This window comes from Cricetulus griseus, chromosome 3 (assembly GCF_003668045.3).
Source record: "Cricetulus griseus strain 17A/GY chromosome 3, alternate assembly CriGri-PICRH-1.0, whole genome shotgun sequence".
Lineage (NCBI taxonomy): Eukaryota > Metazoa > Chordata > Mammalia > Rodentia > Cricetidae > Cricetulus > Cricetulus griseus.
The window spans coordinates 253700016-253838713 of record NC_048596.1 but is presented as its reverse complement, the minus strand read 5'-3'; the positions used below and the strand labels follow the sequence as shown (position 1 = coordinate 253838713).

Here is a 138698-nt window from a genome sequence, read left to right as displayed (position 1 = left end):
CAGCTTGGTCTTTGTCCCATGTGCTTATTCAGTAGCCCTAATACTTTTTGTTTTTGTTTTTGTTTTTTAGTTCTCAATTGCTGATTAAGGTCAGATCCATACATATGAAGCTCTGAAATTATGTAGATATCTATATAAACTTTATAGTGCTGCCTTTCTCTGTTTATTTTTCTTGTTCCTGGTGGCCTACCCAGTACTTTGTGCTTCTAGGAGACTTCTGTTTCCAGTCTGCATGCAGAAAGCTGGGGCTTTTGCTGCCTACTGCCACTTGCTTCCATAAGTTCACCTGCCTGGAGCCAAGACATAGGAAGAAAGAGCAAAGAGGAAAGCAGCAAGATTTGGTTCAAATAGATTTGTTTAAAAAAGATTTGGTTTATGTCTTCAAGGTTTCAGTTTTTGTGGGCTCCATTTGTTATGACTATGGGATTTCTATAAAGCCAAATAAAGCTTCATATTTAGATATTTCTGCTGGTGTCTTAGGGTTTCTATTGATGTGAAAAGACACCATGACCATGGCAACTCTTACAAGGAAACATTTAATTGGGGCTGGCTTATAGATTAGACGTTTAATCCATTATCATCATGGTGTGTGGGTAGGTGGCCCGCGGTGTGTATCATCGTGCCATTATCCTCCCTCTTGCCCTCCGTCCTTGGAGTGTCCACTCTGCCCGTCTGGTTACCTGGCTGTTGAGTTCCTGCCCATAGATTTAAAGACCCCCCCCCGGGGAGTTGCCCTTCTGTTTGACCTGGCGGCTCCCTCAGACTCCCATCCCCTTCGTAGACGAGGCCATTCCCATTATCATCATGATGGGAAGCATAGCAGTATGTAGGCAGTGCTGGAGATGTAGCTGAGAGTTCTACATCCAGATTGGCAGGTAGCAGGAAAAGAGTGACACTGGGACTAGCTTGAGCATCTGCAACCTCAAAGCCCATTCAGTGACACATTTCCTCCAATAAGGCCACACCTTCACAACTTCTTATAGTGCTACTCTCCATGGGCCTCTGGGGACCATCTTCATTCAAACCACAACAACTGGAGATTGGAAGAAAATCCAAGGAACACATTATTTGATTCTTAATCCAGCTTGTTAGTATTCAGGCATCTGTACTGGCCTGCCCTTGGGGTTCTCACAGGATACACCCTCAGCTACAGCCACTAAGAGCACCTCCTGTGCACATTCACTAAGTTTCCTTTTAAAAGGGCCCTGCCTACCTCCCATCTCTCTCTCTCTCTCTCTCTCTCTCTCTCTCTCTCTCTCTCTCTCTCTCTCTCTTCCTTTTCTCCTTCTCCCTCCTCTCCCCTTTCCCTTCCTCCCCTTCCTCCCTCCCTCTCCGCCCTTCCTCCCTCTCTCTGCCTCTCTTTTCTCTTCTGCTCCTGTCCCCAGAGGCTGGTCTCACCCCCCTGCCCCCTTTCCCATTCCCTTTCTCCTAATTAAAAAAAAAAATCCTCCACGTGAGCACTGTTGCATGGTGTCTTTTTCTTGCACACCACTTTTTAAATCACAACACAGCTATCTAGAGTTATTTATAGAAAGACTAGACTCTAGTCTAATCTGGTTTTCCTTTGAAAAATAGACAAATATGGAAAGCAAAACTATAGGCTAACTCAGCATCATCGATATAAAACTTTTTTCATCAAAATGAACATTTATTTTTATTTACTCATCTCCCATTCAATACATCCCAACCACAGCCTCCCCTCCTTCCACTCCTTCCAGCCTCCCCCCCATCCACTACTCTTCCATTTCCCTTCAGAAAAAAGCAGAAGTCCCAGGGATATCTACCAAACATGGCATAAAAAGACACAATAAGACTAGGCACAAGTCATATCAAGGCTGGATGAGGCACTTCATTAGGAGGAAAATGGAACCAGGGGCCAGAAAAAGAGTCAGGGACACTCAGACTTCTATTGTTAGGAGTCTCATGAAAACCCCAAGCTAAACAACCATAACATGTATGTAGAGGACCAAGTGCAAAACGTGTAGGCTATGTGATTGGATTGCCACTTCAGTCTCTATGAGCCCCTATCAGCTATGCTTAGTTGATTCTGTGGGATTTGTTCTCCTGGTGTCCTTGATCTCTCTGGTTCCTACAATTTCCCCTCTTATCCTTGGGGTTTCCTGAGCTCTGCCAATGTTTGCATGTGTCTGCTTCTGGAGGAAGCCTCTTTGATGACAACTGAGCTAGGCACCAATCTATGAGTATATATCAGAATATCATTAGGAATTTTTTTTTTTTTGGCCAATCATGTTTGGTTCTACCCTAGGTTTCTGGGCCATTTAGCTTTCTGTTCCTGACCATCCAGGCAGTGTTGGACATGGGATCCCTTTCATGGTGTGGGCCTCAAGTTAGGCCAGTCATTGGTTGGTCACTTCCACAACCTCTGAGCCACCATTGCCTGAGCACTTCTTACAGGCAGGACAGATTGTAGGTCAAAGGTTTTGTGGCTGGTTGGTGCCCCAGTCACACCATTGGATGCCTTTCCTTGTTATAGAAGATGGCCTGTTCAGGCTTCATAGCTTCCATTACTAGGAGTCCTTGCTAGGGTCACCTTCACAGGTTCCAGGGAGTTGCCACTGCACTAGATTTCTACATTGTTTCCCGGGTGCCCTCCAATTCCAGTCATCTCTCCCCATAGTCGCTCCTTCTATCCCTCCCTCCCCAATCTGATCCCTCCTGTTCCCATCCCCACCCACCCCAAAATCTATTATTTCCCCTTCCCAGGGAGATTTATGTGTTCCCCTAGAGGCCTCCTTGTTACTTAGCCTCTCTGGGTCTGTAGACTATAGCATGATTACCATTTGCTTGAGAGCTAGTGTCCACTAACAAGTAAGTACATACCATGTTTGTCTTTCTGGGTCTGGGTTGCCTCAGAATGACTTTTTTTTCTACTTCTATCCACTTTGCTACAAACTTTATAATGCCATTTTTTTAACAGCTGAGTAATACCCATTATATAAATGTAACACATTTTCTTTATCCATTCTTTGAGGAATGTCTAGGTTGTATCCAGTTTCTGACTATTATAAAGCTGCTATGAACATAATTGAGCAAGTGTCCTCATAGTAGGATGGAATACCCTTTGGGTATATGCCCAAGAGTGGTCTAACTGGGTCTTAAGGTAGATTAATTCTTAATTTTTTGAAGACCTGCCATATTGGTTTCTATGGTGGCTGTACAAGTTTGTACTCCCACCAGCAATGAAGTAGTGTTCCCCTTGCTCTACATCCTCATCAGCATGAGCTGTCATTTGTGTTATTGATCTTAGCCATTCTGACAGGTGTAGGATGGATCTCAAAGTAGTTTTGATTTGCATTTCCCTGATGGCTAAGAATGTTGACCATTTCTTTCTCAGCCATTTGAGTTTTGTCTCTTGAGAATTTTTAGATCTGTACCCCATTTTTAATTGGATTACTTGGTACATTGATGTTTAGTTTCTTGAGTTGTTAATATTTTTTGGATATTAGTCCTCTATCAGATGTAGTTGGTGAAAATCTTTTCCCATTCTGTAAGCTATCTTTTTGTTCTACTGACAGTAGTGTCCTTTGCCTTACAAAAGCTTTTCAGTTTCATGAGGTTTCATTTATTATTGTTGATTATACTCTATGTGCTATTGGTGTTCTGTTTAGGAAGTTCTCTCCTGTGCCAATATGTTCAAGGCTATTCTCTACTTTCTCTTTTATCGGGTTCAGAGTATGTGGTTTTATGTTGAAATCTTTGATCCATTTGGAGTTGAGTTTTGTGCCCAGTGATAATTATCTATTTATATTCTTCTACATGCAGACATCCAGTTAGACCAGCACCATTTGTTGAAGATGCTGTCCTCTATCCATTGTAATTTTGATGGGGATTGCATTGAATCTGTGGATTTCTTTTGGTAGAATGGCCATTTTTACTACATTAATTCTACCAAACCATGAGCATGGGAGATCTTTCTAACTTCTGATAACTTCAGTTTCTTTCTTCAAAGCCTTGAAGTTTTTGTCATACAAGTCTTTCACTTGTTTGATTAGAGTTACCCCAAGATATTTTATATTGTTTGTGGCTATTGTGAAGGGTGTTGTTTCCTTGATTTCTTTCTCAATCCTTTTGTCATTTGTATAGTTTGTATATAGGAGGGCTATATACAAAAGAAAAGAAAAAAAAAAAGAATTGAAACATCATCTTGGTGGATTTTTCCTTTGATGAGTACAAAGAGTTCTCTGTCTCTTTTGATTAATTTGGTTTGAAGTCTACGTCGTTTGATATACCAGCTTGCTTTCTAAATCCATCACTTGGAAGATTTTTTTCCAACCCTTTGCTCTGAGATGATGTCTTTTCTTTGATAGTGAGGGATGCAGCAGAGGGATGGATCCTGTTTTCACATCCTGTTAGTCTTTTTATTGGGGAATTGAGTCCATTGATACTGAGAGATATCAATGACCAATGATTGTTAATTCCTGTTATTCTGTTGTTGCTGGTGATGGTGTGTGAGTGTACATGTGTATGTATGTATGTTTGTGTACGCCTGTGCATGTACCTGTGTGTGTGGCTTGCACGCTCACCTTCTTTTGGTTTTGTTTGTATGAGAATATTTCCTGCACTTTCATGGGTGTAGTTCATCTCCTTGTGTTGTAGTTTTCTTTCTAGTATCTTCTGTTGGGCTGGATTTATAGATAGATATTATTCAAATTTGACTTTATCATGGGATATCTTGTTTTCTCCATCTATGGTAATTGAAAGGTTTGTTTTGTATAGTAGTGTGGGCCGCCATCTGTGTTCTCTTAGAGTCTTCAGGATATCTGTCCAGACCCTTTTGGCTTTTAGAGTCTCCATTGAGAAGTCAGGTATAATTCTAATAGATCTTCCTTTATATATTATTTGTTCTTTTTCCATTGTAGCTTTTTAATATTCTTTCTTTGTGATGAGGGGGACTTTCTTTTCTGGGCCAATCTGTTTGGTGTTCTGTATGTTTCTGTACCTTTGTAGGCATGCGTCTCCTTCTTTAGGTTAGGAAAAAATATCTTCTATGATTTTGTTGAAAATATTTTCTGGGCCGTTGAGCTGGGATTCTTCTCCTTTTTTTTCCCCAAGAGATTATATTTTTATTAGTTCAAATTAGAAACAAGGCTGCTTCACATGTCAATCCCTTCTCCCTCTCCCCCTTCCCCCCAAACCCCCACTCATCCCCTCTCCCCTCTGCTCCCCATGGAGGGCCCTACCCTCCATGGGGGCTCCCCAAATTCTACAACATCATCCTGGGCTGGGCCTAGGCTCTCCCCCATGTGTCCAGGCCCAGAGAGCATCCCTTCATGTGGGATGGGCTCTTGAAGTCCCTTCTTACACCAGGGAAAAATACTGATCCACTACCAGAGGCCCCATAGGGTGCCGAGGCCTCCTCGTTGACATCAATTTTCAGGGGTCTGGATCAGTCTCCCAGACAGCAGTCTGGGGTCCATGTGCTCCCCCTTGTTCAGGTCAGCTGTTTCTGTGGGATTCACCAGCCTGGTCCCAACCCCTTGATCTTCATTTCTCCCTCTCTGCAACTGGATTCCAGAGTTCAATTCAATGTATATCTGAGGGTATCTGCCTCTGCTTCCATCATCCACTGGTTGAGGGCTCTAGGATGGCATATAAGGCAGTCATCAATCTCATTATAGGGGATGGGCATTTAGGGTAGCCTCTCCACCATTACCTAGACTGTCAGTTGGTGTCATCCTTGTAGATCTCTGAAAATCTCCCTAGTGCCAGATCCCTCCTCAAAGCTTTAATGGCTCCCTCTGTTATGGTATCTTTCATCCTGCTCTCCATTCTTCCCCAGACTCAACCTTCCTGCTCCTCCATTTCCTCCTCTCCCCTCTTCTTCTCCTCCTCTCATTTTGCCAGCTCCCTCTCTCCTACCCGCATGCTCCCAATTAGCTAATCCTGCTCCTTCCCCTTCTCCGGGGGTCCATGCATTCTTCTCTTAGAGTCCGTCTTGTTTCCTAGTTCCTTTGGTGATGAGGATTGTAGGCTGGTAATCCTTTGCTCTATGTCTAAAATTCATATATGAGTGAGTACATACCATGTTTGTCTTTTTGTGACTGGGTTACCTCACTCAGGATGTTTTTTTCTAGTTCTATCCATTTGCCTGTGAATTTTAAGATTCCATTGTTTTTTTCCGCTGAGTAGTACTCCATTGTGTAAATGTGCCACATTTTCTCTATCCATTCTTCAGTTGAGGGGCATCTAGGTTGCTTCCAGATTCTGACTATTACAAACAACACTGCTATGAACATAGTTGAACATATGGCCTTGTTGTATGAACGTGCATTCTTTGGGTATATGCCCGAGAGAGGAATTGCTGAATCTTGAGGTAGACTGATTCCCATTTTTCTGAGCAACCACCATACTGATTTCAAAAGTGGTCTTACAAGTTTACACTCCCACCAGCAATGGAGGAGTGTTCCTTTTTCCCCACATCCTCTCCAGCATAGACTGTCATTGGTGTTTTTGATTTTAGCCATTCTGGCTGGTGTAAGATGGTATGTCAGAGTTGTTTTGAGTTGCATTTCTCTGATGGCTAAGAATTTTGAGCACTTTCTTAAATAGACAGATGGATCAATGGAATAGAATTGAAAACCCTGATATTAACTCACACACCTACGAACACCTGATTTTTGACAAAAAAGCTAAATTTATACAATGGAAAAGAAGAAAGCATCTTCAACAAAAGGTGCTGGCACAACTGGATTCAGACATGCAGACGATTGCAGATAGATCCATATCTATCACCATGCACAAAACTTAAGTCCAAATGAATCAAAGACCTCAACACAAATGCTGCCACCCTGAACCTCCTAGAAGAGAAATTGGGAGATACCCTTGAACTAATTCATATAGGAGACTGCTTCCTGAACATAACACCAGGAGCACAGACATTGAGATCTACTGTTAATAATGGGACCTCCTGAAACTGAGAAGCTTCTGTAAGGCAAAGGACACAGTCAGCAAGACAAAATGACAGCCCACAGAATGGGATAAGATCTTCACCAACCCCACATCTGGCAAAGGGCTGATATCTAAAATATACAATTAAGAAGCTAGCCAACAAAACACTAAACAATGCAATTAAAAAATGAGGTGCAGAACTAAATACAGAATTTGCAACAGAGGAATCTAAAATGATTCTTCTCCTTCTATTCCTATTATTTTTAGGTTTGGTTTTTTTCATATTGTCCCAGATTTCCTGAGTATTTTGTATGAGGAATTTTTTAGACTTAACATTTTCTTTGACTGGTGTATCTATGTCCTCTGTGGTATCTTCAATGCCTGAGATTCTCTTTTCTGTTTCTTGTATTCTCTTGGTGATGCTTGTGTCTGTAGTTCCTGTTCACTTACCTAGATTTCCCATTTTCAGAATTCTCTCAGTTTGTGTTTTCTTTACTGTTTCTATTTCCACTTTCAGGTCCTGAACACTTTTGTTTCCTTCAGCTGTTTGTTTTTTCTTGCCTTTAAAAAGGAGATTTATTCATGTCCTCCAATTTCTTGTCTTTCCTACAATTAATAATTAATAAATTAATTATTAATTATTAAATTAATTAATAAATTAAGGAATTTATTCACTTCTTTAATGACCTCTATCATCTTCATAAAGCTCCTTTAAGGTCTTTTTCTTGTGCTTCAGGTGGGTTGGAATATTCAGGGCTTGCTGTAGTAGGACAGTTGTATTCTGGTGGTGACATATTGCCCTGACTTCGTTGATTTTGTTCTTATGTTGGTGTCTAAGCATCTGGGTTTGGAGTGTTTATCAAAGTCTAGGGCTGATCTCTGGGCTTGTCTTTGTTGGTGTATGTTGGTGTTTTGGTCCTTGGTTTCTGTTTTTCTCTGGTTTTCTGGCCCGTGTAGCCTGTGGTTGAACATAGGGTTTCCAGCCAAGTTGGGGTAGGGTTATGGTGGCCTGTGTGACCTCTGATTCATCAGGGAGTCTCTGCCTGAGTTAAAGGCCAGTGTTTAGTGAAGAGGAGGGGGCTTGAGATGGTGTTGGAGGACATACAGAGAGTGGAGGATGTCTGTAGGCAGGTGGCCTACCTGGAGTTCTGGTGGCCACTGTGGCCTCTGGTCCAGCAGGGAGTCTCCACCTGAGTTAAGGTCTGTGATATGGTGAAGAAGAGGGAGGAGTATCAGGCATGGTGTGTGTGTTGATGTACCGAGAGAGTGGAGGAGGTCAGAGGGTGGGCAGTGGTGAATCTGTAGATGATCATGTAATAAGGTGGCAGACATCACCACAGGAAGTAAAGACAGTGTGGAGACTCACAGTTTGGTGTTTTTGTTTTGGTTTTTTACAAAAAAGCAGAAGCAGGCTGCTTTTTGCTAGAAAGAGATATTGACTCATCCCTTGAGATTGCTCCTTACATATATGTCCTAAGATACTGGGGTTCTTCTAAAAGCACAGAACAGAAAAAAGAAGTACAAAGTTTATGAAAGGAGAAATTAATCATTATTCACAAAGAATTATGTCAGACAAGTATTCTCTCCAAGCTGGAAGTTCTCAGGGGTCCCCATGGAGCAGAACTGCAGCTGCCACGTGGACCACTCAGCTGAATTTAGATCTGTAAGAGAGCTAGAGAATCTGAGAAGCAAAGAAAAGCAGCCGAGAAGGCAGAAGCAGAGAGAACACCTTGCTTAGTTTTCTGAAAACAGACAGTGGACACTGCTCTCTGCCTTGACTTGCTTACACATGAAGATGATAAGATGAGAAACAGTGCTTTGGATATTGAGTGTGTCCCCCAGAAGTTTATGTGCTGGGATCTTGGTCGTCAATGTGGTTGTGTTGAAGTGGTAGAACCTTTAAGAGGTGGAGTCTAATAGAAAAGTGATCAGATCACTGGAGGCACTGCCTGGAGAAGGGCTTAATTATCAGGAGAACTTAGCTCCTTCAAGAACAGGTTTTTTTTTGGGGGGGGGGCTGGGGAGGGTTGGAGGCAGGGAGATGGAGAGGCAAAGATTGAGTGTGAGCCTGGGTAGAGCAGCAAGGCAGCCAGGCAGCAAGCATTCCTTGGCAGCTTGAGGCTTAGGCATGCACGTTTCCCTCTTTTAGCACTAGTGCAGGAACTGGAGAATGTACCCCTTCTGTCTTAGGTAACTTCTGTAGAAGTACAAACAACTTGCAAGACAGCTTTGACTACATAGACCAAGATCCTCCTTGTGGAAAACTGAACACAAATCAGACTGGTTTGGGTCCTTATTACAGTAGCACATCATTTAATATGCCAAGCAGAGGACAGAATGAAGACAGGGACAGTGGCATTTTTCCATCACTTCACTAAGTACCCTTTTGATTAAACTCTTCCCATCTCTAAGCTCCCCTACTAAGCAGTTATGAGCAGCATGGGCTTCAAAGTCAGAAAGTTTGGAAAATGGCATCATTCCATGGAGTCAACAGAGAGGCATTTAGCTTGGCTGAAGAAACCTTTAGTTCTAATCCAGCCATAGTTGGGAGGCAGAAATTTGCCATCAGCATATTTTCCTTATGTGAGAATGATCAGCACTAGGGAACTTCCAAGACCCACACCACCACCCCCATACACAGAACCTACATGAACAGGCAATTGAAAAAGGCAAGATCTACTGTAGAAAGAGAGCAGAGTCGAGTGTCCACATCCACTCTTATGTCAGCTGTCTGATAAAAGCTCTGAGAGAATTGAAAGGGATGATCTAGAACTTGCATTAACTGAATTGGTGTGGTTTACCATGATATCAGGCACTTAGGGGGAAAGAAACAACTCTGCCATTGCTTTTACAAGGAATTTATACATCTGATTGAACAAATCGAGAAAACCAAGTTTTTGCTGTCTTTCTGACTGCAGTGCTAACTTACTACTTGAGCTGGCTATCAACTGCCATGCCTTTTGATCAACCTCCCATTAAATCCTTCTCTTGGTGGCTAAACTTCTTGGTTTTTTGCTAAAACACATCCATGTAATCTTCTCTGGGCATAGCTAGGTTAGTGCTTAATTGGACTGTTCAGAGAATGTGTGGGACAAAATAGGGAACATGTAGAATTTGTATCTTGTACTGGCTGTCCAACCCACTCATCTTACAGAAAAGAAATTGGCCCACAACAAAGGAAGGGGGATTTGAATAGCCAGGCTTCAATCCTTATACCCCCAATTCATTGCTAGTAGCTTTGCTCTGCTCTTTTGAAGCAGAATGGGTAAACTAAATTCTCCATTTCAGAGGCTGTTCACCATGGCACTGGGTTCCTTAACTATCGACCCAAATGGGGGAGGGGAGGGCATTCTTAATACATTGTTTAATTGTTTCTGAGGAGTGTCCACAGCACCACATACCAGCTCAGTAGACAGCCATTGCTAGGTTCAAATCCCACATGCACCTCTAAACTGTTCTTAAAATAACTTCCTGTTGCCTTGGGATGATGGCATCTTTAGGTGGCCTGAGAAAACTGAGACAATGAGTCCTAGGAGAGCTAGCTGTTGTCCAGTCTTGGTGTGATGAAAAGTGCAGATCTTATCTAAAGTCCTGGCTGGAGTAGTCTGAGGCTGTACCATCTTAGCTAGCAGCTTTGAAGTTGTTCTGGATGCAGACTTTTGAGGAAACTGCAATGACGCATTCTGAGAGGCTGGATCACCTGGACTACTTGTCCTTATTGATGTCTGGTTGTTTTTTCCTGAAAACACACAGACTTTTAAAGGTAACATACATATCTGTATTAACACAAGTATGGAGTGTGTGGTGTGCACAAGTCAGCTAAAGATGATTCTCTGTTCTGTTTGAGCATCTGTCAACTTTGTAAGTCTGTTTTGATTGTATAATCAAACTGTAATATAAATCTCCATCCATGCCATATGAAAGAATGGCATGTAATAAGTCTTGAAGACTGTGAAGACAACAAGATTTGTATCTCACCTAGTCTCAGAGCTATTCCTATAGTAGAGGGATCAGCATATACGTGACCTGTCTTTTAGTTTTTCTTGGTTTCTTCATGTCTGTAGCCAAGATTTTTTAGGAGTTTACCCCTAATCAAATCTGATCTTTATTTTTAAAGTCCTTAGCTTTTTGTTTTCTGTGGAAACAAAGGCATAACCTCTCCCTGACATAACATTTCCTGACTTCCATTCTGAAGTTAAGACACCCTTAAACTATATAGGCTGGTTTAATTCAGTAGTTTTTTTCCACCATCCAGTATCTCTCAGCAGCTGCCATTTTTTGTTCATTAGTACCTAAAAAATTCAAAGTCAACAAAGCACCATACATGATTCAGACCATCTATGTATTTTCCATCCTTATCATGGCTTATTCTTTTTATATTACTTTACTTTTTCTTTAAAAACTTCACTTTATTATTTTTAAACTTTCCCCCCTGTCTGTTTATACCCATTTTCTGTTCTTTCTTCAGCACCTAAGCACATTTTTGAGTATGTTATACCTGTTCTGAGGTTGTCTCAGCCTGGACCTGGCTTTTTTTTTTTTTTTCTGTATCTGCAGCATTCCTCTGACTATATGAGCCCAACCTTAAACTGCTAGGCTACTCCACATTGCTCTGCTTAGCATATGGCACTAGTGGCTGGCTCTGCCCTCTTCAGGTTCATGAAAGCCTTACTGACTGGTAGCCACATTTACCTGCCCAGCCCTGGGAAGCTATTGGGCCTGTGCTGCAGGTGTTTCTGTATAGTCTCCCATTCTATCTAGTAGTGCATCATTCAAGTACTCAACTGCATTGCAGGACCTCTTAAAGGAGTGTTGCTTCTGTAAACTGTGAGAAGTGGGCTCCGTGTACATGCTGCATGTTGGATGCCAAATGTAGTTGGGCTTTCTTTGGACCACCAGCCCCCAAATAATGACATAGAGACTTATTGTTAATTATGAAAGCATAGCCTTTAGCTTAGGCTTGTTCCCAACTAGTTCTTATAACTTAAATAACCTGTTTCTATTCATCTACATTCTGCCATGTGGCTCTTTACCTCTCCTCCATTCTGTACTTCACACGCCTTCTGTGTCTCACTAGCATCTCTTACGAACCTAGATTAATCTCCTGAGTTCCCCTGTCTCCCTGGAAATCCCACCTATCCTTTCCTGCCTAGCTATTGGCCATTCAGTTCTTTATTAAGCTAATCAGAATAATACAGCAACACATTTTCACACAGTGAGATCGAGTCTCCCATAATAGGAAGGGTTATTTTGACTCAGAATTTAAGAATATATAATCCACTGTGGCAGGGAAGGCATAGTGGCAGTGATACGGGTGGCTGGTCATTTTGCATCTGTAGTCAGGAAACAGAGAGATGAATGCTGGTACTCAGTTTTCTCCTTTTTCTCTTTTTATTCAGTCTGAGAACATAGACCATAAGGTGGTGCTGTCCACATTCAAGGTGAATCTTTTATTCTTCAGTTAAACCTCTGGAAATACCTTCATGGATAGGGCTAGAGGTGTCAAGATGACAATATTAACCATCACAATCCACCTCTTGTCAGTTGACATTCAGGCATACTCACTTTCAACCATAACTTTCCACCCTTTATCCCTCAAAGATTTATGTTCATCCTGTATTAACTAGGCAAAAATGCATTTATCTTATCTCTAAGAGTCTTCGAAGTCTTAATTCCAACACTGTCCAAAAGTCTACTGATTCTAATCTGCAGGAATAAGGCTCCCAAACTGCAAGGTCTTGAGTGGGAGAACCCAGGGATGAGAAGCAAAGAAGACAAGAAATAAGACAAAGGCAATAGTTGGACCAGGAGGTCCTACATAAGCTGATAGCTTATGCCAAACAAGCTTATTAAGAAGTACAATATCTTATATACTATTTTCAGGAAGGAAAATTGAAGTCAGAATTTTGGCAAAGGTCTAGAGAACGCATAATACCTCAAACACAACTGCCTTAGGACTAATAACCACAGCCCAGGAGGAAGAGTTGGGTGCCCAGAGTACTGGCACTGGATACAGTGTCAAACCAGCTTTTCCAATTCTGTTCCTAGACAAGGACATAGAATTGAAGTTCTTTTTATCATTTCGTTAGGACCCCTGAGAAAGTCTTTGACTTCCTGTTGTCTACTGTTTCTTAGGAAACTCAAGGCACTCTCTTAACTCTGAACACCCATAAAATAAAATTTTAAGCTATATACTCCTGTGTACATTGATATAGAATAAACATTACCATTCCAAAGAATAGGAGGTTAGTAAGGAAAATCAGGCCAAGACAAAACACCATTTCCTTCACCTCCATAACTGATACTCGAAGTTTTGTAGGGTTTCTTCTCCCTCATTCAGTCTGAGACTCCAGTGTGTTGCCCACATTTAGGATGGGTTTTCTCAAACTTCTAGAAATGCCCTTATAGTCAGGCCCAGGAAAAGTGTCTCAGGTAATTCCAAATCCAGTTAAGTTGAAAATAAATATCAATACTGAGCATCTCAAAAATACTTGATTGCTTTACTGGACTTTTTCTTAGGATATATTTGCAAGGAGCAAGCAACCCTAAAGGAATTAGTTGACATTTCATCTTACTCCTATAAAGAACAGCTTGCTTCTGCTTTCTTTAAGAGCAGAGAACTCCCAAGTTCAGTGTCCCTTCCTGTGATGTAATAGAGTCATCCTCATGTGTGCATCCTATGAGGAGGCTTTTGCTTGCCTTTCCAGGGTTTGGGAGGTCTAGGAAACCAACACAGGAGGATATGATAAGCATTAACTACTACTTTGCCGGGAGTCTTTTTATCCACCTCCCCCCCAAAAAACAACAAAAAAAGTGTGTCTTCTTCAGTGTCTTTGGAATAGAATATAGCAGGCAAGCTTGAACCAAAGAATTCCCAGAACCAGGTCTGTGTGATAAATGCCTTTAATCATAACACTTGGGAAGCAGAGGCAGGCAGATCTCTATGAGTTTGAGAGTAGCCTGTTTAGATAGTGAGTTCCAGGCCAGCCAGGACTACCCTGCCAAATAATTGATAATGTTTACAATAATAATAGTAATAGGCCCAGGTTAGTGGCCTGGCAGGCTCCATAGTGATCCTTATTCCACATAGCAGATCCCACATGTCCTGGAAACCACTTAGGGTATCTTCTTGCCCCTGCAGAATCCTTCCCAAGTGAAGGATGCTAACTTTCTACTTGCTTTTAGAGTAGATATTAAGGTAGATGGGTAGATGCCAGGCAATACACTTAGAACTGACATTTGCACTATCTCTAGACAACTCTGTATGTTTTAGTAGCTAACTCAGAGTGTTGAATATTATTGCTGAAAATACCAAGGGGCATGTGGTGAATGGGCTTTTCTTTTCAGAAATTGTGGCCTCTGGTCTCACCACGCCACTATTGCCTTTTCTTTTGTTATGATGCAGCCCCAGAAACTAGAGTCATTTTTGAATACCACTGAAGTACAACATTCTTGAACTGGCCTGAGTCCCATGCTGAACCTACAGCTCTCTCTGAAGTAACAAAGGTAGGAAAGAATTCGTTAGAAATTACCCCTATGAGTGAATAACACTCTAATGTTCTTGAGAGAAAATTAAGTACCAGTTTACTAAAAAGGAACCCCTTCTCAGTGTGAGGACAAAATACACAGAATATGTTTTTCCTGTAATTTGATACCTACAATTTCTGATTTTTTATAGTGGCAGAAATTAGAGGAAGTTTCTATTGGTGAAAGCCTGATGCTCTTTATTTCTCCAGAACATCAGTTCTTAGACCTACTCACTAATTTCATCCTTCAAGTAGAACAGATGTTCTGGATTAATGCCGTTTTCCCACTTGTGTTCCCCACCCTTTAGCTGTACTTTGTTTAGACTCTGAGATAATGGACTTAGTATTTCTCACCATTGTTTAGAGCAGTGGTTCTCAGCCTTTATAATGCTACAACCTTTTAACACAGTTCCTCATGTTATGGTGATCCTCAGCCATAAAACTATTTTCATTGCTACCTCATAACTATAATTTGCTACAGTTATGAATCCTAATATAAATATCTGTGTTTTCTGATTATCTTAGGTGACCCCAGTGAAAGGGTTGTTCCACCCCTACAAAGAACCACTGGCCTAGGTTGTCATCCATAGGAAACAGTGTACAAGGTTTGCTTTTGACTTTATTTTTGCAAAAGGATTCAATTGGTCAGCTCTTGGAGCACCTCCTTAGAAGGTTCTATCAAGTAGCTATTAATTTTTTCTGAGGTGGGGCATGGATTTTTATTACTTTTAAGGCAACGTATCTTATTTCCAGTTTTGGTTTCATTTCTCTGATTAGAACTAGCTCTTACAGTCTACAGAGCAAGTGCCAGGATAGGTTCCAAAGCTACACAGAGAAACCCTGTCTTGAAAAAACAAACAAACAAAAACAAACAAACAAACAAAAGAACTAGCTCTTAATATGTATTATTGATCACCAAAGGCCCAGTGTGGTTACTTTCTCAGAGGTAGAGGAAAGGTTGAATGTCAGAGGCTGCAAAAAGGAAACCCATGACTTTAATGTGTGCAGAAGCCTCAGGAAGTAAGAGTTATCCTACAGAGAGCTGTAGCCCTGCTGTGCCCTCTGTAGCCCATGGTAGATGAACCCAAGGCTCCCTTCAGACTGCCACCAGAGAGCAGAAAGTGCACATCCCCAAGTATTTAGGAACAAGTCAATCACACCTAATTTGCTTTGCTCTCGGGAGCTCTTTTGTAGTCCCAGGCACATCATGGACCAAGTAGCCTTACCAGATAAACAGGACAAGTCAGGTTTTTGGAATCCAGATAGTGTTATTTTTGGAGCTGTTGGAATCCTTTTCAAAAAGTCATTATGTTTAGACCCTTTAAAAGTTAAAATTTAAAAATGTGTGAGTGTGTGCCAGGAGTCTATAGAGGCCATAGGTGTTGGATCTCTGGGAGTAGAAGTTACAGGTGGTTGTAGCCTGCCCTATATGGGTGCAAGGAAGTGAACTGGAGCCCTTCTCAAGAGCAGTACTAGCCCCTAACTGCTGAGCATCTCTCCAAGCCTATGCCTATATCTTGGATATTTTCTTTTAGAAGTTCCCAAGTTTCAGGTCTTACATTTAGGTCTTTAATACAATTTAAGCTGCATAGTGAGAGACAAGATTTAGTTTCATTCTTCTACATGTGGATATTAGAGGCTGAATTTTCCTCTCTTTTCCTTTGTCCAGGATCAGGTGACTGTAGTTGCTTGGGCTTATTTCTGGATGCTCTGTTCTATTGCATTAGTCTACTGTCCAAGGAAGTTTCCCTAATCTTCAAACTAGGATTTATGGCTACAAAAATATAATTTCAGGAGTAGCCAGTCTGAAGCAGAGCTGGGGTTTATTTTATTTCTTTATTTAACATGTATGTATGTATGTATGTATATATGTATGTATGTATGTATACACACGTCAGTACAGATGCTGCTAGTGAGGGGGAGGGCCAGCTCTTCCCATTATGGGTGGGGCCAGGTCTTCTGCATACACGGATGTTAACATGGCTTCAGGCAGTGGTCCAGACCACTGGCATCCATATGAGCTTCGGTGGTAACATGGGCCATAGACATCAACACGGCCCTTGGCTTTGTTAGGCCCACTGACCAACTCATGGCCTTCAGTGGCCGCATGAGCCATGAGCCTTGACATGGCTTCAGGTGATTACATGTCACTCACATCAGCATGGTGTCCTGAGGTAGTAAAGCCCAAGGACATCACCAAGGCATAAGGCAGTGACACAGACTGCATATTTACACCTAAGGCCACTAAGTCATACTGGGACTATATGATGCCTACTCCCACCAGTTCGCCACAATGACAGATACTTAATCTTTTTCTCCTTTTGCTTATTAGATACTGCTATACACTGAACCCATCTAGGGAGAAAAAGATTTTGATAAATTGCATGGCTTTAAATTTTGCTAATTTTTATATAATCATATTTTTGAATTACTCAGATTTGCTTCCATTATAATTGATACAAATCTAATGCAAACCACTTAAGCCCCAAAGGTAGTCAGTCCATTGTCTCACATAACTGGAAAGCTGATGACTAATTCCTACAGACAAGCATAGGTCCATGTTTCAGCAGATACCACCAGAAGTTATCTCTCTATAGCTTGGGCAATCTTTTCTTCAGCATGGCTTTGGTTGCAGGCTGACACTCCATATGTATAGTTTCTGACTCACAGTGTCACAACTCCAGGCCTTACAGCAAGAAAAGGCTTTATTTCTCATAGGTCTGATCAATGCCCGAATTTATTTCCTTGCTGGCTTGGGTTATTTCTGGGCCACAGAACACAAGATTATCAGGTCTGTCTGATGGCACAAGTGGGTACAAGGAGGAACCACCACTATGAAAACAACATAGTTCAGCACAAGGACAAAATACTCAAAGGGAAATCAGTGTTGGTCATCAGAAAGACCAGGAAGACATGTGAGAGGAGATAAGACAAGTGTCCACGGCACCACATACCAGCTCAGTAGATGGCCATGTCTAGGTTCAAATCCCACATGCACCTCAATAGCTGTGACCTTGAAGCAAGAGTCTTAATCTAACTGTGCTTCAGTTTCTGTGCCTGTAAAGTGAGACAACTGTACTTGCTCACAAGGCTATTGCAAAGATTCAATGAGCTTCCACACAACTAAAAAGTATTAGCTCCTGGAATGTTAAACACCCACTGTATATACATATGCATGTTAAATACTTTCCCTCACCACTATAACTAGTATTGCTAACAAACAACAAAACCCAAACAGCAGTTAAAGTTTCCAAAATAATTTCTCTGTCTCTGTATTTGCTTAGAATCTCTGTCTGTGATTGGAATGCCTGGTCAGAGAACCAGCCATAGAAGAGTCTTTGGTTTTCTTGCCAGGTGGCTCTTAGTGGTGCTGGGCCAATTACTACTGTCCCAGCAAGGAGGCTCAGTATTGGTATAATCCAGTACTTTAAGGGCAAGGCTGTTGACCTGGTACACTCATCAGTGTACACACAAACCACCTTATTCCATATTCCTGCATTTTGTTATTTTTTGGTGGGGGAGGGGGACTTGTTTTCTCCATCTTGAGACTTGTGCCAGCATCTCTGTCCCTTGGACACTGGAGCTGCTAGGATTTCCCCCCAAACTCCCCCTAGTTTCTTACAATGCTTCCTTCTTCATTGCCCACCTTTACTCAGAGATGCTTAAGGAACAGAACTCCACAAAGACAAGGATTTTGCAAACTCACAAAGGCCCTCTGCTCCTAAGGGAATAGTGCCTAATAAGTAACGCAACCATGGCTGTGGCCATTTCCTTTTGTTTGTAGAGCAGTAATTCCCACTGCCCTGGCAATGAAGGATTTACCTGTATGGGGCATAGCTGATTAGATGTGAGTAAGGTCTCAACTCTGGAACTGCTAGCGATTCTGCTTGGGAGGCAAAATTAATAATGTCCTTAGATATGTGAGGCCAAGCTGAGGATATCAACTCCCAAGGTATAGTGACTTCTGAAGCCTGGGAGGGCACCGAGGTTCCCTCTATTCAGAATTCCTGTCCTCTCATCCAGTACTGGAAATGGAGAGCTGTGGGACCAGGGCAGAAGAATTCCATCTTCCTAGTACTCTGGGGTCCAGCCATTCACAAGTGCCCCAGAATGAGGCTCTAAAGATGAATGTTGCTGTCTCTCCACCTTCCAGGATCACTGTGGCTACAGTTTATTTAGCAAACTGGGCATTCTGAATTGCCAAACCCATTCCTGAGGCATAAGAGAGACAGATCTAGGGCACTTCTCCTGGGACTGCCTATTATCCCCTGGCCTCCTGAACTTGAATTTCCTTATTGAAAGCTAGGGCCTGTTTCTGCACTCATAGAAGAGATACCAGAGCAATAACCACTGAAAAAGTGCTGTTGGTCAGAAGCCCAAGTTCAACTTCCAAATGTTGGGGAAATGTGGGGCCAGCAAGTCATTGCAGTCAAACCTTTGATGGAGGCTTGGTGGCTGGGAATCCCCATCCAGCCATGAGGCTGAGATGATAGGAGGACTCATTGGCTGTTACTGGAGCCAACACAGACATGCAGCATTTCCACTGCATCTTAGCTTCATATGGAGCAGGATCTCTAGAGATTCCTTGGACAGCCTAGCATGTGCAGAATGCATACTTAAAAAGCTACCACTGAAATGGCACTTGAAGAACCTGAAAAGATTCTTGGAGGACACACAGAAGATGAAGGGATTTTGAAGAAGATACTTTAGATACTACAATACTTTTAAAAAGTGTTGACTTTTCAGCCTACCTGAGTAGATCTTGTCTGCTGGATCTGGGATCTGAGGACCTAAAAGAATGGGATGGACTACAATCTAAGGCTATAGACATTACTTCAGTTCCAGTGTACTTTTATACATGAATGTAACAAAAAGAGCAATGATCCAAGGAAGGTTGAGTTTAGAAAAACATGATCAGAAAGACATGTAAATAAAGGTCAGTAAGCACATGCTAAATATGAATAGGGTAACCCTTCCCCAGAACTTTCTCAGGACACACCAATTTAAACACAATTGACTGGCATGTTCTATAGATTATAACTGGGAAAGCATGAAAGCAAGGCAGAAGGCAATATCCAGATTCAGGGCACACTGACCAGATTGGGTTCTATGGCTAAATTCTGGCATCCAACAAGAGTAGGCAGGTCTCAGAAAGTGAATATAAATGTTTGTCATGGGAGGCATGAAACCACATCCAAGAACAGTCCACGGAACAAGATGCACCTGAGGTGAAAGGCCCTCTGCTTTTTTTCCTGAGGCCTCTCTCATAGTTCTCTAAGGCATTGTTTACCATGCATCATTTTTTTGACCATGTTCCAACAGAAAGAGGACCAAGAAAATCCAAGACAGGCTTGAAAAATGTCTAGACATATCTTGAGAGGTATCCTAGTTAACTTTAACTGTCAAGTTGGCACAGCCCAAAGTCATCTGAGAAAAGAGCCTCACCTGAGGAATTGCCTAGATCAGACTGGCCTGTGGCATGTATAGGGGGGCTTCCCTTGATTTATAATTGATGGAGGGCCCAGCCCACTGTGGGCAGCATCATTCCCTGAGCAGGTTGACCTAAATTGTGTAAGAAGGCTTGCTGAAGCTGGGCATGGTGCCACTCACCTTTACTCACAGCACTCAGGAGACACAGGGAGGTGGATCTGTAAGTTTGAGGCCAGACCAGTTTACATAGAGAGTTCTTCCAGGCCAGCCATAGTGAGATCCTGTCTCAAAAAAAGAAAACAAAACCAAAAAGAAAAATAAAAAAGAAAGCTCACTGAATGTAAGTCTATGAGTAAGCTACTAACAAGTATCCTCCTCCATGGTTCCTGTTACACCTCTTGCCTATGAAGTGAATTACTTGATCAGAGGAATAAGTTAGCAGGTCTGCCTTCCCTCTGAGTTCTTGCCTTGACTTGCCTCAACAATGGGCTATGACCTATGGTGGTTGTTTTTGTTTGTTGTTTGTTTTGTAAAGATCTTTAAAATTATATGTGTGTGTGTATCTTGGTGTAGGTTTGCACACATGAGGGTAAATACTGAAGAAGCTCAGAAGAGGGTATCAATCTCCTAGTTACAGGTGGTTGTGAGTCACCTGGTATGGGTGCTGGAAACTAAACTTGCATACCCCAGCAGAACAGCAAATGCCGAGCTATCAGTCCAGTCTCATGTCCTGGGGTGGTAAGCTAAAACAAACCTTTCCTTCCCTTAGTTGCTTTTGGTCAGAGTATTTTATCATAGCCACAGAAAGGAAACTACAACAGAAGGAGAATCTGAAGACTGATTTGAAAAACAACCTGGGGATGGTAAAAAGTACTCACTGGCTGGTGAGATGGCTCAGTAGGTAAATGTGCCTGCTAACCAGAGTTCAGTCTCTGAACACAATGGAAGGAGAGAACTGACTCCTGAAAGTTGTCCCCTCAGTTTCATGTCCTTATTTCCCTCAAAAAAAATCTTTAAAAAAATTAGGCCAGGTGTTGGTGGTGCACGCCTTTAACCCCAGCACTCAGGAGGAAGAGGCAGGATCTCTGTGAGAAACCCTGTCTTGAAAAACCAAAAAAAAAAAAAAAAAAAAAAAAAAAAGGCATTTAATTAAGGCTTATGGTTCCAGCACAAAGGCATGGCAGCAGGAACAGCTGAAAGTTCACATCTTGATGCACAAGTAAGAGGCAAAGGGGGCACACTGGGGATGGTGTTAGTCTTTTCAAACCACAAAACCTGCCCCCACTGACACACTGTATCCAACAAGCCATATCTTTTAATCTTTCTCAAACAGTGACACCTACTGGGGACCAAGTAGTGAAACATGAGTTTATGGAGCCATCTCATTCAAATCATTACAACTCTCTCTCTCTCTCTCTCTCTCTCTCTCTCTCTCTCTCTCTCTCTCTCTCTGTCTCTGTCTCTGTCTCTCTGTCTCTCATCTGGACATTTCTAACAGGAAACTTAGTGAAGAATCTGATGAGGGGATAGGGTGGTGTTGAGACTGCTACAGGAGAAAGGCCCTGGGTGCTAGCAACAGTCTTGTCTTCAGTAATGCTGACAATGGAGGGTAGGAGATGTCTCCATATATCTGTACCTATTTTTCAGGGTCATTATTCAGTGTTATTCATATGAAACTATGTGAATAGTGGTAGAATGATATCAAAGGCTTTGACGTTTGAAATGATTTTAAAAAACCTCACTGTATACACTTAAGAATAAAAAGAAGAGCTATTTCAATTAAAACATTATAATAACCCCCTAGTCAAAAAAAAAAAAACAAAAAACAAAAAACAGAAGTCAATCAAAATTTATCACTAAAACATTAGATATAAATGGGTTCATCTTTCCTGGGGGGGTAACAAGTTAAACAAAACGAAACAACAAACAAATCCACCTCCATATTCAGGAAACTATACTATGAAGGTTTAGAGTAGCAAGAGAGATTTTAGAGAAACATTAAAGAAATGAAAAATGAGTGAGTGAATAATGACCAGGCAGAACAAATACAGTGCACCAAGATGTTTGTTGAAATATCTGATCTAGTTGCATGAAACTGAAAACACTCATTTGTGGACATATTCACTGCATCTCTGGATACAGCACCACCTGCTCTTTGTACATGCTTTAGGTCTCTCACCATGCTGCTAATTTGCTGTACTCAGAGCACAAAGTGTTACTCTTGGAAGTACCAAGGGGGTGTACAGAGGATAGGCTCTTCCTTCCAGATGCTCTTCAGCCGCTTCGCCCATGATGCCACCATCACTTTTCTTTCTTCTTCTGATGAAACATCAATACCAAAACTGATCTGTGGGGCAAGGACTTTAAATCCACAGAAGTGCAATGTACCATGCTGAAGACAGAAAGGAAAGAACTAATCATAACCACTCTCTTTATGTACACTCAGATAAATCAGTAAGGGGAGATGATGTGAAGAAGCCTTCAAAAATAATGAAACAAATGCTACAAAGTTAACTGAAAACAACCCATCTCTGGATAGCTGCAGGATAGATCTTTACTAATGAGTCCATCACTAAACATTACAGTTTTGATGGATTTGGCAAATTCTACCACCTTCAATGCTATGTTCAGAGAGGTTATTTAGCTATGATGTACTGCTGTAGAAAGTTGTTGACTATACTCATTAATCAGTAATTATAAGCAGTATTTCTTGTATACCATTTATGTACAACATTAATAATCTAGTAAACCTTTTTTTAAAAAAATGTAAGGATCTATCTAGGCCATTAGGAAATAAATAACAAGTAATTCTTTCTGGAGGTGTAGATTAAGTGGACTTTAAAATTTTTTTATATTGTTTACCTTTCCTTCCACTATATGTTGTTATAAACTGGGGTAAAGTACATATTTTTAAAACAAGATTTAAGCTTAGTCGGTGACATGTATGAGAACGGCTAGCCTTCAGAGAAGGAGGCTCACAACTTGTAATTGCCCTTAATGGAGCAGCACTAATCCACCAATTGTAATCATCTTTCAAAAAGAGCCTAGCTTCTTCCTAGAAATGTCACACTTGGTCTTCTGCACTATGCTCTTCACAACATACACCCTTATCCAAGTGTTCCCTATCAGGTGAAGTTAGAGGACAAAAAGCATGTTTTTATATTACATTCACCCAGATGACATGATTTTATTTCCTGGAAATCAGCTCTTAAAAATCCACTATTGGGGGCTGAAGAAATAGCTCAGCAGTTAAGAGCACTTGCTGTTCCTGCTGGTAACCAGAGTTTGGCTACTAGCACCCACATAGTAATTCACAACTGTCTCTAACTCCAGTCCCGGAGGTTCAAGTATCCTTCTCCACCCTCTGGGCACTGCACATATGTGATGTACATACATGTATGCAGGCAAATATCTCTAACACATAAAAATAAATCTTTTTTAAAAAGTAATTTATGGGGTTGGTGGGATGTCTCAGTGGCTAAGGGCACAGGCTACCAAGCCTGATGACCTAAGTTTGACCCTTAGTACCCACACGGTAGAAGGAGAGAACCAACTCCCGAAACTTGTTCTCTGGTCTCCATGTGGATGCTGTGGCATGGACATGTTCTCCTCTGCTATAACAAATAATGTAGTTTTAAAAATTAAATAAAAATGTAAAACATCAATTATCATCAGTAGGAGAACCCAGCAAATGGACTGGGTGAAAAAAAGAGAGAAAAGCCAGTAGCCTTCACAAATAAAAAACTTTTAGATGATTGAATTTAAAATGGCTAGGGAGACAGCTCAGATGGTTAAATGCTTGCTGTGCAAGGATAAGGCCCTGAGTTCTGAACTCTAGCAATCATTTTAAAAAGCTGGGTGTGGCAACATGGATCTGTAACCCCAGTATATGTGGGGAGAGGGACAAAGATAGGCAGATCCCAGTCTAGCCAAATAGGCAAGCACCAGAATCAGTGAGATGTGTTCTCAAAAAAATAAGGTGGAAAGTGATCAAGGAAGATACTTAAATGGGCCTGTAGCATTCACACATGCATGCACTGGCAAGTGCATCCACACACATATATACATGTCTATAACACACACAAGAGCAAACAACAAAGGCAAGAAGTGAACTTAACAATATGTTATCTGTATAAAGGAAACTCTTACTGTTTTCAAAAGGTACAATAGGATAATTTCACTAATAGAGAGAGCTGACAAATCAGTTAAAAATTTCCAATGTCTCAGCAGAAATGTGGAGTAGGAAATGTGAACCCAGAAAGAAAAGGGACAATTCCTAATTCTTATTTATTATTTTGAGAGAAGGACTCCTATACCTCAGGCAGGCTTCAAACTTGTTGTGTAGCTGAAGATGACTTTGAACTTCTGTTCCTCCTGCCTCCACCTCCCAAGTGGTAATTATGGGTATGCACTACCACAACTAGCTTATAGGGAGTTGGGGCTCAAACTCAAGGTTTTGTGTACACTCAGCACTTACTCTACCACACTCTTATACCTGTGTCTTCGTCCATAATGTCTACATTCACAAAAGCAATCACTCCAGCTACTAAGTACAAGCCTTTCTCGAACCTAAACAGGTATCTCTCCTCACCAAATGAAAGCACATCCATTTAGCTCTCAAGGTCTCCTAAGACCTGCAGAGCTCTCCTCGCTCTGCAGTCTGCCTCTTGTTCTCGTCCCCTCACTAAGGAGTTCCATGCACATGGACATCCTAGCTTGCTGGAACTCACTCTGCCATTGCCTTTCTCCTCAGTAGATGACTATTCTTTAGGCATTCATCTGTCCAGGGTGTCCAGAGGCCCCAGGTAAAGCCATCCAGGTCACAGGGCTGTAGTACCTCTAACCAAGGCTAAGGGTGGTACTAACTTCATAGAGCATTGTAAGTCTGGGGAGGGCTCTCCGGGCTTTGGTGTCTCTCATCACTCATACCCACATACCTGGTGCCACCTCAGGGCTATCACAATCCTCATAAAGCATACAGCAGACTAATCAGGTCTGGCTTAACTTTGGGTCAAGCATTATCAAAAGTTGTATGTCTTTCCTCTTAGCCAGCCTTTAAACTGCTACCAACTTAAAAAATAAAATAAGGATAAAATGTTATTATTTTCTCTGTCTACTTGAGAGTCAAATGAAGTGTCAAGCTTTCAAGGTGTATGTGTGTGTAAGGTGTAGTGGGAAGCAGGGGAGCCCAGTGCACCAGCAAAGCAGAGAAGGCTTGCAAGGTCTGTTTACCTGGAGTGGCCATAGGAAGTACCGGAAATCTCCACTGACCCCAGTTTTTGTGTACATCTCAGCTGTACCTCCAGTGGTTAAGGAAAGGAGGGCTAATTTACCCTGCAGGCAGGGGAGAAAGTAAACACATCATATGACTGTCAGAAGAGGAAACAGTGCTCCTGTCATGTTGTACAGTGGTTTATGACGGTCAGAAGGGCGTCAGAAGTCAGGTTCCTTTCAGGATAGACAAATGTAACACCCCCATGTCTCTCAGATCCATCTAAAGGTGACAGCTAATGTCCTGTCAGGGATGGGAACAGAGCAGGCAGCAAAGGGACAAGTGAATATCAAACTTCTAACATGTAAGACTTCTGGAGGGAACTAGGTTTCACAGACCCCACAAGAACCAAGTTACTGACCATGGTCAGGGCTGATAGGAAGGCGAGTGAAGCTCACACAGGATGACCATACAATGAAGGTCAGTATCTTGGTTACTTGATTCATTTCCCTTATATACATTTCATTTTTGAAACTTTTAGAATTTAAAGTTCTCTCAGTAAGACATTTACAGATAATATGCATGGTACATACCAGGTTTCACAACCCCTCTCCTAAAATATAGAAGGTGTGTGATTATCCCCTAACCCAGGGTGGGCATGTGGAGCCCTAAAGTGTAAACTATCATAAGATCAGTCAGACCATCACAGAGTCAGTACCTTGAGTCTGGGGCTGAAAATGGTACTATCCATGTCATTATCCATTTCACTTTTGCCCAGTACCCAGCCCCATATCTCCTTTGCCTATGTGTAGACTAGTGTAGATGTATATCCCCCACTATCAAAAAGCTCTATAAATTAGAAAAGGATGCACTTATCATCTATGAAGTGTGCTGTGCATACATTAAGTGCTTAATGAATATTTACTTACCTAATACAAAAAATGCAAACTATAAATATAAGTTGATAGATGCTCTCACCTTCCTCCCACTGGAAGGATCTGTAGTGATCCTTATCCCCAGAGAACATACCTTGAGCAAACCGGAGTCATAAAAGCCTGGGATGTCGAAGGCAAACCCTTGGCACAGCACCCTATCCATCCAGCCTTTTAGAATTGCTGGCACGCTGAACCAATATAGTGGGAACTGGGGATGGAACAACAAGCAGAAACAAACTATGCTGTCTCAGGATTCATACTTTAGTCCCATGGACCTCTCCTCCCAGGGCACCCAGCAGGCAAAGGAAACCTATAGGATCAGCTCAGTGGGGCACAACATGGGCACAACAGTGGGGTGAAGGGTAGAGCTGACTGTGGTTCAGTTGCTATTCTGGTAACTGTCTCCTGATGACAATTCCTTATGCTAGCCAGAGAGTAGGCAGTGACAAGGTGGTGTGCTGGGTAGTTTTATGTCAATTTGACACAAGCTAAAGTCATCTGAGAGGAGGGAGACAATTAAGAAAATGTCTCCATAAGATCATGCTAAAGGCAAACCTGTAGGTTTTGTTTTTTAATTAGTGACTGATGTGTGAGGGCTCAGTCCATTGTGGGTGGTGCTACCCCTGGGCAGGTGGTCCTGGGTTCTTTAAGAAAGCAGGCAGAGCAAGCCAGGAAGCAACATGGCCTCTGCATCATTTCCTGCCTCCAGATTCTCACTGTATTTGAGTTCCTGCCTGGCTTCCTTCCGTGGTGTGAGCCAAAGAAACCCTTTACTCCCCAACTAGGCTTTTGGTCATGGTGTTTCATCACAACAATAGTAACCCAAACTAAGAAATGAAGTAAAAACAGTGAAGTCCTTGCAGGATGGAAATCTGGGGAAAGCAGAGCACTCCAGATGTGCTGCCATTGTCATTCTTGCTCAGAGGACTCAAGTGATCAGGGTCCTTGTAGCACCAATAATAAAAACTCAGAGACAGATATTGAGGCTAAAGTTGAAGATCAGAGAAGCAAAGCAGCCAGCCACTAGAGAGTTCTCACCTCTACCAATGCTCAGACCAAAGGGGCGAAGGGGCGTGCTCCTCAGATTGCCTCAGACTGCACTGAGCTCCTGTCTCCTCCTGCCTTATATTCCTCTCTACTGCTGGGATTAAAGGTATGGGATCCCAAGTGCTGAGATCACCTTCATGTGAGCTCTGTTTCTCTTTTAGACTGGATCAATTTTGTGTAGCTCAGGGTGGCCTTGAATTAACAGAGATCTGTGTGCCTCTGTCTCTTGAGTGCTGGGAATTAAGGTGTATGCCACCACTGCCTGGCTTCTATGGCTAACTAGTGTGGCTAGCTTTGCACTCTGATCTTCAGACAAGCTTTATTTGTTAGATCACAAACAAAATATCATTACAAGCCCTTAAATACTTAGCCCCACTTCCTGTTGAGTTTGACTTGGATTTCTCTCACTGCAACAACTCTTTAGAATCACACACTTAACTGACTGCCCAGATTATGGATACTTGTTAACTGCATCCTGTCTACTGCTGGCAGGAGTGGCCAGATTGAGTTAGTGCTTCTGGAAGTCAGTCTATAGGGCTAGTTCCTTCTGTAGTGGCTTCACCTTCTTAAGAAATATACAACAATCTGTGGTGTGTGTGTGTGTGTGTGTGTGTGTGTGTGTGTGTGTGTGTGTGTGTGTGTGTGTGTGTTCACGCTCAGTAACGTGTATTTAGTAACTAGCGAGGATGGAAACAGGAAGGTTGTCCTGTTAATGGTCAGGAGTTGACCTAAACTGCCTTGATAAAACAGTTGTGCAGAAAAATCTGGTTCCCAGCTAGCTGGCGTGTCTGAGACAGGGGCTTTGGGAGGATGAAAGCAGGAAGACTGGCATGATTCAGATGCTTCTGGAACTACTGGGCCAATGGGTATGTTCTTGATTCATACTGACCTGGGGAGTCAGGGTTTTGAGTAACATTGACTATAAAGATTTCTTTATCAAAGTAGGAAAGTATTCTAACTAGAGTTGTAAGTAAGAAAGGTATTTCAAGTAATCATGTACATGTGCAAAAAAAAAAAAAAAAAAAGACCCACTAGTTCCAAATGTAATGTTCAAGAGTTTGTTCATAGGATGAATCTACTCATTAATATGAGGAAACAACAAACCTGAAATATCACTAGATCAGCTTCTTGCACCTTCTTCTGCTCCTCAAGTATGTCACTGGTCAGAGCTGTCTTCTTGTAGGCTTCATAGGCTTCTATCCCATATCTGAAGACTTCAGGATTAGAGAGGGAACCTAGGAAGGAAGAGGTCAATTTCTCAGTCCAGCTTGCCTCAGCCTTCCAAAAACTGCTATGTGGTCTGGCCTCACAAAACATTGGGGATCTGCTGTGATGTGACCAGAAGCTCAGCCTTGAGACCAGGCTAAGGACAGAGAAGGCTGGGAGAACCATATTGATAGAGGGCTTCCCATCTGCCAGGAGCTGTGCTCTGTACTGGTCACTTTGCATATCCTCCTCACAACCCATGAGATCACTGTAATTTCTGAGTTAGTAGAGAGAAGGCCAAGACTTGTGAGAAGCTAAGTATTAGTGCCATATGAGTTCTAAGTAGTAGAAGTGGCCCTGCAGGTAGGGTGGCCTAAGACTCAGATGTGACCCCACTGACCCCACTGCATAGCATCAAGACTAGAGGTGTAAACTTAAGACCTCTGAGAAGAATCTCAATGGAAAGTAGGTCAGTCCTTCAATATTTTCATAACTGAGAAAAATGCATTTCTTTGCATTGTATTTTTCTGTGATTTCCAGGGACCTTTAGACCTTAATTACTATAAGGAAGAGGCTAGGATGTACTGGAGAGGTTATCAGATGGGGTGTGGCCACCACATTACATGCAGCCCAAATCCACCTAGGTCCTCTGCACTTACAGTATTCCTTCAGTATCCAAGGGCCCCGGTTCTGACACTTCCTACACATAATAAAGTTGGTAGGTGGATATAAAATGGCGTAGTATTTGTTTACACTTTTAATCTTATTTAAATTTTTGGCATGAAATATGTATTACTTTATTAGCTTAAAAATTATTATTCCGCTGGGTGGTGGTGGCACACGCCTTTAATGCCAGCACTTGGAAGGCAGAGGCAGGCGGATCTCTGTGAGTCCGAGGCCAGCCTAGTCTTCAAAGAGAGTTCCAGGACAGTCTCCAAACCTACAGAGAAACCCTGTCTCAAAAAACAAAAACAAAAAAAATTATTACTCCTTATCCTACTTTCTATTTTCTTAGTCCCTGTACTGCCATTTATTAAGAGAAAATAGTACTGGCTTTGCACATGCTTATCAAGCATTTGACTATTGTGGTATATCCCCAGACTGAAATGATGTATTTAAAAGGGGGGGGGGGGAGATGTCTCACTGGCGGAGAGCACTTGGTGCTCTTGAAGAGGATTGGGATTTGGCTTTCAGCACCCACATAAGACAGGTCATAACCTCCTGTAACTCCAAATCCAGGAGTTCTGATACCCTCTTCCAGCCTCCTGAGGCATCTGCATGCATGTGGTATACATATAGGCAATCAAGTAAACACACATACACATACATATAAAAAAAGAAAGATCATGATGAATATTACAGACTGTATCTGGAGGTGTACTCTATACAACTCCAAGTGCATAGACAATGAGCACCTTCAAATTAGGGGTATTAGATACTGGGGAAAATGAGGTCAAAATATTATTAGGATAGTTGTTTACATATCTGGAGAGCCCCATAGAATCAATTAAAGCATTACGAACAATAAGAAAGTTAGAGCTGGGCAGTGGTGGTGTACATCCTTGATCCCAGCGCTGGGGAGACAGAGGCAGGTGGATCTCTGAGTTCAAGGCCAGCCTGGTTTACATAGAAAGTTCCAGGACAGCCAGGGCTGTTACACCGAGAAAACCTGTCTCAAAACAAACAAACAAAAAATGGGGGGGGTAGTTAGGGTTGCCTAAGTATACACCTGTCAAAATCCATATGATAAAACATCTCAATTGACCTAAGAAAAGGGAAAGGACGGAGGGAATGCAGAGAAAATGAAAGGTCCATCATTCTCTTGGAGAGTGAGAGACAGCATCACAGAAGGTGAATTCTTCCTAAGTTTCACCTATATACTTAATGGAACCCTCAACAAAAGTATCATCAGAGTTCTTTTTTGATCTGGAATGCTGACTTAAAAGACTTTATGGAAAGCTAAAGTAAAAACAATTATAACCACTAGTAAGTGACATTGACCTAGATAAATTTTATATAGATAGGTAGGTAGATAGAAAGATAGATAGACAGATACAGATAGATGGATATAGACATATATTATTCTGTGTGCTGACTCTCAGGAAACACTTCCCAGATTTCACCTCAATGATGCTAGTTTTTTTCTTAATTACTGCTTAATTGCTCAGCTGTAGCTGACTATCAGTTGCCCTAATATAGTGGTTTGAAAGAGATTGGTCACCATCTGCTCATATATTTGAATGCTTAGTTATCAGTTGGTAGTCTGGGAAAGATTAAGAGATGTGGCCCTGTTGGAAGAATTGTGTCACTGGGGGTGGACATTGAGGTTTCAAAAGCCTACAACAGATTCAGTGTCTCTTTCCCTGCCTACAAACCAGGATGTAGTTTGAGCTACTTCTCCAGTACCATGCCTGCCTCTAAATCACTAATTAAGATAATGCCCTATAGGCTTGCATACAGTCTGATCTTATGGAAAACTCGAAAATCCTAGGAAGCTGTTTCCCCAGAATTAGTTTCATTGTGCCTAGGTTTCCAGATATGTAAAAGCCATTGCAGCAATGATCCAAATTGATCCAGCTACTGTAATAGAACTGCAAGCCCATATAAATCTCTTCTCAAGTTGGTTAAGTGTTCTGTGAGTGGTGAGGAAGCTACTAATGCAACCCTCATAGCACAGATATCTCTGAAAATACAGAAAACAGGGTTGACGAGGTAGCAATACTACTTTTGTAAAGGACTTGCATTCAAGTCCTAGAACAATGTCCAGAGGCTCACAACTGCCTCTAACTCTAGCACCAGGGTATCCAATACTCACTTCTGGCCTCTACAGACAACCACATGCATATGCGCCTACCCTCACATAGACATACACACAATTAAAATAGAATAATCTTTCTTTTAAAAGAAACCTCACTACCTTGGGAGCAGAGGAATTGGGTTGTTGTGAGACAGGGATGAGAGACTGGCACCAAGTACTCTTTTGACCTGAGACTTGAGGTTACAGGGCAATAGTTAAGTATTGTTGACATTTTAAAAATTATAAAACATAATTTTAAGACAGATGATTCACCCCACGGACTTACCAGTGATGTCATTTCTTGTGGCCCTTGGCTCAAAGTTCATGGCATATAAGTCAGACACAGTGACTGTACATCCCTGCTTGCTCAGTTCTTCAACAGCCACTTTCTTCAGGGACCCGTTGAAGGACATGGGTTCTTGGTGTGCATAGACGATGAGCACTTTCTTACCTGTATCAAGGGAAGAGATTTTTTTGAAGAGCACATCTTTTTTTTTTTTCAAAACTCAGTGAAGACTAGGGTGAAGTGATGTATAGGTACACCACTGCATTGAACCAAAGGAATCATCAACCTTTTTAGTGAGTGATAAAATAATGACTATTTTGATGCTATTACAGTGCACTGTAACTTGGGCTTACTAATACAAATTGAGTAGCTCCTATTTTTTAAATGCTTAGGACCAGAAATGATTTGGAATTTGGCTTTTTTTCAGACTTTGAAATATTTGTATAGCCTTTATAAGTCAGACATTCCAAACTTTAAAATTCAAAATTAAAAACGCTCAAGAATCAATCTTTTTGATTCTGGAGACTTGGTAATCATATCCTCAGAACTTTGAAGATAGTTAACCTTTACTCATAAATACAATGAACTAGACTATGTGTCCCCTTAGAAAACATACAACTAAAATCTTTAAAAGCCTGTTCTATTTTGGATTGCCTTTATGACAACTTTTAGCCTTTCTGTATAACAGAAAACAAAACAAAAATAAAAGGAATTAATCTCTTGTGCCTACATCAGCAGGCAGCAATAATGGCAACCTTCAGACTGGTGTATTCTGCTTCCATCTTCTTCAGGTCCATGGACACCCGACAAATGAAATAGGATGAACTAGACCCTGGTTTTATGAAAGAGACAGAGGAGACATGTGGAACCTCTCTTTTGGTGGCGATACCGAGAGAAGATTCCAAGAGCAAGTTATGAAGGCACTGTTCCTAACATGAATAAGCATGAGGACCTGAATTTGGATTGTAGCACCCACCCAAAAAGCCAAGGGTGTCAGCACATGTTGATGGCCCTAGTACTTAGTGGGGATAGAGAGGGGAGAATACTGGGAGCTCACTGGCTAGCCAGTGTAGGTCAGTGTGTTGCAGATCCCATTAAAGACCCTGTATTTAAAAATAAGGTTGAGGGGGCTGGAGAGATGGCTCAGTGGCTGTTCTTCCAGAGGACCTGGGTTCAATTCTCAACACCTACATGGCAGCTCACAACCATCTGTAACTGTGCAAAACATACATGTGGTATATACAGACATACATGCAAATACACATATAAATAATATTTTTTAAAAATCAGGTAGAAAAATAAGTGAGAAAGATATCCAGTGTCAGCCTTTGGCCTTTTCATGTTCCCACACATGTAAGTGCATCTACATAGGCACACACACACACACACACACACACACACACACACACACACACACACAGAGTAAAACTCTTGTGTGTGTGTGGGTGCATGTGAATGTAAGTACACCTGTGTTCACATGAATATGTCTTCTTCAGTGGCTTTTTTCCTTACATTTTGAGATAGTCTCTCATTGAACCAATTTGGCTAGACTGGCTGGACAGAGCTCTAGAATGCCCCTGTCTGCATGCTGGGGTTACAGATGAATGCTCCTGTCCTGGCTTTTGTGTGGGTGCTGGGAATATGAACTCAGGTCTCATGTGTGCTTGGCAAGCACTTTACTGACAATCTCTTTGGAACTAAGATGTTAAACTCTTGATTTGAACTTCCGAGTCTAGGCTCCAGAATAGAAAACATAGCTTGAAGCAGTTTCAGGGCATTCATCTGAGTGTGAAGGTTGAATTGCATGTGTTGGATTGATTATTAGATTTCCATTCACTTTCTAATGCTCCAATGCTATAAAGGAACTGTACTTTGAGGGCTTGCTAAGAGAATGAGTATAAATGAATGAGTATAAATGAAGTCAGTGTTTCTCAATTAGGGGCAGTGTTATCAGTCACAGACACAACTGTCAAAAGTGGAGACGTTTCTAATTGTTATCACTGGTGGTAGAGGATGCTTCTGGCATCTAATGGGTACAGCCCAGAGACAGTGCTAAATATGCTATAGGATGGCACCCCCACAACTGATCTGGTCTCAAACATCAGTAGTACCAAGGGTGAAAACTCCAAAGCTAGGTACAAGGGATAAAATAGCACACTAGTACTTTTCTGACATGTATAAACAAATATTGTAAAAGCAAAGGAAAAGCTCAGGTCTACACTATAACATGGCAGTGAAATAAATCTACATATTTAAAGTTAAAGAATTATAATGTTATATATTTGAGTAAAAATGAGTTGTAAAATTATGTATGTATCCCTGATATATATGTACACACACACACACACACACACACACACACACACATATATATATATATATATATATATATATATGTATATATGTATATATATATGCACTGGAGGTGTGGCTCAGTGGTTGAACATGTGTTGCTGAGTTTGGTCCCCAGTACTGTAAAAGGAGGGAAAGGTAATGATGGGATCAAACCTTGGTCTAAAATAGAAGCCCATTTCCTCAGTTCCCCCCTTTTTGAGAACTTTTTTGTTCCAGGGATGGTTTCTGAACAAAAAAAGGATAGGCATGTGCTCCAATTTTTTTGGAGAAGGTTGAAATGAACAAAGTAAAAAATATGAAAGAAAATAATTACACACAGTGATCCACGTCATCCAAGAAGGTTCATATACACATCTGTGTTGCTTGGAATTTTTTAATAACAAATGGTACAATTTCTGGCTAAATGTGTCATACCCCCATATCAGGTCATTTACCTGCCATGTTGGAGGAGACGGATTCTCTGATTTGATACAGTAGCCCAAAGTTTCAGGTACTATCACTCTTCTTATTGTAACACTCTGGAAGAGAAAGTAAACTCGGGAGGAATGGAAGATAGAGCTGAAGTCAGGATAACAAGTGTAGGCCTCACAGTGCCTGCTTCACAAACACATCTGAATAAAAGCTTGTCAGAGGGCAAGGCAGCCTCTAGAGAAGTGAGCTTCATGGTATAAACCACACACAATGCCAAGCCAGTGTTTTCCTGAAGGACTTGAACTTTCCATGCAGGTAGCTATAGAAGAACTCCTGGGAAATGAACCACAGATAAAAAAATTGAGTGGTGCCTCCTCAGCCAGTCTTCCTGCATTCTAAGATTTCCTTTTTAGTTAGACTGATAAGATGAAGGACACTGGGGAAATCAAGGGAGTGTCACTGTGCATTACTGGGCCTTTTTCTCCACTATAAATAAGGCCAGTTGGGTGCCTCAGTCTTCCATCTAGAGTCACAGGGTGGCCCAGAAAAGTAAGAAAGATGGGACAAATATATGGTGGCTATAATATAAAATGATTCTAGGGGACACTGGGTGGAGATCAGTGGTACAACCTGTGCTTAGCAAGTGCAAGGCTGGAGTTTAATCTCTAGCACACCCAATTCAGTGATAGATTTTGGATAAAATGTTCTCCCCAATGGGCCCCAAAGACAAGGAGGTTTGTGTCCTCACTCTCTTGGCTGGTCATCTCCAAAACAACTTTCTGGAGGCAGGATATACTGGTTTGAATGAGAAATGTACCCCCTTAGACTCTGGTATTTGAACATTTGGTTTCCATTGGGTGATGCTGTTGGGAGGGGTTATGGGGAGGTGCAGCCTTGCTAGAGGAGTGTAATACTAGGGGCAGGCTTTGAGATTATATAGGTCGCCCCACTTCTGGGTAACTCTCTTTGCTTCCTGCTTGTGACTGAAGATGTAAACTCTCAGGTCCCTGCTCCTGTCACCATGCCTGCTGTTTGCTGCCATGCTTCCTTGTCAGGAGAGACTCTTATTCCTCTGAGACCATCAGTCAAAAGAGACTCTGTGTTCTACAAGTCACCTTTGGTCATGGTATTTTATCACAGCAACAAAAAAGTAATTAACATATGATATTACCTGCTCTTGCCAGGAAAAAAACAAAACACTCAGATAAAAGTGAAAAACCAAATAAGCCAACTCAGAAATGGGTAAAGACCAAACTTCTCCCCAAAGTTATACAAAGGCACTTAATAAGCATGTGGAAAGGTATATTAGTCATTAAGGTAATATTATGGCTAAAATCAAAAGAGCAAGATTTGGTGTCAGGTAAAGAAACTGTTTCAGTGTTGGTAAGGTGTAAAACGGTGCAGCTTCTATGAAAGGCAACTAAGAGGCTCCTTAAAAACTAAATAGGAAATCACTATGTTCGTTTCACTTCTGATTATCTGCTCAAAAGAATCAAAGTAGGATCTGAACAGGTTTTGGGGTGTGGTAGAATATGCCAGTAATCCTAGATTAGGAGTTCAGGATCATCCCTGACTACTCACTACTTGAAAGGTATTGAAACACAGGATTTTGAGACAGACCCGCTTGTTCCTGCATGTCCATCGAAGCTTTATTCACAATAACCGGATGGTGAAGCAGCTATCTGGTGTGATACTGAATGAGGTGCTGAGACACAGAAGTGAGCATCACAAATGAGAAATGAGCTTTACATATACTCTTTGGTAGTGGAAAGACAGTGAACAGTCAACAAGTAGGCAAAGCAAGCACAGAGCCCAGACAGTGGAAAGTACTAGTGACCGTGGCAGTAGTGATACCCTGAAGAAACACTTTATTTCGATGAAAGATGTTTGTCACATTAAATACACACCCAATCAGTATCACCATGCTCATATTACATGCTGCTCTATAAGACTGGTGGGAGAAAGTGGATTTATTTTTTTTCAAGCATAACCTTTGAGGAAAATGGAGATGAGTTTTTTGTCTTAAACCCTCATTTGATGATAGTGGTGGTGTGCTAGGTGCTGAGGGATTTTGGAAGATACCAAGGGTTATGCTGGGTCAACAGGTGGAAAGCTCCATGCTGGGTGAAATCTTCCCCAGGGTACAGTCTCACCTTTTAAAAGTCAGAATTGACCTTGACCTCCTGAGAAGTCAGTGCCAAGTATTTTCTGTTCTGATGAATGCTATTCTGATGAATGCTATTTGCAAGTTAAAATCTTGTGAGCTGAAGGTGCTAAGGGTTCCCCTCCTTTTAATGCCTTGTGACATGGATATGCCTTAAGACTAGAAGGGTTAGAGCCTTGTGACATGGATATGCCTTAAGACTAGAAGGGTTAGAGAAGGAGGTCAAAGTTCCTCCCGAGGTTTACACTGCAAGTTTAGAGAGCAGATCAAAAGCTTCATCTCTGGCAGAGCACTGATCAGAGACTTTCTCGTATCTCAAAGTCACTAAACATTACATAGACACCACAAGCCCACATTTCCTCTGGGGTGTCAGAAGAGAGACGGTGAATAAATGGTGATATTGAGCCAGCCATGCAGAAACCTGGATCAAGAGAGAGTCCAAGCAGGCAGGCAGGCAATCAAGTAAGGACCCAATGGGAGCTGAATTGGAGAGTTCCAGAAACATCAAGAAAGGTTATTTAGCTGAGCTGTGGTTTGAAGTGAGGGTTGCAGCCAAGAAGCAGGATGGGGAATAACCAAGTAAATAGGGCAGGGTAAAGATTTTTCCTAAGAATAACAGAAGACCTTAGGCAGAAAGCCCCATGGCCTGGTCCACTTTTTCAGAGGTTCCCAGGGCCACTGCAGATGAACAAAATTCATCCTGAGATTCCCCAAATGAGGGACCAGAGCCACCTTAGTTGGGGCTTCACTGCAGCTCCCTAGGCACAGTATACCGTCTCTTCAGCCTCCCCTCGCTTCACCACCCCTAGCTGTACCACTCAGCCCAGTCTACACACTTACAGTAAATGGAGGGCGGTGTGTGCATCAGAGTTGAATTTCCTCTTACTCAACTCTCCTAGAATAAGGAATGGGAAGGAACAGAAAGTCTCCTGACAGGGCTGTTCACCCTCAGGCACAGAGATGATCGATAGCTCTCCTTAGGTGGAAACTACAACTTATCCAAGGTGTTTTGTCTTTGGTGGGAGGCTGTGGTTGTTAAGGGACAAGCCACATGAAATGAGCTCTGATATTTAGAGATAAACACCCAGCAGCTATTTTGATATTTTCACTGTATCATTTACTATGCCCCGTTCTTCCACACAGGCAGACTCTATGGCGGTCATTCTAAGTTAGCATGTCATCCTGCAGCGATATCATCTCCGCATGCCTTCTGTGCTCACTTAAGTTATCTTCTCAACCCCCCCATACCTATTGTACTTGACTCTACTAGAGGTTTCTGTGATCCATACGCGTTCAGTTTTCTGTATCTCTCCGAGATTTCCAGAGATAAGAGGTTACCGAAACTGCTAATTTCACATTAGTAGTTCCAGAAGGTATATTTCTTTTGAGCCAGAGTCTTTGAAGGTAGAGTGAGCCGCAGCTGCTTGAAGGCGCCAGGGTTAAGGGAAGGCAGTGGGAACAAACTCGGTTCTCGGCTCCGCTTTGACTTTTACCCTTTGGTAATAAATAGCAAACCCGCAGCTGTTCTTTATCCAGAAGTGGGCTGACAAACTCAACCGTTCTGTTAAGCAGGACATGGGTCAAATGTGGTACGGTCTACTGATACTTTAAGAAAGGCTCAAGGTACAGGGAACCTCAGGGACATGAGTTCACGGTCTAATTCGCAAGCTAAAAACCAGAAGGGGTATCTTCCGTCCCATTCCCCCAATCCCTAAAGTCGCTTGCAGGAAGGAGGTGCTAGCCCTTGGGAAGCAGTAAACTGACTCTCACCTCGGCCTCCAGGAGGGAGCGTAGCGCACAATGAGACACCTCCGCTTTTCAGGGCACGAACGCCTAAAGCTAGCCGGCAGGCACTACGGCTGCGCACTGGGACGCAGGGCGGCTTCCCCCGCTGGGCTCCGCCCCTCACCCGCCCTCACACTGTCCTCCCGCGCCTATGGGCAATAATTGCCCACCCACAAGCGGGATCAGTGGACTTCTATTTTGCCTCCCCAAGTCTCCCTGTCCCTGACCTGTTACCTGCTAGCGCTGGACTCCATTGGTTGTGGGCAGTACCAGTTTGGCTCCTAGCTGATTGGAGACTGGCAGGAAGCCGGTTCTGGAAGAAGGGTAGAGGCGCTCTCCTGCCTTGTACATAATCATACACAGCCACTACATATATCCGGGTAAAACAAAACAAAACGCCCACAGTGTACTACTAGGCAATCAAAAAAGGAATGAGTTGTGAATACACTCAGCTCCAGTTGGCTGGGAGTATCCCACAGTAAGAGCAGCCAATCCCCAAAAGTTATGAACTTCATGATTCTGTTTCCCGAAAGAGCAAATTACAGGGATGGGGAATCAGAGTAGTAGTTGCCAAGATTTAGGAGGGGAAATGGCTGACTATAAAAACAATCTTTGTGTTGAGGGATGAATTCTTTGCTTCCCTATCAGTGTCACTCCATGGTAAGACACTTGCCAGATGTCATCAGTGGGGGAAACTATGAAAAGGATGTGTGTGTGTGTGTGTGTGTGTGTGTGTGTGTGTGTGTGTGTGTGTGTAAATAAAATATGGTTAAAATTAAATGTTACAAGGCCAAGGACCTCCCCTTAGAAGATGGAAAGTTTTGGAACTAGTGCTGTGGTTGGCGACACTGACAAAGGGAGCTGCTGGGCACTTTAGGTTTGTCTGTTTCCAGGCTGTTTTTGTGCTGCTGGCAGCCAGTCTGTGATTTTGGCTTCCTCTAGAACCTTTACCAAGCTCCTTGCTTTAATTCCTAGTGTCCTGCAATGGCCCCTTTCAAATAGATGAGAAACTGCATATGATGGTGTTAGCCTGTTATCCCAAGTACAGAGGAGGCTGAAACAGGAGGACCATAAGTTCAAGACCAGCCTGTACTAAGGAGACCTTGTCTCCAAAAACAAAACAAACAAAACCCCAAAAATAACAACACAGAAAAAAATTTTCACCTATTTTGGGGTCGAGGTTTTGTTAGGTATGTGTGTGTGTGTGTGTGTGTGTGTGTGTGTTATGTGTCAAATTAAGTGGCTTTAGTTACATTCACAATCTTTAGTTACTATTATTACCGATTTCCAAAACTTTTGCACAACTCCAAACAAAAACTCTTTTTCCATTCCATAGCTTGGATCTTGTAGGTCCCTAAAGGCCCACACGCTGAGGGTTTGTTCTCCAGGCCATGGCACTTTTGGAGGTGCTGGAAGCTGTAGGAGGTACCTGTGGGAAGAAGTTGGCTCATTGGGGATATGCCACTGAAGGGAAGTGGGTACTCTGGCACTGTCTCCTCTCTCTTTGGTCCTGTGCCTCTATGAGATGAATCAGGCTCCTCCACATGCACTCTCTGCCAAGATAATTAATCTTTCCACAGGTCAGAAAGCAAAGGGAGACAGCTAATCTTGAGCTAAAACCTCTGAAACCATCAGCAAAATGGAACTCTTTCTACCTTACTTGAGTTATCTCAGAGTCCTATACCATTAAATAATAACTCACCATTCTTCCTTCCTCTAATCCTCTTGGTGTTCTAGTTTCTTTTCTGTGATAGATAGCTGGAAAAAAAAAAGCAGGGAGAAAGGATTTATTTTAGCTAGCAATCCGGGTTACAGTATATCATAGCAGGGAAGTCAAGGCAACGGGAAAGAGAACAGCTAGTCACATTACATCACAGTCAAGAACACACACAGAGAGATGCATGCTTACACTTAGTACATAGCTAGTTTTCTCTGCCTTTCTAAAGTCAGGGGCCCAAAGCCAGAGAGTAGTGCTGCCCACATTCAGGCTGGGTTTATCCACATTAGTTAGGGTAATCAAGAGAATCTCCCACAGACATGCCCACAGGCTAATCTGATCTAGACAATCCCTCATTGAGACTGTCTACCCAAGTGATTGTATCAAGTTGGTAGTGAAAGCCAAGCGTCACACCTGGTGACTTCTAGTCTACTTTCTGTTTCCAATGACTTGTATATTGTTTTTAAAACGAGTGTGATATTTTCACTTAGCTTACTTACTTTGATAATCTGGTTGCCAAAATTCATCCATAATATAGGAAATACCAGAACTTCATTCTTTTCTATAGATGAATAATATATATATATATATATATATATATATATATGTGTGTGTGTGTGTGTGTGTGTGTGTGTGTGTATACACTATACTTTGTTTAGCCAATTATATGTTGATAGACAAGATGCTTTATTATTTTGAATAATTCTGTGTTGACTATTAATGTATGCTTACCTACTTGAGTTCCTATATTCAGTCCTTTTGTGTATGTACCTAGGTGTCCCGCGCCCGCTCTGTATTCCTCGCCAGCAAGAAATACACGCAGGACACTCGGATCCTTCTGCAGACAAGCTTTAATGCATTTTACCAGAGTGGAGACTGAGCAGAGACTGAGCAGAGACATTGCATTAAGAAAACCATCCCTTATAAAAAGCTGACCAGCCGCCTGGGACGTATTACCCTATGAATGGCTTCAGCTCCTCAGGCTAAAATGAGCCACGGGATAGGCAGAGATCAAAGGAATGGAGATTACCCAGCGCCTGTGAAGTAATTCACACCTTGGTGTCTTCAGGCAACATTATAATGCAGGAACCGGCTTCCTACACCTAGGAATGGAATTGTTGGGTCATATGGCACATCTATTTATCATTTTAAGGAATAACTACTGGCAACAACATTTTAAATTTCTGCCCTCATTTAGTTAAGCAGTGTTTATACTCTTAAAGGTTTTTTTCTTTTTTTCTTTTTTTTTTTTTTGTGTGTACGTGTGTTCCTGTATGAGTTTATGATACCATGTTACCTGCAGTAGCCAAAAGAGGGAGTTGGATCTGCTGGTACTGGAATTATAGCCAGTTGTAAGCCACCTAAAGTGGGTCCTGGGATTCAAACCCATGTTCTCTACAAGAGCAAGTGTTTTTAACCTCTGAGCCATCTCTCCAGCTCCTGTTTTGGACTCTTGATAACATCTTACCTTTGTTAATTTCTCTCCAGTTGGTGCACCTCCAGGTTTGTATTGCTCTTCGTTTGGAGGCTCTTTTGAACTATTTAGGTGCTGTTGAACCATCTGGGATTGTATTTGTTTCTTTTCTCACTGTATATGTATAAAGTACATGAAGACAATATAAGAGATTTGGGGCTCACAGTTTAAGAAGGGAGATGTAGTAGCTAATCACATTGTTTCCACAGTTATGAGGCAGAGAGATGACAGGAAATGGGGATAGGTTATACACCCTCAAGGCCAACCCCTACTGATCAACTTCCTTCTGTAAGGTTCTCCTTCCTAAAGTTTTCACAGTCCTCCAACACCAAGTGATAAACATTTGAGCCTAGGGGGAAATTTCACATTTAAACCACACAAGGCTTTTATCATGCTGGGGTTCTGTTATTTGGGTTTCTGCCACATGATGAGAAAGGCTGAAGTGAGTTGTAGTCTTCTGTTTGTTTTGTTTTGTTTTTTTTTTTTTAATTGAATCCAAACACAGAGAACACAGAGAAACAAAGATATTGAGGACATACCCATTGTAATCTGATAATCATAAAAACATAGCAATCATCTAATAGAAATTTTAATCTTATTTCCAGGGTTAACATTGTGATGTGGCAGATATTTGCCACTTTCCTCATTAATATTGATCAGCAGCTGACACAAATCATTCCCTCAGGACGGAAGCTGAAAATTAACTTCAGTTAGTTAACATTTTAGTTAGTTCCGGCTAAAGTGAAATCCTCCAATAACCGCTTTTTCTTTGGACCCAAATTCAACAGTTAACTGTTAATTTCCTGCCTTCTGAAAGGAGAAGTATTGGCTCAGGACCCACAAGACCAAGTTGTCAGAACAAAGATTTATTTGCCCCAGCCGGACAGAGGGCAGGGAGAAGAGGCAGATGGGAAGCAGAGGACTAGGAAGAAGGGGGAGGAAGAAGGGAAGGGGGCAGAGGGAGGCGTCCTCGAGGACAGAGGACTGCCTCTGGATAAAGAGGAGACATGCATCAGAAAACAGCAGGTTATAACGATACAAGGGGAAATTCCCTGTGTTAGGATGGGTATTTAATTTTAACTGGTGTTAATTGGGTGAGCCAAAGGGGGCTTCTGATTGCTAGACTTCAGTACCTAATAGCTGAACCTTGGTAGTCAGTCTCAGGAGGAGGAAGTGGCCAAATAAGGGACTAGGCCAGGAAAGTAATCTAACAATTTTTAGCAAGACTGAGGGAATTGGAGAGAGGGCAAGGCCTGCCAGAGCCACATGCTCAGAGTGGGCTAGGATCCCTTCTAGAACAATTAACAGTTAACTGTTTTTGTTTTGCTTTGGTTTTGTTCTTTTATGGAATATTTTTTTTCTTCTGTGTGAGTGCATGTCCATGTACAGCTAAAGGTCAACACTGGATGTCTTCCTCAATCATGCCCACCTTATATTTTGAGACAGGCTTCTCAATGAACAAGGAACTTGGAATGCATTTACCTCAGCTAGGCTAGGGCTAGTCTGCCTTACCTCTCCCCAGTCCTGAGATTACAGGTGAGTGCCACCACAATGGCAGCTTTTCTTGGTGCTAGAGATCAAAGTCAGATCCTCATGCTTACACACTAACCCAGCCAAGTCTACATAGTAAGACTGTCTCCAAAATACCTAATTAGAGCCGTAGTGGCACAGGCCTTTAATCCCAGCCCTTGGGAGGCAGAAGCAGGCAGATCTCTGTGAGTTCCACTGGGAGGCAGAAGCAGGCAGATCTCTGTGAGTTCCACTGGGAGGCAGAAGCAGGCAGATCTCTGTGAGTTCCAGGCCATTCTGGTCTACAGATTGAGTTCCAGGACAGGCTCCAAAGCTACACAGAGAAACCCTGTCTTGAAAAAAACAAACCCAAATTAAATAACACCCCCAAACTCTGACCTTATGTCAGTATCCCAAGGATGGATTTAATGGGTCAGTGGATAATATGATTAGTATTTAAATAATTATTTTTATTTTATGTGTATGAGTGTTTATCCTGCATGAATGTAGGTACACCACATGCGTGAAGCTGCAGGTGGTAAATCATCTTCTGGTTGCTGAGAATTGAACCTGAGTCCTCTGGAAAATCTGCCAACGCTGTTCCCTGCTGAGCCATGTCTCCAGCCTAGGATGGTTAGTCTTGATTGTCAGTTTGCTTGGTTCTGAAATCAACTGAAAGACACCTCTGAGCAGATCTGTGAGAACATTTCCAGAAGAGTTAACTGAGGGGAGAAGACTTCCCTAGACTGAGTGGCACTTTCCACAGAGCTCAGAAGTAAAGAGGTCCAAGGAAAGGCTTGCTGGAGTGCGTTTATTTCCATTGTCACTGCTGCCACCACTTTTCCCTGACATTCAAAGATTCTCTGGGGATTTCTGAGGCTTTCAGTGTCATATTGAGACTGTTGAGGAACTAGACTCATGGACTGAACAGCTACGAGGTTCTCCAATGTTTTCAGTGTATAGACAACAATCTTTGGATGACAAGCTTTATTTCGTAAATGAATTAAATAAATCCCCTTAGCACTGTAGGTCCTGTTTCTCAGGAAAACCCTGCCTAGTTAACTGGATCTCTTTGTTCCTATTTCTAGTATCCACACAGAATAAATCTTTCTCTGTTTTGCACTATTTGTTATCTCTTTGATTGGTCTATTGAAGATAGATGGTTGAGCCTAACTTGTTAGGGCTGCTAAGCTGAGGCTTTGACCCCAAAAACTCCAGTAGCAAGCTGAGCATGTGACTGACAAAGGTTGTATCTGCTGTCTGTGTCCTCCACCGCTCCACACACACACACTCTGAGCCAGACTTCCTGATCCAAGAGACCTGCAGGTAGCTAGCTAGCATTTTGCTTTTTACAAGAGGGTGAGTCCCCCTCTCTCTTCAGTTTTGTTTTGTAAAATTTCCCTTTAAAGTCAGATTAGCCATGCCTCAGGACTCAGTGTGATAAGACCAAGACTCACCCCTGGCAACCAGCGAGCCCCCCCCCTCCCAGATACACTCTGTCCCTCACACTCTCCTAGGAACTTCATACAGGGAACTCAGGGAAGAATTAAAAATTATGGTCCTATTCTGCAGAAGACAGACTTTCCTTCACTAGGTGGCACCATTTGATACATATCCTCTTGCCTATGTCTAAACTGTCCCAAATAACCCAAGTTAGGATGATTTAGCTATGATTCCTTGACCTTCAAGTAATTTCAAGGGCTCACTTTTGATTTGATCTGGCAGAATATTTATATCCCCCCAACTGTTTACTGCATGCATTGAAGGGAATAGAATATACCCTTCTCAGATCTCTGAAGTATTAATGGTTGTCAGCTTGACAGCATCAGACAGTCAGATCCACTATAGACTATAGTCAGCATGTTAGCTGGTAAAATAATGACTATCTACTGTTCAGGCACAAGCTCAAGGTTTTTAAGTTTATTTTGGTTGTCATCTAAGTACAAACTTAAAGGGCTTTTCATCAGGCCAAAGGCACCTCTGTCCAATCCATACCTGGCTAACTGGACAGAAGAAAAATGTACATGCTTATAGCCCAAATCTGTAGTTTTTGCTAGGACTCAAATTTATAAATATGTTCCTTCTGTTTGAACAGATATCCAGATATCTGCTTTTTCTACACTGTGGGCTTCAGTAAATAAGTTTTAACCTCTGTTCCTATTTTAAACATGTCTTAAACAGGTTTCTGCTTCTGGCAGACATCTGAGTATCAGTTTCTGACTACAGGCTGTTCTAAGTAGACTGCTAGCCCTGGACTTGCTGTGGATGTGAACCAGTCCAGCTGATGTGGACACCCCCTGTCTCTGCAGCGGAGTCTGCTAACCAAAAGCCCCTGATGGATTCCCCATTGCCTAAATTCCTTTTTTGCTTTTGACTAGCATTTCAACCTTCTGGGGTCCCTAACTTCGTCCCAAAGTCAGCAGGAAGTAGCTTGGGAAAGAATTCGCCGCCCATTTTCCCTGGTTAAAATACTAAGTCAGGAGGGACTCCCTTGCATGGGGATGTCAATATCTATCACTCCCTGATGGGGGCGCTAGTTAACTGGATCTCTTTGTTCCTATTTCTAGTATCCACATAGAATAAATCTTTCTCTGTTTTGCACTATTGGTTATCTCTTTGATTGGTCTATTGAAGATAGATGGTTGAGCCTAATTTGTTAGGGCTGCTAGGCTGAGGCTTTGACCCCAAAAACTCCAGTAGAATTTGGAACTCCAAAATTCCAAATTCTTTTTTGGAATTTCCAAAAAAGAAAATGGGGGAATGAAGGGACCAGCTCCCCATTTCGGCAGCCATGACAGTGACACGTGCTTTTTGACCTTGTCTTAGTCACTAGAGGTTAGGTGCCTGCCTCGTGACAAGGAACCAATCAGAAGTTAGCTGGTGGTGCTAGGCTTTATGGCTCTGGGTGTACTTTACGGACAAGTGCACAGCAATGACGCAGAGTATAGCAACCACCCTGGGAGGGCCTATGGGCCATAACAACCAGTTGGCCAACACAGGGCAAACCCTCCAAGGCTGGAGGCACACCAATAGTGAGCCTGTGTGTACCCCTAGACACTCCCCTTACGCTGCCCTACAAGATCTCTTGGGAGGCCCTAGGTCTTATCTTTGCGAGCCATCCACCATGGCGGGTGGGTAAAAGACCCGAGCTAACATGGGGTTAGCTCGTTAAATTACAATAAAGCCTCATGCAGTTTGCATCAAGCTCTCGAATCTGCCTGGTGGGGGTGACCGAAGTCGTGGCCTGGGACCCCGGATACCGAGTTTTCCGGGGGTCTAACAGCATGTCTTATCTTCATTGTGAGCTTGGGCTGATGGGGCTGAATCTCTCCGTTCTAGCCTGGCCAGCTCCATTGTCTAGCCTGACATGGAACCCTGCAGGTCTTATCAGGCCACTTACATAAAGAAATGATCAGGAAAGGTCCTACTGAGATTGTGTAATTGTCTGTCTACTGGATGGAATGAAAAAAAGCCATTATAAAACGCCTTAATTTTAGTAAGCTAAGTCACTGAAAACCCAGCTCTCTTTCAGTTTATGCTGGCTGAAACCACACCCAAATACATATATCTGGATCCCGAGGGTGCCAAGCCATTCTTGGCAGGAGGCTTTATAAGCCAAGTCCCTCTGATACTGGGCAAAAGCTTCAAAAGTAGATCAAGGAGACCTAGATTCCTTTGACTGCTTTACTAGCTGTGTACGTCAAGGTCTTTGGTGACCAGGAGGTGACCTCAAGAGCCAACCGGAAGGGCCAAACTGGGCAAGGACAGAGATAAAAAAAACAAACCCAGTTCATGTCGGACACCACCGCATCCCTTTCCTACTCAGGAAACCCTAGAGTTCCATCTAGTGGTGATTCATACTAAGGCTGGGCAGTCTTATACCAATTGTTTGGGTTTCTCTGTCCCACACTAGAGGAAGAATTGTCTTTGGGCCACACATTAAATACAAAATGTACAAATGCAATTGTACAAATACAAAAGCTGATGAGAAAAAGGGGGCCTATGTATTATTTTCCTACACATCACCACCACTGCAGAGAAGGAAAAAGTCCTCACATAACAATCGTAATCATGCCGTACCTGTTCATAACTATCTTAAAATCACTGAGCAGAGCTGAGCATGGTGGAGCATGCCTTTAATCCCAGAACTTGGGAGGCAAAGGCAGGCTGATTGTTGAGTTTGAGGCTAGACTAGGCTATAGAGTGTGTTCCAAGACAGCCAGGGTTACACAAAGAAACCAGTCTTAAAAATAAAGTCACTAAGCAGGTCCAAGGATTTCATCCCCCACCCCCACCCCAGTGAACATATGTAAGAAATAAAAGTTCACTTTTTTTTTCATGACTATTTTGAATGTAAGTAAAACAAGGAGACAAAGAGGGCAACAACCTAGTGTGCTGTTTGACATTGCACTTGGGGATCTAATGCCTTAACAGCTGCTTTGATGGAAAGTATAATAGTTGTGACTCTGAGTTCACAGGTGCTTGCCAGGTAGTTTGGTTCTAATTTTACTAGATGTACTCCGTTCTTAAAAATACCTCCCCAGCCAGGTGGTGGTGGCAGATGCCTTCAGTCCCAGAACTGAAGTCCCAGGCAGATCAATGAGTTCAAGGCCAGCCTGCAGAGCTAGTTCCAGGACAGCCAGGGATACACAGTTTTGTTTGTAAAAAAACAAAAACAAAACAAAACAAAACTTAAAAACTTGCTCACTAAGCAATGACATAAATAGATCATGATTGGGAATGGAGGGATATTTGTGTCTGGAAAGACAGGATCCAAAAAAAGCTGAGTAAAGACATTTAACTTTTTTTTTTTTTTTTTTTAGGTTAAATGTCACATTGCATCTTTGTTCATTCTGCTTGAAAATTGGTATGTAACATATTTATGTGGACTGAAAATGGAATTGGAAACATAAAATTTGATTATATTCCTAGAAATCTTGAAATTCGTTTTCAAATTATGGTTACACATTGAAAAATGGGGCTACATGTTTTCACTGTTCACAGGGATGTGTTTAGCCAACATGTTGAAATATATACAATTGCTGGCCTAAATTTGAGCCTGCCATGATCTTAGCTTTATTTGGAGCAATGTTATGATTTGAAATGTAAGTATTGATAAATTGATTTTCACCTTGAAGGTGCATGTTTAACTCACTTAAATGAGTAGTTGAATCTACTAAACAGGCTAAACCTGTAAACCAATGTTTCAGGTGTATTTTATCATGTGGGTATGGGTGTTTTGCCTACATGTGTATCACCATGTACATGCCTTGTGCCCAACATAGCCAAAAGAGTGCGACAGATTCCCTGAAACTGGAACTACCGACAACTGTGAACTGCTATGTGGGCACTGGGAATCAAACCCAGGCTCTTTGCAAGAACAGCAAGTGTTCTTAGCTGCTGAGTCATCATCTCAGCTCTGCTTCTGAATTTCAAGGGTGGTCTTGGCAGTTGTCTTTGGCTGATGTATGCTTCTCTGTCTAGACTTATCTCCCAGTAGGGAGAGGCAGGAGACCAGGCATATACTCTTGGGACCATTGGGAAAGGAAAAGGAGAAACTGAATCTGATTTCTCAAGGCTTCCTTCATCTCCTGTAGAAATCTGACCATCATCTCCAGTTGTTCAAGGAAAGAATAACAGCACATGGGGGCCTTTGTTAAGAGAGACAGAAAAACTGAGAAGCATCCTGTGTTTGCCTCTCTCTCTGGCTGGCTCACCAGGTGTTACAGGCATCTGATCTGAGTCCCAGGCCACAAGCTGAAGAGAATCTTGTGTGCTGCAGGAAAGAATTAGACCAGAGACATGGCTAGATACAGAAACAGAGACAGTGAGAAAGAGAAAGTGCTCCAGAGAATGTGAGTGCTGCTAGTGAGCCAAGCCCCTCCCCACAAAGCACCGGTCATTTACATAGCCCCCACCTGTCTCACATTTGTGTGTTGTACTTTTCTTGACTATGAAGTTCAGGTCAAGCAGCCTTTGCAGTCTTTCCTGTCAGCTGGGTTCTTTCATGTGTTAGTCTTGATGCATCTTTCTCCGGTCACTCTTCCCCTGCCCCACTGGTACTCTGCTTAGGGTGTCTCCTCACCCTCACTGTTGCAATAGCTGTTGTCACTGCTGTTACACACCTCTTATCCTGCCTTCCTGGAATCACCACATGGTGTCGCTGTTAGGACTCTTAACCCTCCTAGTCCTGTTACCTCCCTTTACCACCTTCTCAAATACATCTGTGATCCACTCAAGCAACACTTTCCCTTGCTGACTTTGACAACTTTTAACACCCAATGGACTCTAGCAGTTATTCAGCTTCTTCATTGACATGAACCCAATGCTGTATCCCTCCATATACATATCCAGTGAACCCTTCTAGAGTGAATCTAAACATATATTTTGTTTCCTTACATATCTCCTTGCTCCCCAGTTGAGGGTATAGTCTTGCAGCTATTGGTCTCCTAAGTATGGCAGCCTAGGGTCTTACTTGCCTCACTGGAGTGCTGTGCTTTGTCTGGATCAGTCAAGTGGAAATAGTGCACTATGTAGTTGAAAGTCCAAAAGCCCAACATTATTTTAGAGGGACAGTCTCTGAGAGCTGGCTCCTATGGGAAGCCATAGGGGACTGGCTGTCCTGGTTAGTGTCTCACCTAGATCTATTTTCTGGCATAATTCTCCCTTTTTGGCCCTTGGTTGCTTAATCTTCTAATGTGATTGATATCTTCCAAATCACAGAGCATTAAGCTCTAGATGGGTTTTAGTCTCCTGTGTCCTGGAGACTATAACAGCCGGGTTCCACCCAGCTTATTCGTTTGATCAGTGCTGGGAAGGAAGCATGTGGATTAAGAAATGGCAGATAGAAAAATTATAGATACTAAAGAAAAGACAGAGACACAGGATAGAGTCGGGAGGGCATCTCCAGTGAATACTGGAGGAAAATCCCCAAGTTTATTACACACAGTCTTTATACACCCCAGTCAAAAGTGGGAGAAGGCAAAGGGATTTCCTTGCCAAGATACAAACAACAAGCAAGCATAATTACCTTCTTAATACCCAAAACATCAAGTAACCACACCCTAAATCAAGTGTCCTGTTGTCTAAGCAAGATACTCAATAACCATACCTTAGGCTAAGTTGTTATAGTAAGACATCCATTAGTTACTTCTTAGGCCAAATATCCTGTTGTTTAACCTTGAGAGAGCAACAATGGATTTGGACTCTGTGACACCTTAAGTCCAGGTGAAGTGGAGCTTTTTCTTTGGGCCCCAACATTTAGGGATATCACCGTTACCATCAGCTTCAGTGCAGGCCTCACACCCCTGAAAATATGTCACAGTGCTGTCTGTGATAACCACCCTTTCCCCTCTCTAAAATGCAACGCAAACCTTCCATGCCTCAAGATCCTACACCCCAATGGCAGAGCAACAATGTCAGTCAGGCCTTCAACTTCCCTTCTCAGCTCTGAAGCAGGCCCCAGAAGAAAGATGACCTTGATGTCGAGTCAGTGATTTGACCTTGCTATTTGTCAGGATAGTGATATGGATACTTCCTGTCTATTAAGATATGACATCACACAAATGGCCCATGAACTAAGACCAGATAACTTCCCCCACTGAGAATTTTCTTTCTGTGTTTTTGTTTCTCCTGTAATACACATTCTTTATTAAGCTTCATATAAATTCTGATTGGGTAAAAATATTTTAACCCTACACCATCAATTGTTACCTATAGCCTGTCACCCAGCAGGCACAGAAAGGGAGACCTCTAGATTTGAGTTCTGTTTTACCAGTTGAACAATAGAACTTTACCCTATTGGACTCACTTTGAGAACAGAATATTGAAGTAATTGAACAGTAAGACCTTCTAGAATGCTCGGAGGTTTTTAAGGATTCACAATTAACATTAGATTATTTTCAGGGTTTTTTTTATTTTACATATTTACTTTTGAGAGAAACTCATGTCTCATGTAGCCCTGGCTGGCCTAGAACTGCATATGTAATGGGGATGGCCTTGAATTTTAGATTCTACTCCCTCTACCTGAGTGCTGAGTATGCAGGCTTGCACACTTCCCCAGGTTTTATATGATTAAAGTCGGGGTTCAGTGCAAGGAAAATGAGCACTTTTCCAATGGACATACATCCTCAGCTCATTTTGTGTCATGTAAAAACTATAAAAATACCCTAAGGTTGAGTGAAGGGCTCAAATGACTAATGAAACATTGGGATGACAACAGAAAACAAGGCTTCAGGACTCTGCCAGTGCAGACTAGATAAACTGCCCAGTGAAAGTGACTGTGTGTATATATTGCTGCACCAGCAGATATGTGCTTTGGTTAGGTTCCTTAGTTGCTGAGCCAGGAACACAATGTAAGCCACACCCTGTGTCCTGGCAGACTGGTCATCTTAGGTTACGTTGTTACTTGACCTTTTTCTATCAACTCCACCCCAACCCCACCCACCCTTGCCCAGCCTGAGCTCCACATAGTTTATTCTCTCAGCAGTCCAGGCCACAAACCCTCAGCCAGGCCCTGAGGAAATTACCTCTGAGCCACAACCCATTGAGTCCCAGGCCTACCTTACTCCTGTCCTGTCCCTCCTCCCTTGTCCTACCTTCACACTGACTCCTAACCTCTTGTCAGAATTGCTGGCCTCTAAGGTCTCAACCGTCCGAGTACGTGACTTCACCCCATCTGAACCTCAGCCTGGGGATGCCCTGGCCTCTAGCACAGATTCCGTTCCCAGGCATGCGGGGCCTTGAGGGATGGCTGTGCTGGTGAGTGAGAGTTTCTGCCTAGGGTGCAGCCAGTGAGTCATGGTCTTGGGTGTCACTCTCTGGTGCAGTAAGTGGGGACTCCTATCTGGCTGGGCTCAGGGACAACTGGGAGGAAGAGACACTCCAGAAGTGGGTGGAGCGAAGGGACCTGAACTTTTCTCAAGTCGCTGGCACCCTTGGGCACTCTAAGCAATAGGTTTGGGTGCTGTCACACATATGTCATATTCCTTCAGTGATCTGGAATCATGACTGTCCTTGTCCTGGCTCTTTTCAGAGCAAGACAGTTCCTCTTGTTGATTCATCATGATTTGTCTCTGACTCACCAGTCATTTCCTGTGTCCAGGAACATGGCATTGCCATCCTGACCTTGCCACCCTGCACTGCTTTCCACAAAAGTCACAGGTCCCCTCCAGCGCCAGCAGATTCAACACTTGTTCAAATTCACTGGCCCAGCCAGTGTATTCCTGCTCTCAGCCAGACTACACCAGCCTCAGTCTCCTTCCTGCCCTTTTCCCCAACCCTGGTGCTTCAGGCCTATTCATAGAGAATCTTAGCATATGACTCTACTTCCCTCCCATTTGTTACCCCATAAAATCCACTCACACCTCTGTCCTCGAAGGAGACCAAACTGCCCCTCCCCATTCTTCTTCTATTTGAAGGTCTCTCTGCATAGACTTGGCTCTCCTGGAACTCACTATGTAGACCAGACTTGCCTTGAACTCATAGAGATCCACTTGCCTCTGCCTCCTGAGTGCTGGGATTAAAGGCATTCACTACTATGACTAACTCTCTAGCTTGCTTTTTGTTGATGTGATAAACTTCAGAATCAAAAGGAGCTGTATATGCCCTCCTGTGTGTCATTTCTTCAGCTCGTCCTCATTCTTCAGTTCTCAGTTCTAGTGTTAAGGACTCTGACACCCCTTTTGGCCCATATTCCCAAAGGCAAGCTTACTGTTCCTGCTTCTACTTGTTCTTGTCCCTTATATTCAGCACTGGTACTACACATACCGTATTTCATCTGTTCACACATCTGTACTGAGGCCAGAGACTGTGTTTTCTCTCTTTCTGTCTCCAACTGGCTCCTGGCCCATTCAGTAAGTAAAATAAATCTGTGGAACAAATGAAACAATTAAACCATGTGTGGCAAATCACTGGCACCATTTCCCCAATTCTAGACAGTCCATACAATAAAGTCATCAAAGCTGATGACCAAACATCAAACTATCCAAATATTAGGATGTAAATGTTCTAAAGGACTTTGGCTATGACATTATATACTTATCTCACAGGCTAGGAAATACCCCTGTCCTTGTGAAGGTCTAATATTGTGTTTAGACACGCTGATGGTCTAGGAAAACAGAAGGAACAGTGTTTCTGTCTGGAGAAAAGTTCGAGGCATGCTGCAGTGATAACCAGACAATAGAGTCTTGTTCTACCCTGTGGCTTTCTCCTTGAGCTCAGCAAACAGATGCCTTACTCACAAGAGGCTAGGGTTCTTTGGTTCAGGGTGGGTGTGCTGTGCTTTGAAAGTCCCCAACAAAACTCACACTGAAGCCAACTCCTTATGTGAGGTCTTATAGGAGGTGGGGTCTTTATGGAATGAATAGGTCATGAGAGCTTTGCTGTAAGTGAACTAATCCATTCATGTACTAAAGGATTAATTGGGCAATGGGCTATGCTTTCCCCCACCCAAATTTTCAACACAGGGGTTCTTTGTGTAACTCTGACTGTCCTATAACTCTGTAGATCAGACTAGTCTCAAATTTACAGAGATCTACCTGCCTCTGTCTCCTGAGGACTTGGATTAAAGGTGTGTGCCACCACTTCCCAGATGGCAATGAGCTATTGTAGCAAGATAAATAAAAGACCCAGAGACTGATACTGGGGTTCAAGCTTCAAGCTGAAGATCAGAGAAGCAAAGCAGCCGGCCACTAGCTCTCACTCTACCTCAGCTCAGACCAAAGGAGTGATCCTCAAACTGCTCCTGACTTCACTGCTCCTCAGACTCACTTGGACTGCTATGCTCTCCTCAACGTGGCTAGAGACTAACTCTCAGACTGAATTCCAGTTCTGAGACTGTGGTCCTGTCTTATATTACCTCCCAAAAGCTGTGATTAAAGGTGTGTGATCCCAGGTCCTGGGATCAAAGGCATGAACTCTGTTACTCTTCACTCTTGTGTACACCATGGTGGCCTTGAACTAACAGAGATCTATCTGCCTCTTAATCCCAAATCCTGGGATTAAAGGTGTGTACCACCACTACCTGATCCCTATAGCTTGAGGCAGACTTTGCTTTCTGAATCCTGAAGCAAGGTTTAACAAATCATAAATAATATATCACCACAGGCTATCTTGAACAGGGCTGTTATAAAACCTATTTATCCTTGCCTTTTGTATGCATAGCAGTCCGAGTCAGATGCCTTGCAGGTAGACTTACAGGCAGTAGTGAGTCACCAGAAGTAGACTTTGGGAACAGAACTCAGGCCTTCTGCAAGAGAAGTAAAGACTGCAAGGCATCTGACACCCTCTTCTCATCCCCACAGGCACACACATGACATGCATGCACATAATGACACACATTAAACATAAATATTTAGAAATAAATATAAAATTGTGATTTAAGCTTGTAAATCCTAGGTACTCAGTGGGTTGAGTCAGGAAGGTCACAAGATTAAGGATTACCTGGAGCACAAAGTAGGTTCAAGGCCAATCTGGGAAGCTCAGTGAGACCTAGTGTAAAAAGAAAAAAAAAAAAAGGGTGGGGATGTAGCTCAATGGCACACCAGCTTGCCTGGCTCTGCAAAGCTTTAGGTTCAATACTAAGAATGGCAAAAAGAAAAAGGAAAGAAAGCAAGGTGGGGGAGGGGTAGAGATAGAGAGAAGGAGAGCTGAGAAAGAGATGAAGGAAGGAAGGAAACAAGGAAGGAAATGAAAGGTGCTTTCAGGTTCTTGAAAGTAGCCCAGGCAGCTGTTATTATGGCCTGACCCATGCAGCGCATTGTCAGTGTTGTTCTGGGGAAGATGTGCATGTTGAGTTATTCTAGCTTTAGCACAGGACTACTTTTGCCTCAGAGCAAGGCCACTGCTGCCTCTGAACAGACAAGAAGGGGTTGCCTGACACCATTGTAGAGAATTGCACACTTGAAACAGTAGGAAGACACCCTCAGAGGTTTGGCTGCCTAATAGTCCATGCCTGCCTAGTCTGGACAGCCAGTCCCAAAAAGAGACAACCAACCCTGTAAAACGTATTCCTCAGCAAAATAATAGATGTCTGCCCAAACTGTGAGACCTGAGTTCCTCAATAGTGCCCCAGCAAGTAAAACTGAAGAATTGTCACATTGAAACACTTTTCAAGTGAAACACCTTTCATAGAAACACCTCCCCCTGTCCCCAGCCCACCAATAAAAAGATTCTGTTAGAATGCCTCTGTGTAATTTCCTCTATTGCTTCGCTCTCTAGCTGTACATCAACACATCTAATAAACTCTAATTCTGCCTTTTGTATTTGATGAATTTATTCCTAGCCCATGTATCTCTTGCTTGTTAATGTATCTCATGCTTGTTCCTGGCATGACACAGTTGTTTTATCTTCAGCAGTGTTAGATGGGCATAATTGATACATGTCTGTAACTATAGTACTTGGGTGGCTAAGACAGAAGGATTGCTATTTCAAGGCCAGTCTGAGACAGCAAGAGCCTGTCCAAGAAAAGGCAACTAGCTGGGGGTTAGGAACATAGTTAATACCATCTGTGAGACTTGGAATAATGTGATGCCTAAGCTTGCCACCATGCAGTTCTGTTAAGAACTAGTCCTCAAAAGCAAGTCCCAGGCTATCAACCCCGAAGTTCACATACAAGCCTAGCCAAGAACCAGCTAATGAACCAGCCCCATGTGAGTCCTGATAGCCCAAAGCTACCACCCAATGAAATAATATAAAAATTGGAACTTTGGGAATGATCTCTAGGCTTGCCTGGCATCTGTGCTGTTACTCATCAGCAAGAGGATTTGAGAGTGTGCATAGCTGTTGCTTCAGTGACTGATGAATTTCCAACACTGTTGCTGGGTGTTCACACAGTCCCCTTGTCAGTGGTAGCCACTGACCTACACTCTCAAGGACCTCCTGCGGCCTGCACTAATGCCATCCTCCCAGCCTGCCACAACTGAAGGACTTCACTGTGCATGTGGGTCAAGCCTGCAAGCTTCTGAAGCATCCTCACCGGAAGAGATTCCCAAGTGGAGCCCTGCAGCAGTATTTTCTGCCTGATCTACTATTGCCTGCTTGGTGAGATGTCTGTTTCACTAGCATAGTAGTATTAGGACTGTTGGTGTGAGTAAGCCAAGGATAGTTGAGAGGCCGATCTTGTGTGGCCATCCTGACTGCAGAGTGCCTTACAGTCTACAGGCTGTGCCTTTCAAAGTGGGGATGGTAGTTCACGACTGTAACCTAGCATTTGGAAGGCTGGCTGGAATATTGTTAGGAGACTGAAGACAGAGTGAGAGTGTTTAAAACTATAATAAAATCCCCAAACAAACACAAAACATGCAAAGCTAGTTGGAGACTAGTAAGAAATGTGTGGATATATGACCTCCAAATTAATGGTTTTGCTAACAATCTGAGTAAGAAAAGGCAAGAGAAGCAGTGGGACTTCTGTAGGGTTGGTGTAGAATTCTTGAACTCTTATGACCAGTGTTCTTAAAAAAAAAAAAATCTCCAGAGTAACACGATTCTCAAAATTGAAGTTTTAAATACAGACAAAAAGCTAGTGCTGGGTATGGGATACTTTTCTTGGAGTTGCTAAGTAAGTAAGGATGTCCTAGAGACCCTAATATACTACATGCTATTGCCATTGCTCCTGTTTGCCCACCAGAACTCAATGGAAAAATCCTATTGCTGAAATCACCATACAGTTTGGTCATATGGCTTGAAGAAATCAAGCTGGTACTGATCACCCATGCTGTGTGGCTTTCATAGTACCAGACGATTTTAGGCAGACTGCTAGGAGAGATTCCCCCTTGGTCTTCTCCAAACTCTCCTTTTAGCCTTCTACCTGGATTTTTTAAAATAATGCTTTGTTTTGACTAAGTTCACTGTGATGTCTCTGTCTCTCTGTGTCTCTCTTCCTATCTTTGTGTGTGTGTGTGTGTGTGTGTGTGTGTGTGCGTGCGTGCGTGCGTGCGTGCGTGCGTGCGTGTGTGTGTGTGTGTGTGTGTGTGTGTGTGTGTGTGTGCATGCATGCTGCAAATCACTGAAACTTGATCTTATGTATAGTAGACAACACTTACCACTGAGCTACATCCTCCTTCCTTGTCTTCTGTACTTCTCCATCCTTGAACAGTGGCCCTGCCCTCATTCATTCATCCATCCATCTGCCACCTACACTAATATGTAGATGCTTCCAGTACAAATGCCTGGGCACTTGCTACGGGTGGAGACTCGGGCTCTGAAAATCCCCCTGGAAACCCAGGACACTGATGAGTCATTGATACCACCTGCTCACTTTTTGTTCTTTTTCCTGCACCTTCCAGGGGCCACAGGGCTCAGACTTTCTACCAGAGATAAGCACAGTTAGTTCCTCATAAAATGAGGAAGAGAAGAGAGGAAAGAGGAGAAAGTACAGAAGACCTGTGAGTGATGGCAAACAGTAACCTTTATGTTCTCCATCAGGCTCTATTGATTGGTTTGCCAGGCTTTATAAAAAAAAAATCATTAGCACAGGGACCTGGGTGACAGAGGGAGATCAGTGTCAGAGTGTAGGCTTAGCATACAGCAGCTCTGGGTCCAAATACTGGCAGGAGGTGGGGGGGGCGGGTTCCCAGCACTTACTCACTCCTGTCCCTCAGTAATTACCTAATGAGATGGGAGAAAGGCCTTAAAGGCATCTCTAGTGGCGCCCAGTATGGGGACAGCAGACAACTGAGCCCCAGGCCTTGGTCACATTAACAGCAGCATTCCTTACTCATTGGAGTAGTTCACCATTGTGCACCTCTGTCACTTCCTATTAAAAACTGGCTCCTTTGGACTGTCACCATGTGTCTCATCACAGGCCCAGTAGAATACACACCATAAAATGGGACAGACATGCATTAAGCAGCCTCTAGTGTTGAGGAATCTTTCTGGGAGGATGCTGAGTCTCTGCATTGTTAAACCCACAGGATCTGGAAGCATTTCCTTAAGGGAATTTACTAAATCAGACCCCATCCTCCAGCCGTAGAGGAGGCATCTCTGCTGTGACGTGACCACTGGGCATGGTGAAGCAGAGTTGCTGTGGTGACCTACAGAACACCTTGGCCCACAGGCTTGACAATGAAGTAAACACAGAGAACTATGGTTATGGTACTGAGCTGGGAGGATCACCTGAGACTTCTGTTGTCTTCAGATGCATGTACTCCTGCCGCCATTACATGTAGCATATTTGAAAACCTAAAGTCATAGGAATCAATCCACATGCACACAATGGAATACTGTACTGCTGGGAAAAAGAATAAGGAAGGTCTCTGTTTCATATGGAGGGAACTCTAAAACACCCCAACACACACACACACACACACACACACACACACACACACACAGAGAGAGAGAGAGAGAGAGAGAGAGAGAGAGAGAGAGAGAGAGACTTACAGAACTGTTGATCACGTAATGTTAGTCCTTTTAAGAAAGGGAAATTACAGTTATATATAAAATTTTAATACATGCACATTCACCCTATATGCACACAGTATATTTTGTAAAGGACATGCTGGAAGGGGCTGGAGAGATGTCTCAGGGTCTAAGAGCAGGTACTGCTCTTCCAGAGGATCACAGTCCAGTTCCCAGATCACAGCTCTAATTCCAAGGAACACCACACCATTTTCTTCCCTCTGAAGGCACTGGGTTCATGTATACAAATCCATCCTCAGCCACAGCACATACAATTATCTAAAAACTTTAAAAACAAACAAGCAAAACAACAACAATGGATGTAAGATGTGATAATATGATAGCTACTCTGAGAATTCCTTTGTTTCAGTACTTCAAACATTAAAATTCACAGCTTGGGTGGCCTCCTGGTTTTCTACCAACATAAACTAGATAGATGGGCCAAGGGTGCTGGTTAACATTCTATAAATCAGGACAGCCTCCACAGGAAACAGCCAACTAAGTGTCAACATGGTCATTGTTGGGAACCCTGGATTTAGGGTAAGGGTGAAGGAGGCAGCAAAGACTCTGATGTTTTTTAGAGTTGACCTGCCCTTAAAAGTTTAAAACCTGACCAGCATTCTCCCCACCATGTCGGCTTGCTTCCTAGAAGGAATGCAAGATGGCAGACAGGGTTTTTATTCTCATTTGTATGAAATATCAGCACTTCCGAGTCTGATTTTTCCAGTACAAAGTAGTGGAGTCTTGAGACACAGGCACTGGCCACCTCTCTTTATTTTTCTATGCCAGCTGAACAGGCAATCTACCTCCAGCCCCAGAAACTAAAAGTTTTTTTTTTTCCTCCCTCACTTCTGTTCTGTCATATCCATCCACTAAATGCTGGTATACTTTTGAGCATCAAGAGAATCAGCCGCACAATCCTCGGTAGGGAGTACTGAATGGGCTAGGTTATAGTGTTTTCAGGCTCTCACCTGGCCCTGAGCTCTGCTCTTTCCTAAGGGCTGTCTGTGGCCCTGACTCCGCCCGCTTCCTCCTCCCCTAAGGTATTTGAGGCCCGGGGCGGGTGTGGCCTGCGCCTTCTCGTCTCTGCTCTGCTCGCTATCGGCCAGGAAACTTGAGAGTTCGGGGTATGCTCTACTATGGGGTAGCTGTGGCGCGGGGTCGTTGGGGACGCGGGAGGGCGTAGCGTGTGGTGTCTTGTCCTAGCTCGGGTTCCCGCAGCGGCCTTGAGGCCCGTGACGCAGCTGGGTTAGTAGCCTTGTGGTCCTGGCAGGCTGGTGACATCGCCGCCCTCCCAACTCCTCCAGCGTCCGTAGAGGAGGCGGTTGGTACAGGATGGGGCGGACGCAGAGCCGGCCCAGCTGCTGTGCCGGAGTCCTGGGCTACAGGTGACCACGTACGTCCCTCGGTCACCAGTGATTCTGGAGACCCTGGAGACACGGGCTGGTGACACACTGAGACGGGCGTTGGAATCTGGGGTGGGCTGGGGGTGGGGTGAGGATGGCGGTTCGGAGAGAGGCCAAAGGCTGGGTGCTCCCTCCCTGCTTTCCTGTCCAGTGTGCCTGAGTCTCTCGGGCGAGGCTCAGGCTGTGCTGGGAAGTTCCGACAAATCCTCAGTGTGGTGGAGGCCTTCGAACATAGATAATTATTAGAAACCATTCCAGATCTTTGAATTTTTTTTTCCATTAAACTCACGCCAGAAAAAACTGTTGCGAGATTTGATGTCTGTCGGGCTAGGAGGAAGGACATGAGCAATGTTTTGGTGGGGTTTCTGTGCCAGATGAAATTGGCATGAAAGTTAGTTTTTTCCTCCGTTCTTGTTTTGTTGATGGACCCAGCGCCTTGTTCTGCTTAGCAAGTGCTCTGCCAGCAAGCCACAGGCCTAACATTCACGTGGTATCAGGAAGCTGGATGTGAGGGAACGCTGGGTGAGGTTTGGCACTTAGTATTTTTTGGCCTACTTGGGCGGCAATTGGTTGTGTTAGGACTCATCTGGAGGCTGCCCATTTCCTTCTGCCAGCAGTTTAGGACATGGGTGTGGGGTTTTGATGTATCAAGTAACCTTGGGAAACTGTGTGATCAGGGATTAACTTTATAGTGCTGGGGCACCTGGAATGACCCCACTGTTATCAGTATATTTGGGGAGTGTCCCAGTGTTTCATGGCTGCCCTGAGTGGTATATCCTCTGTGAGTTGTATCATCACACAGAGATGGTGCATTTGGGTCACTCTTGACTCAATACACCAAGCTTATTTGGTCCCCCCATACCTTCAGGTCTCCCCCATACTGTCACCATACATGAATTTCACACGAAGTCAACATGAAATAGCAAATAGAAGTAAAAAATCTGACAGAAAGCATTGTAGGACAATGGAAATGTATTGCTGCACACCTGTATTCCCAGCACTCAGGAGGCTGAGGTAGGGGGATAAGAGTTTGAGGGCAGCCTGGGCTGTATGGACATATATAGACCTTTTTCCTTTCCTTGTTTTCTAAACAGTATACCAGTGTATGGTAACAGGGACCATTTATCTAGCATTTGCATTGTGTTGGGTATTTACTCATCTCCAGACCAAAGTACATAGGAGCATGTACATTGGTTAGGTCAAACATTAAGTTATTTTATATAAGTAAATGGAACACTTGAGGATTTTGGCATCTTCAGATACAGACTGATATCCTCCAGAGACCCAGGAATGACTGCATTTTAAATTGTTAGGCCATTTCCTTCCCAAAGCACATTTAAATTTGTTTAGTGAGTTACACCTAGCTCAGGCCAATAGCAGTAGATTGAATTAGAGTAATCAACAGCTGTGTCCCCCACCAACCCAGTATCTGGCAAGAAGAATCTGCAAGGATATGCTATAGGATCACATGGAACACCAACCCTCTGTGTCTGAGTTTACTGGACCTGGGATTCAGTCAAGTAATCAGTCTTTGCAAGCCTGTCTGCTGTGTGCTGGGCCACTGTGCTGGCAGAAGGGAACATATCTGACCCACTGGCCTCAAAGGGCTGTACAAATGCTGTTCTTTGTGTGTTCCTGGACTTGGAGAAGGTTGATGATGATTTTCTAGTTGGCAGGTTCTAGAGTCACTTAGGAGACAATACTTGGGAACACCAAAGAGTTACTGTCTTGATTAGGTCAGTGTCTTGGTCAGGCCTCTGAGGAACTAGCCTGATTATATCAACTGAGGTTCGAAGAGCTACCATAAAAGTGGGCAGCTCAATTTTCTGGGCTGCATAAACAGTAGAACGCTAGCTGAATTCACAAACATTCGTCTCTCCCCGAACTCTGGCCGTATGAGGACCTATGAGCCAAAGGAAACTCTCACTGAAGTTGCTTCTGTTGTATTTTATCACAGCAACACACATTAGGGAAGTCCTGGATGAGCTCAGTTCAAGAGTTCTAGCATCTGACAGATGGGTGATGCAGAAAGAGAGAGCACAGAGTCAGTCTATGAGAAATGAGCAGTACTTTAAAAACTGTTTCCAGACTGAAGGGGAAATTCTCTTGAATTGCTAGTTTGAAAGGGGTCCTCCAAAAGCCCAGCAAAATGCATGAGTAGAACTCAGAGAGGGACAAAAAATTGGGCATTTCTGAATAGCAGAAATAAGAATAAGTTCATAAATTTTCAGAGTTGGGGTTGGAAAGGGGGGGCAGTAGGTGGATCTGGGGTTAGTATATCATCATGCCTTCAAACAGCAAAACTGGTAGCTGGGAAAGCAGTGATGCCATAACTGAAAGAACTAGATATAAAGTCACCTGTAACCTTTTATAGATCCTGACAAACTCAGTGACATGGAAAAATAATAAATTTTCAGATGTTCAAGAAACCAGGATAGCTGTATTCATTCTTAGAAAGTAGTTAGACCATGTGCTGCATCAAAAGAAGGGACTAAATGACAAAACAAGAGTATGTTTCGGCCCAGAACAGATGATATATGCAAAGAGGTATGAGCTGTATAGTATTCCCAGCAAGGGTCTAGGAGTCCTATCACTAACATGCTCAATAAACGCCAGTTGTTATGAAGCATACATAAGATGAAAGAGAAGGGTAGCATGCTTGAGTGTGGATATCAATGCCTCTAGGTGCCAGTGGATCTCAGAAGAATCGAGTGCAGGAGAACTTGCAATGGTGATCTAAAGTATGGACCATGGGACCTTAAAAGAAGCATCTATCCTATCTTGTCAACTGGTGTACCCAACCATAGCAGCTGGATTTTCTTTGTGTGTATGTGTGTGTGCATGCACACACACTTAGGTTGTGTAGGTGTGGACACACACGTGTCTTGGCTTCATGTGGAAGTCAGAGACCAACCTCAGATAGGGGTCCATGCCTTTCACTTTGTTGAGATAGGGTCTCATAGTTTGCTACTGCATTTTCTAGGCTTCTGAACTGTGAGCTTTCAGATATTCTGCTGTTTCTACCTCTCATCTTACAGGATTGTAATTATAGGTATGTGCCACCTTGTCTGTTCTTACATAGGTGCCAAGGCTTCAAACTCAAGTCCTCACACTTGCTTGACAGGCACTCTATCCACTGAGCCTTTCCCCCAGCTTAATGGCTGTGTTTTACATCTGCACCAATTCTCAATCTGGTCTTTGAGCATTCAAAGAAAGCAGAAAAGGACCCATACTATGCCCTTGGTCTGGAAGCGTGAATTTAGCATAGTATTCTCTTGTTGCTGTAAAGCCAGGAAGTTGAGATCAACAGCTCAGGGTCAAGTAACCAATTTACAGAGATTCTCACTAGCCACATAAGGACAGTTTTGTGCACCAGGAAGACAAAAATACCAGTTAATTGGATTTTTTTTTTAAGTAAAAAGGCTTGAGACCATGAATAAATTTAAATGAGGTAAATAAGATGACTTAAAAGGAGCAAAAGAATTCAGCAGTGTTTACACTCCTTTTAGGAATGGTAAATATTAAAGTTCCCAGTCAAATGTAATCGTTCAAAAGGCCAGAAAAAATATTGGATTAGGACGAAATTACTTAGTACAAATTGAAACTCATATATAAGAAAACTCAAGTAATAATATTGCAGAGAGGTACCATGTTGTTTGGATGGTTGAAGCCCAAAGTTATTTTAGCTAGCTGAACATGCTTGGTGGCCACAACAAGAGTGAGTACCTGGTGCTAAGGCACAGTGGGATGGCACAGTGACCTTTAACAAGGCAGCCCTAGTCTTGTTTCTGCAGGGAGAGGACGCTCCCTGAAGACTAATTCAATCCCTGGACACCCCTAAAGTAAGCCTGGTCATGTCAGATTTGCACAGACACCTCTTGACCTCTGGAGGTTCTATGTGGTACCTGTGCTGTGCCTTGGATTGTTACACTGTCACAACCGGTTTGCATTCCTTTGCTATTCTCAGTTAAAATCTCTTGTCCTGATTCCCCCTCACCTGCTTCCTCCTTTCTGTTTGCATCTCAGCCACTATTGAAATAGAGAGCGTTCTTCCATAGCTTCCTGAGGGCTGTGATTACAGGTATCATGGCTAGCCACAGTCGTTTGTTCTAGAGAACCCAGTTCTCTGAATTAACTTCTTTTATAAGGCGGTATGTGATTGCATTTAGTGACCATTTGAATGATGAAATATGAAAAGTTTCTACACCCTGATAAACCCTCTACCTATGCAGCAATCCAAATCAGACCAAATCAAACTGAATTGGAAAAAGCCCACATTTAATGGATACAACGCTCCCCGGTGGACTTCCAGCCTCCCAGAGAGGAGAAGGGAAAGGGAGACCGGAAAAACCATGAGTCTGTTCTCTGGGGGACAGTTTAAATACCCCGTGGGAGTGGTCTTGAGCATCTCTGGGGTAGGGGTCATAATTTGGCGGGCTTTCTGATATGCAGCAGGGTTTGAAGGGAGAGGGGGGACGGGAGTTGGGAGGAACCTCCACCATCACATCCCAGACTCGTTGGGTGCATGGATGCCAGGGGCTGGAGCAAAGCTTCCACCTTAACATCCCAGACTCTTTGGGTATTTGGATGCTAGGCACTGGGGTGAAGCTTCCACATTAATACAAGGCTCTTCATCTCAGGATCCATAATCCTCACTGCAGAGTCTCTTAGTGAGTGAAGAAACTTTCCCAGGTTCCGGGGTTTGGGACCTGGGTGTCTTTGGGTTCTCTGTGCAGCTGACCACAGCTATAGCTGTAATGCTGAGCAATGTGTTCTGTTCTCTTCACTACAACTGGTCACCCTTCCATTCCCTGTGGCCCGTTACCTCCCCTCCCATGCTCTGAGTTCCCAGCCACTGCTCAGGGAGCTGATGGGAAGTCTTAGAACTGTTGTACTGTCTAACTGGGGGAAAGGAATTTGACAACTGTGTGTGGATGATGTCAGAGCTGACAGGCCCTGCTTCCAGCCTGCACTGCTGCAGTTGTGGACTTCCTGACTGCTGGGTCCTTACCTGCCTCTTGTCCTCTGAGCCCATTCCTTCTGGTTCCCCATGTATTGATTTCTGTACAAGAGAAAGACAAGGCACTGGCATGAGTTAGCCCCAGCAGGGCTTCACCACTGTCTGCACGTGACCTTCACTTTCCAGGCTGTGCTTTCCCCTTCGTTCACAGGGTATCACATTGTGAGTGAGAGTGAAGATGCAGCCTACACATCAGCCTGTATTTATGCAATATTGATTTTAATTCCTCTTTCAAGGCTCGCTATCATGGATCATCTTCGGGAAGCAAATGGCACCTTTGCTTTAAACCTTTTGAAAATACTGGGTGAAGACAGCTCAAAAAATGTATTTTTCTCACCCATGAGCATCTCCTCGGCCCTGGCCATGGTCTTCATGGGGGCAAAGGGCAACACTGCAAGCCAGATGATTCAGGTAACCAGCACCATTCATAACAGATGATTACCACAGATGGTCAGTTGAGCTGATCCTCCACATTTGCATCCTCAAACAAATATCCATCTTGAGGAACAACTGGGAGTGAAATGACAAAGGGTATGGTTGTAGAGTTGAGAGGAAGGATGCACTATACCTGTTAGGACCCTATCACTGACTCACTGGTGCTCACTGTGTGTGTGTGAGGGTTAGCTTGAGTAAAAACCCCAAAGCGTGGTTCCAGGGTCCCCTCTGATGCCCACTGTCTTCTCTCTGGCCTTAACGAATCTAGCTTTTCCACAGATAAGGAAGACTAGAAAAGGGTCAGCCTAGGCTGGAAGACCAGGCACATATCCATTAGGGCTCTTCTTGGACATAGTGCTTTAGCCGCAGAGGTATATGGACTGCAGAGACAGCTGTCCCAGCATAAGAGGGGGAGACTACCTTGGGCTATGACTTTGCATTCCATGTTAACTCTTGGCGGCAGCTTTCCATTTTTCTAAAATGTACTGTGTTTGTTGCTTTCTCAGCCTGCCTCCTTATTGGAGAGAGTTAGGGCCTGAAGTTTAACTTCAGCTTAAAGGGACTCTTTCTCTTTTAGTTCCAAGCTATTACAACTACTGATAGGCAGTTTACATGTTTTCTGTGGGAGTCCCTGATGTCATTTGTGTAGCTTTTTCAGAGACTTGGGAGGTCTATAGAATTGTATCTAAGGTGTTTACTGTACCTAGGTGTTCACTGTTGGGTGGGGTCTTGCTTCTCTTTCAAGCGACTTTATGTGGTGACGGTTACTGCGGGATTTCCATGTGGTCTCCTGCAGGATGGCTTGGATTTCCTTCCACTATGGTGGCTGGGGACAAGAGCACAAATGTGGCATCTGCCAGGCCTTTTAAAGCCTAGGCCTAGAACAGGGTCACTCTCCTCCATTCTGTTTGGCAGACAGTGCTGGAGCCAGTGCAGACCCCAGAGCAAGGGAGAGACAGCATGAACTAAGGTTAGAAACTGGCTGCACTTGAGTCATAGCAGATCTGATTGGTAGCCATGCTTGAAGCCAGAACATAGTTAGTGACCATGAAAAACTGGGTTTGTGAAGGGCCATTTCTGCTCAGACCGGGGCTGACAGGGTGCAGGGGAGGACCCTAGAGAGGAAATGGTCTGTACTTTCCCCTTTAATTAGGTGGCTCTTTGAGTGGCAAGGATCTATAAGATCTGGAGCATGGGTTTAGTGTTGACTCGTTTCCTCTAGCTGGGCCTGCTGAAATTATGTTGTAATCTGTTTTGATTTCAGGCACTCTCTTTGGATAAATGCAGCGGCAATGGAGGTGGAGATGTCCACCTGGGCTTCCAGTCACTTCTCTGTGAAGTGAACAAGACTGGCACACAGTACTTGCTCAGAACAGCTAATAAGCTCTTCGGGGAAAAGTCTTGTGATCTTTTAGCAGTAAGTACCATGTGGCTTGCCCACTAACGTAGTTTTGTATTGGTGTACATGCTTTGCAGCCATGTGTGTATATATTCTTTTTGTTTTGTTTTGCTTTGTTTGTTTCTCAAGACAGGGTTTCTCTGTGTAGCATCCCTGGCTGTCCTGGAACTCACTCTGTAGACCAGGCTGGGTGGGTGAAAACTCACAGAGATCCACTTGCCTCTACATTCTGAGTGCTGGGCCTAAAGGCATGCACCACCACTGCCCGGCTGTGAGTGTGTTCTTATTGTACAGAATATCTAATCAAGAGCCATCCTCTCCCTCTGCCCCTTCACAAATAAGAGCTTTTTATATAGAGTGATGTGTGTGTTCTGCACATACAGAAATTTAGTCGGTGAGAATTTTCCCTGTGTGATACCATTATGTGTATTGTTTTTTTGTTTCTTTCATTCTTTGAATCTCAGTATCGGGTGACTCTGTCTCATTATTATTATTGTTGGTGATGGTGCGAGAGATGGAACCCAGAGTCTCACACATCTAAGTCTGCAGCTCTCCCACTGACCCACAGCCCAAGCACTGTTTGGTATTATTAGCCACCATCTGATAGTACTGAGTATAGATCTATGGTGACATAGTGAACCATTTGTGTGTAGCTGGCAGTGTGGGCCATTACCAACAGTGAGTTACTGGATGTGGATTCATGCCCATGTGCATGGGTTGCTGTCAGATCCACATGTAAAAGGAAGACGAAGCCTTAAGACTGTAATAGGTATTTCTCATTGCTCTCCCAAATGGCATGAGATATTAGAAGAGTGTTCATTTCTATCCCTGTCAGGGGCTTGCACAATCATAGTCTTTTAAATTTTGATCTTGAGATTGGAAACTTCTTTTTTTTTTTTTGAGCATGTTCAAGTTGAACATCCCTAAATCCAAAAACAAAAATCTGAAACCTGAAAACTCCTGAATGGAATTTGGGTTCTATTTCTAGCACCCACTTGACAGCTCACCACCATCTGTAACTACAGTTCTGAGGAATCTGAAGCCCTTCTCTGGCCTTTGCGAACACAGGCACACATGCTACACTGATATACATGTAGGCATAAAACTCATTTACATAAAAATATATAATAATTTAAATAATAAAATAATCTATCCAGATCTAACGGTGACCCTCTGAGGTGTAGCCATTGCTATCTTCTCATTTACAGTGGTTGAGGTGTAAAGAGACGAGCTCTGCTAAGGCCACTCAGCTGGTGGTCAGACTGTGGTGTTGAAACTGTTTCCCTCAGGGACTGGAGAGATTGATCGTTCACTTGGTAAATGGAATGCCTGGTATGAAAGCATGAAGACCCAAGTATTACTGTTAGCGTGGTAGAAGGTCCAGCCTGTGCAGTGCAGAGGTGTCACAGCTCTTGTGGGGTCACCCCTCACGCTGTCCATGTACTGGTCTATCAGAGTGACAGCTGTGTAATACTGCACAGAGGGTCTTCCCAGTTACCTCCTTGAGTCTCAGCTATACGGAGGTAGCTATTCATCATGCTTCTTAGTGGTACTCAGACCAACCACCATCTTATCTCATTAATAAACTAAGGTTAAAGAAAGCTGGAAACGGGAAGGCTAGATTTTACACTCTTTCCATATATTTGTCTGCAAATCATGTCTGTACACCATTAAATTTTGATTTTCTGTTTTTGTGCATCAAGAAAGGAGGCTGTTGGTGTTAATCACATTCGAGGCTGCATAATCACATTGCTCTGTCTCAGTCTTTTAAAGATTCCTGCCGCAAGTTCTACGAAGCAGAGTTGGAGCAGCTGGACTTCCAGGGTGATACAGAGCAGTCCCGACAGCACATCAACACCTGGGTCGCCAAGAAGACAGAAGGTGAAGGCGGCATCCTTCTGTTTTGTTTGTTTACAGAGATGGAATTTGAACCCAGGGCCCTGAGCATGCTGAGCAGGACGCTGCCCCCCCCCCACCAGCTACACTCCAGTCCCTTTTAAGCAGTTAGCCTATTTTTTTTAAGATGGTGTATTTTTTTATTTGTTTGTTTTTTGTGTGTTTGTGTACATCTGTGCATACCTACAGCCAGGACAGCTCATAGGAGTTGGCTTTTTCTTTGTACCACTAGGTCCTAGGGACTCTACTCAGTTCTTCAGGTTTGTTAGCAAGCACCTTTTTCGGCCAGGCCATCTATCTCTTTCTAGCTTTATTTATTTATTTATCTATCTATCTATCTATCTATCTATCTATCTATCTATCTATCTATCTATTTATTTATTCATTTATTTGAGATAGGGTCTCACTGTGTAACCTTGGCTGCCCTGAAACTCACTATATAGACCAAGCTGGCCTCAAACTCAGAAATCTACCTGCCTCTGCCTCTTAAGTGCTAGGATTAAAGGCATCCATCACTATGCCTGGCTTTGTAGTCTATTATTAATAATCGTATTGTTAATGCCTTCCTAAGAGCTTCAAATGTAAACAATAATGACCTTTGGTCTTTAAATAAGGACTAATTTTGACATGCCTTGGCATTGAAACCAAGGACATTTGTATACTAGGCAAAATACTCTAACATTGATCTGCGTCTTTAGCCCTAAATCAGAAGCCAGAACTCGTTTTGTGTTTTCTTTTTCATTCAAAACAAGGTTTCTCCATGTATCCCTGGCTTCCTGAAACTCACTCTGTAGACCAGGCTGGCTTGGAACTCAGGGATCCTCCTGTCTCTGACTCCAGAGTGCTGCCATTAAAGTGTTGCAACACTATGCCCAACCCCTAAGTCAGAGTTCTTAAACTGTCCATCACAACTCCTTTTTGCCTGAGAAGATTTTATGTGACCCTATGCAGTGTATAAAGCAGGTATACATTTAGAAAATAAATCTACAGAAATATGTTTTAAAACAGATTGTTGATATAGGTATAATTTTGTCATAATTAAAGATGGAGTCAAAATTGCATACCAATGAGGTAGAATAATAATAGGTAATAAATTAAAACTTATTAAAAAACTTTATAGGTATGAGCATATGCCTACCTACATTTATGTGCACCCTGTGCTTGCAGGTGCTTGCAGAGGCCAGAGACTGCCAGATCCTCTGGAACTGGAGTTATAGGCAATTGTGAACCACCTGATGTGGGCACTGTATGAAATTTTAACCATTTTAGTCATCTCTTCATCTCCCCAAAGATGTAACAATTTGACACTTACATAACTGAGAATGACAGTATGAAAATAGTGAGAGCATTTTTCATAATGAAGCCATTCTGTCTCTATAAGAGCAGGAAACTTTGTGTGTAGACCACAAATGCCACATTTCTAACTTGATTTTGAATATGAGCTGAGATGTTTCATGCAGTATTTGTTGGCATTGAACTTTATAGAATAGCACAACGGTACGCACAGGACAAAGTGCTTGTGTATGTTCAGGACCAAGGCCACTGTGAAGTGGTGTGAAGCATGATGGGAGATACTGCCATAAGCACCTTGGACTTATCATGCATTTGAGTTTTGATGAAGTTTTGGCTACTGCATGTTTAGAAAGATGTTGTAACTATTGGCAGTTTTCCCACTAGCCCCACAGTCAGGCAGTAAAATCATAAACTGTAGCTTAGGAGGCTTTTGCTCTAAATAAATGCAAATTTACAAAGCTGTCTCTAAAATATTGTCAGTGTCTGACACATTGCCTAGCTTTTTCCTGTTGCTTTTTATTTTTTAAAGACAGTGCTCACTATGTAACCCTAGTTGACTTGTATCCTATTATATAGACTGGGTTGTCTTCAAATTCAACCTGGCAGTGGTGGGATTAAATGTTGGTCACTATATCTGGCTTTTCCCAGCTTTCAACAGCGTGTCTGTGATATCTCCCAACATTTGATACACCTACTTGAAAACCAACCAATCTGCTATCTCTCCCATCCTTGGTGCCTCCCTCCTACTGTTCCTCCCTCTGTCTCATTTTTTCCCCAAAGGTTTTTACAAAGAATACAGAATGCTTTCATTCTAGGTCTGCAACTCTTTCCTCTCTGGGGGTGATGCTCCCATTCTGTAGTTCTCTAGCATGGTTGCAGGTGCTGGGCCGAACCCCCACCTACCTGTGGTTGTTAGATTGCTTTATATGTAGAAGGTCCATTTTAAAACTGCTATTCTACTTTCAGTTTATTTATAAGCTCATAAATAAATATGCATGTTGGCAAGTTTCCGTATAATTTTCAGTGTGCATTCTCTAACGTTCAGGTCAAGGTAAATATATCTCTGTTACTTCAAATACTTTTAAAATTTGAATTCGTGGCTAGTCTATTTTAAAACAGCCTAAAGTTGCTTTCTTAAAGTTGTAGGCACCAATTGTCTCTTTCCAGCTCAAGTGTTACTTTTAAATTCCAACTGCATGTTTAGCATCAACTTATGTGTTTATTTGAATGATGAGGTTTTTCTTACTAGAACCTTTTGGGCTTATTTTTCTTCTCTTGAAAACTTTAAAGAGTTTGGCTGTGGTGCTGAAGAGATCACTTAGCAGTTAAGAACACAAGCTGGTTTTCCAAAAGAGCTGAATTGGTTCCCAGCATCCCTAACAACTTCCTATATTTCAGTTCCAGGGGATCTAACACTTTGGGCCTCTGTGGACATCAGCACACATGTGGACACACACACACACACACACACACACACACACACACACACACACACACACACCATTAATTAAAAATAAATCTTAGAAAACACAAATGTGTCTTTTTGTTGATGTCAGGGTTGTTAGGGTTGTTGTTGCTTTAAGGACAATGTCCTTCTATTTTGAGAGAAAGTGAAATCTTTTATCCATGATCCTGACCAGAGCAGGATGTGATGCCATTTGCCTATCAGCCCTTTGCATGTATCAGCCAACTCTGTTAGCTGATAGGGTCTTGTCTTTGTTATTGTTCTATTGCTGTGAAAAGACACCACAACCAAGGCAATTCTTATAAAAGAAAGCATCAAACTGGGGACTTGCTTATAGTTTTAGAAGGGTTAGTACATGATCATGACAGGAAACAGATGGGCAAGGTGTTGGAGCAGTAGCTGAGAGTTTTACATCTTGATACACAGGCTGTGGGCAGAAAGAGAGACTGGGCCCACTGTGAACTTTTGAAATCTCAAAGACCATCCCCAACAACACACCCCCTCCAACAAGGCCATACCTACTAATCCTTTCCAAACAGTTCCATTAACTGGAAACCAAGCATTCTAATAGATGAACCTATGGAAGCCATTCTCAGCCACCCACCATGTCTTTTAATTCCTTTTTTTTTTTTAAAAAAAAATTTATTCTTTCAGATAAAATAAAAGAGTTGCTGTCTCAAGGTTCGGTGAATTCAGACACTCTTCTAGTCCTCGTGAATGCTATCTACTTCAAAGGGAACTGGAAGGAACAGTTTAACAAGGAGGACACCCGGGAGATGTATTTCAAAGTCAACAAGGTAAACACAGTGCAGTAACAGAGGTGACTCCTGGGCAAGGTCCACTGTTCACATTGGCTTCAGAAACACAAGGAGGCTGCTTCATGTAGCCCACGCCTCTCGTGCCTCTGGTCGGCTCATCAGCCAGGACTCCCTCTCTCAGCTTTGAGGCCTTTCTCTTCCCCTTTGCTTTTGAATGTTGCCAATGGTGGTTACAGTCTATGTGGTTTCAGGGCTGGCCCTGCTTCTGTCACTGGTCATGGTGTCACTGGCAGCTGTTGAGGCCAAACCTGAAGGCAGAGCTCTGCAGTGTACTTTGAACAGTCTGTCATGTAACTTTGGAGATAAGGAAGTCTAAACTCCAGATGTGGTGTGTGAGGCTCTTGTGGCCCTGGAGGCAGCCATTCTTCGTGATTCCCTTCAGTGGTGCACATTCCTTTCTTTTCAGTGTGTCTTCCTAGAAGTCTGTGTCTTTCCGTTCCTTCAGGAGGACCACAACTCCTGCTGGTAGCCACAAAAGAATACAGTGGGAAAATAACCTATCTCACCCTACTGGAAAAGCAGCAGAGGGCACACAGCTGTCTAATGAGTGCTGGCTTATGGTCGGTGCTCTGTAAACACTGAAGCAGTGTGTGAAATTCAGTCTTGGTTTGATGGGAGAAGCTCAGAATTTTGCTTATAGGCAAGCACACAAAGGGTGTGTATATGGGATAGACTCCACATTCAACCTCTTCCTGGTTGGAGCATGTTATTTGTTGGTGGCCCAGTGTTTTTTTTGTTTTTTGTTTTTTGTTTTTTGTTTTTTGTTTTTGGTAATCATATCTAGTTTCTCTCTCTTTCCCTTCATCCCTCTCTCCCTCCCCCCTCTCCCCATCTCTCTCTTTCTCTCCTTCTTCCTCCCTCCATATATTCCTAGTCTGACAAAACAAATTACATCACAATCTGGATCATTAACCAGATCTTAGATCTACCAGGCAAACTTGAATTTGAACCTCAGGTTTCTTAGGAAATGCATTTTATTTCAAGATTTATTCTTAAATAAATATTCTTAAATAAACTGTTCTTTTATTTCCTAATTAAAGTATTTCTGTCTTTGAAATCAGTTGTTGACAAGAGGTATGTTAGGACTCCCTTCACCTGGAAGCAACAGAAACCCTAGATGACTACAGTTGAACTCATACAAGTCCATCACCCACTAGGAGGGTAGGAGATGGGAGGGTAGGAGCCTGAGGCTTCCTGCCGGGGTGATGCTCTTGGGACTGACTCTCCTTTCCTGGTCTACCACCTTTAGCATGGAGCCTTTTTTCTCATGCTCATACCAGGGCTTTTACCCTGACTCAGCAGTCCACACAGAAAGACGTAAGGCTGCGAGCAACCTCCTTCTGAAACCTTTCCCATTCGCTATATAAGTGAAACTACTTATTGTGGCTCCTGCTAAGTGCGGACCTAGAGACATTGTCTTTCTTCCTTGTCTCTGCAGTGTTAGAGGGTTAAGACAGACCAGTTTGTGGCTCCATCAGATGTTGACTGTAATCCATATATGTTGTCATACCTCCAAAGGTACAAGACTTTCTGTAGGGATAGATTTGTATTTAAATTATGAGCAGTATTCCTGCTCACTAGTTTGCCATTAATATCATCTTCAAATGTTACTTAAGAGCATACTGTGCACTAGGCATTAACTGGTTGAGTGTGTCTGTCCTCGTGAAGCTTTGTTTTCCTGGAGGAGAGAAATTTGAAATGTGCATAGGTAAGAACACAGTGGTTGGTGGGAGGGCTCTGGAGACATCCATTGGAGGTGGCAGGGTGCTGTACTTGGGTGTGGTTGCAGAGGAGGACTACTGAGGAAACCTTCACTGGGAAGATGGTATGTGAGCAGACACTAGGTCATAAGAGGAATGTTCCCGGTCTGAGGACCAGTTGGTTGGGCAGAAAGGACTTAATTTAGCTAAGCACAACACTATGACTATAGTGGACCAAAGAAGAGAGAGATGGGAGTAGGACAGGAAGCAGGGCAGGGTGTTTTAACGACTTTAACTTTTGCTCCTGTTAGAGTGGAACCACACATAAAAGTAGATGTACAGCCACAGTAGTGTGGTCTGACTTCCCTGTGCTGGGACCTATGGCACCCTGCTGAGATCAGTAACTGTATCTCTGGGCTGTGGTGATTGCAGTGGAGATTTAAAAATAAAGTCAGATTTAGATTATATTTCAAAGGGCAGACAATACAGTTTAGTCATGAGTCAAACGCAGGATATGAAAGAGTGACATGAGTCAAGGGCACAAATTGAGTTTGGCAACTGGAAGGAAGACATCACTGTCAACCAGGACAACTAAGAGTTGTAGGTAGAGTAGCTGCTGTACAACGGAATATCAGGGGTCAAATAGAAAATACATAACTTCGGAATTCAGGGAGAAGTTAAAACTAGAACAGTGAATTTGGGAATTAAGTTCAAAGTCATGAGAACAAATGAGACCCCCAATAGAACAGAATTATAGGCCCAGGACATCCCAGGTGTTTGGCGATTGGGTCAGTCAGCTTTCTGTGGAGATAGCCAATTTAATAAGAGAAAGGGTTTATTTGACCCAGTGTTAGAGGTTTAAGTCTGTGATGAGATGAACCCATTGTCTTGGGGCCTGTTTTGAGGGTACTGGAATGGAATACTAGGAGCAGGTATCAGAGTGAAATGCTTTACTTCAAGGCCAGGAAATGAAAACAGGGAAAAAGTCCAGGGTCCCACAATCCTTTTCAAGGGCCCATCCCAATGACATAAACACCTCTCTCTAGCCCCCACCTCTTAGAATTCTACTTCTATGGCAGGCATGGTGGCACACACCTTTAAGCACAACACTTGGGAGACAGAAGCAGGTAACTCTCTGTGAGTTCAATCCCAGCCTGGTCTGAATGCCAAGTCTTAGGCCAACTAGAGCTATATAGCAAGACTCTGTCTCAAACAAACAAGGTTCTACCTCATTCCAATCTAGCACACCTGAGGAACAAACCTTGAAAAAGGGGCCTTTGGGAGCATGTAAGGTCTAAACAAGTGTTTGAGAGGCTGATGAAGTGTTATAGAAGTCAATTTGAGAAAATGCTTCTAAGGCTGGAGAGCTGGCTCAGCAATTAGAAAAACACATTCTTGAAGAGGACAAGAGTTCGAATCCAGCTCCTACCAGTGTTTCATAACCATCCATAATTCTAGTTCAGGGGGATTTGACACACTCTTCTGAAATATGCAGGCACCAAATACACACAATCATGTGGTATACATAGATACATTCAGGTCAAGCACTCATACATATACAATATAATCAAAAAGCAAGTATTCCTAGTTGCAGTGACAGGCTTCCTTGATTGGATCTGCCCAATGTGTCACTTGTGTCTCCTTTTAACAATATTTATCCATCCTTCACAGGACGAGGAGAAACCCGTGCAAATGATGTTTAAGAAGTCTACCTTTAAAATGACCTATATTGGAGAGATATTCACCAAGATTCTGTTGCTTCCCTATGTCGGCAATGAGCTGAACATGATCATCATGCTTCCAGATGAGCACATTGACTTGAGAACGGTAAGGATCATGAGACCTTCATGGAGCTGTGAGAGAGAAATTGAGTGGCATTTGAGTTTCTGCAGGGGCAGCCTTCCTAGACTCCCATGATCTGTTTTTATCTTCCATTCATTTGTGAGGCTGGGGTGGAACCCAGACCCCAGAGCATGCTTGTCAAATGCTCATCACTGAGCTGCACCCTAGCCCCTCCCAGCTGCCATATTTCCCTTCAGTCACACTTCCCCCAGTAGCTAGAGCCTCATCATCATCTCAAGCTGTCATCTGTGTGACAACATTGTTATAAAGTCTTCAACTCTCTTCTAGGTGGAAAAGGAAATAACTTATGAGAAATTCATGGAGTGGACAAGGCTGGACAAGATGGACGAAGAAAAGGTGGAGGTTTTCCTCCCACGGTTTAAACTGGAGGAGAATTATGACATGAAGGATGTCCTATGCAAGCTGGGCATGACTGATGCCTTTGAGGACAGGGCAGACTTTTCTGGAATGTCTTCCAAGAAAGGCCTGTTTCTGTCCAAGGTTGTGCACAAGTCCTTCGTGGAGGTCAACGAGGAGGGCACAGAGGCTGCAGCTGCCACGGCTGCCATTATCATGATGAGGTGTGCGATGTCCGTCCCCCGCTTCTGTGCCGATCACCCCTTCCTCTTCTTCATTCAGCATGTTAAGACCAATGGGATTCTGTTCTGTGGCCGGTTCTCCTCTCCCTGAGGAAAGGGTGTTCTGTGGGTCTTTTACCCAGTCTCCATGGTTTGCCTGTGACCCAAGTGACCTTATCCCTAAGTGCAATGACAATTTTGAAATAAAGTGCTTTCTAGCATCCCACCTTCAGAATTGAATGTTTGTCTGTCTCCAAGGAGGGCTTTTTCTATGATCTGAAGTTACATTTCTGGGGGTTTGTGGTGTTGCTGGTTACAGAGCTCATCCTTGCTGGAGGACCCTGTGGCTGCAACACAGGCAACCATGTGTCCCCTGTGGCACGAGAAGAGAAGCAGTCCTTCTGTCTCCTCTCTTGGAAGCATTGGGATCTTATAAACACCAGGTGACTCTCTAATTAGTGACAAGTATTACAACTAGAAAGGTGACAGGTTTCTGCAGCTGTGCTTGTCGCTTTCTGGAAATACAATAGAAGCATTCAGCAGGAAGGAAACAGATTGAAGGGGGCATGGTCCATGTGAAAGACTCATGTTGGGATTCTAGGGGATGGACTTTCCACGACCTGTGTGCAGTTTCACAGCAGCCAGGATCTCTTCTGATTTCACTGATTCTGCTCACATACTGCCAAGCTGCAGTGACAAAGTGGGTAACATTAGGAGATGTGGACTATAGGAGTTGATGTGAGGAAAGGGAGGTGAAAGCTTGCTGCTTTTGATGCTCACCCTTTGTCGGTGTCCTATTGCTATAGCACAAATATCTGAGACTGGAAAAGCTGAGCGCAATGGTACAGGCTTGTAATTCCAGCACATGGGAGATATCAGTGGAAGGATCGGGTATTAAAGCCATCTGGGGTTTACTGGAGTTTAATGACACAAACTAAATGAACCTAGTGGACAGCTACAGAACCTTCCATCCAAAAACTAAAGAATACATATTTCTCAGCAGCCCATGGAATGTTCTCTACAATCTATTACATGTTAGGACATAAAGCAAGCCTCAACAAACTTAGAATAATTGAAATAGTATCTTCCAGTCTACCTGAACACAGTGGAATAAAGCTAACTACCACTAGAAACTACAGAAAATACACAAACTCATAGAGACTAAACAACACATTACTGAATTGGTAATTGGGTCAAGGAAGAAATCTGTAAAGAAATTTATAATTCCTAGAATTGAATGAAAATGAAAACACAGCCTACCCAAATCTATGGGACCCAAGACAGTCTTAAGAGGAAAAAGTTCATTATAACACTAAGTATCTATGTCAGAAAATTGGGAAATGTCAAATTAATAACTTATGAAGTACCTGATGTCCCTGGAAAAACATGAACAAACAGCATCTCAAACAGCATGGGAAGAGATAATCAAATTTGGGGCTAAAATCAATGAAACAAACAAACAAAAACAAAAAAATACAAAGAATCAAGGAAACAGTAGTTTCTTCAAAATAATTAAGAAGACTGACAACTTTTTCACCAAATTATCCAAAAAGGGAAAAGCTCTAAATTAGTATAATTAGGGATAAAAAGGAGACAAACATGCCAAGAAAGAAATTAGGGAAATAATAGCATTCACAATTGCCCTGCCTCCCCAAACCCACTTAGTCAGGCAGCCTGAAGAATAGAAAAAAAAATAACAACAAAAAAAAACTGTTACCAGTTATAATCTGGCAGTGTTAGTATCTAGAATATATGAGAAAAGGGGGAAAACATAAATATTAAGAAAACAAATAACCACCAGGCGTTGGTGGCACATGCCTTTAATCCCAGCACTCGGGAGGCAGATGCAGGTGGATCTCTGCGAGTTCGAGTTTGAGCCAGCCTGGTCTCCAGATCGAGTGCCAGGATAGGCTCCAAAGCTACACAGAGAAACCCTGTCTGGAAAAACCAAAAAGAAAGAAAGAAAGAAAGAAAGAAAGAAAGAAAGAAGGAAGGAAGGAAGGAAGGAAGGAAGGAAGGAAGGAAGGGAGGGAAAGGAAAGAAAGAAAGAAAGAGAAAGAAAGAAAGAAAGAAAGAAAGAAAGAAAGAAAGAAAGAAAACAACCCAATTAAAAATTGGGACATGGAACTAAACAGAGTTCTCAGAAGAATAAATGTAAAAGACTAAGAAATTTATTGTTTAAATGTTCAACATTCTTTGCTATCAGCAAAGTTCAAGTTAAAACTGCCTTGAGGTGTCATCTTACCCCAGTCAGAATGGCTAAGACCAAAAAACAAAACGAAGCAAAACAAAACAGAACAAATGCTATAGACGTGGGAAAGGGAACACTATTCACTGTTGATGGGAGTGCAAACTGGTACAGGCAGCATGGAAATCAGTGTTCAGTGTGGCGTTTCTTCATAAAGCTGGAAATAAACATACCATATGATCTAAATATGCTGCTCTTGCTCATAACCCCCCCAAACTGTGTCTTACTAGATAGATACTTTCTCATCTATGCTCACTGCTACTCTATTCACAATAGCCAGGAAATGGAAATAGGCTAGACGTCTACCAACTGATGAGTATGTAATAAACAAGGTGGTGCAGTTCGTTCACAATGGAATATTATTCAGCTGTTAATAATAACGAAATTAAGAAATTTGTAGACAAATGGATGGAGAAGGAAATAATCATTTGGAGTGAGATAATCTAAATTCAGAAAAACAAACATTGCATGTTCTCTCTTACATGTGGATGCTAAATTTGAATCTTTGGATATGTGTATTTAAGTTGAAGTATTGGTAGATGTCAGGAAAATGGTAATGGACCATAGGGATGCCCTTTAAGGTGGAGAGGGAGATGGTGTGAAGAGGAAATGAGAAATACGGATTGGGTGGTCTGGAGAATGGGAGGGCAGGAGAGAGGAGGGAGTGTAGGCAGGAAGAGCCAACACCCACGCGCCCCATTCCCAGCTGATGCACTTTTAGCACAGATAATAATGGCTACTAGATACATGCTCCAAAAATTTCTTCCTTGCCCAGATTTGGTAATCGTTTCTCCCTACTTAATGCTTGCTTTCCTCGTATCTTAGCTGCATCAGATTCTAGGATAAATGCCTAGAGCAGTGGTTCTCAACCTTCCTAATGCTGTGGCCCTTTATATAGTTCCTCATGTTGTGCTGACCCCAACCATAAAATTATTTTCTTTGTTACTTCATAGCTGTAAATTTTCTACTATTATGAGTTGTAATGTAAATATCTGATTTCTGATGGCCTTAGGTAACCCCTGTGAAAGGTGAACTTCAGAGATGTTTTCCAAATATGGAGAGTCAAAATGTTATGGGTTGAGTGTCAAAAGCATGTTTGGCTGTTTGGTCTTTTTAAACAGCCTGTCTATTTTCTTCCTCTGTATATAACATTCTTGTGATCTAAAATGAAGCTATTTAATGAGATTAGCTTCAAAGAGATTTGTGACAGCCTTATTAAAACCTATCTTTACTTTGCCCCCCCACAATGTCCTCTAAAATCAAAACTTCAAATCTTACTGTCATTCCCTTTATTAATACATGTTTCATCATCATCTCTTCTATTTACTCTCTATTTCCATCCCTTAATCATTTCCAACTAAAAATGATTTAAAAATTCTTCAAGGACTTCCTAATATGCACTTATGGGTATTTCTTTAATAACTACCTTGACTCTTATATACATAGATAGATGGCTCTTCATGCTGTATGTATGCTGTAGTAATACCTTGTTTATACTCTTAACAAATAAAGCTTGCCTCAAGAGCAGAGGGCAGAGCTAGCCACTAGTTAACCATAGAGTTCTGGAGGTCTGTACAGACAGGAAGTGATATGGTGGGAGGAGACAGGAGCTCACTCATTTTGCCTGGGAAGTTGAGTAGGTAAGGTGGCTGTGGTTTGCTCCTTTGTCTCTCGGATCTCTCAGCATTTTCTCCTATATCTGACTCTAGGTTTTTATTATTAAGACCTATTAGAACTCATGCTACAGCATGCTGATCCAGTTCACCCAGAATACAGTCCTGCCACACTGTGTGGACTTGTGTAAACACCAACTTTTGCCCCAGAGACCAATATTCACTGTAGATCATGGAGCCCCACCCTATCTGTTACTGTCCAATTTTAGCTTAGAAGAAGTTAGACTCTAGTCGATACCCATTACCCCTTGGGTTTCCTCTACCCTCCTTTCCTGTAAAATCCTTCCTCTATGTCTTTTTGACATAATCAAAAAGTCTAGGAATGTAACATTAGACTCCAGACCGGACTGCTGCTATGACCAAACATAATGCCTGTGAATCTCTCCAGCTAACAAACTTCCAGGTGCTATGGCATCTTACTGAAGAAGTGAGTTTACAACAGACAAGGTTTGGTGGCCACAAATCCTTCTCGCCACATCTTCCCCTGTCTCCTGCTGGGGAATCAGAGAGTCAGGCAACAGGCTCCTTCACTGAAACTCCTCCCTCAGAGAGCTGTATCAGTGAGCCCTGGGTCTGATGACCAGCTCAGTAATTATGGGCACTGGCAGCTCTTTTGGAGGATCCAGGGGATCCAGTGCCTCCTTTGACCTCGGCAGGCCACAGGCAGCATGTGGCACACAGACATACATACAGGTGAAACATACACACACATACACATAAAATAAAATTTAAAAAAAAGAAGAGACAGTGACTCTGACCTGTGAGCTTCATTCCTATCTTCCGGAGGCTCTTTTATAGACCACATTGCAATGTCCCGAGCCTTTTCAGGACCAAATTGATTCCTTTACAGCAAACCACGATGCCCTTGATGTACTTACAGCAGCCCCTGCACTTGAAGTAGCACACTTTGTTTATGTCAATCAACAAAATGCAAGTGAAATCTAACATGCTTTAAGAAGATGTGGTAATGCTGTGTACAAGAAATGGATCCGACTCATGCAGAAGAGTTCTAGCCTCTCCTGTTCTAATCTAATAGTCCTGAACAAAATCTGTCCTCTTTATTTATTGAACAACACAGCAAATATGGCAATGTAAAGTACTGAGGAATTTTGTCTTAATTGATCCTTTGTAGGAGCCTCAGAAGGGGGTTTGGTTTTGGTCCTGTGACTCCGTACAGCACACAAAGCCAGAATCGGATCTTATCAATGGATCTCTACCTATGGGTTTTTTTCAACATTTTATTTTAGGAGAGGCTGTTGTTTTCTTTTCTTTCTTTCTTTCTTTTTGGTGGGGGCTGGTATTTGAGACAGGGTTTCTCTGTGGCTTTGGAGGCTGTCCTGGAACTAGCTCTTGTAGACCAGACTGGTCTTGAACTCGCAGAGATCCTCCTGCCTCTGCCTCCTGAGTGCTGGGATTAAAGGCATGCGACACCACCACCCAGCGAGGCTGTGTTTTTCAATACCTCAGTGCTTCCAGTAAATGACTTAGATCTGGTCACCACATTGTATGTACATACATTGTTTTGAATTGGGTGCAAATGGGTCATAAAGGAGAATTAGGGAGCATGGTACAATTGAGGCTGTGCATTCATCTGAGCCTGTAGGAGTTAGTTAATTACTTTGCAAGTCCAAAGTATAGTAAGAATGATTACAGTGTTTATCTTAGAGGTCATTTAATTCTGAACAGGTTGAATGTTCAGTGTGTAAACAGAATAGGTACACAGGTATAAATGGCTGCAGAACTCATTATACATATGGTTATAGGTTGGGTGAAAGTTTGATTTGTACAAGCAAGCTTCGAGCACCATTTCTCAGGAAAACAATTTCTATGAGAGGATACAAGGGACTGGTGTCTCTGGGAGGGCACAAGGGGTTGGCTCTCCTGGACACTGTCCAGCATGGATCTATTCACAGGCATCTGTCTTCTTTGCTTCCTTGATCTTCTAATGTGATTGGTATCTTCCAAATTGCAGGTCATTAAGCTCCAGATGGTTTTAGGGATATCACCATTACCATCAGCTTCAGTGCCTGGCTCATACCCCTGAAAACATGTCACAGTGCTGTCTGTGATAATCACCCTTTCCCCTCTTCAAAATGCAACTCAAACCTTCCATGTCTCAAGGTCCTACACTCCAGTGACAGACCAACAATGTCAGTCAGGCCCCCAACATCCCTTCTCATCTCTGAAGCAGGCCCCGCAGAAAGAAGACCTTGATGCAGTTTCAGTAATTTGATCTTGCTAATCTGTCAGGGGAAAACTGTGAGGACAAAAAGGCCAGAAATAAAAGCACACCCCACCCTTCAACTGTAAGAACATGATTGCTTCAAGCCTGATCCAGTAACTTGGATGCCTTTTGCATGATGGGATCCTCACCCATTATGCAAGTGGCCAGGCTCAGGAAAGACAAATGCTGCTGCAAATGTATTATTTGTGAGGATAGTGTGATATGGATGTTTCCTGTCTATTCAAATATGACATCCCACAAATGGCCCATGAACTAAGACCAGATAACTTTCCCCACTGATGTAAAAGGACCCCTGCCCATCTCAGGAGGGAGATTCTCTCTGAGAATTTTCTGTTTCTCCTATAATACAGTCTTTATTAAGCTTCATATCAGTTCTAATCTGGTAAGTAATTTTATACCTGTGCTACTATCTTGTCTGCTCTCAGGCAATTTCTTTATTCCTGCATAGTTCAGGAATCCATGCTTAGAGAATGGTGCTGCCCACAGTGGACTGGGTCTCCCCACATCAGTTAGCTTGAAACATCCCCAGCAGACATTCCCATAGGTCAACCCAATGTAGACAGTCTGTCATTGAGACCCTCTTCCCAAATGACTCTATATTGTGTCAAGTTGAAAATGAAAGCTAACCATCACATCAGGCTTTATGCGGTGCTGGGGATCAAATCTGGGGCTTCCTTGGTGGAAACAAACATTCTACTCACTGAGATCCATTCCCAGATAAGTTTGTCTTATTTCGAAACATCTATAAAAATGTCGTAACCTCCAGTGATGGGCTCAAATACAGTGAAGTGACAACAGAAAGGGAACCTACAGGGCTCTGTCAATACAAACTAGGCAAAAGCCAGTTACTATGACTTGTGTCTGAGAGTACTACCTTGGCAAAGCTCAGGAGCTCCCAGAAATGGTCTGAGCATCATCACTAGCAGATAAGATGTCATGTGGTTAGGTTCTCTGCCTCCTGGATCACAGACTCAATCAATGACAGCACCCATGTAACCTGACCTGGGTGGTCAGGTGGTCAGACAGCAAGCACCCTCTTCCTAAGCACAAGTCATGCTCCCCTGGGGTTTCAAGCTTCTTGGGCCTCATCTTCCTCCCACCTGTCTCAGATGAGGTGCTGCTCCAATGCTGGAGGACTGACGCCAGGGGCCTTGGCTCTCTGTGCTGTTAGGTACTTTCTTGTGGAAACAGAGTGAGTGGATAATGCTTCCTCCTGCTAGGGCTGGGGAAGAAAGAAGTTGGGCTAAGAACTAGCAGACTGGTTGCCTCGGGGTATTGAAGGGACTAGCTCCCCATTTCAGCAGGCATAACAGCCTAACATGTACTTGCCTGACCTTGCCTTGGTCACTAGGAGGTCAGATGCCTGCCTCATGGCAAGGAACCAATCAAAAGTTAGCTGGTGGTGCTATGCTTTACGGCTCTGGGTGTGCTTTACAGACAAGTGCACAGCAATGACGTGCAAAGCATAGCAACCGCCCTGGGAGGGCCTATGGGCCATAACAACCAGTTGACCTATCAACACAGGGCAAGCCCTCCAAGCCTGGAGGCACTCCAATCCTGAGCCTGTGTGTACCCCTAGACACTCCCCTTATGCTGCCCTCTAAGATCTCTATGCTGTGGCTTCTCATCGTCTTTTCCCCACCATCCGCCATGGCCCGAGGTAACATGGGGCGAGCTCGTTAAACAACTGCAATAAAAGACTCATTGCTTTTGCATCGAAATGGGCCTCTTGGTGATTTGGGGATCCAGAATTTGGGCACAACATTATGACAGGTGTCTTGTGACTTTCTAAACCCAGCCTTTTCCTCACCCCCTTCACTCTGCATGAGGGCAGGGTGGTTTAACTAAGGATCCTCTTCTCTCACCGATGCACAGTCTCGGCCCCTTAGCTGCCTTCCCAGTCCCCCCCCCCCCCCCCCCCGTCCTTACAGCATTGTCTTGCCTGATCTCAACTCTCATGAGCCTCTAACCCCTAGCTTCACTTCCTGACCCCAGTCCTGCTGTGTCCCAGGCTCAAATCCAGGCTGGTGTAGCCACAGCCCCATTCCTTCACTCTGAAGGAAGCTAGTGACTCAGGAGTCCTGTGTCACAGGCCTTATGGTCCTGGTGTGTAAGAGCTTCTGTCCAGGGCTCAACTAAGAGGCTTGGGGATAAGGACTCTTGCTTCGTGAATTCCCTTCTGGCTGAGGCAAGTGGGCATGGAAGGGTGGCTCCTGCCATGCTAGGAGGAATGGACACTCCGGGAGTGGGCAGCAGCTGAGGGCCTGACATCTTCCTGAAGTGCTGCACCTCTGGGCAGATGCCAAGTAGGCCCTGAAGCGGTGGAGGGTTCTTTAGGGGCATGCCACTGGGGACTGTGCTTTGCAACAGGTAGTCTGACCATGCTATGACTCCATCTGGCTCAGTCCTTCCCTGCCTGCTCCTGAGGTCATCTTTGTGACCTCCAGGTGTCTCAGCCAGGCACTGTCTTCTCTGACTCCACCTCTGTTAAATATTCACAGATGCCCTGCCTATCCCTCCAGCACCTGCTGGGAAGGCCCTGCCAAGATTCTCCAGCTCATGGGCTGTAGGTCAGGCCACACCAGCCTCTCCCTGGTGCTCCAGGCCTGTTCATAGAGGATCTGATCTCCCTGCCCTGTCATTCATCACTCCAGTAAAATCCACTCACACCTCTGCTTCCTCACTGTTCTTGAAGGAGACCAAACTGCCCCTCTTATTCTTCTTCTATTTGGAGGCCACTGCACCCAACTCTGGACACCCACTTCTGTCCAACAGGGATTCTTCATGGCCCCAAACCACTCAGGTCCTTATTTAGAATTCTTTTTTTTTTGTCCTTAATAACTTATTCCTCAGTCTTTTCAGCCCCCCTGTCTCACCACCCACTCCTAGTCAGCTTTTGGCCTTTTTCTCTCCATTTATCCTATGTATTGGCATTCATGGGAACCTTTCTCTCCCTGGGAAAACCTCACTGAGGCCTGTGACTTCAATTATATATATTTGTCACATTGACTCTTGGTAACTAGACCTCTCCTGAACTTTCCATGGAACCTCAACCTTTCCCTGTCAAAACTGAAATTGATTCTGGATCTGGTGGCCCAGGCTTGTTTTCCCAGCTATGTGGGAGGCTGAGGCAGGAGGAATTCAAGTTTGAATCCAGTCTGAGCTACATACCAATTTCAAGGCCAGCCTGGCTAATTTAGTGAGATACTTTCTCAAAGTAAAAAAGTAAAAAGAGGGCTGAGGATATAGCTCAGGGGTAGAGTGCTTGCATAGCATCAGAAAAGCCTATGCTTAGTCCCCAGCACCACAGCAGGGAAGAAAAGCAAATTGGAGCTGGTGACATGGCTAAGTAGGTAAAGTGCTTGTCAGGCCAGCCTACTGACCCGAGTTTGTTCCTTAAACCCCATAAAGGTGGAACTAAATTAGCTTCCACAAAATTAACTTCCAACCTCCTCATGTGGGCTGACGTACACCCTCACAAAGACACTACACACACACACACACACACACACACACACACACACACACACACACTGATGATAATAAAGTAAATAAACCATGTTTCCTTTAAATTCATCTAACTTCTTTTTCCCATCTTGCTTGCTGTCAGAGTCACTCACCTGTTGGGCCGAATCAGCCATCTGGGTCATGTTAGGTTCCTCTTTTGTTGCCCACTTAATCCACAAGCCCCAAGACTGTCTGTCCTCTTTTGTGTTTTACTTATTTTTATTTCATTTTGATGCACGATCTTACCATATAGCTTCAGTTAGCCTGAAACTCTCTATTTAGACCAGACTGTCCTTGAACTTGCAGAGATCTTCCTGCCTCTGTCTTCCTAGTGCTGTGATTAAAGGAGTGTACCTCGCACTGAATATCCTCTTTTGACAACAGCTCTTTCCTTTGGTTCCTTGCTAGTGCTTTTTATCTGAAAAACTGTGAGTGTTGGTTGCCATGTTGGGTTCCCATTCCTGCCACCCTTCAACACTGCTGTGAAGCAAGCTTTCCCATCTTAACTCTGAGGTTTAGGCACATACTCAGAAGTCTGTACCCACTGGCATGATGCCATGAATATAGAACACTCTGGTGTCTAGGCTGAATTGCCTTGTATTTAATGATACACGAATAAGTTATAGGTTTCCTGGGGTGTACACACTTCCACATTTCCTAGTCAGCAGGGTTGGAATATCCCCTCCTGTGTGTCTGTTTGGAGAGGAAGTCCCAGGCATGCTGCGGTGATAACCAGACAATAGAGTTCTATTCTACCCAGTTGCTTTCTCCTTGAGCTCAGTAAGCAGGGTGTCAAGACCTGCACCTCAGTAGGACTCTACAAATAGTCTCTACCAATGAAAAGACTCTGATTAAGATGCAGTCTCTCCAGACTCAGAAGACCCCCTATGGAAGGCCTCACCCTCCCTGGGGAGCAGAAAGGGTATGGGATAGATAGGGTGTTAATTGGGGGGGTGGGCAGGGGACGGACAGGGAACTGGGATTGACATGTAAAACAATCTTGTTTCTAATTCAAATTTTAAAAAATTAAAAACAAAAAGATCCAGTCTCTCAATGTTGGGCCTCTCAGCCTCTAGAATCACAAGTCAAATACATCTCTTTATAAAACACGTGCTCTGAAGTACTTAGTGATAACAAAAAACAGGCTAAGACAAACACTGAGAAAGGAAGTACTGTACTTTCATTTAAGTTCTCTGACACCCTCACCAAGATGAACAGTGCCATATACACTACCCCCACCCCACTTTCCTTCTAGAATACCCAGGCTAACAGTTTAGAATTTAACTGCTTTGAGTGGAGTCCAAATGAGTCTTCAAGGGGATTCTTTAAAGGTGACCAGAAATTTGAACATGGGGGTACATTTTAGGTCTCCAAGACCACCTGGCTGTAGTGCAAGCTCTAATTATAAGCCCTGTCTCCCAGAACAACCACTGGAGCTAGGGTGGTAGAGCCTGGCAGGATGTGGTGTGCCTGGGTACCATCAGAGACTGCCTGAAATTAGCCTCAAAGCTCTCAAGCCCCGCTCATGAAATGTTTACTGCCACCTTTTCTGTCTTATTTTTACTTATTTTGTATATTTAATCTTAAGAGCTTAATTCATAGGGACCGCATGAAGACCCTGTGGACAAACTCTCTAGGTGTCTCTTGGGGCACTGTCATGGGGCTCCTCATGCAGAAGCATAGCCTTTTTCAGTAATGATCTGGATCTCGGGGGCCAGGCTACTGGCTGCATGGCGGATACCTGCTCAGCTGCCTCCTCATTTGCATTTTGAAACAGATCACCCATCGATGCTGGGGTGGATAAGAAGGCGAGCTTCTTTTTCTGTGGAAACAGAGAGACATAGAAGCATGTCGGGGAACCAGGGCATCTAGGAAGCTGATCATTGAGAAAAAGTTCACAGTGCAAGTTGATTCCTAAAGAGCTGGACATGGACAGTTGGGTCCCAGTTTGAAATGTTGTGGTTTGGGATATCTGGTTGATCAAGAGGTATACTGGCTTAAGTCAAAGGAAAAGTAACTGTAGAGGAGTTGAAGTGACAGATGTCTGCCTCTGTCACTCAATCTTCATGACTCTTCATGGAACGATGTCCAGAAAATGCTGATGTTAGCATGGTTCATTCAGGGCAGAATTTTCAGCTCTCCCAGGCCAATGGTCACCCATCAAATCCCTGCATGATCTCAAGTTTAGTGGCAGTGTTTTCAGCAACAATAGGGTGGTGATTCAGGCCTGTAATCCCAGGGACTCAGGAGGCAAGAATAACCAAAGTTGAGGCCTGCCTGGAATACAGACAGATCTGTAGATCAGATTGGACATCTTAGTGAGACCCAATCTCAAACTGAAAAAGAAAGTAAGAAGCATGTAGGGTACATCTCAGGGATACAGCACTGGCATTCATAAGGTTTTAGGCTCAATGTAAGTATGGAGTAGCTGGATGGGAAAAAGAAAAAGAAGGAAATAAAAGTGGCCTTCAAGTCCTTGAAAGTAACCTAGATAACTGTTATCCTGCTACAACCATGACCTGCATATCATATTGCCAATACTGATCTAGGATGGGTGTATTCGCTGAGCTGTTAGAGCTTCAGAACAAGGTCGCTTTTATTCAAAGCAGGTTTGGCTCAGGGCAAGATCACTGGAACCTCCAGACAGGATGAGAAAGAGCTAACCTCAAGTTCTGGCTGCAATCTGTTTTAGGCATCCCGGTGATACCCAGGGGAGAGTCTCAGAAGGGTGACCCCCCAGTGACTCATGTAACCCTTTCCTTCCTCTCACATTTAGTTTGAAACCAAATTCTCTATTCAAAAGGGACAAGCGTGTGTGTGTGTGTGTGTGTGTGTGTGTGTGTGTGTGTGTGGAACTCATTACATAGACAAGACTGGCCTCCAAGCATGGAAATTCTCCTGCTTCATACTCATGCATGCTGAGATTACAGCATGGGTTACCATTTTAGGTTTTCTTCCTTCTTTACAATTTAAGAACATGCCTTTTTTTTTTTTTCCTGTCCGTACTCTCCATGTCTTTATGACTGAACCTTTCTTTATGTACATTCCATTAGGTTAGGGAAAAGTCTAAATTTAAAGGTCATAATAAATTTAAAGGTAAAATAGAGCCAACACTCCTTGACAGCAGCTAGACCGTACAGACCTTCAAACAAACATGTAAGTAGTTGCACCTTAAATGCACAGGACTCTCATGACCCAGGGCCCTAAGGCCCGCGATTAAACACTTGGCGACACATTGCAGAACTGTTCATTTCTCAAGACTATGAACTATCCTAGACCACCAGTCTGAGCCCAAGGCAACATTACTACAAGAGATGTTATATAAATGGTTTCTAGACAGCTGTTCCCCCTTCCAACACATTGGCTTGGTGCTAAATAAAACCTTTCATTCTCTGGTCTCTCTATCTCTGGAAAGTTTGACTCTATGAACTTTGGTAGAATCAAATCTTTTGTGGTTATACTGCATGTCTTCTGTGATCAAGATCTTTTTAAAAATTAGCCTTCTGGTTGGCTTTCACTAGAGTAAGGGAAAGCATTTTGTTCATGTTCATAGTCCTATAATATTCTCTGCTGCATGCCTGCTCTATGTCTTTTAGAAGTGATGTATAACCCAACGTGCTTCATAGGTGAGTCACTAGAAGTGACTGTTATCACTTGTTCCTTGGTGAAACTATTGGGTCACTTGACACGAAGAGCTTTAAAATAATGTGACATGGTACTGAGGTTTTGCTATATGTCATTCAAATAACCTGTCTGGAAAAAAACATAGTGCATATAGAAAAATACACAGGCAGATTTTTCTTTTTAATGGAAACACACATGTGGGGAGTCTACCTCTGGAACAGTCTTGGTTTTACACTATAGTTATGTGGCAATTACACATTTAATCAAATTGAGTTAACCAAGCAGTTGACAATCATGGGTGGCTTAGTCCATTGGTAGGTTTCTCCTCCTCTAAGGTTCCGTTTGACTAGACACTGAGCCTTCCTTTGTTCCTCTCACTATGCTCTGGTTTCCAGGAAGTACTGCTAAATCAGTACAGACCCACCTCCATCACTAACCTCCAGCTATAAGTGCTGTTCACATTCCATCAGTCAGCCAAACCCTGGAACTCTGAACATTTCACACAGAACAGGAGTGTTACCTAGTGTTACAAAATGTGCAGGGCAAAGCATGCACAGCTGCTGAGAGGAAGATTTCCTCCTTTTCTGAGGCAGCAGGAGGGATCACATGCATGAAGAATGATTTCCTGGTTGCTGTTCTGGGATGTCTTCAGGGAACTACACATAGATGGCAGTGTTCATTTTGTACCAGTCTGTTGTACCCAACACTTTAAAAGGAGTTTGTCTTCATAAGTAGATCACAGCATATGCTGGGGATAGAGCTAAAGTGACAGAATACATGCTTAACATGTGCAAGGCCTTGAGTTGGATACCTAGGAAGACACCAAACTGAAAATTCATACTTAGTTGAAAAAAATCTGAAACACATCAGTAAAGTGAGCTGTATTAGCTACTCATGAACAACATTCCTGGTAAACCTCTCTCTTTCTGACTCTATTCCTTCTCTCTATTTGTGTGAGTATGGTATTGTGCATGTAATGTATACACAAGTGTGTGCAGTCTGTGCTTGTGTGTGTGTGTGTATGTGTGCGCGCATAGAAGCCAGAAGAGAACATGGGGTGTCCTGCTATGCTGACAGCCAGTAAGCTCCATTTATCCTCCTGCCTCTACTCCAGCCAGTCTACAGGCATGCTCATAGTCATGCCCAGATTTTTATGTGTGCTGGGATGTGTTCAGGTCCTCATGCTGTACCCACGGGAACATTTCTCCAATGCCCTTTCTCTCCATTCAATAAACCATCTCTCTCTCTCTCTCTCTCTCTCTCTCTCTCTCTCTCTCTCTCTCTCTCTCTTCTCTCTCTCTCCCGCTTTTATTGTTTCTTTGTGAATTTCACATCATGCATCCCAATCCTATCTCTTTGTCCACTCATTTCTGCTCTCTGCCCTTGAAACCTCTCCCCAAAACTAAAACCAAACAATCAATACCCAAAACAAAACAAAACAAACAAAAAATGAACAATATCTCAAAATATAAGCTGTAGTGTGACTCAGAGAATCACACAGTATACCCTTTAGTCCATATATCTTTACTTGTAAGTGCTCATTGCAATGAGTCATTGGTCTGGTTCAAGGTTTCTGGCTTCTGCTATCCCTCGATTCTGGGCCCTTCCTGGGACTCCTCTTGGATATCCTATTGTTGCCTGGACACCGTCTCTTTATGTAGCATTGCCATGCTGGACTGGAATTTCAGACATCTGTGTAGCCACCAGAGTAAGGCTTTGTTTGCTTTAATTGTGCATCATGTTATGAAGTACTAGCTGTACATAGAAGTTTGCAAAACAAAATGGCATATATTACCAAATAAGAGGCAACTGAATAGCCACAACCACAGACACCAATTACACTGTGACAGAAAGAAAAGACCTTTCCTGGAATCAGCCTTTACCCTGACATTCTTTTTCTTCCAGCAAATTTTCTAAATGTTAGACTCCAGCAAGTCACTGAATACGATGGAGCAAAGTCTGTGTGTGCTCATCTGCAAACACACTGGGTACCCTCCCTTGTCTTCCACTCTTCCCCATTCCCTCATAGGGACATTGCCATCATTTATCCATCCCCTACCTGCACTGATGTTTCTAGTATAACTGTCAGGGCACTTGCTGTAGGTGGAGCCTCAAGCTCTGAAAAGCCCCAATGACAAGTCACTGATGCCTGCTGCTCCCATGTTCTTCCTCTTTCTGCACCATCCAGGGTCCACAGGGCCGAGACTCTGCCAGAGATAAGCATAGTTAATTGTTCATTAAATGAGGAAGAGAAGAGAGGAAAGAGGAGAAAGTACAGAAGACCTGTGAGTGATGGCAAACAGTAACCTTTATGTTCTCCATCAGGCTCTAGAGATTGGTTTGCCAGGCTTTATAAAAAAAAAATCACTAGCACAGGGACCTGGGTGACAGAGGGAGACCAGTGTCAGAGTGTGGGCTTAGCATACAACAGCTCTGGGTCCAAATACTGGCAGGAGGTGGGGGGCGGGTTCCCAGCATTACTCACTCCTGTCCCTCAGTAATTACCTAATGAGATGGGAGAAAGGCCTTAAAGGCATCTCTAGTGGCGCCCAGTATGGGGACAGCAGACAACTGAGCCCCAGGCCTTGGTCACATTAACAGCAGCATTCCTTACTCATTGGAATAGTTCACCATTGTGCACCTCTATCACTTCCTATGAAAAACTGGCTCCTTTGGACTGTCACCGTGTCTCTCATCACAGGCCCAGTAGAATACACACCATAAAATGGGACAGACATGCATTAAGCAGCCTCTAGTGTTGAGGAATCTTTCTGGGAGGATGCTGAGTCTCTGCATTGTTAACCCACAGGATCTGGAAACATTTCCTTAAGGGAATTTACTACGTTAGACCCCATCCTCCAGCCGTAGAGGAGGCATCTCTGCTGTGACGTGACCACTGGGCATGGTGAAGCAGAGTTGCTGTGGTGACCTACAGAACACCTTGGCCCACAGGCTTGACAATGAAGTAAACAGAGAGAACTATGGTTATGGTACTGAGGCTGGGAGGGTCACCAAACACTCTCCTGAGATTCTGGTTACCATTTTCTCTTGCTCCCCGACTTCTACCAAGTTACATGTAATTGCGCCCCATCTGTGTAGTCGTGTGTGTGTGTGTGTGTGTGTGTGTGTGTGTGTGTGTGTGTGTGTGTGTGTGTGTGTTAGGGGGTGGAGGGCCAATGAAATATTTAAGAGGTGGAAAGTTGGTGAGTCTTCAGTGGTACATTTTCAGGAGTCCTAACCCATGCTGGAGTGGAACTTTTTGGTGACACGTGTGCACTTGAGTCTCTGTATTCCTTCAAGTATCTTTTCACCATTGCTCCTGTTAGTAGACCCAGTAAACTCATTGGTTCATAGCTAGATTTGGATGGGATCCTTTTGCTGGTCTACTGCATCCCATGTAGGGTGAACTGGCATTTCTTTATATCTTTCAGGATGTCACTCAGTGTTTTCCAATTGTGACTGACTCCCTGGAACCAACCCTTTACAGGTATCAGACCAATACCCATAGAAATACAACGTCCTTTGAGAAGGAAATTGAAAATCTACTTAAATCAAGGTACAGATATTACTTTACTAAAAGCTGATACATTTGGGGATGGAGAGATGGCTCAGAGGTTAAGAGCATTAGCTGCTCTTCTAGAAGATCAATGAGGGGGAATAGCCTTCCAAGACATCATATCAAGAGAGTATGGCCAGTAAGACAAAAAGTGAAATCTAGAAACAGGTCCAAGTGAACATAGTTGTTTGGGATTTGACTTGTGAAGTCATTAGTGAAAAAAAACAACAATCATTATATTAAACAGCTAAAACAACTGGAAAAACATTTGCAAATAAGGAAAAATAACTTGTTTTTGTTTTTCGAGACAGGGTTTCCTGTGTCTTTGGAGGCTCTTGTAGTCCAGGCTGGTCTGGAACTCACAGAGATCCACCTGCTGCTGCCTCCTGAGTGCTGGGATTAAAGGCGTGAGCCACCACCACCCAGCAGGAAAAATAACTTTTATTTTTCTCACACACCAGAAAAACAAAACAAAGCCAAACCTCTAAGTGAGCCAGAAATTCAAATATAAGAAATGAAACTAGAAATAAACCAGAAGTGGACAGTGGTAAAGGACTTTCTAATCACCTCTCAAAACCTAGAAACTCTCTCTGACTACATGAAATAAATAATTTTATGTCCATGTCTCCAGAAGCATGCTTAGATACTGATAACAAGTTGGGTGAAAATATTCATGAAGGACTAATTATGGTTGTATATAAAGAGGCCTTAAGAACCAAGCAGTAGTTGGGCACTATGGCACTTACCTGTAATCCAACTACTTGAGAGTCAAGGAGTTCAGTTTGAAGCTATCTTTGTGGGTCTTGTCTCAAACAAACTAGCAACTTATGTTTGCTAGTTTCCTTCTCCAAGAAGGAAAACAAAAAATTTTCAGAAATTGAACAGATGTCAGGAACAGGTAGACAACAGGAAAGGTGAAATGGCTTTTGAGTATCTGAACTTACAATAAAGAAAATGTCAGGGCTGAAGACAGAACAGACAGAGGGAGGAACACTGTCTTAGCATGTACAAGGCTCTGGCTTTATTCCCAGAAGCAGTATATTCTTAAAAAATATGGAAATAAAAATGGGATCAAGATGTACAAGAATAACACAGAAACATGTGCTAACCAGAATGACCCTGAGAGAGCATCTCTCACCCAGCAGAACGGTAAAAATCCGAGGTTTGACAGAAAGTCTGATTTTAACTGTTAATAAGACTACCAATAACACTGTTTTAGTTAGGGTTTTTATTGCTGTGAGGAGACACGATGGCCATGGCAACTCTTATAAAGAAGACATTTAATTGGGGTGGTTCGCTTACAGTTTCAGAGGTTCAGTCCGTTTTCATCATGATGGGAACATGGCGGTGTGCAGGGAGGCATGGTGCTGGAGCAGAGAGGGCTACATTTTGCAGGCAACAGGGAGTCGCCTGACACACTGGACAATATCCTGAGTATATGAAACCTCAAAGGTCACCCCCACTGTCTCACACTTCCTCCTATAAGGCCATAATACCCACTCCAACAAAGACACACCTCCTAATAGTGTCACTCCTTATGAGATTATGGGATTAGGGGGCCAATTACATTCAAAATATCACAAACACCTTAAAAGAAAAAAAAAAAACTTTCTCAATGACATTTGTTAAATGGTAATCATCACTTAGAAACTGCTTTCTCTAGAGAGCCAGGATGCCTATGTGGCCCACAAAACAACTAAAGGCAAGAAGGAATCTTGGCACTCTTGTTATGTTACATGTCGTCTTTGGTTTCCCTGCTCAGATCTTCACATAGGGACTTGAATCATTCAAGGGGTGTCTATCTAGAAACCTTGGTACCAAACTTATCTTCCTTCAAGGCTGAAGGCACAAAGGCATCTTTTACAGTGTCCTGTTGTAGAAGCCACACAAGTATGTAAGGGTCTCCAGTCATTGTTCAGCCTAGAGTCACTCTGGACTTCAGCAACAGCAGAGCCTTGAAGCACACACCAGTCTCTAGTCGAGGATACTCACCTGCCATGGATCTGCTTGTCCCCTGCAATAGTGAGAGCTCTTTGGATCATACTGAAGAACCATAACTTAGACTATGGTTAAGCAGACCTTACCTTGACCAGTACTATTTAGTTATATATGCCTCACCTGCCTGCCACAAATCTTCCCCTGTTTAAACATAAAGCTCACATCAGGACTCTGAAGATGAACTTAGGGCCCTGGACCCTTTTTGGCCATTCCTCTTTTTGCATGTGCTGATTGTCTCCTCTCAGCTTTTCTCCATCACTTACCTTTTTAATTGGTATATCGGGCCTAGTGGCTGAGCCTAGACCTTTGGAAGGAGTAAAGCCCAGGGCTTTGGCCCTAAAAGTCGGGTTAATGAAAATACGGTAAAGAGAGTGTGACTAAGGATCATTGCCATGAGTATTAGGGACCACTGCATCAAGATTGTGTAGTGGGAGACAGAAATTGGGGCAAGTTGGACCAAACAAAGTCACTTTGTCAGGGAGAAAATGGCAATCTTTTTTGTTTTGTTTTGTTTTATTTAATTTTTACAAAATTATAATTTCACATGTCAATCCCTCCTACTTCTCCCCCCCCTCAACTGCCCCCCATGGAGGGTAGGGCCCTCCACAGGGGCTCTCCAAATTCCACAACATCATCCTGGGCCGGGCCTAGGCCCTCCCCCATGTGTCCAGGCCCAGAGAGCATCCCTTCATGTGGGATGTGCTCTCGAAGTCGCTTCTTACACCAGGGAAAAATACTGATCGACTACTAGAGGCCCCATAGGGTGTCAAGGCCTCCTCGTTGACATCCACTTTCAGGGGTATGGATCAGTCCCATTATGGCCTCCCAGATAGCAGTCTGGGGTCTGTTACTATAAATCTTTCAGCCAAAAGCCGCCTGAACCCCACCTCCACGTGTGAGCTTTACGCCAGCCGCCTGCCCGAGTTAGGCCCAAATGAATACACAGAAACTTGTATTAGGTTCAAAGTTGCTTGGACAATGACTAGGATTCCTCATCTGTTAGCTCAGTCTTAATTATCATAAATCTATATATGTTATAAGACTTATCTGACGCCTTATTGGCGTCCCTCCTTGCCGGTGGATCACATCGTGCTGCTGGAGGAGCAAGGGGAAAAAAAAGGGATGCTTCCTGTTTCTCCTTTGCTGAGTCTCCTTGCTATGTCACTTCCTGCCTGGATCACCACTTCTCTACTACATTTCCCAGAATCCTCTTTGACTCCTAGTCCTGTCTAACTTGCTGTCTTATTGGCCAAACAGTATTTTATTTAACAATCAATAAGATAAACATACACAGTATATTCCCCATCATCTCCTCTTTTCTGTCTAAATAAAAGAAGGATAACTTATCTTTTATAATAACTGAAGAAAACTATAACCATAACTATCTGTCTGTAATCTTATCAAAGACCACATAAGGGTAATATATAAACTCTAGAATTAACAGAGACATCCACTACCTGGACATCACCCAAAGTTCCTCTGCAAAGTTGGGGCATCCATCTTCAGCCCATAGGCCACAGTGTGTGTCTGGCACAGGTATACTTCAAAGATGTACTAACCTCTGTATGGAAACCAGGACATATGTTACACTGGGGTAGGAGTTTTTTGCATTGGTTTCTGCAGGAGAAGAAAAACTTTGGATACCATCAAAGTTGATCAAGATTCGAGTTGAAAAGGAAAAACCTCTTGATGAGGAGAAATGACAGGTATTCTACTAAGGTATATCTCATAAACTAAATAGAAACCTCCCAAAGGAAAAGGAAGTGTATTGCTTTTATCTTCACAGGAAAACTCATCTCCAGAAGGCAAGGGACACTGCATGGGTAGATGCTTAAGAAGAAAAGGTACCTATAACCATCAAACAAAAGGAACGTGCCAAATGGTAAACTTTACATCTGTCTCTCAGAGAACTCTATTTCTCTTTATTTCCTAGTCCCTATTCAATTAAACCAATGCTGGATTTAGAGGTGGATTTGGCTTTCCTCCTCTAAAATCCAAGCACATTGTTTAACTAAACTTTAGAGTTTAAACTTTATCAGGGGTCCATGTGCTCCCCCTTGTTCAGGTCAGCTGTTTCTGTGGGATTCACCAGCCTGGTCCTGACCGCCTGATCTTCATTTCTCCCTCTCTGCAACTGGATTCCAGAGTTCAGGTCAGTGTATAGCTGTGGGTGTCTGCCTCTGCTTCCATCAGCTACTGAACGAAGGCTCTAGGATGGCATATAAGGCAGTCATCAGTCTCATTATAGGGGGAGGGCATTTAGGGTAGACTCTCCACATTGCCTAGATTGTCAGTTGGTGTTCATTCTTGTAGATCTCTGGAAATCTCCTTAGTGCCAGATCTCTCCTGGGACCTCTGTTATGGGTCCCTCTGTTATGATAGCTTTCATCCTGCTCTCTCTCCTCTATTCTTCCCCCAACTCAACCTTTCTGCTCCTCCATTTCCTCCTCTCCCCTCCTCTTCTCCTCCTCACATTCTGCCAGCTCTCTCTCCCCTACCCTCATGCTCCAAAGTAGCTTAGGAGATCCTGGCCCTTCTCATTCTCCGGGGACCATGCATTTTTTAAAACATTTTTTTAAAAGATTTTTTATTTATTGTGTGTACTGTGTTCTGCCTCCATGTAGCCCTGCAGGCCAGAAGAGGGAACCAGATCTCATTACAGATGGTTGTGAGCCCCCTGTGAACTCAGGAAGGACCTCTGGAAGAGCAGCCCATGCTCTTAACCTCTGAGCTATTTCTCCAGCCCCAAAAATAGCAATCTTAAAAATTGGTGTAATTATCTTTTATGTGGCAATCCTCCTTGTAGAAACCCAGCAATCTGGACTGGTGGATACTCTGCCATTACTGTACAATATGCACACTACATTCTTGTTACTGAAAGGGTGGGTTATCAATCACAGGGTTAGCCATGGGGGCTATTGTTAGTGTCTACTGAATTGAAATGTATGCACTCCTCCAGATAACTGTGTGAGCTGACACTGTTGGATGCTGGACTAGGTAGAGATAACATTATGGGATACTGTGCAGATGGGAAAGGGAATAAGGAAGGGCTCTATGTGCCATACTAGAAGGATCTCCAAAACTCACTCTGTCTCTGTCTCTGTCTCTGTCTCTCTCTGTCTCTCTCTGTCTCTCTCTCTCTCTCTGTGTGTGTGTGTGTGTGTGTGTTGCATATGTGTGTGTATGTTTTAAATTCAACTTACAAAACTATTGACAGACAACAAAATGATATTCCTTGGTAGAAAATGTGGAAATTAGAGTTGTATATAGAATTCTAGTATATATACATACAGAGTGTGTTTTCCCAAAGTATATGCTGAAAGAATAAGTCAGAAGCATTGTTAGAGAGGCAAGGATCCAAGAAGCTAATGGGAGTGAGACATTCTGAGCATTCCTTATGCTTCAGTTCTTTAAAAGAAAAAACTCACAGCTAGGCTGGTGGTCTTATTTTCTACTGGCATTTGCTAGGTAGAGGGATTGGCTTTCTGGAAAAAGATCTGGAAAGTTCCTCATCCAAGTGTCTGTCTTTGCAGACTGAGGGTCTCCAAAGAGCATCGGTTTGAGTCTAACTTTTCAGAACCCCGCACACAACTCACACAGACCCAGGCACATTCTAGAAGAGGCTCCAGGAAAGCAGATCCAACATCCTTGGCACTGACTTCAAGGTCTCTCTCTGGCTCCAGTCTTATGAGATCCCAGAGCCTTTCACATGTGTCAGGAGCCTGGGATCTCACCATCAGGGCAGGTGTGTGGGGGGGTCACACATGAATTCCTAAGAGGAAGATTGCCACATCCTATGAGGTCAGGGCAGCCTGCACAACCAAGATCATCATCTCAAATGTCAGTGTGGTCACTGTGAGGAATCCTTCGTTTAGGAGGATGCCAAAAAGGCAGAGTTGACCTGACCCTTAAGCCTGGCTGCCATTCTATCCACCAGGTCACTGCCCCCAACCTCTGTGCAATGGGAAACTGGGTTTTCATATTCATTTGAGTAAAATAAGGAAAATACCAGCTCTTCAGTGTCTTAATTATTTTGGATCAGAAGAGTAAGTAGTGGAGTCGTGGAACACCTGCCTGTGTGTCTTGTCTGTCTATCTATCTATCTATCTATCTATCTATCTATCTATCTATCTATCTATCTATCTATTCAATCTTGATGAAGTGAACAGGCTGGGGAGACCTCATTCTGGTCCTATGTAGGATACCACTCAGAGACTCCAGCCTGGGTTCATTCTCATTCTTGTTTTCCTAGCTCCTTCAGTAAGTAAAGAAAGACATCCAGAAAGATCATTTGCAGAATTGACAGACAGGCATCCAGGAGCTAATGGAAGGTTTGGGTTGTTGGGCTCTGGTCACCTGACCCTAGTCTCTGCTTTTCCTGCCCCCACCCCTATCCCCCGGGCCGTTGCCTCCGGCTCCAGACTCCACCCACCTCTCTATCCGTCAGATATTTGAGGCCCAAGGTAAGACCACTGCCTCCAGATGCCTGCTCTGCTCGCTATCCGCCTATGAACTGGGAGTCCAAGGTAGGCTCTGCTGCGGGCTGCCTTTGGCACGCGGTGCTGGGGACGCGGGCGGGAGGGGGAAGTGTGGCGAGCCACAAGAACTCTTGGATCCAGGCTAGAGTTTCCCAAAACTGCTTAGTTGCCACAGCGACATGACTCCACTGGGAGTCACGGCCAGTTGTGGTCTCGGCCAGTTGGTGGCACCGCTGCCCTCTGGGATACTAGGTGCGCTGGCTCAGAACCTATTGAGGGGGTGGCTTGTGTTCGACCGACCGACCGGTTCCGTGCGCAGGGACCCGGAGCCGAGCCACCTGTGATCCCACTTGCCCAGATGGTGAGATCCCGGGCTCCTAACACTTGCACAGGCTTTGGAATCACAAAGGGTAGGGGCCAGAGAGAGGCCCGGGAGTCCGTGTCAAGGGTGTTGGACCTTATTTTCTGGAGCCTCTTCTGGAATGTGTCGTAATCTTTGCCAGCCCTGTGTGAGGCTGGAAAGTTAGGCTCAGAGCACAGCTCTTTGAAGACCTCAATCTGTGAAGACAGGTGATGAAATTGTCCTGTGAGTTACTCCTCTCTCTCTCTCTCTCTCTCTCTCTCTCTCTCTCTCTCTCTCTCTCTCTCTCTTCCTCTCTCTCTCTCTCTCTGTTGTTTTGTTCATGGACCTAGAGCTTAGTTCTGTGGAGCAAGTGCTCTGCCACCGGCCTGCGACTCCTCCTTTTTCTTTAAAAATTGTTTTGAGAATTGAAAGTACGAAAAATTATCATTCTCCCAGTGTTCCTGGAAGTTTTAGGGAGCCCTACCTGGAGTACCACCTGTTTCTAGGAAAACTGGTGTTCTCTTCGATGAGTTCTTAGATCCCCCAAGAATGGACCGAGAAGGAAGTTCAAAGACAGTTTTATTAGAGTTTAAAAGAAAAGCTCCAGAATGGCTTCTGGGAGTAAGAAGGTGGAGAAGAGTTGAGAAAAGGCTGCACTGGTTGATTTAGGAATGGCGGTCCAGCCAGCAGCCACACGGCAAAAAGGAGGTAGCTTCAGAGAAAAAGTGAAAACGTTCACAGAACCAGGGAAGGCATACTTAAGCTGTGTGGCCAGAGCAGAAGAAAGAGCCCCACAGCAGCTTGGGAGTGGCAGTACCAGGCCTAGGCTTTCTGGGGAGGAAAATGCATCAGCTCCTTAAGGGGATATTTATTCCTCCCATATATTTAGTGTGGCATTAGGTGAATTCCCTCCGGGGTGGGGTGGGGTGGGGTGGGGTGGAGGGTTTCTTAGCCAGGTGATTAGCTCTTTTGTTTTAGAGTAGTTTGGAACCTTAATGCACCCAGGCCAGAGGTAAAGTCCAATCTCTTGGTCAGAAAGAAATAGCTTTTCCTTCATGGGCTTTCACTGAGAGCCCTGACCACAGCTACTGTAACATTCCTCCCCCAGAAGAGGTAGCATTAAGTCATTTAGGAGATGGGTTAAAGTTGGAAACAGATGTAACTCATTTTTATTTTTTAACCATAGAAACATAGAGATCCAGTTCCATAGCTGTTCAGTAGGACTTGGTATCTGGCTGGACTGGAGTTTGGTCCCACCCTCATATGTAGCCTCCAGGCAAGGGAGATTAGGAACTTGAGCTCCTTTCTGGCATTTCAGGATAGGGAACCAGGAACATTACTAGAACTAATGATTCTGGTGGCCCTGACCCTCAAGTGCCTAGTCAATTTTTTTTGTCACATCCTTTTCTTATCACCAGGAACACTGGGCTGTGAAAGCATGCTGTGTGAAATTCGGCAAGTTTTGTGTGTGTGTGTGTGTGTGTGTGTGTGTGTGTGTGTGTGTGTGTAACGGGGGGGGGGGGGCAGGCAGTTGCTTTGTGATAGGTCTTTTCCCAAGGATGTTTGTACTTTTCAGGTGTGGTTTAGGACTATGTTGTGATATTTGATGTACTGAGTAACTTTGTGTTGAGGTCGTGTGATCAGGGATTTTAGTGCTGGGACATGAGGTGACAGGAATGGCTGATGTTATCAGTTTATGTTGGGAGTGTCCTGTGTTTCAGACCCTCAGCAACTGCATCTACTCTGGCTTGTGTCATCACACAGAGGGAGCATTTGGCTCACTCTTGGCTCCATAGACCAAGTTCATCTGGTTCCCTACACCTGCACGTCTATTTTCAAGGATTACACACATAGAATCAGCAGACAGAAATCAATTGCAAATAGAAAATATGGGGAGAGGAGCCAGGTACGGTGCTGTACACTTGTAATCCCAGTATTCAGGAGGCTGACACAGAGAGATGATAGTATAAGGCCAGCCAGGGCTTGAACTCAGAGATCTGCCTCCCAAGTGCTGGGATTAAAGGTATGTACCACCACCTCAAGGCCCAAAGAATCTTCTTAGAGTTCAGTCTAGCTGTCCATAGCAAAAGTGTAAAGCTTCACTGTGTATTTTGTTCAGATCACTACAAATGGATACCCTTCCATTCCAGGTGGCCTGTTACCTCCCCTTCCCATGCTCTGAGTTCCCAGCCACTGCTCAGGGAGCTGATGGGAAGTCTTAGAACTGTTGTACTGTCTAACTGGGGGAAAGGAATTTGACAACTGTGTGTGGATGATGTCAGAGCTGACAGGCCCTGCTTCCAGCCTGCACTGCTGCAGTTGTGGACTTCCTGACTGCTGGGTCCTTACCTGCCTCTTGTCCTCTGAGCCCATTCCTTCTGGTTCCCCATGTATTGATTTCTGTACAAGAGAAAGACAAGGCACTGGCATGAGTTAGCCCCAGCAGGGCTTCACCACTGTCTGCACGTGACCTTCACTTTCCAGGCTGTGCTTTCCCCTTCATTCACAGGGTATCACATTGTGAGTGAGAGTGAAGATGCAGCCTACACATCAGCCTGTATTTATGCAATATTGATTTTAATTCCTCTTTCCAGGCTCGCTATCATGGATCATCTTCGGGAAGCAAATGGCACCTTTGCTTTAAACCTTTTGAAAATACTGGGTGAAGACAGCTCAAAAAATGTATTTTTCTCACCCATGAGCATCTCTTCGGCCCTGGCCATGGTCTTCATGGGGGCAAAGGGCAACACTGCAAGCCAGATGATTCAGGTAACCAGCACCATTCCTAACAGATGAATACCACAGATGGTCAGTTGAGCTGATCCTCCACATTCCACATTGCTTGTGCAGATGACATAGGGGTGTAACTGGAGAGCTGATGTGAGAATATTCTACCCCTGCTGGAACCCTGGCTATAGCATCCTGATCCACTGGTGGGGACTATGTATGTGAGGGTTAACTTTGAGCAAAAAATACCAAAGGCATGGCACCAAGGCTCCCATGACCTCTACTGTCTACTGTCTGGCCCCAAAGGATCTCATCTCTCCTCCAGATAAGGTCTCCTCTTAGGATCTTTAAGTTATTCCCAAATGGGGTCAGCCTTGGCTGGCAGAGCAGGGATAGAATGACTGGGGCTCTTGTTGGTTCAGTGCTTTCTCTCTGCAGAAGTGTATGAACTTCAGAGACAGGCTACCCTAGAATAAGGTAGGGAGACAGTGAGGGTTAAATACAGTGCATACTCCCTGATGTATTAGTCAGCTAGAGCTGTGTAACAAATACTACAGATTGGATGGTCTAAGTAACAGAGATTTTCTTGTAGTTCTAGAAGCTGAATTCTAAAAATCAAGGAGTAGGAAATCTGGTTTCCTATGGATTGTAAATGGCATCCTTGTCTTCGCTGGATGTCTAGGTCTCTTTTTCTTATAGGAACACAGGTTGGATTGGATTTAGCTCACTCTAATGACTTCCTTTTAACTTCATTATCCCTATAAAGGCTTAGCTCCAAATAAGGCCATATTCTGAGGAACTGGTTGTCAGATGACAATATGTTAATTTGGGGGCACATTCAGCACATGGGAAAGGACACATTACAGTCATTGAACTGTAGCAATTCTTACACAGCAAAGTGTGTAAGTCTAGTCTCCCGTATGCCAAGGTTGGGGATATCGTGATTCTCCTCCACTTGTGTTTGAAAGGAGTCTTTCCTTGGGCCATAACTTTGCATTCTGAGTTAGTTCTTTTTTGCAGCATACTTTTGTTTTTACAAGAGAAATGTGTTCATTGCTTTCTCAGCCTGCCTCCTTTTTGGAGAGAGTTAGGGCCTAAAGTTTAACTTCAGTTTAAATTGACTCTTTCTTTTTTAGTTCCAAGCTATTACAACTACTGTAGACAGTTTACCTGTTTTCTTTGGGAGCCCCTGATTGTTAGCTTGAGTAAAAACCCCACAGATTGTCAGTTGAGCTGATTCTCCACATTCGAATCCTCAAAAAAAAAAAAAAAAATCAATCTTGAGGAACAATTGGGAATGAAATGACAAAGGGTATGGTTGTAGAGTTGAGAGGAAGAATGCACTATACCTGTTAGGACCCTATCACTGACTCACTGGAGCTCACTGTGTGTGTGTGAAGGTTAGCTTGAGTAAAAACCCCAAAGGGTGGTACCAGGGTCCCCTCTGGCGCCCACTGTCTTCTCTCTGGCCTTAATGAATCTAGCTTTTCCACAGATAAGGAAGACTAGAATAGGGTCAGCCTAGGCTGGAAGACCAGGCACATATCCATTAGGGCTCTTCTTGGACATAGTGCTTTAGCCGCAGAGGTATATGAACTGCAGAGACAGCTGTCCCAGCATAAGAGGGGGAGACTACCTTGGGCTATGACTTTGCATTCCATGTTAACTCTTGGCGGCAGCTTTCCATTTTTCTAAAATGTACTGTGTTTGTTGCTTTCTCAGCCTGCCTCCTTATTGGAGAGAGTTAGGGCCTGAAGTTTAACTTCAGTTTAAAGGGACTCTTTCTCTTTTAGTTCCAAGCTATTACAACTACTGATAGGCAGTTTACCTGTTTTCTGTGAGAGTCCCCGATGTCATTTGTGTAGCCTTTTCAGAGACTTAGGAGGTCTATAGAATTGTATCTAAGGTGTTTACTGTACCTAGGTTTTCACTGTTGGGTGGGGTCTTGCTTCTCTTTCAAGCGACTTTATGTGGTGACAGTTACTGCAGGATTTCCATGTGGTCTCCTGCAGGATGGCTTGGATTTCCTTCCACTATGGTGGCTGGGAACAAGAGCACAAATGTGGCAGCTGCCAGGCCTTTTAAAGCCCAGGCCTAGAACAGGGTCACTCTCCTCCATTCTGTTTGGCAGACAGTGCTGGAGCCAGTGCAGACCCCAGAGCAGGGGAGAGACAGCATGAACTGAGGTCAGAAACTGGCTGCACTTGAGTCATAGCAGATCTGATTGGTAGCCATGCTTGAAGCCAGAACATAGTGACTATGAAAAACTTGGTTTGTGAAGGGCCATTTCTGCTCAGACCGGGGCTGACAGGGTGCAGGGGAGGACCCTAGAGAGAGAATGGTCTGTACTTTCCCCTTTAATTAGGTGACTCTTTGAGTGGCAAGGATCTATAAAATCTGGAGGATGGGTTTAGTGTTGACTCGTTTCCTCTAGCTGGGCCTGCTGAAATTATGTTGTAATCTGTTTTGATTTCAGGCACTCTCTTTGGATAAATGCAGCGGCAATGGAGGTGGAGATGTCCACCTGGGCTTCCAGTCACTTCTCTGTGAAGTGAACAAGACTGGCACACAGTACTTGCTCAGAACAGCTAATAAGCTCTTCGGGGAAAAAACTCTTCATATCCTAGCAGTAAGTATCATGTGGTATTCAGAGATGTTAGGCTGAAGTTATTGTCTACACACCACACAAATGTATACACACTTACAGGCACACCTGCAATGCATGTACACATTTCCACACTTATTTGCTACACACATAAATACACAAATTAAGAATAAAAGCAGTTTGCCTTTAATCCCAGCACTTGGGAGGCAGAGGCAGGCAGATCTCTGTGAGTTTGAGACCAGCCTGGTCTACAAGAGCTAGTTCCAGGACAGCCTCCAAAGTCACAGAGAAACCCTGTCTCGAAAAACCAAAAAAAAAAAAAAAAAAGAATAAAAGCAGTTCTGTACAAAAGGAATTAAATATGCAGCCATGAGGTGTTTGGTAGAAATATTAAGACAAATATATAAGTATTTTATAACATATAGATATAATACATATAACATATACAGCATGTAATATATGTAATTCCATTGTCATATAATTGTATTATATATTTAGACAGTATGTAATAAATACAATACATAAGTATATAAATATATTCCATCTATACTGTCAGCATAGTGGGAGTTTCAGCCCATTTACACTGCATTGAGTTTTCTGTTGTAACATGGCAGAATGTGGGTGGTCATCAATGTCATTTTGCAGAATATATCAACAAATGGCTTGAACTTCTGTTTGTCTTGTGGTGCTGGTGACCAGTTCCTTTTAAGGTCTTACACATGCCAGGCTGGTCTTCCACCACTGTGCTGCATCACTGAACCCCAACTGCTCACCCCCTGAGCCTGAGCTGCCTGAGATGGTGGACACATAGCTATTCATATTCCATACCATGAAATAAAATAAATTAAAATGAATACTCAGTTTCGGAGCTTCCATGGCCTCTCCCCTGGTGTTCTGTGGATATAGGTGATGCTATTTTGAAAGATGCAAATTCGTATTTCTGTTGGTAGGGAAAACTGTTGGTGCAGCCTGTGAAGGGCAGAGGTGTCATAGCTCTTGTGGGGTCAACCCCCCACTCCAGCAGTGTAGTGGACTATCAGAGTGACAGTTGTGTAATACTGCCCCTGGGGGTGTCCCCAATGACCTCCTTGAGCCCTAGTGACTGCCTCAGGGTTCCAGCTCTTCATGACATTTTTATGGTACTTAGTTTACCATCTAACTTTGTTCATAAACTAAGATTAAACTAAGTGTATTGGTTACTTTTATATTGATGTGATAAAATACCGTGACCAAGGCAATTTATAAGATAAATTTGCCTTTGGTTTTAGGTTAGAGTCCATCACGATAATGGCAGGGAGCATGGAAGCAGTCAGGCAGGCATGATGCTGGAGCGGCTGAGAGCGCATCTCTCAAAATCACAAGTAGGAGACCGAAAGAGCACACTGGGAATGGAGCGAGTCTTGTTTGTTTCTTTTTTTTGAGACAGGGTTTCTCTGTGTAACCCTGGCTGTGCTGGAACTGGAGCTAGTCTTTTAAACCTCAAAGCCTGCTCCCAGTGACACGCCTCCTCCAACAAGGCCACACCTCCTGATTTTTCCCTGAAAATTTTCACCATCTGAGGAATTATATTCAAATATATGAGGGGCTATTCTCATTTTAACCACCACAGTTGGGTTTTAAGTTCTTTCCTCATATTTATTTGTAAATCGCCCTTCATTTTGTTCCTGTGTTTTTGTGCATCAAGGAAGGAGGCTGTTGGTGTTAATCACATTCGAGGCTGCATAATCACGTTGCTCTGTCTCAGTCTTTTAAAGATTCCTGCCGCAAGTTCTACGAAGCAGAGTTGGAGCAGCTGGACTTCCAGGGTGATACAGAGCAGTCCCGACAGCACATCAACACCTGGGTCTCCAGGAAGACAGAAGGTGAAGGCGGCATCCTTCTGTTCTGTTTGTTTACAGAGCTGGGATTTGAACCCAGTGCCCTGATCATGCTAAGCAGGACCTCTGCCCTCCGAGACCTTACTAAAGTTTAGTGTATTATAAGAATTACATTTATTTATCTATTTGTGTGTGTGTGTGTGTGTGTGTGTGTGTGTGTGTGTGTGTGTGTGTGTGCGCGCGCGCGTGCATATCTGTGGAGGTTAGAGGACGACCTGAAGGAGTGCTTCTTCTCTCCTTCTACCATGTGGGTTTAGTGGGAATCTACTTGGGGGTGTCTTCAGACTTGACAGAAAGCATCTTCACCTGCGGAGCCATCTCTCTTGCCCTAATGTGCTTTTTTTTTAGCTTGTCTTGTTAGTCCCTTCACAAACGCATGAGGTATAAACAGGAATGATTTTTTTGTTCTTTAAATCAGGCTCCTGTATTTCTGCTTCTTCTTGCCATGGTAGAGATTGTACCCAGAGCCTGGCACAAGCTAGGCAATTATTCTACAATTGGTCCACTTCGTCAGCCCTAAATCACAGCTTCTTAAAGTTTTCAACTACAGCCCCTTTTGGCTTGAGAAATTTTTATAATACCTGGAGGTTATATGTATATGCACAGGTGATCATTTACTGGTAATAAATCTATAGAAATTTATTTTAAAACAATTCATCTGTATACATATACTTTTATTATGTATTAAAGATGAAATCAAACTTGTGTACTAATGAGGTGGATATGTTTATCTGATACAATCCAATGCAAAGATATATTAATTTGATACTTACATGCTGATGATGAAAGTAGGAAAATGGTGAGTCTGTGTTTCACGATGAAGCCATTCTGTCTCTAGAAGAACAGGAAACTTTGTATGTAGACCACAAATGCTGCATTCCCAACATGATGGTTTCCAATATGGTGTTTTACCCAGTGTTTGTTGATATTGCATTTTGTAGTGTGACATAATGGCAAGCACGGTGCAAAGTGCTCATGTGTGTTAGGGAAGTGTGTGAAGCAAGGTGTGAGCCACTGCCCCCAGCACTGTGAGCTCATCATGCATTGGGGCTTGGATGAAGTTTTGGCTGTTACATGTTAAGAAAGCTGTAACTGTTCAAGTTTTGCCACTGATACCACATTCAGTCTCCATCAGGTCACAACCCAGAGTTTAAGAAGCTTTCCTCTAAGTATTTGCAAACCTGCTTCTTAAATATTATTGTCAGGGTCTAACCCTTGCCTAGCAATGGATCTGTGATCTCTCCCAATATTTAATACATGTCTTCCAGAGCCACCAGCCTCCTGTCCTTCCTTCTCTGCAAAGTGTAGAAGGCTTGTGCTGCAGCTCCTCCCTGTCTGGGGCTGTCTAGTGTTCTACAGTTTTCTTGCATCATTCCAGGTGCTTGGCCCCACCCCCCATTTGAACCTGTGGTTGGAGCCTGTGCTTTATATTTGTAGGGCACATTTTATAACTGCTCTTCTACTTTAAATTTAATTTTTAAATGGAAACATAAGGTTGTGTGTGATTTTTTAATACACATGTACTCTGTAATGTTATAACCAGGATAAATACATCTCTTGTTTCATATATATATTCATATAGATATTATTTATTTATTTATTTATTTATTTATTTTGAGATAGGGTTTATCTGTGAAACAGTCCTGGCTGTTTTGGAACTCTCTTTGTAGACCGGGCTGGTCTCCAGCTCACTGAGATCTGCTTGTCTCTGCCTCCCGAGTGCTACGTGTGCCACCAATACCTGACTATATATATATAATTTTTATTTATCTAAGTGATGTGTGCCTCTGTGAATGTATGCCACATGCATGTAGGTGCCTGCTGAGGCCAGAGAGGGTGTTGGGTTACCTGGAGCTGGAGTTACAGGTGTTTGTGAGCTATCCAGTGTAGATGCTGAGAATCAAACTCATAACTACTGAGCCGTCTCCCCAACCCCTGCCAAATGTTTTTAAAATATGAACTTATAACTATCCTATCTTAGAACAGCCCTTGAACTCCTTTAAGCTGTAGGCACTAATCAACACCTTTGCTGCACCTGTTGGCATTTACTATGCTCATTCAAAGAGTGAAGTTTTTCTTCCCAGATTATTTTGCTGTTTTTTACTTCAGCCAATTCTTTCAGTTAACTGGCTTGTTAATTCTTCCATTCAGATAAAATTAAAGAGATTCTGGATCATGACATGGTGAAACCAAACACCATGCTGGTCCTTGTGAATGCTGTCTACTTCAAAGGAAACTGGGAGAAGCAGTTTAACAAAGAGGACACCCGGGAGATGTATTTCAAAGTCAACAAGGTAAACACAGTGCAGTAACAGAGGAGACTCCTGGGCAAGGTCCCCCGTTCACATTGGCTTCAGAAACACAAGGAGGCTGCTTCATGTAGCCCATGACTCTCATGTCTCTGGTCGGCTCATCAGCCAGGACTCCCTCTCTCAGCTTTGAGGCCTTTCTCTTCCCCTTTGCTTTTGAATGTTGCCAATGGTGGTTACAGTCTATGTGGTTTCAGGCCTGGCCCTGCTTCTGTCACTGGTCATGGTGTCACTGGCAGCTGTTGAGGCCAAACCTGAAGGCAGAGCTCTGCAGTGTACTTTGAACAGTCTGTCATATAACTTTGGAGATAAGGAAGTCTAAACTCCAGATGTGGTGTGTGAGGCTCTTGTGGCCCTGGAGGCAGCCATTCTTCGTGATTCCCTTCAGTGGTGCACATTCCTTTCTTCTCAATGTGTCTTCCTAGAAGTCTGTGTCTTTCCCCTCCTTCAGGAGGACCGCAGTTCCAGCTGGTAGCCACAAAAGAATACAATGGGAAAATGACCAATCTCACCCTGCTGGAAAAGCAGCAGAGGGCACACAGCTGTCTAATGAGTGCTGGCTTATGGTTGATGCTCTGTAAACACTGAAGCAGCGTGTGAAATTCAGTCTTGGTTTGATGGGAGAAGCTCAGATTTTTGCTTATAGACAAGCACGCAAAGGGTGTGTGTGCAGGGTACTATTTATTGATGGCTTAGCATCTTTCTATCACCAATTTACTTTATTCATATGTAGTCTTTTTAGTTTAGTTTGATTTTGGTTTTTCTTCACACATACTCCTAGGCCAAAATACCAGATCAACTGAATGATATCATGGATGATTAACCAACTCTTAGATTTCCCCTGCAAATTAGATTTGAATCTTCAGTTTCTTCAGAAATGCATTTTATTTAAAGCTTTATTCTTGCATGACATTTTTGCCCCTCACAAAACTATTTTATCTTTTTGATACTAACCATTGACAAGATGTACGTTAGAATTTCCTTCAACTGTGAGCAACAGAAACCCCAGATTACTGAATTGAACTCATACAAGTTCATCACCTATTAGGAGGTCAGGAGATGATGGGTGGAGCCTTCAGCTTCCTTGCACCGGGGTGATGCTCTTGGGAACTGGCTTTGCTTTCCTGCTCTGCCATCTTGACATGGACTTATTCCCTCATGGTTACATGATGGCTTAGACTCTAGTCCAGGGAAAGGATAGAGCTAATAGTCTCTCCCTCTGATTCCTCTCCTGGATATTGTTTAAATGCAACTGTTTGATGTTGCTGCTGCTAAGTGCCGGGCTGTGAAGTCATTGTCTTGCTTTCTTGTCTCATCAGTAGAGAAAGACTGGGCTCTGCCTGCCATGAGTGTGGAATCTGTGGTGTGCTGTGGCAGGGCCCGAGTATGAGGTGATCCTGGTTTTCATTTGAATTCCATATTTCTGAATGGAACGCAACTTATAGACATAAAGGGTGAATCATTAACTTGCTAAGATTGGGTCTTTTCATGTTGCATGATTAGAGGCTTTGGAACCTGGAGTTAGGTGGGAATAAACTGTCCAAAGAAGAGGTTAGCACCCTGAATATTCCAAAATTCCTAGACAGAGTTTTATGTTACACATTTACCCTTATTCATTTACAAGTGAGTGTTGTGAGAGTAAGTGTGTGAGCCACAGAACCAAGCAAGAGTGCATGAATTGTGGTCAATTGTGGATAAAGTATGCTGGTTTGGGGTCAAGGACAAGAATGAGGAGAAGGATGGCAAACTTCATGGCTCAGGGCTGGTTCACAGAGATGCGATACATTATTGTAGAACAGGACTGCAGAAATAAGTTTTATTTGCTCAGAATGGTGTACTGTACCAGAGAGTGGGACTGTAAAGGGTCTTCAGTTGTGCCTGTCACAAGGCAGTCCATAGAATTTACTGTAGCTTCTAGACTTAGACCATAGAGGGTTGGAAACTGAGAAGGATTACTGACTATGATGTGTTTCCCAGCTGACACTATATTGGCAACAACTACAATTTCTTTCTGGTAAGATGTTCATCTTGCCTGGCACTCAGTGGGTGCTTGAGAGTCTACTGTGCCCCAGGAATTAACTGGCTGTGTGTGCCTGCCCCTGCGAGGCTAAGTTTTTCTGGAGAGAAAACTGATACAGGCATAGGTAACAACACAGAAGTTGGCGTAAAGGCTTTAAAGACATACAAATGATGTGGCAGGATGCTGTATTTGTGGTATGGTTGAAGAAGAGCACTACAGAGGAGACCCTCACTGGGAAGATGCTGTGCAAGCAGATACCAGGACATAACATGGTCCAGGTTCTCAGGAGGAGTTCATGGATTAGACGAGACATCAAGGTAGTTAACCACGAATCCAGAAGTAACTCCCTCACTAAAGTGGAGCAGGGAAGAGAGAGCATGGCAAGAAGTGAATAGAAGAGAAAGCAGGATGTGCTCTTAATGTGATTCCAGATAGGTTAGGGTTTTGCTCCTGCTAGACTCACACCACACAAGAGTGTTCACCTAGAATGATGTGATCTGACTTGCATTGTGCTGGGAATTATGGCTGCTGTGCTGAGGTCTGGGACACGGTGGTCATCACAGGATCCTAGGGGCATCCTGATGGCAGTGGAGGTTAAAAAAAAGTCAGATTATGGTTGTATTTCAAAGAAGGAGCCAGTGATACTATTGAGTTACTGTAGGGTGTGAGTCAGAGACACACAATGATTCTAGTAAGAGAAAGGATGCAGGATGGATTTGACAATGAGAAAGAGAGCATCACTGTTAACTAGGACAAACAAAATTGTATGTAGAGCAAATTTGCAAAGGAATGTAAATTCAGACATATGTTTGTGGTTGGAGCTTTGTTTGTATCAAACTGCAGGAGTCAAACTGACTGTAAAATGCACTATTCCAGAGTTCAGAGAAACCCCGGGATAGCACAGTAATTTGGCAATTATGTCCAAAGTCAAAAGACTGAATTAATTCCCTCAAGAGAAAAAAAATTGATTCAGGAAATCCTAAGTGTTTGGAAATTGGGTCAGTCAGCTTTCTGACACCACAACTGATAAGGAGATAATCAATTTAGTGCAGTTGATAACCAGTTTCTAGGGTATATCGTAATGATCTGAACACCTTCCTCTAGGTTCCACCTCTTAAAGACTTCTTCTTCCAAAGCTCCACTCTGAGGACCAAATCTTGAAAAATGGGCTTTTAGGGGCATGCAAAGTCTGAATTGTTCCAGAAGTTGAGGGGCTGATTGAATGTTCTAAAAGTCTAACCAAGAAAATACTCCCAGGCCCAGTAGCTATCTTCCCCTGTTGAATTTGCCCAATTTGACTTGTTTCAACCTAATATTTATCCATCCTTCACAGAATGAAGAAAAACCTGTGCAAATGATGTTTAAGAAGTCTACGTTTAAAATGACCTATGTGGAAGAGATATCCACCAAGATTCTGTTGCTTCCCTATGTCGGCAATGAGCTGAACATGGTCATCATGCTTCCAGATGAGCACATTGACTTGAGAACGGTAAGGATCATGAGACCTTCATGGATCTGTGAGAGAGAAATTGAGTGGCATTTGAGTTTCTGCAGGGGCAGCCTTCCTAGACTCCCATGATCTGTTTTTATCTTCCATTCATTTGTGAGGCTGGGGTGGAACCCAGACCCCAGAGCATGCTTGTCAAATGCTCATCACTGAGCTGCACCCTAGCCCCTCCCAGCTGCCATATTTCCCTTCAGTCACACTTCCCCCAGTAGCTAGAGCCTCATCATCATCTCAAGCTGTCATCTGTGTGACAACATTGTTATAAAGTCTTCAACTCTCTTCTAGGTGGAAAAGGAAATAACTTATGAGAAATTCATGGAGTGGACAAGGCTGGACAAGATGGACGAAGAAAAGGTGGAGGTTTTCCTCCCACGGTTTAAACTGGAGGAGAATTATGACATGAAGGACGTGCTGTGCAAGCTGGGCATGACTGATGCCTTTGAGGACAGGGCAGACTTTTCTGGAATGTCTTCCAAGAAAGGCCTGTTTCTGTCCAAGGTTGTGCACAAGTCCTTCATGGAGGTCAACGAGGAGGGCACAGAGGCTGCAGCTGCCACAGCTGCCATTTTCATTCTGGGGTCATCATTGTCCCGTCTCCCCTGCTTCTGTGCCGATCACCCCTTCCTTTTCTTCATTCAGCATGTTAAGACCAACGGGATTCTGTTCTGTGGCCGGTTCTCCTCTCCCTGAGGAAAGGGTGCTGCTGTGTCAGCCTTTGTCCATGCTTTGCCTGTGACACAAGTGACCTCATCAACAAGTACAATGGCAATTTTGAAATAAAGGGCTTTGTGGCACCTTATCTTCAGAACTATGCACCCATCTCAGGGGAGCGCTTTTTCTAAGATCTTGATTTGCACTTCTGTGGGTTTGTGGTGTTGCTGGCTACAGAGCTCATCCCTGCTGGTGGGCCTTTTGGCTTCCTTCAGTCAGCCACGTCTCCTGACACAAGAGAAGTGTTGTCTTCATCTCTTCTCCACCAGCTGCATTGAGATCTCATCTAACTTCAGTGAGAGAATACATGCAGTGCAGGTCTCTCAGGGAAGAGACCATGAGGACAGCCTCAGGCAGTCTCTGTAGGCAGCTCAGGTTCCAAATGGGGCAAGCAGAGGCACGGTGTGCTGGGACCCAGCTCAGTGAGAAAAGCTCCTCTTTCTCTCTGTTTGTGTTTTGGACATGGGCTGTGTCACAAATCTGTGCAGGCAGATGCACACTGTAAGCTTGATTCCACAGGGCAGAGGCATGTGTAACATATCCTGGGGAGTGGCGATCACAACTAGTGAGTTTCTCTTTCATGGTCAGTATTACAACTAAAAAAGTGCCTTAATGGGACAGGGCAATACAGTGCAGAGGTTCTTGCATCTTGTATTCTTGCTAAGGCGATTTTAGGCTTAACTAGAATTTGGTCTCCTTGATGGAGAATCCCATGGAAAATTACCCAACTCTATTCTAGGACCTGAGGCGGAAATGCCCCAGATAGCTCATCTTAGCTTTTGTTAAGCTGCTTGCTTGTGCAACCATCCCCCCTGTAGCTGCTGTGTGAGATACCAGGATGTGGATTTTGCCTTTAAAAATCCTCTTGGTCTAAATGCTGGGGGCTACACTTAGGTCCCAAATACTTAAATGTAGTCTCAGACAGCTGGAATAAAGACTTTAAATTTACTAGAAACTGTGTCTGAGTGGGCTCCCCATAACATTTTTTTTTTTGCCATATTTTAACTTGGTGGAAATACAGTCACAACATTCATCAGCTTACTGTTCCAACCACTACCTGCTGCATCATGGACTCTAAACCTCTAGAGCAGTAAGCTTAAATAAACTCTTCCTTTTCGAAATTGCCTTGGCCATGGTGTTTTATTGAAGCAATAGAAAAGGAACTAATACACTCATACTAAAGTTACTTGTGGTGATATATTAGTTATGATATATTAAATGTTGCCTGAGGGTACAGAAAGCAAAGCTAGCCACAAGTCACAGAGCCAGGTAGGGATGATATACACCTTGAATTCCAGCAGCCATATTAGCTAGCCATAGAATCAGGCAGTGGTGGCACATACCTTTAATCCCAGGACTCAAGAACAAGCAGAAAGATCTCTATTAGTCGAAGACCACAATGAGCTACATGAAATTGATCTAGTCCTAAAAAGAAACAGATACACAAAGGTGATCTCAGCATTTGGGATTACAAGTCTTTAATCCTATGATTTGAGAGGTATAAAAAGAAGCAAAGTGAGTATTGAAGAATTAGTCTCTAGCCATGTTGAGGAGAGCATAGCAGTCTGAGTGAATCTGAGGAGCAGTGAAGTCGGGAGCAGTTTGAGGATTGCCTCTTTGGTCTGAGCTGAGGTAGAGGTAAGAGCTAGTGGCTGACTGCTTTGCTTCTCTGATCTTCAACATAAAACTTGAACCCCAATATCAGTCTCTGGGTCTTTTATTTTTTGTATTACAGTTACCTCTAACAACCAACCCCACATTTCAGGATCTCTCAAACTAAGAGAGCTGCTTGGGTGATTATACCACCCCCTAAAGGAACTAGTCATTATGGCAGGAGTGGATACAGGCATTAAGTGAACTTGCATTGGCTTTTAATGACTGAATCAGTCTAGTGTTGGGACTAGACTGTATCTCAATGCTTCTTGAGGCTCTTCAGGACAAGGGAGATTCCCTTTCCCCAGCAGTACTCCTTAATTTCTGTCCCTTTGGCATGTTTGCAGCAGCCCAGGGCAAGGGTGAGTACAGATGTACCTCCTGGCCCTGGGAGTAAAATGATTCATCTGTCAATTAATCAGGGAAAGCACAAGATGCAGCTAAGTGACTAAAAGGACAAACATGGCTTCAGGAAAGCTAGTCTCTGAGGCCTGGCTACTATGGAAGGATGTGAACTGCATTTCCTAATTACTACTTCTCTTGGGTCTGCTTATTAGGGTAATTCTTCTTTTCAGTTCTTGCTTCTTTAACCTAATGTGATAGTATCTCACATATGACAGGGCATTAAGCTCCAGATGTGGTCCCAAAAATATCAACTATTATCAACATTAGTTCCTATCTGACACTTGTAAAACTTCTAGGGGGTTTACAGTGTGGTCTTTGACAACTGCCCTTCCCCTGTCCAAATGCAACTCAAACCTTTTATGCTTCAAGATCCTACAACCCTATGACAGACCAACAATGCCACCCAGTCCCATTTCTCCCCCTATCTTAAACCTCATCTCAGCTCTAGAGAAGAAAACTTAATCTCTTGTTAGTCATTGTCCTGTGGCTCTGCCAGGGGGAAATGTAAAGACAGAAAGGCCAAGAATAAAACAAAAGCCCTCACCTTTTAACAATTATAACCTATCTGCTTGGGGACTGTCTCAGGAATGGATGATGTCTTATCCAAACATTTAGAGCGTAAGTTCTGATACTCACAGGGCCTCACTCAAGTGACCAGGAGGACAAATGCAGCTGTAAAGTTATTACTTATCAGGATGATGAGATGGATGTTTCCTGTCTATACAGATATGACATCACACAAATGGCCCATAAGATAAGACCAGGCAACTTCCCCAAACTGCTTTGAAACAAAACAACAACAAAAAACCCTTCTATCTCAAGGGAATGGTTATCTCTGAGAATTTGCTTTCTTTGTTTCTGTGGTTCCTGTAACACACTTTCTTTAAAAATGCTTATATCTAGTTTAGTAATACTTTTATGTGAAAACATAATTTTATAATCCATCCACTGATCATGTAAATCACAGATACTGACAGGCACCCTACTGGGACATTGTCTGAGCGTTACCCCACAGACACCTCAGCATCAGGATGTCTTACCCAGGAAGTAAGAGAACAGCAAGGGGGTGTTGACAGTACTGGCACCATCTGGTCCTGCTCTCCACCTTTCCCCATTCCTCCTGCCGGGGGATCATAGGCCAGTTGGTGTCATCTCCTCAGATGGGTTGTTGGTCTTTTCTGGGCTCTTGATCCCCCTTGGTTTGCTCACCTGCCCATTTGTTTATTCTGAGTTGGTTAATTAAAGATCCTAATTTGATATATACCTTTTTTTTGTCTGCTCTCAAAATATCTGGTTTAAGACATCTAGTTTGTTTGCTTTGAGAACATTTTGATCTAGACATTTGGTTTGGCCTAGACACATTTGTTTGTTTGCTTTTGGATCTCTAAAGACATTTGGAATTTGTTCACTTTTGGAACTTGGAAGAAATTTTAGTTTCAGTTTTGTTTGTCATTGAAATATTTTGATTTATTATCATTTAGCCATTGTCTTCTGAAACTCCTCCTCAAATGTCTAATTCTGCACTTTTCTGTTGCTTCTCCTATAATCTCAGGGATTTTATGAGCACCTGGTGATAAAGATGCCAAAGATAAGGGGCACTTGATCACTCACACCCCAAAGTGTGGATATGTTATGGAGAACACCCATGTTGTGCAACAGCTTCATAGAGAAACCCAACAAACATACCCTGGTTTGGGGTCAGAGGGATCTGTATTGGATAGCCCAGGATGACACATCTGGTGTCCTTGTGCCCAACTGTCCATCTAGTCTTGCTCGCCCAGGTTGATACTGATAAGTTCTTTCTGGTTCATGGACCTCTTTTGGCTTTGTCAGTGGTTTGTGGGTTTAATATATTCTACTTATTTTTGTTTTGAAAGTATTTAACTTATCAGTTGATTAACACCTGGCCTTTTTCCTGCCATGCTTATGTTTAAGGAAGCAGACAACACTTTAAAAGCTGCCATTTAGCATTTTGGTTTGACTTATGTGGAATAATTATGTTAATTCAACTTGGAAATATTAATAGCTGAAAGATATAACTAAATTTTTGTACACTCTACATAGGCCTAAGCAATATGACAAAATGATTACATGATTAAGAAACAAAGCCTGTAGCTACTTCATAAGCTTACTAGTTTCTGGAATAATTTTTAATTTTTAGTTATGTGTGTATGAATCTGTGTGTGAGTATGTACACATGAGTGCAAGTGCCTACAGATACCAGAGGTATCTGCTCGTTAGCTGCTTGATGTGGGTGCTGGGAACCAAATTTACGTCCTCTATAGGAACACTGTGTGCTTTTAACCACTAAACCATTCTTCCAGCAAAAATTACTTAAGATCAAATATGTATCTTTGTGTGTGTGTGTGTGTGTGTGTGATTTTTGATTGCTTTTTGAAAATCAGTTTCTTTTGAACTACAAAAATGTTATTTTGAAACTTGTTTTGACTAAGTCTAGGTAAAATGCCACCCTAACATTCATTTAAAAATTGCCTTAACCTTGGTAAAGGCATACAGAAGTACCATAAAGTTTGCAGGTGACCCTAATGTGTTGTTTTTAAATTATAGCACGATTATAATTTCTCTTTTATAATATTTTTGAAACAATAACTTATCTCTGTGCTTTTGGCCTTAAAAAGAAAAAGACAATGCTTTTAGATAAGAAAAGGTTTTTTTTAGATTTATTTTTGATTATGTGCATGTATATATGCACATATGTGAGTGAAGTGCCCATGGGGACCAGAGGAAGGCACTAGATGCCCTGGAACTGGAGTCACCGTCTGTTGTGAGCTGTCTGATATATGGATGCTGGTAATGTACTCTTCTATCCTATTATTCCTATATCCCTGTCCCTGGTTTTCTTTCTAGAACAGGAAGCTGAATCTAACCTCCTTTGTTTAGTTGTTTTTCCCGACTACGACCAGTAACAACTTGCATCCATCCCCCTAAATGATGACAAACATCCACAACCCACTGAATGACCAAAAATCTCCCACCTACCCTACCTCTTGGGAATGTTGGCATCATGTTCTTGAAATTACTTCCTGTTGTCTAGGGGCAATGGCATCTTTAGGAGACCCTGATAAAATTGAGATAATGGCCAAATCCTGGGAGAGGTAGCTGTATCATTTGTTGTCTAGTGCCTGTGTAATTGGAAAGTACAGATCTTATCTGAAATCCTGGCTGGAGTAGTCTGTGAGGCAGAACCATCTTAGCTAGCAGCTTTGAGGCTGCTGTGGATGCATATTTTTGTGGAAAGTGCAACAGAAGCATTCTGAGAGGCTCCATCATCCAGGCTGTTTGTCTTTATTTGTGTCTGGTCCTTTTTTTTCCTGAAAACACACAAACTTTTAAAGGCAACAAATACATCTACATCAACGCAAGTATGGAATACGTGGTGTGCACAAATCAGTTAAAGATGATTTTCTGTTCTATATTTGGGCAGGTAAAAAGCATCTGTCAATTTTATAAGTCCATTTGGACTGTATAACCAAACTGTAATATAAATCTCCATCCATGCCATGTGAAAGGATTACATGTGTAATAATAAGTCATAAGGACTTATCATAACCAACAAGATGTATCTTGTTTCATCTAATCTCAAAGCTGTTCCCATGTTGAGGCATCAGCGTATATAGCACCTGTTTTGTAGGATTTATTTATTTATTTATTTTGATAGGGGGTTTCTTTCTTCATGTCCTCAGCCAAGATTTTCTGGAGGTCTCCCCAGTCAAATCTGACTTTTATTCACTTTGAAGAAATCCATAGCATTTTATTTTCTGTGGAAACAAAAGCATACCCTTTCCCCTAATGCAATACATTCCCTGACTTCCATTCAGAAGTTAAGACACACTTAAAACATTTAGGCTGGCCTAATCCAGCAGTTTCCATAATCCAATGTCTTTCAACAGATGTCACTTTTTGCTCAGCATTTAAAAATTTTAAATCAGAAAAGCATTATATAGGATCCAGAAGACCTATTTTTCCATTTTTATGTGGCTTATTTTTTTATGTTACCTTACTTTCTTTTTAAAGACTTCATTATTTTTAAAACTATTTTTTTATGATAGTCTATACCAATTTTCTCTTCTTTCTTCAGGATCTAAGCACATTTTCAAGCATGTTGAATCTTTTCAGAGGGTTTTCATTATGGACCTGATTTTTGTGTGCTTGCAGCATGAGCCAAGCCTCAAATGGCCAGGACACCTGCTGCTTGCCTCCACTTAGCTAATGGTGCTAGTGGCTGGATCCACACCCTCAGGTCAGTCTGGCAGGCTACCCCACTGGTTCTGTGCTACAGCTGCTGTTTGCCCTTCTGTGAGATCTGAACCTCATGACTACAAGCGTCGGCCATGTTTACCTGTCCCAGCTCTGGGAAGTTGGTAGGTCTGCACTGTGGCAGGAATTTTTACTTAGTGCCAAGCAGTGTGCTGATGGCTCAAGTTCTCAGCTGCACAGCAGGGTCTCTGAAAGGAGCTGTTCCTCTGTATACCATGAGTACTGGGACTACAGGAGGGACTGCAGTTACTAGGAAGCTGTGTCTGGCTCCATGTTTGGAACCTTTTTGCAGCTTTCTCAGACCCTATGTGGATATATGTGGCCCTCATGTTAGAAGCCAAATGTAGTCAGATTTTCTTTGGACTGCAGGTTCCCAAATAATGACACAGAGACTTCTTATTAATTATGAATGATTAACCTTAGCATAAGTTTGTTCTCAATTAGCTCATAAAACTTAAATTAACCTGTTTATATTAATCTACATTCTGCTGCGTGGCTCTTGATCTCTCCTCCATACTATATGTTCAACTCCCTCTGTGTCTCTCTGGCCAATCTCTTCCTCTCTGATTTCTTCCCCTGAGTTCCCCTCTCTCTCTGAAAATCCTGTCTATTCTCTTCTGCCTAGCTATTGACTTTCCAGCTCTTTATTAAACCATTCAGAACAAAATAGTGACACATTTTCACACAGTGTGATCAAATATTCCACAAAAGGTCTGTTCTTAAGATTTACAGAAAACTGGCCCCAAAAAACAATTTTTTTATGTTTTAGCTAGATAAACACTACCATGACAAAAGGAGGAATCCTACCACAAAGAACTGGCTATTTTACTGCACTCTTGCTAAATAACAAATATTTAAAACAGTTTGTAAAATTTACCTTATTACACAAAACTTTCATTGTGTCTGTGATCTTTGGTTTTCTAGATTGTTGACCAAAAAGATCAATGGCATAAATTGGCTAAAGGTTTTAGGTCTTTGGTCGAAGACACTTCCTTTAGTGCTTCTAAATCTAAGATCTACTGCTTCTCAAAAACACCCATTAGCTTCTAAAAAAAAGTACTAAACATTCCACAAAAAATCAAGTAAAAACTATATCCACCATCTATTAAAGAGAGACATCTATTCTGTTTCTCCCTCCAAACCCTCCAATCTATCCCTCCCTGCCGTCTTCCAAATTCACAGACTCTCAGACTCTTCTTGTAAATTGTTATATACGTGTGTGTGTGTGTGTGTGTGTGTGTGTGTGTGTGTGTGTGTGTGTGAATGCATGCATGTGTGCTCATGCCATTACATGGTGCATGTGTCAGAGGACAACTTTCAAGAGACAGTTATCTCTTTCTACTGTGTTGGTTATGTGGATCAAACTCAGATTATCAAGCTTGGTGACAAGCACCTTTGTCAACTGAACAATCTTAGCAGCCCTAGATTCATATTTCTTACCCTTGTACCAACTTTTCTGAGGATATAATCTAGGTTGTGTGATAATTGTCTTCAACTGCAATGACATTAAGTACCCACAGTAACGATGCAGAACACACCTTGTTTATGCTACTTTCCTCTTTCAGTGATGGAATATCCTAACCGAAAGCAAGTTAGTGAAGAAAGGATTTATTTTGACTAACAGGTCTGGTAGTTACAACCCATCATAAGGAAGAAGGCATGACAGCAAGAACATGAGGCATTCAGGAAGTGGACTGACCACTTTTCATCTACACAGGAATGAGAGGGAGAGGGAGAATGTAGAACAGGCCTTTTGGTTGAACAGACTCCTAATTACCTCTCCCACTCTCTTAACTTCTATTATACCTTTCTTGTTATTTTCAAATCTGCTCTTTATCTTTGTTTGACCCCCACTTATTAGCCTTCTGGTATGATTGCTACTTTAGTTGACTATAGGACTTTAAGTTCCAGATGGTGTTTCAGAATATTATTGCACTGTGAAACCTTGAGACTCTGTTAATAAAATCAACCTTGGATCAGGAGGCAGACCAAGTGACTAGTTGACAGAAATTAGCCATAGAGAGGATAGAGGAGTCAAGAATATAGATAGAGTGATGCGTGGGAAGAAATAGGGAGGGTTTTAGAGAGATTCCCATTCTTTTTTGGTTTGGGATGAGTGGAGGGATGCTCTCTCACTGGGTCTCTTGCCAAAAAGGAAGGTCAGCTGGTTGCTTCTTAACTTATATGATCGAGCAAGTTTTCACCCCAACATCTGTCTCCTGAATCTTTATTGGTAAATAGAACAATGTAGTTAAAAGCAATAAGATGATGGTGACTCAGGGACATTAGCCATCACTTCAAACTTTAATATTTGTTTTCTGGTGCTAGGGGTGTTTTTATCCAGTATCCTCTAGGCTTGTGTGACAGTTACTCCTTCTCTTCCAAAACACTCTTGAGCTTTTTATGCCCTAAAGAACCTTAACCCTACAACAAACAGGAAATTCCCTCCACAGGCCATCTGACATTGCCTCTCCTAAGTTTTAAAGGAGCTCCTGAAGACAGTTTCACCCTTTTCAATGATTCAGCTTGGACTGATTCATTGGGGGGAGGGATGTTGTTCTTGGATGATAGTTTCTTAAGCTATTTAACCTCAGAACAAGCTTCTTTTTGCCTTGGTGCAGCCTGGACTTAGATCAAGGCCACAGCTGCCTCTGAATAGGACTAAAAACTATTAACTATAATGAACTGTTTCTTCAGTCTGTCCTGAGGTGTTCTGACACCACGAAGAATTTCACTCTTGAAAAAGCAGGTTTAGACCCTGAGAGGTTTGACTCTGTAGTGAGCCATACTTACTTTGCACAGATAGTTAGTCTCAAGAAGAGAAAATAGAATCTGTAATACTTATTCCTCAGCAAAATAATGAGATATCTACATGACCACCAAGATCTGAGTCCTACACAAATGTTCTAACCAAATAAGGCATTAAGACATTAAGACACTGCTTGACTGTGGAAAATATCCTTATCCATAAAGGAGCCCACTGGAATACCTTTGTGTCATTTCCCTCTACCATTTTGCTCACTACAGCTATATGGAAGGGTTTTTAATAAATTCTAATATACCTTCTGTAAATTCAGCCTGTCAGTGCTGTGCCCAGCATGACACAAATATGTTCTCTACAGTGAAGCTAATTACTGGTGTAATTTCAGTAATTGGGAAGTTGAGGCAGGAGTATTGAGATTTCAAAGTCAATCTGGGATAATTTACGACTCAAGGGCTAGTAAGACCCTGTCACAAAGAAGCTGGGCATGGTAGTGTCTGTAACACCAGTATTTCAGGAAGCTGAGGCAATACTATTTCCATGAGATTGATTGAGGAGATCTGGTTATGGAGTGAGTTCCAGACAGAGTGAGTCCTTGTCTCAAAAACCAAAACAACACAAAATGAAATGCAAACAATCAAAATCAGTCAATCTAGCTGGAGATCAAGAAAATATCATTCATTACATGTCCTCCCCATGAGTGATTTTGCTAATAGCAAGTGATTAAAAGCAATCAAAGCCCGAGGACTTTGTAGCATTATCCTGAACAGATATCTCTGCTCCAAGATTTAGCCAGTACTTAACACCTCATGGCTAGGGATACTTTAAAAATTCCATAATAACAGGATCCTCTAAATTTAATATAGGCTTTAAATGTGAGGTAACAATTCAAAAGAAATAACTGAAACTTGGGTCATGAAAAACATGTAGCTTAGAAACCTTTGGTGCAGTAGTTAAGATGGACAATGTGGATAACATGGGAACTCTCTCTTCCTGTCTTCCAGGTGGTAAGTTACTGTGTAAGACTGGGAACTACAAATGTCCTCTGAGCTGTTTAGTTAAAATCAACCTAAAATAGAAAAAAAAAAATCAGGACATAACTAATCACAGTTGCTGTGCTGGACAACTCTATCTACTTGCTTATCATGTACACGGCCCAGGATTAGATTGGTTACCAACATGAAAAAAGAGTGTAAAAGTTATAAGAAGAAAAGAAAAGCACCTTCACTATTGTACTCTTGAGAAAACAACCATTTTTCAATTTTTGATTTCCTTTAAATCAGACAATTTCTTCACTTGCTAGTATTTAGCTTGTTGTTGACTGTCATTATTGAGAAGATAGATGTCCTGACTAGTTTTATGACAATGATACGATCTAGAGTCATCTGAAAGGAGGGAACCTCCATTGAGAAAATGCCTCCAGAAGATTGAGCTGTAGGTTGAAGTTCCCTGATGGCTACAGATGTTGAGCACTTTCTTTCAGCCATTTTAGATTCCTCTATTGAGAATTGTCTATTTAGTTCTGCACCCCACTTTTTAATTGGATTGTCAGGTATTTTGGTAACTACCTTCTTGAGTTCATTGTGTATTTTGGAAATCAGCCCTTTGTCAGATGTGGTTGGTGAAGATCTTTTCCCAGTCTGTGGGCTGCTGTTTTGTCTTATTGACTGTGTCCTTTGCCTTACAGAAGCTTCTCAGTTTCAGGTGGTCCTATTTATTAACTGTCTATTCCAGTGTCTGTGTTGCTGGTGTAATGTTCAGGAAGCTGTCTCCTATACCAATTCCTTCAAAGTTACCTCCCACTTTCTCTTCTAAGAGGTTCAGTGTGGCTGGAGTTTTGTTGATGTCTTTGATCCATTTGGACTTAAATTTTGTGCATGGCGATAGATATGGATCTATCTGCAGTATTTTACATGTCAGCATCCTATGAGATACCATCTTACATAGCCAGAATGGCTAAAATTAAAAACACCAATGACAATCTATACTGGAGAGGATGTGGAGAAAGAGGAACACTCCTCCATTGCTGGTGGGAGTGCCAACTTGTAAGACCACTTTGGAAATCAGTATGGCGGTTTCTTAGGAAAATGGGAATCAGTTTACCTCAAGATCCAGCAATTCCACTCTTTGGCATATACCTAAAGAATGCACATTCATACAACAAGGACATTTGTTCAACTATGTTCATAGCAGTGTTGTTTGTAATAGCCAGAACTTGGAAGCAACCTAGATGCCCCTCAGCTGAAGAATGGATGGAGAAAATGTGGTACATTTACACAATGGAGTATTACCCAGCAGGAAAAAAAAATGAAATCTTGAAATTCACAGGCAAATGGATGGAACTGGAAGAAAACATTCTGAGTGAGGTAACCCAATGACAGAAAGACAAGCAGGAGCCTTCATTCAGTAGCTGATCGAAGTAGAAGCAGGCACCCACAGCTAAACACTGAGCCATAGTCCTGGAATTTAGTTGTGGAGAGGGAGGAGGGATGAGCAAAGGAGCCAAGACCATGCTAGAGAAACCCACAGAAAAAGTTGACCTGACCTAGTGAGAGCATGGAGACCCTAGTCTTAAAGCTGGGGAACCAGCACTGGATCGAACCAAGTCCTCTAAAAGTGGGTGCCAGCTAGGAGCCTGGGCAGTCTATGGGACCTCTAACAGTGGAATCAGTATTTATCTCTAGTACACAAATGGACTTTGGGAGCCCATTCCCTATGGGGGGATACTATTGCAGCCCAGATATAGGAAAGGGGGCCTAGGCCCTCCCCCGAATGAGTGACAGACTTTGATGGCCCCCCTGTTGTGGGCCTCACTATCCTTGGGGAGTGGGTGAGGAGTGGGTTGGGGGGATCGGTGGGGTTGGTGCGGGAGCATGGGAGGATGAGAGGGCGAGGGAATGAGAGGGTTGATATTGTTTCTAAAATAAATATAAAATGGGAAAAAAGAGTCAGCTGTAGGGCATTCTCTCTCTCTCTCTCTCTCTCTCTCTCTCTCTCTCTCTCTCTCTCTCTCTCTTTTGCTTTGTTTTTCAATACAGGGTTTTTCTATGGCTTTGGAGGCTGTCCTGGAACTAGTGCTTGTAGACCAAACTCAAACTGGTCTCAAACTCACAGAGATCCGCCTGCCTCTGCCTCCCGAGTGCTGGGATTAAAGGTATGCACCACCACTGCCTGGTAGCATTTTCTTAATTAGTGATTGATATAGGAGACCCCAGCCCATTGTGAATGGTGCTATTCTTGGGCTGGTGGTCCTGGGTTCTATAAGAAAGTAAGCTGAAGAAGTGTAGTAAGCAGCGCCCTCCATGACCTCTGCATCAGCCCCTGCCTCCAGGTGCCTGCTCAGCTTGAGTTACTATCCTGACTTCCTTTGAAGGTGAGCCAAATAAATGGAAGTGTAAGCCAAATAAAACTTTTCCTCCCCAAGTTGCTTTGGCCATGGTGTTTCACCAAGCCAATAACCCAAGCTAAGACAGTGACTGGCGTGTCAAACTCTGTTGTGTCCGAAAAAAAAATCCTTCCAGCTCCCTCCAATTCTTGTTAGTTATCTCACTTCTGTTCTTCAAGTTTTTTGGGTCTTTAATACCTCAGCATCTCTTCCCATGTCTGACTCCCACTCAGTTTGCTGTTCAGCCGGCCCACTATTAGTAGATGGCTAGTGCCATGGGATAGTGAGTGGCCTCTTTCAGTTGTTTCTTTTGGGCCAGGAAATAAAGACTTTCGGTTAGCTTAAACCCATGTCTGTCTTCTCTGGTGAATACCCCACAGCAATGTATCCTCCAATCAAGCACCACTTCATATTTTCCACAGCCTCCTAAGAATGCCATTGGACCACACATCACAGAGTGAATATGTTGATTGTGAGGTGAAAGCCTGTACAGTCCACTGTCACCTCCTAGTTATTGGATCCACCAGAGGGAGAACTTGAGCTGCTGTGGGGACAGTTCATATTCAAAACACACCACACACAGCTTAGTATATGCACCATCTCTTCTAGAGTTTCTTGTAAATCCCACTTGGTCTCCCTTAAGGTTCCCCTTAAAGTTGTGTCTAATTTTAACAGTGTATTGGGCTTTTCTTAAGTTCATCTTGCTTTACTGTGTGTGCAGGGCAGATGGATAAACCTTGGGTCCAATGTATGTTAGGTAAGCACTTACCACTGAGCTACACTCTCAGCCCTTGGGAGCTGATTGCATTACTGGTACTGATCCAAATCCTTTAGGATGAGATTTCTTTTTATTCCCCAGTCAGAAATTGCTTAATTTTGGAAGTCTTATGACAGGACACAATGAAAAACTGAGTCAAACACAGGGCAAAAGTAGAACAAAGAAGAAAGCTAAAGCTAAGCCTTTGTTTGATGAAGCTGGCAGAGGAACCAGGCAGGCTATTTGCTCAGTATTAGAAGGGAATTAACCATGACAGGACAGAAACATGGAAGGAGGGCAGGGGAGGAGAATGATGCTTGTTTAACAGCTAAGCTCCTTTCAATAAACCTAGGGGAGGGGTGAGGTGCAGCAGGGGCCCCTGACCTGTCCTCACAAGCAGATGGGGGCTTTGGGTTTAAGATCCATCCCAATGTCATTCAGAAGGAATTGCAGAGATTACAGGAGACCCCTCTTGCTGAGGCATCCATGGCTGGTGAGAAGCAAATAGCAGCCAGTTACAGGTTCCTATTTAGTGTTCCAGAAGTTTCTCTGGGATAGGAAACATTGAGACCCCAGGTTTCCAAACATTTCTCTTCTGGGAAACGTGACCACCCCTGTCTGCCCTTCATATTGAAGCCACACAACTCAAGTAAAAAGTTTTTGACTAAGGGGTGAATCTATAGTTCAGGGTAACGCCCCAAGGTGCCCTCAATCTTATGAATTTCAGATGTGAGACACCAAGCCCTGTTTTGTTCTCTCTTGACTCTGCTCCATATCTTAAAGACTGTTCCCCACCTCCTTCTCAGGTTAAGGAAAAGACACACCTAAAAAGTAGTTGCAACAAGCATCAACATGACAATGGCCATGATAGAAACCAGACACATAGACCTTCAAATGTCTTATTAAATTCGTATGTCTAGGATAATCCAGTGCCTCAGGACTGAGAGAAGACCTTACAGTCCACACTCCAGAGCTGACCATTTCTGAATGCTAATGAACCCTAGGGCCACTGCCTAAGACTAAAGTCACATTCCTTCAGAGACCCTGCCATGAAGTATGTCTCTGGCACTGGGGCCTGACTATGCTCTAAGCCCCTCTATGTTGCTATGTTGCCCCTCTGTCTGTAACTAACTCCTCTAATAAACTTCTCACTCACCAGTAGCCTGTCACAATTTACTCTTGAACCTTCCCAACTTGAGGGTCACTTAATTCTTCCTTATGTTTTTTCAGCCTCACTATTAAAAAAAAGTCTTTTCATCTCCCCATTTTGCTCTGAGAGCTGCACATTCTGTGTTCTGAGGCTCCTGAGGCTCTAAGTCTGTCCTCCAGACTCTACCTGCTTTCCTGCCCCACCAGTATTTGAGGCCCTAGGAGGCTCCGCCTCTTTTGCTCAACTGGCTGCCTGCCAAGGCAAGTTGTCCAGGGTAGAGCTTCTACTGAGGCACAGGGCTCTAGTGAGGCTGCTACATCCTGAGCAAGTTCCCTGTGAGGCTGTGGTGACCTCAGGAGGAGCCTGAGAGGGAGGAAGAGGCAGGCAAGTGGGGGGGAGAGGGGAAGGGAGGCGCCAGTGCAGGGATGCAGTGTGGGATGATCAATCTTTCCTGAGCCAGTGACAGGGTCTACTTCACCCACCTGGAGAGAGGGAGGCCTTGGAATCCCAGTGGGCTTTGGGCAGCTAGAGGCCATCAGGTTGCTAAGCTATACCTGGGGCTTGCCTGCCTCAGTTTCTTCTTCCCTATCCATTTTGTGGATGGATCCAAGGACTTGAGCTAAATACAGCCTTTCTCTGCTTCCCTTCTCTTTTAAGCTGTTTTGAGAAATGGATGTCTGGAAATTGAGCATTCCTGAAACACTCATTTCGCTCTTGTGGGAAGCAGTTGTTGAGCTGTCAGCAGTGAGCCACACAGGGGCACAGGTCCATACCTCAGTGGCAGCTCCTGTTGGGTAGGGAGGGGAGGGAGGATGGGAAGGGATGATGGGTAGTCTTTTTTCATACCGGAGGTCTTTAATAAGGCCAGCCACACAGGGGGCTTCTGAAGCAGAGTTTCAGGTCTGCTGGACATAGTGAGGTGTCTATTCTTAAAGGTTCCAGAAGGAAGAGAAATCCTGCACCACGAGGGAGCAGGCTCAGTTAACCTGTGACCTGTGCTGTAGGGCAAGGATAAGGGATTAGGGAGTTTAGACTATGTGAGAAATCACAGAGAATCTCTGACAGGAGAATTGGGGTTGGGATAAAGTGTGACTTTAGGTACACTCTTTCAACCCAGGCAACAGGGGGCAGTGTAATTCCAGCCTGCTCCTAAAACGTGGAACTTGACTTTCAACTGAATGCTAAAACAGTTCAGCAAGGCATTGTTGACACTGACAATTGGGTATTTAACACTCTCTAGCAGTGAACAACATTTGATTCTTTTAACACAATCTGTTTTCTACCAAGTCTCACAAAATCTCATCATATGTGTGAGTGGCTTATTATTCATCCATTGATTAAAGAGACCTGTATGTGGAGGCTACATTTCAGTCTTGATCCTTTTTCTCTGGCACCATGACTTACAACTGATAGTTTTTCCCCCTACAACCTACTCAAATCTCTATTTACCTAGTGAGATTATTCATTATCTATTTGGGTTCCTCTTCCATAGTTTGAAAGTTCATCCAAGCCAAATGTTGAGCTCAGTTCATGGATTACTTTTCTCTCAAAGCTCACAGCCTTGCATGCTTTGCCTATTGTATCTTCCTGTTTTACATTTAATAACTATGTTCCCTGAAGAATAATATTGTGTCTTCATTTCTGCTACAATTAGAAGTAGTAGGACATGCCTATGAACAACTAGGACTCAGGTTCATCACGGCTTATAGGAGGAGATGGGCCATTCAGAGATCTGTGTTTTAGACAAGTTCTCAAGTAATTTCAGTGTTGCTCAGAAATGACACTTTGAAAACTAAAGGGTGAGATACAATATTTTTAACATCAGTAATATTGAAATCACCTCTGGAAGTTTTTTTTAAATATCAGTTATTAGGGTATTGATGATAATGGTCCCCAAAGTCTTTTATGTTTGACTGCCTGTTACTCAGATTGTGGAACATTTGGGAAGCATTATGATGTGTGGCCTTGTTGGAGGAGGCATGTCTCCAGGGATGGTCTGTGAGGTTTCAAATGACTCTGGCATTTCAAGTTAGTTCTCTTTATCTCCTACTGTGGTTTGAGATGTGAACTCTCAGTTGGTCCTGCCACCATGCCTTTGCTCACCACAGGAATCTAACCCTTTGGAAATATAAATTCAATTAAATACATTCTTTTATAAGATGTCTTGGTCATGGGACATACAAAAGTAACGAATACACTAGTGCTCAGAGTACCAACCAAAATGAAATAGATTTCACAGTAGAAACAAGGCAAGGTTTGTTTGTTTTAGTAATAGGACTGCCCTTAATATAATCCCATCCACCCTCACTACTATTTCCAGGAAGTCAAGGAAAATAAATGACAATATGTGCAAATTTTAAAGCACGAATAATTGATTTCTTTTTATTGATTGAACTATATTGATTGCTAAGACAGAGTGCATGTATAAAAATGAAAATTTGAACATTACAGAAGGGTATACTGAATAAGAAAAGTGCCACGAACCAGAAAGGATTAATGGCTTTTCAGGGGATTTTCCTATGTAGCACAAATTGTGAAAAAGTGGACTGATGGACTCTAGAGTCCACCCTAACTCTGCTTAAATTCTGTCATCCCATGCACCTGTGTACAAAGGAACAGGCAAAAGAGAAGGAGGGACAGGGCTTGCAATTCATATGGAGATTGAGCAATGGGGTGGATCAGAGAGAGCTTATCAAGAAAAGACCATCACTCCAAAAGATGCAACAAACAAGCACCCTGCAGAAATGCTTCTACAGGAGGACCCTGTGGATTTTCAATTAGGCAGAGTGACTTCCCACTCCTGAAGCTGTTGCTTTTAGTATGTAGTTCCTCCCACAAGCAAAATCACTTCTCAGGACAGTCAATACTTTCTTTAGCTAAAATGTGATTTTTCCAGTATGAAACTCAATGAGACTTTGGTAAGCAGAAATTTCTCCAAAGAATATATAGCCACCAATGTTATTCTAGTAGGCGAACTGTCTTACAGTATATAAGGTTTTGCATGTATTACACTTGATTACAAATATCTTGTCAAGCAGTAGCTTGAGCTGATGCTCTGTCTTTCTTAAGGCTCCAAGAAATTATGTGGGTTAGGAAAGGTTTTACAGTGCATCAGTCAGGAACAGGACCTTGTCACTCATCATTCTAAAAATAATGTGATTTTGCAAAATAACCCTACTTTTGAGTTCCATAAAAAGTGAGCCCAGAGAAAATAACCACACGTTGTAAACTCCCTTTCCCATTTTAGAGACACTGACATTTTCCCCTAGGACTCTGTCTTCAAGAATTTTACCTATGATTTTCTCTAACAGTTGCAAAGTTTCTGGACTTACATTAAGGTCTGTAAGCCAAAGTAAGTTTATTTTCCTTTAGTATGAGAGATAGGGATTCATTGCTCTACACGAAAATCCTGTTTTCCCAGGGCCATTTGTTGAAGAAGCAGTCATCTCTCCAATAGTATCTTTGTAAAGCTCTAAAGTACAAAGCTCTAATTGTGCGCATTTATTTCTGAAAGCTCTTCTGTATTCTATAGGTTTATAGATTTGCTTTTATGCCATCATGATGTTAGGTTTGTTACTTTGACTCTTCAATATATTTTGAGATTAGGTACTATATAACTCAAGCAGTGGCCTTAAGACTGTGAATAATATCAAGTGCTGAAATCAGAACAATAATCTTTTCTGCATCTAGATGAACAAAAAAAAATTATTTGACCGATCAAAATGTGATTGCACAGTTGGCTGTCTGCTAACCAATCTTAAAAATAAGCAATGCCTCTTCATTCCTCATAAGTGTTCTTACTACAATGTTTCATTTCACCAAAGTTTACTCTGGGGAACCAGGTAATTTATTGGGATGCTTTATAAAGCATACATGAAGAGTCATCGGCAGGAATGTGGGTGACTGGAAGTAACGACACAGGAATCTATTCACCCAGCATGGAAGATGGCTCTCCCATAGTCACATGGAATGGACCTGCTCTCTAATCTTTCTGAGCATATACTCTACTGGGTCATGCAAAGACCATCAGGCTGTGTGAAATTCAGGAAAAACTGTATACAACTGGATGGGAGGGTTGGCTGGATCCTCTGGTGAGAATCCAAGGACTTTCTTATTCCCTCTGTTTCTGTGGGAATACAAACATCCCACCCCAGTAGAAGGTAAGATAACTAGAATACAATCAAGCTCTGGATCCAAGAGATCCACATATGCATCCTATAATTTCTTTTCTGCCAGAGACAATTCTCTCTTGTCTTTAGCTGATATTTTTCTTGAGCCATTTAAGTCCTTATTGCCTTGTAAGATTTGAAATAAGTAACTTTGCTCTTGACTAGTTAATACAATTGTGGACCATAGCCAGTTAATGTCCCTAGCAATTTTTGAAAACCGTTGAGTTTGTAATTGATCTCCTGTGATTTGTACTTTCTTTAGTCAAATTTTCTGTAAACCTCTCTTATATCCTAGATAACTGATGGAATTTCATCTTAGTTTTTTTTTTTTTAAATCAGGAACAATTTCTAATATCCAACAAGGCAAACTTCTCTTATCTTCATCAGCCCTTTTCCCCCTAAGGTAACTGCATCTGAATCAGCCAATAATATCATTCATATAATGGTAAATGATAGATTGAGGAAACTGTTCATAAATTATTTATAATGGCTGTTGTATAAATATTGACACAAAGTGGGGCTGTTTAACATTCCTTGTGGAAAGACCCTCCAATAGAACCTTCTGACAGGTTGAGAATTGTTATAATTAGGCACTGTAAGAGCAAATTTTTCTATATTCTCAAATCTAATATTTCTATAGGATTTCATTTAACTGCTTGATAACTTTGGTGGTGCCTATCATTTGCTGGCAGTTCTTGTATAGGGACTGGATAAACTAAGGTTGGTTTTTTAATAACTTTGGTCTGCCCCTCCAGTTTAATCATGCAGTCATGCATTAGGGTCTTGTCTAAACTCCTCTGTCTATGTCTTGAGTAATTTTATTATTTTCATTAATAAATCTTCCTAAGGATTGTATCTTAACAGTCAACTTTTTATATTTGGCACATTTATCAAACCACTTTTTTAAAGATAAGATATGAATTACCAGACTGATAGTAACTATATTTGGCATCATGCCAATCTCAGCTAAGTCACTTATTTTTTCATTTACTGCTTCTATTTTCAACCCATCCAAAGTACAAGATCTTAAGTCCCTGCATCGTGATATTTCCCATCTTTAGCAGGGAAAAGATTTTTCTTTTAATATTACTTAATTCTCTCCTTAATGAGTTCACAGTGTCTCACCAAATCTGCTGATTTTCAGTTTGTTTGCAGCAGTGAGGTGGCACCAGCAGAAATGGTGGTTTACATGTGGTTATGCCAAAGTTTGGAGCACCAAATTTGTTTAACTATATATCAATCTGATGATTTCACCAATAAGGACTTTGGAGTCAGATGCAGGGGTGAAAACCTGCTAGCTCAGAGAGGCTGAGGAGCAACCAGCTGACCTTCCACCTTAACTGACATATCAGGAGAGCTTCTCTTCCACCATCCCAAATAAAAAGGACTGCCAAGCTCAAAGTACCTCTGTACTACAGCCTGTGCATCTATCTGTCGTCCTGACTCCCTCTTACTATCTGTATCTACTTCCTGTCAATTAGATGTAAGCTCTGCCTCATGATCCAAGCTTGAGCTTACTTAATCAACACTGTCTTGGGCTTCACAATGTGATCAGTTATCCTGCAGCACAGTAGTGAGAGTTTGCCAAATATGCTCCAGACCCTGGGTTCCACCCAAGACCCACAAATGAATGGGGGATAAAAATATGATCATGAAATCCTAGAAGAGCTGCCCAGGCAGAAACTCAAGTTCCACCCTTTCTCCCTCACACTGCCATCAAGACCCCATATTCCTTACCATTCTCTATTCCTCATGTTCGGATATAAGCATGATTTTCAGCTCATGGTGGATATACCTTTTATACAGGTCCTCTTAAAAGCAGAATTCTTAAACATCATTTGCACAAGTTTCTCCTTATTCTGTTATGGATGGATAAATATTAAACTGAAACAAGACACACTGGGCACATTTAAAAGGGACATTTTCCCTGGAAGAATTTTCTTGGTTGGACTTCTAGAACATTCTGGTTTAGACAGTATGTGTCCCCAGAGGACAGTTTAATTTGAAGAGGCAGAACTGAGAAGGAAGTGTTTAGGTCACTGAGATATAAAAGAGTTGAGGAACCTAGAGCTCTTTCTTTCATATCCTGGCCATGAAATCCACCATGGTGGTCCACAAACAGCTCCGACCATCGACAGTCATCTCTCTGAAACAGCTGTAAACCATAGACTTATCTCAACACAATAAAAAACTTCTAAAGCTCGGTCATATGAAACTTTTCTCTTAGTATCTTGGTGCCTGTCTTATACATGGGGTCTCTTTCTTTCTTTCTTTCTTTTCTTTTCTTTTTTTCTTTTTTTCTTTTTTTTCTTTTTTTCTTTTTTTTTGGTTTTTCAAGACAGGGTTTCTCTGTGTAGCTTTGGAGCCTATCCTGGCACTCGCTCTGGAGACCATGCAGGCAGACATGGTGCTGGGGCTGAAAGCATTACATCTTGCAGGCAACAGGAAGTCAACTGACATTCTGGGCAGAATCCTGAGCATAAGAAACCTCAAAGCCCATGTCCACAGTGACACCCTGCCTCTAAGAAGACCACACCCACCCCAACAAAGCCACATATCCTAGTAGTGCCACTCCCTATGAGTGATGTGGGAGGTCCTTTTGTATGCTGCAAATATGTGTTGCTTTTATTAGTTAATAAATAAAGTTAGATGGGACTCTTAATCTCAGGGTCATGGGGTTGTGTCCCACGTTGTGAGTCAGAATGTAAAAGGAGATTTTCTTCATCTAGTCTGGGTCCCACTGGCCCAGTTTTCTTTCCACCCACCAGGTCCCACAGCTCTGAGACTTAATATCACTTACAACTGATTAGCCAATGAATTACGCTTCTTATTGGCTACCTCTCTCTGCCTGTCCATTGGCCAAACCAGCTTTATGTGAAGGTGCACAACATACAAAACAATACTACTTCTAGAAGAGAAATTTCAAATGAGAGTGCTAAAACAGCAATCATGCTTATGGTCTATGCATACATGTTATTTGTCCATTTCCAGGTATAAACCTGCAGCTTCCGAGGAATCTTATAAGAAAGGCTATTTATAGCACAATACATATCTTAGCAACCTTGTAACCCATGCTTTTCTCTTACAGATTACAGGACCTTTGGAAAGAATCCTTAAAATCACAGTTATTTGTGAAAGATGGAAGATGGGTGGGCAACTGCTTTAGTCCTGTAGTATGCCAGCCCCAAGCAGCAAGGACAGCATGGTAAATTTGAATCCAAAAACTACTTTAGATGTGAAAAAGATAACGGTCATGTGCCATCAGGTAGAAATTACTGTGAAGATGTTGCCAATGACTTAGTTGAAGAAGAGAAAGTAGATGGTTAATTGTGTTGTCGTGGGATATATGCTCTTAAGAGTGAGCAAACGGTTCTACATGGCTGACCCGTTTACTAACAGACTATACATACAAAGCAAAATGTCAAAAATAATTCCATAGATTAGAGCCAAGAAGAGAAAATAAAGTGGCTTCTTGTTAGAAGATGAAGAGGAGGATTGCAGGAAAGACTCTGGAGGGAGCATGGACATAGACTAGGGAGAAGCAGAGCAGGAAGGAAAAACTGTGTAACAAAAAACAAGGAAAAAGTAGAACAATAATTACAGGACAACTGCTTCAGTAAGTGGGACCAACGTGAAAGTGTCCCCAAGAACACAAGTTAAGACAGAAAATGGTGAGAAGTTGTTGGTCAAAGCAGAGGAACTAAAGAAACCTAAAGGAACAGGAAGGCTGAAATTCCAGGGAAGGTTGAAATCCCCACAGGGTGACTGAGGAAGCAGATGCTGCATGTATGAAAGATAAACCTTCCCTCAAGCAAGATGAGAAATATAGTCACAAGATAATGTCCCTTCTGCTGCTGTCACTCCCTGCTGGGTTAGGGTTAGAAGACAAGTGGTGTGAGCAGCGCCTGTGGAAACATGGAGCCAAGCAGCAGAAAATGAGCACCCCAGAGAAACCAATGTCACCAGGAAGCTCTAGGGGAGGAAAAGACCGGCGAAAAGCTGGCCATCCATAAGCCAGAAGGAGAGCACGTGACAGGAAGACTTTCTACACTGAGTGCACCACTTAGAGTGTGAAATTGAGTGAGCTCTCAGGCTCAGCAAAATGAATCCTTGACTTTGGGGAGAACTAGGTGTGTGATGCTGTAGACTGTTGTGACCCAGCATGTCTCAACCTTAATCCACGAGGTTCAGCCTGAGTGTGTGTGTGGGGGGTGTGGACCTGGAAGCTCCTAGCAACCCAACGGTGATAGAGACCAAACACAGACATCTTGTCATCTTCAGAGAGCTCTCAGTTCCATGCTGTAGAACTAGAGTGATTTCTTTATTAGCCATCTTTTCTGCTGTTTCTTAACCATCCTGCCATGACCACGAGGGAACCATCTCTCTTTGTTCCCTCTCTGCTCTGGTCCTCTCCCCCTAACTCCTAACCTCCTGTCCTCACAAGTTACTCACACACCTCTGCTCTCCCTGTCCAAGTGAGGGACTATTCAGATGCTTAGGGCCATAGAGATGCAAATTAGGAGGCATATTACCCTGAGGCCATGGTAAACAATAGTAGCCTTACTGGCTTTAACAATACAATAGTGGACTGGAGCTTCCCGGTGCTCCATGTTTAGGGCAAACCAAGGCTGGATCTCAAAATATTCCATAGCAGAAATATTTTGGTCCCCCACACTAGGCCATGTGATCTTCTTGTGTGTCTGTGAAGTCTCTAATGGTCCTGTTTCCCCAAAAGTATCTTCCTATGTTAAAGTTCTTTTTATGTGTCTTGATCAAATAGCTTCATTCATTGCAGGTTTAAAAGTTTGTCCTTAAATAAATAAATAAAAATTGGACTTCTATTAATAATGAAGGAGGGGCTCTGGCAGTGGCACCAGGACTTATCCCAGGTATATGAAATGTCTCTTTAGAGACCATTCCCTGTTGTGGGACACATTGCTCAGCTTTGATACAAGGGGGAGGGGCTAGGTCCTGCCTCAACTTATTATGCCAGACTTTGTTGGCTCCCCAAGGAAGGTCCCACCCTCACTGAGGTGTGGATGGGGATGGAGTGGGGGTAGATGAGCAGTGAGAGAAGGGGAGAGAGGAAGAACTGGGATTGGTATATAAAATAAAAAATAATTTTAAAAAAGGGAGAAATTTGGGGTATTTTACCAATTCTATATTATGTCACTTTTGAGAGCCACCAAGGAAACATGTGCAGCTACTGCTAAAACACTGGAGCCATGCTCTCCCTTGAGATACCTGTATGCTTAGGTGTGTCACATACTTTTATTTATTTCTGGGACACCCTTTGTATATTATTGTGTTTAAATGTATATATTTTCTACTAAATAAATCCACCTCTACTTCATACTGGCTTATCCCGAAATTCCTTTCAAGAATTGTCGCTTGACCTGAGTTGAGGTTTCTGAAAAGAGTAAAGCCATTTAAGTGGCATTGTGTACCATGTTTGTGGTCACACCCAGGCCACTGACACCTTGAAACAGTAAGCTGGAGAAGCAGCTAAGACTCCTACAACTTGCAGGAAACATGAAGTCGTCCTTTGTTAAAAGGCTAAAGTTAGTTCACTATCATATTTTAATCAGAAGTCCAGTCTTTAACATAAAAAAGAAAGATGCATCAGACCAAGTTTTGTATAAATGTTTTAAATTACAGTATTAACTGGACACAATATTAATTGCTATATTTCATCACAGAAGATCTCTTTTAAGGTGGAAAGCTTCTTTTAGCAATATCACACAAATACTCCATACAAGTTGCTTTGCTCTAAGGCTATTGACTTTGTTGACCACAACACACTTCTTTCTCTTGGGCTAGCTCCACTCCCTGTGAGTGGATGACTCTGACATCTCTGACATCTTGGGCACTCCAAGACAATACAGACTTACCTTCACTGCTTCACACAATGGCATCTCTAAGTCTCCATTCAGAGCCACCCCTGACACATGCCTGGCATCAATGGCGTTCCTTATTCTCCAGGGCAAATTACAGAACTCCTTTCTTCTATTCTTAATTTTTAAGCCAGAACCACGTGGCTGAAGCTCACAAGTCTGCTGCTTGATGGCAATGGGACACGCCCCCATTTTTCAATTACATTTTCACCAGATTTCTGTTTTCCCCACTTCACTCCCTAAGCATAGCTGTCCTGAAACTTGATCCATAGTCCTGGCTGGCCTTGAACTCAGAGATCTGCCTGCTTTTGACTCTCACTATGGTGGATTAATGGTGTGCACCACCACATCCAGCTCTAAGCTTTTCTTTAATTCCTTCCACAAGTTGGAAATTTAGCTGAGTAGGATCTTGCCTTGAGTTACCACTCCCTTTATTCCATTTCTTAATCTGTCTTTCTCTTGAAACCCAGGACTTAGCTTCATTCTACTTCCTGGTTCTCCTTTTCTCCTCAAAAGCCAAACTTTGCAGACACACATGGAGCTGGACTTGCAGGAAACAGGAAATGGGGGTCTCACTGTGCATGGCTTGGACATATATGACTTCAAAGTCTGCCTCCAAGTGGCACACTTCCTCCCACAAGGCCACACCTACCCCAACAAGCTCTCCTGAGACACACTTCCTAAGCTTTCATCAGCATGGCAAGCAGGGTAAGCATACCCAGGGTGAGAGAAACACTCCAGTCTATGAGATCTCATCCTGTCTTCTGTACTCTATAGACACAGGCATGGCCCTGGTGCACAAATATA

The 138698-nt window shown here is 42.9% G+C and overlaps 3 protein-coding genes and 1 long non-coding RNA gene across 8 annotated transcripts; 3 read left to right on the top strand and 1 right to left on the bottom strand.

The window, feature by feature from the left end:
• Positions 1-21697: 21697 nt before the first annotated feature.
• Positions 21698-38450, bottom strand: Nqo2 (N-ribosyldihydronicotinamide:quinone reductase 2). Of its 3 annotated transcripts, none has more exons than XM_027409279.2 (7): positions 38298-38450; positions 34138-34221; positions 31349-31513; positions 28164-28294; positions 26107-26220; positions 25098-25199; positions 21698-22257 (listed from the first exon to the last, which is right to left on the bottom strand). In XM_027409279.2, the coding sequence occupies exons 2-7, from the start codon at positions 34142-34144 to the stop codon at positions 22081-22083; spliced, it is 696 nt and encodes a 231-aa protein (XP_027265080.1). In that variant the 5' UTR covers positions 34145-34221; positions 38298-38450; the 3' UTR covers positions 21698-22080. The 3 variants fall into 3 exon arrangements, with proteins under 3 accessions (XP_027265080.1, XP_035298788.1, XP_027265079.1); XM_035442897.1 differs by lacking the exon at positions 38298-38450 and adding an exon at positions 38049-38174 and having other exon boundaries at positions 34138-34447; XM_027409278.2 differs by lacking the exon at positions 38298-38450 and adding an exon at positions 38049-38172.
• A 2307-nt stretch (positions 38451-40757) lies between these two features.
• Positions 40758-43888, top strand: LOC113834998. The gene is made up of 2 exons (XR_004769372.1): positions 40758-41283; positions 43274-43888. It is a non-coding gene; the product is annotated as an uncharacterized LOC113834998 (long non-coding RNA).
• A 15270-nt stretch (positions 43889-59158) lies between these two features.
• On the top strand, positions 59159-76237 carry LOC100760352 (serpin B6). 2 transcript variants are annotated; one of them, XM_027409275.2, is made up of 7 exons: positions 59159-59286; positions 64822-64996; positions 66285-66437; positions 68183-68300; positions 71728-71870; positions 75263-75418; positions 75722-76237. In XM_027409275.2, exons 2-7 carry the CDS (start codon positions 64832-64834, stop codon positions 76121-76123), a joined length of 1137 nt encoding a protein of 378 aa, XP_027265076.1. In that variant the 5' UTR covers positions 59159-59286; positions 64822-64831; the 3' UTR covers positions 76124-76237. The 2 variants fall into 2 exon arrangements, with proteins under 2 accessions (XP_027265076.1, XP_027265075.1); XM_027409274.2 differs by lacking the exon at positions 59159-59286 and adding an exon at positions 59480-59547.
• Positions 76238-99292: 23055 nt separating this feature from the next.
• On the top strand, positions 99293-114526 carry LOC100762176 (serpin B6-like). Of its 2 annotated transcripts, none has more exons than XM_027409280.2 (7): positions 99293-99388; positions 102278-102452; positions 104887-105039; positions 106760-106877; positions 109044-109186; positions 112555-112710; positions 113014-114526. In XM_027409280.2, the coding sequence occupies exons 2-7, from the start codon at positions 102288-102290 to the stop codon at positions 113416-113418; spliced, it is 1140 nt and encodes a 379-aa protein (XP_027265081.1). In that variant the 5' UTR covers positions 99293-99388; positions 102278-102287; the 3' UTR covers positions 113419-114526. The 2 variants fall into 2 exon arrangements, with proteins under 2 accessions (XP_027265081.1, XP_035298780.1); XM_035442889.1 differs by lacking the exon at positions 99293-99388 and adding an exon at positions 99767-99910.
• The last annotated feature ends 24172 nt before the right edge of the window (positions 114527-138698 follow it).

Excerpts from the sequence above, each read along its gene's own strand:
- Nqo2 (XM_027409279.2), bottom strand. Across the intron at positions 26,221-28,163 it reads CTGATCTAGTGATATTTCAG|TTCCCACTATATTGGTTCAG; the intron begins GTTTGTTGTTTC and ends TTCCATCCCCAG. Across the intron at positions 22,258-25,097 it reads ACTTCCTATGGCCACTCCAG|CATGGTACATTGCACTTCTG; the intron begins GTAAACAGACCT and ends TTCTGTCTTCAG.
- LOC100760352 (XM_027409274.2), top strand. The coding sequence starts at position 59,495 with ATGGGGCGGACGCAGAGCCGGCCCAGCTGCTGTGCCGGAGTCCTGGGC. Across the intron at positions 66,438-68,182 it reads AGTCTTGTGATCTTTTAGCA|TCTTTTAAAGATTCCTGCCG; the intron begins GTAAGTACCATG and ends GCTCTGTCTCAG. Across the intron at positions 71,871-75,262 it reads TGTATTTCAAAGTCAACAAG|GACGAGGAGAAACCCGTGCA; the intron begins GTAAACACAGTG and ends CATCCTTCACAG.
- LOC100762176 (XM_027409280.2), top strand. The coding sequence starts at position 102,288 with ATGGATCATCTTCGGGAAGCAAATGGCACCTTTGCTTTAAACCTTTTG. Across the intron at positions 102,453-104,886 it reads CTGCAAGCCAGATGATTCAG|GCACTCTCTTTGGATAAATG; the intron begins GTAACCAGCACC and ends TTTTGATTTCAG. Across the intron at positions 112,711-113,013 it reads AGCACATTGACTTGAGAACG|GTGGAAAAGGAAATAACTTA; the intron begins GTAAGGATCATG and ends ACTCTCTTCTAG.